Genomic DNA, 144,179 nt, shown 5'->3' on the forward strand with positions numbered 1-144,179 from the left:
TTGGGTTAAATACAATTCAGTTACCATAGGGAATGGTCATTAAATATTTCATGAGGTATTTTATGTAGTATCTATTTACAAAAAGGACATACAGTGCTACTTAAAAGCCTTTATTAGGTACACAAAAGATATAGTTATAGGATGCTATGTTCAGCACATAAGCCATAGCATAAACATCTCGAATAATTAAAATATCCAACATATCTTTAATGGCTTTGTAATGAAGATTGTGTAAACACATGAGAAAATGTGCTTTGAGCTTCCAGATTGCCCACTGTATTAAAAACTCCATCACGGAATAGTGATGCAGGGAGCTCTGGGATTCTGCTGTAGCAAGCGACCTCTGATCCATGCGACGAGGTTGGCCACTACAAGTCAGATATTTGGTGGATAAAATTGCAAAAAGTCACTTGAACAAGAACCAATGTGCTAGGTCAGTAAGGCTGGGTACACTGCTTAAGAAGCAGCTAGCCCTGCATTCAGCACTGGTGAATGCCCAGTGCTAAAGAAGAAAGCTATTTTAAAAAATAAGAACGCAAGAATTGCAACCAATTTATTTTAGAAGTTCTAATCTGCCCTAAGACAGGTAGCCTGAATTTGCCTCTTGGGAAGAGATTGGATGTGAGGGAGAGCTAAGTTGGGGGACAATTTGGCTGCAAATTTTATGGATTTTAGATTTTTTTTTCTTGCATTGAAAACTCAGTTTATTTTTTTTATTTCTTAATTTAATTTCATTTTTTTAGTTTATTTTTTAAAATTATGTTATGTTAGTCACCATACAGTACGTCATTAGCATTTGGTGTTGTGTTCCATGATTCATTGTTTGCCTGTAGCACCCAGTGCTCAATTTATTGTAAGCCCACTGAATGCTGTACTTTTCACCTCGAGGTAGGCTGGCAACAGTGACATCTAGTGGTCACACCGATCCCTCTTTTTTCTCTCTCTTTATCTCTATCTCCACCTCGCCCCCCACCCCGACTCTCTCCAAAGAAAGGGTGTTATCAGAGTTCAGCATTTAAAGTTGAATTTCTCTATTAATATCCACACTTAAATGGTCTTTCTGGGTCTCTAAGGTGCTTCAAATACGTGTGTTGATGGATTAAGACTGAAATGTTTCACTTTGACTATTTCTTTGACTTGTATGAAAGTCACCTAGCAGAACAGCAAAGGGAGAATAATTGGGCTCAAATATTTAACAGGACAAGTTTGACAGCCCAGAGCGCTTAGTGATGGAGAGAACGCTCACAGGTGCGGCATTTGCTTTAGCGCTGCCCCGCCCACTTCGTCCCATCCACACAGAAGGCTGGCACCAGACTAATCTTCCCGAAGAGTAACTCTCATCAACCCTCAGTTGCCCCCAGTTGCCTACCACGTTGAATTCCTACATGCCTGCTTGGTTTTCAGACAGCCCCTAAAAACAGTCCACCTTAATCGTTTCTCACCATTCCTCAGCTCATTCCTCCATCCCAGCCAAGTCAGTTCCCTCTCTGTCTTCTGAGCCCAACATGTTAATTTCTTCTTTCCTCCCTTTGCTTCTCTCTCACTTTCATCTCTGCTGCCTATTTTTCAAGGCTCATGGTAAGCCCCTCTCTTCTCTGAAGTCATCGCATAAGATTTCTCTCAGTCGGGGCGCCTGGATGGCTCAGTGGGTTAAAACCTCTGCTTTCGGCTCAGGTCATGATCTCAGGGTCCTGGGATGGAGCCCCAAGTCGGGCTCTCTGCTCAGCAGGGAGCCTGCTTTCCCCTTTCTCTCTGCCTGCCTGTCTGCCTACTTGCGATTGCTGTCAAATAAATTAAAAAAAAAAAAAAAGATTTCTCTCAGTATACACTGATCTCTCTGTTCTCTGAATTGCCATCTTATTTACATTTAGAACCACACTGTGAAGCATTACACTGCTTTTTGAATATTTCATGCTTCTTTGTATTGTCTCACCTTTTAAAACCTAAATCCTGCAATAGCAGTGGTTTGCCACTTACTCACTGTGTGTCTTTTTAAAAAATATTTTCCTTACTTTTTGTGGGGGTGGGGTGGGGTAGAAGGGTACCACATGACTTTATTTGAAGGAATGGTACAAATGAAAGAACTTAAGCTGAAATTTTGGTACAACGTTAGTTTTCTTAATGGTGTAAAACATGTAAAACGTTTCTTTTTCTAAATCGGTCCTTAATCTTCTCTCATGTTTCAGTGGAAAAACTCTATTTCCTTCTCTCCAACCAGCTGATGGACTATAGTTTTTGGCAGCTACTAGTATAATGTTAAGCTGTGATGCAAATCAATGAAATAAGCCTTAGATCAACTTGAATTGTTATGAACGTTTATTCCCGGGAGATTTTCAGGCAACATAAACATAAAACGAAGTCTTTCACAGATATCAGACCCTATACAACAGAACAAAAAGACGTATAATACTGTGGAAATCTTTCTCGCTATTTGAAAGCTCTATTTACTTTCATTTAGGAAACTTATCTGCGCCAAAGATGTGATTCTGTATCTCCAACTCCAGTTTTGTTCACTACTGTTTGACATCTCACTGCTTTTCCAATACTGTGATATACTATCATGTGGACTATTTAAAGAACACTAAGTGTCAAATGAAGATTCCTAGTTTCTGCTATTTTTTAAATAAAAGAAGGTTCCATACCAGAACTTGGATAAATAATATTTAAGATTCTATTACCCATCAACTGAGCATTGGCCAGGTTCTTACCATGTTGGTTAAGATTCAACTGGAGGATTGAATTCTCTCCTGGGTACCACGTTTTGAAAGAGACAGACAAATTGGAGAGAGTTCAGAGGGGAAGAACAAAAATGATGAAAGGTTTGGAAAATCAGCCCTGTGAGGAAAGGTTAAGAGAATCAGGTCTGTTCTGCCTTGAGAAGAGAGGGCTGAAAAGGGCCATAATAACTCTCCAAAATACATAAAAGGATGTTTTCAGGAGGAAAGGGACCAATTATCCTCATTAGTCAACAAGAACAGGACCAGGAGTAATGGGACTTAAGCTACAGCAAAGGAAGGAAAAAAGATTAAATATTATGAAAACCTTCATTTCAAGGCTGGGCCTAATGCTTTTTCTGAGTTAGGGATAAAGAAATCAGTCCTGCTGTGACTGTAGGGAAATATCAGAAAATTACCAAAGAAAACCTTGACAACTCAGTAATTCTAAGAGAAAAAGAAGGAGGGAATTTTGATGTTACTTTTCAGATTTACATTAATGTCCACCACACCAGCCCCATGAAGGAGTGATTTTCACCCAAAGTCATATAAACGCACGTAGACACACAGAGGTGCACAGAGACATAGATCAGAAAGAAGAAAGACAATTACCCATTTCTATACCCTCTTGGTTCAGTCTTTCCCAGCATTAACACACAAAATAGGTTTTATCTTAAAGTAATATACTGTCAATGTCCTTCTTCATGGTTAAATATAATAATTATGCTAAGTGACGAGAGGACTGATAGACCTTTAGGTGTGTTAAGTCAAGTGTGAATGCAATGCTGACACATTGGAAGAAAATACAATATATCTGAAAGTGATCAAAATTTGTATGTGATTTGTTTTTATTGCCTGCCATGTACTCACTGTTTTCTTAACCTCCTGCTTCACTAAGAAGGTCAGTGTTAGCCCGCTTGAGTGCTTTATATACATTCTATGCCTTTTGCATGTAGGTACATTTCCTTTCTGCACATTTCTGAGTCTAAACCTCCATTTCTCCATCTCTTCCTTCTCTTGATACATATTTATGGTTACCTGCTGTCTGGCCAGAAACTAGGGTGCTTTTATCCAGTCTTATTCACTTACTCATGTGATCTTTTTTTTTTTATGATTTTATTTATTTATTTGACAGACAGAGATCATAAGTAGGCGGAGAGACAGGCAGAGAGGAGGAAGCAGGCTCCCCACCAAGCAGAGAGCCTGATGTGGGGCTCGATCCCAGGACCCCAGGATCATGACCTGAGTTGAAGGCAGAGGTTTTGACCCACTGAGCCACCCAGGTGCCCCTACTCATGCAATCTTTATCAGCAAATACTTATTAGATGTCTTCCATGCCCTGGGCACTGTGATAAGCACTCTGGCTCTAGCTGAGAGCAGGACCTTTTCATGGCTTCGCAGAGCATGCAAGGTTGACTTGAACACATACGCTGAAATGTGTGATGTGTGTTGAGAAGGGAAGTAGAGAGAACAGTGGGGCAAATAACTGGGGGACCTAAGCTTGGGTAGGGAAAGCTGCCTTCCAAAGGCAGTGAGACCTGAAACGTAAATTCGAGTTAGCAGGTACAGGGGTGGGGAAGTATTCCAGGGATAGGGAACAGCATGTGGCAGATTTCAGAGAGGAAAATGAGCAAGCTGTTGGGTTCACGAATTTATGTGTTTTAGGAAACTACCTTAACAGAGCTTTTTAATTTTTTTGTTTATTTAAAAAAAAAGATTTTATTTATTTATTTGACAGAGAGACAAATCACAAGTAGGCAGAGAGGCAGGCAGAGAGAGAGGAGGAAGCAGTCTCCCCGCCGAGCAGAGAGACCGATGCGGGGCTCGATCCCAGGACCCTGAGATCATGACCTGAGCCGAAGGCAGAGGCTTTAACCCACTGCTCCCTCCCCACCCCTTTTTTAAAGTGGGATTGGATGATACCTGTTTGCCCACAGCTTCTTACCATTTGTAGGACGTGCCCCATAGACACAGTCTTCCGCGGGAGAGAGATCTCCTCTACAGAAAGAACAAGTTCATCGTTACGTTCACTCTATGAGTGTCGTCTGCTCATTTTTTTTTTTTTTAAGGTTTAATTTGTTTGACAGAGAGAGAGATTACAAGTAGGCAGAGCAACAGGCAGAGAGGGGAGCAAGCAGGCTCCCTGACGAGCAGAGAGCCCGATGTGGGGCTCGATCCCAGGACCCTGAGATCATGACCCGAGCCGAAGGCAGAGGCCTAACCCACTGAGCCACCCAGGTGCCCCTGCTCATTTTTTTATACAAGATTTTTATTATTCTATTACATCTATACATGTAGAGAGATTGTATTATGAATTCATTGCTTAGCTTTAGTGATTATCAACGTAGATCTGGTTTATCTCTGTACCCCTTCCTCCCCACCACATCATAGTTGTTTGAAAGTAAATACACGGCTTTGGGTTTTGGTATGAAATAATATTTTGTGAGCCTGTTCCGGAGTGGAGGCTAAGGGAAGACTATTACTGAGTTTCCTCGAGGAATTTGGGAAGGAGGGTCTAAGGTGCCCTCATAGGCCTGAAAGAGGAAGAAATTGGAAAAAGATGTATGCGTCCAAGAGAAAAAGATCCTCTAAAATATGCTGGAGTGTGGAGTCCAGGGAGAACAAACTGGCATTCAGAAATTCCCTAGGTCTGTGATGGGTAAGAATATTTTAGATGTATAAAATTCCACTTAATGTTCTTCATTATTTAAGGCTGACTTGTAGTTTGTCTCCATTTCCCTCAAATTCTAGTAAAAATGTGAATGTCCATAGAGCTTTGGTTGCAAACCAAAATCAACTCTGGATAATTAAAACAAAAAAAGGAAATTAGTAGAAGGATATTGTTACCAGAATGAAAAAAAAACCTACCACCCTCCAAAGGATGGGAATTAGAATAGTCTAGGGATGTATGTAGCAAGCATCAGTGGGCTGTTCTTAAGGTTACTGCCATTAGAGTGAACAACTTGAATTTATGTTTGCCTTGGTGACCTGCTCATGGTTCAGATTCTAGCAAGAGAGCCTCAGATGGACCTAGCCTGGATCACAGGCTCGTGGCCTTGATTTATGTCCTTTCAGAGGCATAGCCAATGGATGAGCTTGGTCTCCCGGAGAAGAACAGTTAGTAGATGCTGAGCGGGCAAAAACAACAGATGTGTGCTTCTCAAAAGCATTTTCTTTTACAAAAATATAAAGTGCCACATAAGTAGCATTTCCGTTGTACCATGCAGAGTGATTCTTGAGCTTGAAATTTTGATTAGGATTCGTGAATGCGAAGCTACTGTCTTCGTGGCTTTTTTGTCGGTGGTGGTGTTAATTCACCAGAACTGAGTTCTAGATTCCAATTAATACGGCACAGAATGCAGATACCCAAACGCAGAGACACTTCTGCATCAAACAATAGTCCCATATAAATGCAAGTCATAGGCCTGCCTTGAAAACCAGAAAAAGCAAACAGTTTTCCAGAGTCCCATGCTAAAATCTTTTTTAAAAGATAAATCCTGCTTGTAGTCAAATTATGTATCCGGGTAGGAGAGGAGAGGGAACCACTGTCTTCTCGGGACTTGGGGTCAGCTCTCAGCAGGAAAGGAGGCAGAGGGATGAGTTGGGGGAGGTTGGAGGCCATCCTCAGAGAAGATCGTGTCTTTTTTAGATAAGGGTAGTGGCAGTGGAAAGGAAGACAAATATGGAGACTTGAGATACTTCGGAAGTGAGACTTGTAGGATTCTACACTGTAAATACTTTCTGAAGTGAGAATCCAAAAAGGCTGTAATGCCTACTACTGTTTGCTTTTCATAACCACAAAATGTTCCTCCAAATCTGAGTAACATTATCATTCTTCCAGCTCCGCAAATACAGAAAGAAGCCCCGCACGTGTTTAGTGATTTATCCAAGATGAAAAATGAATCCTGTCTCTTTGTTGATTTCCAACTTGTTTTATATTATATTATAGCACACGTGGCATCTCATTTTTCTTAACGATAGGGTTTGAAGGCACTTCCAGGTACCTTGATATCTTCAAAACCAAGATATCGTCTGTCTAAAAGCCCCCATTCTTTTTCATGTTGTTCATTTTGGAATGGATGACAACCGTCTATGTGTTTTGAGTAAGGAAACGGACAGCATATCACAGAAATCAGGACCTTTTCAGAAACCTACTTGGAAATTCTACTTTTCTTATATCTATTTTGTCATATTTTGTTCATTCTGACAGATGATGACAATTTCCATGAAGAACGTTTGTTAGGGCAGAAACCAATCATGATTTCTTTTTACCACATCTCCTATGTGGAGACTCCACAGTTGCAAAAAGACAGATGGCAAAAACTATGTCTGCTCCACGGAAAACATGAGGTTTCTTAGCATTTGTTTAATTAAATACGGCTGCTTCCACAGCTTCTGAACCGATGTTTTGAAGAAATAAACTCTCGAAAAAGAAAAACTTATTCATTTCATTTTATTTGCAGAGTTCATGCCAAGTTTTCCAACCAACGCTGTTTCCAGAGCTATAATAATATCCCAGAGAACTCAGGAAACTATGTGAAAAATGGACTGACTCGCGAGTGTTTAGAGCAGGGACTTGGGTTCAGCTCTGAGCGCGCCCTCGTTCATATGTAGCACTTACTGGTGGCATTACAGTTTGCCTGATTTCTAGCCTTCGGAATGCACACCCAGAAAAATCCAATTGCTGAGGTTATGATGCTTGTTGGAAGGATCTAGGGATTAAACCGGAGGAAACAGGATTTTGGTTGCTGGCTCTGTTAGTGATTGTCTGTGTGACTTCAGACAAGTTCCTCAGCTTCTTTGTGCGACTCCCCTTCCCCACCTGGCACCTTTCTTTCTCCCCAGCAGTGAGAGGAGCCATGAAAAAGAGAGGGGAAGACACTTCCTGGACAACCTAAGTAAATCTGAACTCAGGGTTCGTGATACTCGGTCTCTTTAAGTGGAAAAGAGGATGATTAAGAAGACCAAGTAACTGGCAAATGATCCTATGTAACCCGGTTCTTTGGTCTACACTTCCAGAGAAGTCTTTTTTTCATTTGATTGTGACATACAGTGTTAGTTTCAGGGGTACAATATAGTGATTTGACACTGTATACCTTGTGAAAAGGTCACCACCATAAGTCTCAGTCTCATCTGTCTCCACACGAAGTTGATACAGTGCTCGCGACTGTATTCCGTATGCCATTCATGACACCCCCATCACGGGCTTATTTTTATAACTGGAACTTGGTACGTCATCCTTTTGGCTCTCTGCCTCAGCCCCTCCACTCTGGCATCCACTAATCTGTTCTCTGTATCTATGAGCCTGGGTTTTGTTTGGTTTGGTTCTTTTAGATTCTACATATAAGTGAACTCGTGCAGTATTTGTCTTTCACTGTCTGGCTTATTTCATTTAGCATCATACCCCTCAAGGTCCATCCATGTTGTTGCGAATGGCAAGATAGATTTCATTCTTTTTTAATAGGCCTGTGTGTGTGTGTGTGTGTGTGTACTTTTCAAGTAGTGTTTTTGTTTTCCTCACATAAATACTCAGAAGTGGGATTGCTGTATCCTCTGATAGCACTATCATTAATTTTTCGAGGAACCTCTGTGCAGTTTTCCATAGTGGCTATGCCAAATTATATGTCCACCAATGGCATAGGATAGTTGGTTCTCTTTTCTCCACATCCTTACTAGCATTTGTTATTTTTTGTTATTTTGATACTAGTTATTCTGACAGGGGTAAGTTGGTATCTCACTGTGGTTTTCATTTACATTCTCCCAATGATAAGTTAAGTTGAGCATCCTTTCCTATGCCCATTGGCCACCTGTATGTCTATTCAGAATCTCTGTCCATCTGGGGGGAAATACCTATTCAGAATCTTTGGGAGAATGTCTATTCAGAATATCTGTCCATTTTTTTAAAAAGGATTTATTTATTTATTTTGGGGGAGGGGCAGAGGGAGAGGGAAAGAGAATCTCAGGCAGACTCCCTGATGAGTGTGGAGCCCAACTTGGGGCTCAGCCCCAGGACCCTGAGATTGTGACCTGAGCTAAAATCAAGAGCCGGCCACTTAACCAACTCAGATGCCCAGGTGTCACTCTGTCCATTTTTAAATTGGGTTGTTTGTCTTTCGGTCATTTAATTGTATGAGTTCTCACATATTTTGGATGTTTCCCTTATAGGATATATGATTTGCCTTGACTCAATCAGTAGCTTACCTTTCTCTTTTTGTTGATGGTTTCCTTCATTTTGCAGAAGCTTTTAATTTTAGTGTAGTCCCAATAGTTTATTTTTGGTTTTGCTTCCCTTGCCTTTGGAGTCAGAGCCAAAAAAATAGCACTAAGACTGTTATCAGCTTATCGCCTATGTTTTCTTCTAGGATTTTTAAAAAAGATTTTATTTATTTATTTGACAGACAGAGATCACAATTAAGCAGAGAGGCAGGCGGAGAGAGAGGAAAGGAAGCAGGCTTTCTGCTCAGCAGAGAGCCCGATGCAGGGCTTGATCCCAGGACCCTGGGATCATGATCTGAGCCAAAGGCAGAGGCTTTAACCCACTGAGCCACCTAGGCACCCCTCTTCTAGGATTTTTATAGATTCAGGTCTCACATTTAGGTCTTTAATCAATTTTGAGTTGATTTTTGTGTATCGTGTAAGAAAACAATCCAGTTTCATTCTGTTTTTTTTTTTTTTAAGTGCATTTGTTTATTTATTTATTTTTAGTAATCTCTACACCCAACATGGGGCTTGAACTTAACCATCCCGAGATCAAGAGTCGCGTGCTCTTCTGACCGAGTCAGCCAGGTGCCCTACATTCTTCTGCATGTGGCTGTCCAGAGTCCCTGGCACCGTTTATTGAAGAGACTATCCTTTCCTTGCTGTATATCCTTGCCTCCTTTGTTGCAAATTAATTGGCCATGTATACTTGGGTTAATTTTGGGCTCTCTAGTCTGTTCCAGTGGTCTGTGTGTCTGGTTTTATGCCGACACCTACGGTTTTGATTATGATAGCTTTGTAGATGGTGTGAAATCAGGGAGAATACCTTCAGCTTTGTTCTATCTTTCTCAGAATAGTTTTGTTTGGTTCTTTGGAATCTTTTGCTCTTCTGTATACATTTTAGAATTATTTATTCTAGTTCTGTGAAAAATGCCATTGGAATTTTGATAGGGATTGTGCTCAATCTATAGATTACTTTGGGTGATATGGACATTTTAACAATATCAATTCTTCCAATCCATGAGCATGGAATATCTTTTTCTAAATTTGCACCTTCTTCCACTCCTTCATCAATGTCTTTTGGTTTTGTTGTTGTTGTTGTTTTGTCTATGGTTTTCAGAGTATAGGTCCTTCACCTTCTTGGGTTAGTTACATTTATTCCTAGTTATTTCATTTTTATAGAAGACTTTCATTGTACAATTCCACGCATTGTTGAACGTCTAGATTTCAAAATTCAGTTCAATCATCTTCTAATGGTTTATATCTATCTGAACCCTACAAGCTGAAAAGGTTTCTCTAAAAAGATATACTTTTCCGTTATTATTTTTTACAAAGGCTTTTATTGTTCTTTTTTGCTCCAGAGAAATTTTGTGCAGAGGAAAAGATAATAATGACTGATGTGTCAAGGGAAGGTTTGTTTAGACATGCGTTAAGGATACAACCTGATGTTGTCATAATATACTGTGTACAGTAGATCTAGTCCAATTCTTGCTTTTAGCAGATGCCTAGCTCTAAAAGAGAGCATTAGTTTTGTCTGTGGGAAGTTAAGTACTTGATAATTGGTCACCGGCAAGTACATCCTGCCTTTTACAAATGATTACTTTGTGATTATTTGTTCTTCAATTCCCTTTAGCCCAGGAGAATTTACACCCAGTTGAAGCATGGAAATACACTAACGCCGCACCCCATGGTGTATCTACAGTTAGGGACTGTGTAGTTTTTCTTGGCTTGGCTCAGGGGCTTGTGCCATGCAATCCTTGTTGCTCCAAGCTCAGCTGGGCTGACTCCATCCCTTGGTATCTTGGTTGGCATATGACCTAGGCTTCACAAATGAAAGTACTACTCTATCCTTGCCCCTGGTGACTGGTTCAGGACTCTGTGTGTTATCCTCTCCAGGCCAGTGATAGTTTGGGAAAGAGAAGTTCTTTTGGCACAGCCTTGCTGGTAGGATGTAAGCCCAGAACTGTCTTGCCCATCTTTGCCATCATAGCCTATTTGTTCTTGTAAAAGGACATAAAAAGACAATTTGCTAAAAAGGTAGTAAAAATGAATAATAAATATTCAGTCTTATTAGTAATTAAATCAATGCAAATTAAAACAATAATAAGACATAATTTACTTTTTGAATTGGAAGGTGACTAATTAATTAATTAGATGACAAGTGTTGGGATGCTATAAATGCTCAAGCTTATAGGGGTAGAAATTTCTGTGGTGTTTTCGAAAGCAATTTGAATGTGTATCAGTATTCGTTTTTAATTTTTTATTTATTATTATTTTTTAAAAGATTTTATTTATTATTTGACAGAGAAAGACACAGTGAGATAGGGAACACAAGCTGGGGGATTGGGAGAGGAAGAAGCAGGCTTCCCACCCTGCAGAGAGCCCAGTGCGGGGTTTGATCCAAGGACTCTGGGATCATGACCTGAGCGGAAGGCAGACACCTAACAACTGAGCCACCCAGGTGCCCCAATATTCTTTTTTTTTTTTTAAGGTTTTATTTATTCATTTGAGAGAGAGAGAGCATGCACAAGCAAGAGGAGCAGCAGAAGGAGAGGGAGAAGAAGGGTCCACAATGAGTAGGGAACCTGATGTGAGTTTCGACCCCAGGACGCCGAGACCGTGACCTGAGCTGAAGGCAGATGCTTAACTGACTGAGCCACCCAGGCACTCTTGTATCAATATTCTTTACCAATATCATTTCTTTGTTGCAATAACTGGGAATCTATTTTAAGGAAGTAATTCTAAATACAGAAGAGTTTGGGGGCACAAAACCAGAAACAATTACTATCTAAAGGTATGAAAATGTTGAGTAAATTATAGGAGATACATTTGGGATACTTTAACATCAAGCAGATCCAGCAGAATATAAAGTTGTAGTTTCATAGTCTCTTAATGCCATTTGTGATATAATTGAGTTGTTATATATAATAGGATTTGTCTCTATGATATTTTCCTTTGAAATAAATACATTAACCAATGACTATTGTCCACTTTCAAGTTCTTTTTCCTCCTGCTGCAAGGACTGCTGTGCTCTCTCCTCGGGTGAGACCTAGGGGAGTCTCAGGTCAAAGGTCACTAACCTCTGCAGCAGAATAGGCACAGGTGCTATTTACACTTGGAGGGTCCCTCTTCATACAGTTTGTACTGAGTGAAGGGTTTGGCCTCAAAATGGTGGACACAATGTACGTACGTGGTAGTGGAACCGGCACTTCCAAGCATTGGGTATTAAAGCCCAATTTTTCTGGAAGCTTGAGGAGTCTTCAAGGAAATGGCAGAGGAAATAAGAAGTGAAATAAAATGAGTAAAGAGGATCAGGAGGTTAGGAATTGGGGGAAATCCTTCAACCTTCTGGAAACATCTAAACATCACTGCAAATCAGTAAGCTTTTTTAGAACAGAATTTCTCTTTTTGTTTATGGGAAAACAGCTCTTTCTGACTATTTTTGTAACACATTTTTATAATACATTTCTGACTAAATTTATAACACATAGGGAAAATGTAATACAGACTCTCCGTAATGCATGCATAGTACTCTGCAGAATAAAAACATTCCGACTACGTAATTTTTAAGTCTCAATGCATAAGTAAAAGTATGGAGCCCTTGTTTAAAAGATTTTATACAGAGAGAGGAGACGCAGCCAGAGAGGGAACCCAAGCAGGGGGAGTGGGAGAGGGGGAGAAGCAGGCTTCCTGATCCAAGGACCCTGGGATCATGACCTGAGCTGAAGGCAAATGCTTAACAACTGAGCCCCCCCACCTTAACAACTGAGCCCCCAGGGCGTCCCTGGAGCCCTTGTTTAAAAAGCAGGGGGAAATAAACAAAAAGCGGGGAGAAAAGTGCTGTTAAAGGTACCCAAGAAGCCTTTTCCGTTTTGCCGTGCTCTCTCTCTCTCTCCATGTTGTCAATGTGTTTTATTTGGTATCCTATGTCATTCGAAGTAAAGAAAAATTTAGATATTAAGTGTTTGCCCGAGATTTCCCATTTATTTTTATACCGTGCAGTGCCAATTTTCAATGTAAGTATCAGGACACAGTATAAAAACGAAGGGGAAACCTTCTGTCTCCGGAGGTTCGGAAGAGAAATACGAGCCCTACTGAGGCAGAGTGGAAGAGGGGCGGGAGCAGAGCAGAGCCGTGAGGGGAGTGCAGACCCTCCCAGCCGTTCCAGGGCGTTTGTGGCTTGTGTGTAGGGCCTGATGGTTACCGGCTTCTGCTGCCGCCAGCTGCTGCCAGCCCAGCCTTCGTGGGGAGAGGGACAAGCGTGGGATCACACAAAAAGTGAGGCTCCAAGATCCTGGGGCGTGCTCCACAGTCCCATTGGACTTCAGTCACAAAATCCAAATCCAAAGATAACATTATTAAGAATTTCAAGGCGGTGACCACAGACCATGACACCCCCGTGTGAGGCCCTCCTGAGCACCTGGCCCCGTGACTGCCCTGGTCTCACGGCCCACGTGAAGAACGCACCTCCGCTTGCTCGCCTTGCTCCCGTCTCAGTTTCGGGATATGTGGTTCCAGTCTAGGTCACATTTCTCTCTCCCTGGGTGCAAACGGAGCTTAAGATTATATGACCGAATTCCGTGCTTATTAAAAAACATTACCCATGGGCGCCCGGGTGGCTAAATCAGACTTTTTTTTTCCTTTTTCTTGTTAGAATGGCTATTGCTATTTTTTTAAATTTAAATTAAAATAGCCAATGTATAGTCCATCATTAGTTTCAGATGTAGTGTTCAATAATTTATCAGTTGCATATAACACCCAGTTAAGCATTGGACTCTTGATTTCAGCTCAGGTCATGATCTCAGAGTAACGGGATTGAGCCCAGCCTTGGGCTCCACATTCAGCTTGAGATTCCCTCCCTCTCCCTCTGCCCCTCCCCTCTCTCAAATAAATAAATGAATCTTCAAAAAAAATATTACCCAAATAAAACCACTGGACACTAATTAGACCCTTAGTGTGACAAGACCGATGTGAACCTCACTTATTTTCTTACAGTGAGGGTTCTGTTTCCCTAGCTGGTCTGCAAAAGCCCTTGTGGGCAGAGAGACTGTTTTGTACTTCTTGAACCCCTTGCCCCTCTCATCACCTCCTCATTGCCCTAACATGGGACTGGAGTCTTCTATTTCTGATGGCAATAACTTGGCATGTTAAGGTTGATCTCTCGAAATGAGGTAGTTACTCTCTCTTTTTTTTTTTTTAAGATTTTTTTAATTTATTTGTCAGAGAGAGAGAGAGAGGGAGAGAGAGTGAACACAGGCAGACAGAATGGCAGACAGAGGCAGAGGGAGAAGCAGACTCCCTGCCGAGCAAGGAGCCCGATGTGGGACTCGATCCCAGGACGCTGGGATCATGACCTGAGCCAAAGGCAGCTGCTTAACCAACTGAGCCACCCAGGCGTCCCAGGTAGTTACTCTCTTTAGAACAATGAACCAGTGCCTAGTCCTGGGTACTGTTCTAAAATTATTCGCAAGTTCATTAAGAAAGCATATTGAATCATATAATTTTAAAGCTGGAAGAAGGTGGTGGGGTTCACCAGCAGGTTTGCACTCCTGGTCTAAAGTCACACAGCTCATTCCTGACAAAGCCAGGACTAGACACCCCGTCTCCAAATCTCAGGTCAAACGTTCTTCATAATACATGAAACTCCTGTTAAAGCTTTAATTAGCAACCTAATTTGAATCCTCAGAGCTAGCTGTATGACACACGATGGGGGAGATGGCGGATATCTGAGAATGAGAAGAGTAAGAACGAATGAGAACTGATAGAGAAATGTTAGAATGATTCATTAGCAACTTGAGAAGAAGAATGAGAAAAAGGGAACGGCTTCTTCACGTGATTTAAAGTACAGCTGTTTGTGTTTTCCTGTTGAGTCTCCATCGCCTCCATGTAGTTTATCCTCTGTGGTATAGAAATGGAAAATGTAACCTCCAGACCAGCTCCCCCATCGTTCTCCACTTGGCTGGCAGCCTTCCTCCACCGTCCACGGTGCTAATATTAACATCAGTCTGCTGTTCCTCTAAAGCTACACCCGTCGATTTCCCGCAGGTTTTTGGTGCATTTATCTCGTCTTGGCTGCAAATCTAAGCTGTTGGATACTGTGGAGGATATAAAGGTAATTAAATAAACAACAAAACAAGACAATCCTGTCTTTAAGGAGCTCAGAAGCAAGGACAGGAGACACCGGGTTTCTTTGCTGTTTTGTTTAATCCGAGTCACTGCTACCTGTTATTATGACTAATCAAAAGTTGAGGTGTACTAGAGAAAAACAAACAGCAGATGGGGAAGCTGGAGACACTGAATCTAGTTCTTACGCAGCTTTTAATTAGCTGTATGACTTGGGCAGCTCACTTAATCACACTGGATCTCCAGTTTTGTTTTTTCATCTCGCAAATGAGAGGTTTAGATGGGAAATAATTTCAAAGCGCCCTTCGAAGTCTAAAATCCCAATTTATGATTACAATATATTTATGTGAAGTAAGCCATCACCTAATTTATTCCAGATTATGCTGAAATGATCTTATAATTAACTGATGTTACCCTCACTCTCATTCAGAGTGCCGAATAAAATCGAAGTTACAAATTGAAGTGAAAACGAAACCGAGCTTTTTAGCGTTGGTGATGTTGGCAAGAAAGTCAGCAGGGAAGGTTTAAATGATGATTATATTATATTCTTTTTGTTTAGCCTTTGCCTAATCCATAGCAGCTGAGGGGGGAGGCCCCGCCGTGTCCTGTCTTTTTATTTTAAGGTACAAAGTGCACACGTGTGTGTGCGTGCACACGCACACATCTTATTTCAGGGCAAAGGAAGGTAAAAGAAGGTATTTTGGCCCAGGGCTCACAATTCACCTATTCTTTGCGCCAAGTGAGGGTTTCCTCTTTCAGCTGTGGTTAGTCTTGATTTCTGTATGAAGCTCTGGGCAGGCTGGTACATATGCATATACAGCTTTGCCACAGATCATGCCCAGAAACCCTAACAGCTACAAACTGTGCATTGGTGGTCCTGACCTGAGGACCCCGATTGGACGGGATGCAGTATAGAACGCGCGTTCTTGTCCGCGTCCTCAAGGTTGGCTTTTTTCCCCTTAACATTTCAGCATATCTTTGCTTTCCTTTGATTCTTCTGAGGCTTTAGGGCGGCCACTGGCAGAATTACACAAATAGAGTGTTCACAGCTCAGCAGTCCTTGGGTCCGCATTGGGAGTTCTACGTGGGTGGCACGGGAGTAAATGCCAAGAAGAAGCCAGGACAGATCTGTTAACAGAAATTAAATGACTCAGGATACGGCTCTGAAAGCTTCCATTAAAAGGCTGGCGACACTTAAAAATTGTAATAGGAGAAGAGAAACATCGATTTAAAAATTGCTAATAGTTTGAATTTGTGGGCCTTTTAAAAATACAACTTTTCACATGTCTGCCAATTAGTATTTTTCATACTTTTAAAATTAGGAGGCAAGGTAACCTTTAGGATGGAGTTTAGTTTTGCACTGGATTTTTTAAAAATTGAATTCAGCAACAAATTTTCTTTGTGTTTCTACTCTGGCAAAAATAGGGCTGTGGAAACAGATTGAAAGGTGAAGAAAATATCAGCAAAACGTCACCTAAAACATAGCCTGTTCATCTACATTTATATCTTCTAAGGGATACTATCATTTATCTTGATATAATCAAAATCAATTTCACTGAATTCAGTGTGACTGCATTGAATTTCCAATAACTGCCATATCAATGATCTGTGCCCATCTTTCTTTTTTAAGATTAATGATCTTACTATTAATGCATAACCTGCTCAGGATTTCCATTAAAAAATTACAATGATTGAGCAGTTCATATTACATTTTTCCCCCCAGAAAATAGTCTCCATTTTAGCTTTTCAGGTGGCAGATATTTCAAGCTCTGTTTTTGTCTGGTTAGAGGCATACCTATCTGAGTATACAGCAAAATAATTCATTTTCATTATTTTCCTTTAACTATTGGACATCAGAAGGTTAAGAACTGTCCCTGCAGTTGCTTCCCCCCGGTTGTTAGCCTCCCCCCGCTGAGCAGCCACAGAGCCTGGTTTCTACACCAGAGCAATCTTTTCCTCCAGGAGGCGCCATACTCAGCTAAGATCTGCATCAAGTAATGGCTTCAGACAAGGCTTTCCTGGGACACAGTTAGGTAGGTGTTCTTCCCTGCCTCATTGCCAGGACCATTATTCTCAGGGAAAAACTACTTCCAGAGAGATTATAAGAGACTTACTGGCTGCCAAGGGGAGGAATTTTGAAAAGAGCTGTGGAGCTGGAGGAAATGATTCTGAAATCGTTCCCTGGGATCTCAGAGAAAGCAACTCATAACAAGAGAAGACTTCAATTCCTTCTCCTTCCTTCTGGAGGAAATGATTCTGAAATCGTTCCCTGGGATCTCAGAGAAAGCAACTCATAACAAGAGAAGACTTCAATTCCTTCTCCTTCCTGAAGACAAGGGGGTCATCCCCCTGTGGAGTAACAACAAAGATTTAAGATTTAAGATGGGAAGCAGCATTCCCCCCTACAATCAAGGAAGGGCTAAGATCTTTCATCTGTAATGTAGTAAGTCAGAAGATAACTGACATTTAATTGCAGTCGACTCTACTGAGTCTGTTGGTGTTGCAGTAGAGGGAAGCCTACCCATCAAATTGTTATCCCTTTCATGTAGCTTTGGCTTCTTACATGACCTTCCGGAAGATGAGCAGACATGAGGCAATCATGGTAACATTTCATGTTACCATGGTAACAATCAGGTAACATTTCCTGAACACTTTCCTTGGGAGGATTGTTCTTCTGGTGTCTTGTTGTCCTTCACAGCCTTCTTGAGAGCCACACAGGCTCTTTGTAGATGCAGATTCTGAAAAACTCAAATAAATTACTTAAGTTATCCTTTATAAGCAAGTTGGAACAAAGGGTAAAGACCAAGACTTTTGAATCCAGACTCTGTGGTCTCTATGCTAAAATTCTTAGGTTGCTAAAATTCTCCCTCATGGTCCCAGCAAAATTAGGTAGTGGGTTCTTTGCTTTTGGTGACTGTTATAGTCATCTATGCTGTGTAACAAGCCACCCCAAAATTTAGTGGCTTAAAATAATAGTATCTTTTATAGTATTTCATTTTTTTAATGGTATAGCGATTTAAGAAGGGCTCAGCTGGGTAGCTCTGGCTCAGAATTTCTCATCTGATTGTAGTCAGACAGTGGCTGGAGCTGGAATCGTAGATGGCTAGAAATCTGAGAGCTGGCCAGTCATCTCTCTTTTTATGTAGTATCCCAGGCCTCTCCCTGTGGACTCTCCCTATAGGTTTAGTTTGTGCTTCCTCACAGCATGGCAGCCCCAGGATAAGACTTCTTAATGTGGGGACGCCTGGGTGGCTCAGTTGGTTGGACGACTGCCTTTGCTCAGGTCATGGTCCCGGAGTCCCGGGATCAAGTCCCACATCGGGCTCCCAGCTCCATGGGGAGTCTGCTTCGCTCTCTGACTCGCTCATGCTCTCTCTCACTGTCTCTCTCTCAAATAAATAAATAAAATCTTTAAAAAAAAAAAAAGACTTCTTAATGTGGTATCGTAGGGCTTCAGTATAAGTGTTTCAGCAAATTAGGTAGAAGTTGTATTTTGTATTTTGTATTTTGAGAGTTAAGAGGTATGCAGCTTCTGGCTTCTCTGATTGGAGCCCTCCTTCTAGGACCCCAGTTTTTAGACCTAATGTGTTCCTGGAAAATATACTGTATGGTAGAGTTCTTCCTTGGACTACTAGGGCATTGTTGAAAAACTGCAAATGCATGCACTTATGTAACAAAAAGTGACACTTAAGTCTGCATTTGGCAAAAGAAAGACAAAATGAGAAAAGGCCAAAATTCGATGGCCACCTCCTAGAGAAACCACAGTCTGTAACTCAAATAAAACAATAGTTGGTGAAGGAGATGTGCCATGTGTGTATTGTTATTACATTCTTTTTTTTTTTTAAGATTTTATTTATTTATTTGACAGACAGAGATCACAAGTAGGCAGAGGCAGGCAGAGAGAGGGGAAGCAGAGTCCCCGCTGAGCAGAGAGCCCGATGTGGGGCTTGATCCCAGGACCCTGAGACCATGACCTGAGCTGAAGGCAGAGGCTTAACCCACTGAGCCACCCAGGTGCCCTTTGTTATTACATTCTTAGATAGATTTGTATATTGAAATCAATCCAGCCAGAAGCCAGATCCTGTGCATAAGCTTCTGGAAAGTAAAGTATGTGGTATAATCAAGGAACAGAAGTTGGTCTTAACAAGTCTATATTAATTAGGGCAAATGATAAATGACTCTCACAAAAAGATTTGAAAATACTATGGTGCAAATGAGAAAGAATGTTATATTTCCTTTAAGTTGTATTTATTTATTTATTTTTATTTATTTATTTTTTTATAGTTTTTTATTTTTTATAAACATATATTTTTATCCCCAGGGGTACAGGTCTGTGAATCACCAGGTTTACACACTTCACAGCACTCACCAAAGCACATACCCTCCCCAATGTCCATAATCCCACCCTCTTCTCCCAAACCCCCTCCCCCCAGCAACCCTCAGTTTGTTTTGTGAGATTAAGAGTCACTTATGGTTTGTCTCCCTCCCAATCCCATCTTGTTTCATTGATTCTTCTCCTACCCACTTAAGCTCCCATGTTGCATCACCACTTCCTCATATCAGGGAGATCATATGATAGTTGTCTTTCTCTGCTTGACTTATTTCGCTAAGCATGATATGCTCTAGTTCCATCCATGTTGTCGCAAATGGCAAGATTTCATTTCTTTTGATGGCTGCACAGTATTCCATTGTGTATATATACCACATCTTCTTGATCCATTCATCTGTTGATGGACATCTAGGTTCTTTCCATAGTTTGGCTATTGTGGACATTGCTGCTATAAACATTCGGGTCACGTGCCCCTTTGGATCACTACGTTTGTATGTTTAGGGTAAATACCCAATAGTGCAATTGCTGGGTCATAGGGCAGTTCTATTTTCAATGTACATTGGTCCAGAATTAATTGGCAATTTAGAGTATGTGGGTTGTTAAGCTTCATGATGTAACTTAGGGACTCAGGATGCCTTCGGTCTTGTTAAGTCACCCTCTCATGTGCTGGTATGTTCAAAATTGGTTCATTAGTTGTTGTTTTTTTTTTTTAAGATTTTATTTATTTGTTTATTTGTCAGAGAAAGAGAGAGAGAGAGAGAACATAAGTAGGCAGAGAGGCAGGCAGAGGCAGAAAGAGAAGCAGGCTCCCCACTGACAAAGGAGCCTGATGTGGGACTCAATCCCAGGACCCTGGGATCATGACCTGAGCTGAAGGCAGTGGCTTAACCAACTGAGCCACCCCGGCGTCCTTCCTGGTTCATTAGTTTTATGCTCTGCATTTGAGCCTGGGTGCCGGAAGGGGAAATAACTTCGATAGAAAAGAATTTCAGTTCTTTTTTGGTGGATCTGACTCAGAATGTGCACACATCACTTTTGTTTGCACCCACTGGTTAGGATTGAGTCATATGCCTCTGCCTAGATATAAGGAAGACTGGACGAGGTGATGTCGGCTTGGCAGCTGCACGTTCAGTTAAAATGTGAGATTTCTGTCTCTAAGAGGAAGAAGGGAGAATAGTATTAGGGGACCATGAACAATCTCTGCCATAAAATTATCCTGGAGTTACAGAGTCTCATGGAAGTGCTAGGTCGGGAGGTAATTATGCTGAAGACATGATGTTCTCCTCATTCTCACTTTTGTCATCTGAACCACTGCAAACATATGTAGTTAGAATATTGTTGGAGAATACACAGGGTTCTGGCTGAGGGTCCAAAAGGAGTGGAGCCAGATAGCTCATCAGCTCCAGATTACAAGGCAAGTTTTTTCTTGTGGTATTTCTATGGGACCACTTTGCCATTGATAGTGTTGCATGAGAAATCAAGAAACACATACCTGTTGAGCACTTAACATACGCCAAGTATTGTTTTGGGAGCTCTGTTAGATAAAAGGAGTGTGAGGTAATCCTTGCCTCCACAGAGCATAACATCTACTTGGGTAGGGTCAATCTTGTAAAGTTGAAGAGAATGAGATCATAAATAATGATTTAACATCTTTGATGACTCATTGTGTGCTCTGTAACCCAAAAGGACCCTATGGCCTGTTGAAGATCCATTCTAAGGGCTCAGCTGGGTGGGCTGCCTTATGCAGGCGGAAGATAAGCAAAGACAGAACAACAACATTACTGAATGAGAAGGAGCTAGAGAGAGAAGGTACCCCAAGAGTGGTGGATGGGGGATTGACAGTGCCGTTCGATCCAAATCATCTACCTGATTATCCCGACTCCTGGTCTAGTGAGTTCTACAGAGAGTAGCACAATGGAGTCCAAGGATGAAAGGCATTCTCTGGGTTGAAGTTCTCTTAGGAAATTTCCTGGGGAAGTATATGTCACCTATCTTGGAGAGTGGATAAAATGGAGAAAAGAAAGGGGATCTTTGAGGATAAAGAGACAAAAATGGGAAAGGGAGAGGCGTATTCTAGAACCCATCAGTTTTGCCAGTTGCCTGGACTGAAAGGTTACACAGAAACAGACTGGGAGGAACAAGGGCTGGCATCAGTTTATGAAGGACTATAAAGGCCTCGTCAAGAAATCTTTTTAATGTGCTGTCTATTGTGGAAAGCAACAGGGTGGGCTTGGCAGCAGATGTTTTTAAATAACATGCTACACCTAGACAGTGAAGGCACATGACTTAGCTACATTAGTATTTAAATGTTAGCTGGGAGTTGTTAATCACAGTGGTTTCTTGTGGAACCTGGGGCACACACAAAAGTTCCATTTTGGAGATCTATATTTAACTAGCTAAGCATCTTTTACTGACTTTGGTCTTTGAGTGTTTGATCAGTTTCTGTTTATTGTGTTTAATGAGCCTGGTCTCACACAGCCTCCTTCGGGGCTTCCAAATATGAGTGTCTTCAGCAGGGGTTCACTGAGGCCTCCCCAGGCCTGTCTCTCCCTCAGAGGAGTGTGGGGGCTGCGGTAGCATTACTGGTTGTTGGCACAAAGCCATGAAAAGATAGACCCGGGGCCTATACATGTGTGCTTTCATGGCCAAAGTCAAGTACTCCTGTAACATCTGGGGACATCACCTTAAAGATCTGAACAAAGTGATAAAAAAAAAAAAAAACTTGCTTGAAGTCATTCTACTCTACCAATATTACAGAAAGGCAGAAAATAAGGAGAAATTAAGTAGAGGAGCAAGTGTAACCTGGTGCCTGCATTTCTTGCACCTTTCCACAGGCCAATGAAAAGCATTTGGCTAGACATTTGTTTGATAAAAACATGTAATGTGTGTATATTGGCACATTCCCAATGCCAAGCACAATGTCTGGGTAAGGGGATCCGCAGGTCTTTCATCTGGCACATAGGAGATTCTTAATAGATTGTGTTGGATGATTGAATTAGTGATCATGTAAAATAGTTGCGGGACAAAAATCAACAAGAAAAATCATTAATTATGTGCCTGCTTGTGGAATAGCTTTTTTGTTTGTTTTATTTTAAAAAGGTTAAAGGGGGGAGAAAGAAGTAAGGCATAAAGAAAAAAATGAAAAATCACTTCTAATTTCACTTTTCCAAGATAATCACTATTAACATTTAGGTGTATTTCTTCCATTCTTTTTTCTTTGTATGTCTTGGTCATATATACATTTTAGCTAATTTAAGCCTAGTACATAACCTGCAAAACAGAGACATAGATTACAGAATACTGCAGGGACTTATTAAGCTTTTTTATAAGACATAAAAAAGATATGCAAATTGATAACTATATCTTATATGAGTCACCATAGCTTTTTTGTGAAATGAAGTTTATTTATCAAAAAATCACTTAAACATTAATATTAAAACAATGATTGATATTTTTACAACCTTTTTACATTTTATTGTGTTAGGTCTGAGATATCTGATGTGTGCCGTTGTTCCTTGAGCAACATGGGTTTGAACGACATGGGTCTACGTATATGCAGATCCTTTTTGATAAACACGGTATGGGATTATAAATGTATTTTCTCTTCCTTATAATTTTCTTCTTAACATTTTCTTTTCTCTAGCTTTATTTTAAGAATGCAGGTATACACTAAATATAACGTACAATATATGCGTTCAAATCAACTATGTTATTGGTCTGAGATAATGGTAAGTGGACGTTAAGTTTGGGGGAAAGTGAAAAGTTATACATGAATTTTTGACAGTGCAGGGGTTTGGCACCCCAACCCCTGTGTTGTTCAAGGCTCAACTGTGTTTGATTTTACATTTAATTCAGACCCGCCGTATCCACATTTCAAGTGCTCCAAAGCCAGGCGTTCGTCCCACATGTCTGGAGCCTACTGTATCGAAACACATACCTCATGTTGTGCATATGCTCCTTTTTCCTGTAGATTTTTAGCAGCATTCAATTAAGGTCTACTTGATATTAAACTAGAAGAGAGCAAGATTAAAAAAAAAAGCAGATAAAAATTCGAAAGATTTTGAAACCACTCAGTAGTGTGTGTGCGTTAGTCAAACTTGACCTTCTCTGCTGAGGCTTTAACAAAAGCAAGAGGGAAGTAAGAGGCGTGTATCCTGATTGCCCCCGTACTGGTTATTTTGCTAGGACATGATTGCAGCCTCTAAGAATTGGCTTCTCAGAGGAGCCTTCAGTCCAGAGATCTAGGGTGAAGATAGCACTCAGGCCAGCAAAATATTTTAATACATTGGCATTATGTAAATTGGATGCTATCCTTGTTTTCCATGAGCCCTGGAAGGCTGTCCACATACTTGAAGTTCAATGTTTGAGCCTCCTCTGCTCTATCAGTACGCCAGGAAAATAATGGGCTTTTCTTAAATACGATATAAGGCAGCTTCTGTGAAAGGCATTTATTGTGCAGTCGGGATGTTTTCCCCTCCCTTTTCTTCTGCTTTCCTATCTAGCTGCACAGGAGGTACGATCAGGCGCCTGGGAGGGGCTCCAGGGGGGCTGCTATGTGTTCTCCCAAACCTTCACCACAAACCCAGGCTGCCTAAGCTGAAGCAGCCACACAGAGAGCTAAGGAAACTTTAAAAACTTAATTAAGGGAAAAAAAGCAAACAAAATAATACTATAGTGGATTTACTTCGTGCTGTAGCCTCGCCAGGGAAACCGCAGAGCCTGCGTTTATATGTTTCTTCTGTAAGACGTATCTAATTAAAACAGGAGACCAGACAACAAGCTTTCTTCTAAATTCATTTAAATACATGTTTATGTTTGTGTTTAAATTCCCTGTGGGGTAATGTAATGCTGATCCAAAGGCATAAAAGCAATTTGGTTAGGCAAGTGTAGGCCTTCATGAATACTTTTAGCCTTAAGTACTTAAGATTTAATCCCTCCCTTACCTCATACAAAAGCTGTCTACTGAGGCTGGGCAAGCCCCATGACCTGAAGAGAAAACTTCCCTGTTGGGCTGATTCATCTCCGTAGTATCTTTTCTCTATTGCCTTGGCCTTATTAACTCAAAGATTTTTCTACCTGAGCCTTATTTTTTTGTTCTTTTTTTTTTTTTTTTGCTCTTGATTATTTGTTATTCTTTCAGATAATGTTTTTCTTTAAAAAAATTATTATTTCTCTTTTCTTTTTCTTCTTTCTTTCTTTTCTTTTCTTTTTTTAAAGATTTTATTTATTTCTGAGAGCAAGCAAGCACAAGCAGGAGGAGCAGTGCGCAGAGGGAGAGGGAGAAGCAGGCTCCCTGCTGAGCAGGGAACCCTGGGATTATGCCCGGAGCCGAAGGCAGAGACTTACCCAACTGAGCCAACCAAGCGCCCCTTCTTTTTCTTCTCATACCACTTTTTTTTTTTTTTTTTTGAGAGCGATGAAAATATTTTACACTGGACTTCAATTTGGAAAAATTTTAGATAATGGCAAGTTATCAAAAATATCCACATTATACATATCTGAATAAGAAGATGCAATTTGGGTAGGTGAGATGTCATTCTCTGTTAGCTGAAGATATGGATTATGTTTTAGGACCTCACTTCTTCATGTGTGGTCCGTGGTCCGGCAACATCAGCATCACCTGGGCGCTTGTTAGAGATGCAGAATTTCAGGCCCCCCCCAGTCAGCTGGATCGAAATCTGCATCTCATTAAGATACCCAGATGATTCGTGGGCACGTTACAGTTTGAGAAGCAACAACGCAGAGTAAATGCTCTTTCCAGACAAATCATTCTTTCCTCAGGCTCATCTTCTGGCAACATTATATAGGTTCTTCAGTAAGAAGACAATGGAAAACATGGTGTGTGCTGGTATTAGGCTTCTCAAGTGGCCTTTTATGGACCGATTAGGAGCCTTTTCAATAGAGTAAAAGTGAAACATTACTGGATAATTTTTTAAGCCTTCCTTTAATTATGTCTGAACTGAATTTATAATGGTTCTGGACTCTAATTAGGTATTTTTTAAAAAATTTTTATTTATTTATTTGACAGAGATCACACGTAGGCAGAGAGGCTGGCAGGGTCGGGGAGGGCGTGGAAGCAGGGTCCCTGATGAGCAGACAGCCCGATGTGGGGCTCCATCCCAGGACCCTGAGATCATGACCTGAGCCGAAGACAGGGGCTTTAACCCACTGAGCCACCCAGGCACCCCTCTAGTTAGGTATCTTATAAAGTGATTTGTTTTAATTTGTGAATGTGTTTAAATTGGGTACCTGTGAACAAATAAATTTCTTTCTTTCTTTTTATTTAAAAAAAATTTTAAGTAATCTCTATAACCCATGTGTAGAGGCTCAAACTTACAACCCCGAGATCAAGAGTGTCATGCTCTACTAACTGAGCCAGGCAAGTGTCCCCCCAAACTTTTCTTTAATATCATGCACGTATACACAGCATAATAGACTCTCTCTGTTTCTTCTGCCATGGTACTCAAGAGAGGCTGAAATTCCAACATATTTTCATAAAGGAAGATTGGGCTTATATTCTTTTTCTTTTAAAAAAATTTTGTTCTTGGGGCACCTGGGTGGCTCAGTGGCTTAAAGCCTCCACCTTCGGCTCAGGTCATGATCCCAGGGTCCTGGGATCGAGCTCCTCATTGGGCTCTCTGCTCGGTGGGGAGCCTGCTCCCCCCCCCACCTCTGCCTGCCTCTCTGCCTACTTGTGATCTCTCTCTCTCTGTCAAATAACTAAATAAAACCTTTTAAAAAAAATAAAAAATATTTGTTCATTTGATCCTATTTGAACTTAGAAATGTATATTTCATTACCAGTTGCATATGTTGTGACATACTTGAGAAAGGCTATAATTCCATCATATCTCCATTTAAAATAATCTCAGGCTTCCTACTGGGAAGGGAGCCCGATGTGGGGCTTGATCACAGGACCCTGGGATCATGACTTGAGCTGAGGGCAGATGTTTAACCACTGAGCCATCCAGGCGCCCCAAGAACAGTTGTTCTTCAAGAGATAATCTCTTGGAAATCTGCACCACGTTTACTGATTCAAGATACATACTGCAAGATCCGACAGACTCTCAGCATCAATGATAGGAACAGAACGTTTTAGTCTTGGACTTGTGTCCAATTCACTCGAATTGCTACTACTCATGCCACCTGAGAATGACAAATTAAGTGAAAATTAGTGGTTAGTCTCTGTCTACCATTCTATAGTCATGATGATGAAGAAGGATCATTTATCTGGGGAACGAAGCCCGGAGGCTGGGATAATTCCAGGGACCACATTATTCTGAACCAGTAATGTCTTAGACATTGTTTTCAAGGTTCCATTAAGAGTGTTAAAGCAAAGTAACATTTGTTCTTTCTTTATAAAATAAGACTTTGGCAGTGAATGTTCACAGGATATTTTTAAAAATATGACAGCAAATATCACAGATGTCTTAGAATTAGGCTCAATTTTAGAACGAATCATAAATTTTTAAATTACTTTATCTAATTGGATCTCAAAAGGCCTTTTGGATAGTATGATTTCAGTTAATTTAAGTTTCATACATCTGAGATTGATGTTATGTCTAAAGTGAGGTAAGTTTAGGGGCACCTGGGTGACTCAGTCGGTTAAGGGTTCGCCTACAGCTCAGGTCATGATCTTGGGGTCCGAGGAGACTGCTTCTCTCTCTCCCTCTGCCCCTCCCGCCTGGGCTTGTGTGCATTCTCTCTCTCTGTCTCTCTCTCTCACTCACTCTCTCCCAAATGAATAAATAAAATCATGAATAAAAAATAAAGCGAGATAAGATTAAAGAGACCCACTTCTTAAAATAAGAAGCGCACTTTCTACTGGCTATCAGTTTATATCATCATCATCGCTAACACTAATCAGCACCTTTTTTTTTCCTAAAGATTTTACTCATCTCTGACAGAGAGAAGGAGAGAGAGCACAAGCAGGGGAAGTGGCAGGCACTTCAGACGAGGGGCTCAATCCCAGGACTCTGGGATCATGACCTGAGCCCAGGCAGCTTAACCAAGGAGCCTGGGTCCCACCCAGGTGTCCCTAATCTCCAGTTTTCTTTTTCTTTTCTTTTTTTCTTTCTTTCCTTTTTAAAAGATTTTATTTATTTATTTGACAGAGAGAGAGACGCAAAGAGAGAGGGAACACAGGCAAGGGGAGTGGGAGAGGGAGAAGCAGGCTTCCCGAGGGCAGGGAGCCGGGTGTGGAGTTGGATTCCAGGATCCTGGGATCATGACCTGAGCTGAAGGCAGACGCTTAAGGACTGAGCCACCCAGGTGCCCCTAATCAGCACTCTCTATATGCGCTGTAGACTAGCTAGTCTAAATCCTTTTTGCATATTAAATTGTTAAAACACAGAAGAGGCTTTTGAGGTACAAAATATCATTCTCATTTTAAGAGATGGAAACAGACCCAGAGAGCTTCAACATTAGTCCAAGATCACGTAATTTAAAAATGGCAGAGCTGGAGTCTAACTGAATATAAATATGATTTAGTCACTTTAAATTTGTGAGTATAAACAACACATATTGTGAACTTACTTCAATTTGGGGGTTGGGGAAGAGGAATGACTTCTCTTGTCAGATAATTTTTTTTTTTTGTATTTGTTTATACATATGCTTACCTTTGCTTTCTGCAGCTTAAAACCATAATGGCACTATGAAGTTGAAATCTTTGTCTGAGTTTATCATTTAGAATTTTCTTCTTCATTTAAAAAAAAAAAAGATTTTATTTATTTATTTAATTGACAGACAAAGATCACAAGTAGGCAAAGAGGCAGGCAGGGAGAGAGGGGGAAGCAGGCTTCCTACTGAGCAGAGAGCCCGATGTGGAGCTCGATCCCAGGACCCTGGGACCATGACCTGAGCCTAAGGCAGAGGCTTTAACCCACTGAGCCACCCAGATGCCCCTTCTTCTTCAGTTTTAAAGAAAATTATATAATATACAATTTTATATTATAATGTATATATAATAAAATTATATTGTATATTATAAAAATTCTTTTATACACATATAATATAATGAGAAAGTAGATTAATAACTGCTCAGCTGAAAGTCTTGCCTTTGGTTTCAATGTGATGTTTTAATCCAGTTTTATATTCTGTGGGCATAGACTTTACCCTCAAGACAATGGGAAAGCTTTGAAGACTGAAGACATTAGCTGACTGTGTGATCATTTAAATGAGGGAAAGAGTTTCGGCAGGTAGATCAATGACACCGGAAAAAAGAAGTTTCAACAAGAATTCCTCAATAACAAGATAGAGGAAGAGCGTGAAAAGTGTTATAGGTGTCTCTCCAGTCTTGAGTCTAGGTATACTGAAGAATGGTAGAGAAAGAGGTCTTTGGAGGAAAATGGTGAGTTTAAATGGGACCTAGACTCTAAAGAGATGATGCGCTGTCCAATTTGAACTTATCCTATGTTTAGATAGAAGGGAAGGCTGAAATTGTAGAGAGGTCAGTGGTGTGTGTGATTTGATAAGGTGTCTTGGCACTTTTCTAGGCAAGGGTACATTGAGAACCTCCAAAGTAGTTAGAATGGGCTTGGCCAGGTGGGGGCAGCAGAGCATCACCAATCGCTGGGGACCGCTGGACAAGACGGGGGCACTGACTGAAAGCTGATATTTGGACTGAGCCTTTTATATGAACATTTAGGGATGGGAAGAAGAACTGCAGCTCGCTAAGGACACAGAGGAAATGGGGCCCTAGAGCTGGGGTCACTTGCACAGTACAGACGTATGGAAGCCAAAAGATTTGATTTCTAGAAAGATTTCCAAAGGTCAGGAGATAGTAGGTATATAAACCGAAACCAAATGTCAAGTGACTTTGAAGTAAGTGATTTTAGAAGAGTAGTGGGGCCAGTAATATATTAAAAGGGATTAAGTGGGGGAATAATAATGGAGATAGAGAAATATGTAATTTTTTTTCAAGTTTGCCAGTGAAGGAAGCAGAGTGATAGGATGGTAGTTTGAGGGGGAGGCAGACTAGATGGAGGCTTTTTTTTTTTTTTTTAAAGTATTCTCTTAAGTGTTTCTGAGCTGCATAGAATAATCTCATAAAGAGAATAATTGAAGATACCAGTGAGAGAAAGAATGAGTGGATAATTATGAAGCCACTTCGCAGAAGGATTGGGATATAATCAAGAATGGAAGTTTTGGGTTAGAGGAGAGTGGGAAGGAAGATCAGGATAATGGAGATTTTGTGGATCTTTATCGAGACGGCCCACTTTTTATAGGTAAGCTGTGTTCTGAGTGCTGATCAGTTACTTGGACAGCTTGCACCATGTTTGGAGAGAAACACTCCGGCATATGGGGGATGTGGCATGTGGGAAGCGGGGTCAGTTCTGGACTGAGCTCTTCACCTCCTGCTCTGTCATTGTGGATACAACCCAGAGTTCTCTTCATCTCTTTTCACTTTTACATTCTCTTCCTCAGAGACAATTTTTGCCTTTATGGCTTAAAATATTGTTAGCTATGTAAAATCTCCATTCCCATGATCGTAGAAACTCTTTGGTATTGAAGTACTGGATATTTAGTAGCCAGTTTTTAACACGGTATCTTGATACCTTGGGTACTTTTCCCAGAACCCACGTGTCTCCAAGTTGGAAATTTAGACCATAGGTTCCCAATCCTGCCTGCACATTAGAATCACTGTTGGAGCTTCTAAGCAGTGTCAGTGCTTCACCCCACTCTCAGGAATTCTGATTCAAGTGGTTTGGGGTGGGGCTTGATTATCAGTATTTTTTTTTTTTTTTACTAGTTTTCCAGGTGATTGTAGTATACAGCCAAAGTTGAGAAGCACTGATACAGGCCAATAGCAAATTCCACTGGTACAAAAAGCAACTTTTCAATGCATGATGTAGGGTTGGGCTGACCCTTCAAATTCAATGTGACCAAAATATAATGCATTTCCAAAAGCAGCACCCCCCAACCGACTTTTGTCTTTGTCAGTTGTACCACCCAATGAAGAACAGGGATACTCACTCTTTCATTCAGCCAGTTTTCCAATACCACCCCCACACCCCGCCAATCTGGTTTGTCCCTAAATCCGGCGGCCTTCAAAGTCCCACGACTGTACTCCTACTAGAGCTCTGCTTACCTCAGCCATCACCTCCTGGCTATCTCTTTGTAGTCATGGGTTCATTACAAGGCCCTTCTTTCATTTGAATGAAAGTAGGTATTAATTTTTTCTTTTAACAGCCTATTTTGCTCATGGCTGCCAGATTATTCTTTTTCAAGCACTGTTCTCACCATGTCCTTCTGGTTCAAAGTTTCTAGTAACTCCTTATTCTTACCCTCTAAATAGTGAACTGTGGGGGCATCTGGCTGGCTTAGGCAGTAGAGCATGTGGCTCTTGATCTCGGATTTGGGGTTCAAGCCCCACGTTGGACATAGAGCTTACTTTAAAAAAATGGTAAACGGTGTTGTATGCTTTTTAGGACTCTCCATATTCTAAATCCATTCAAATTGCAAAGTCATTTCTCTGGTCTCAGTTTCACCAACTGTAATCAGATGTTTAAAAATATGTATGTGTAAAATATATGTGTTATATCTACATACCTATCTATATCTATATCAAAACATATGTATATTCTTTTTAGCTCCAAACATTGTATTTTTTGACAATTTCCCACTACTATCTGGACTATTCACAGTAACTAGCCTATTCACAATTCTGACTAGCTTGACTTCTTCACTGTTTTAATGTTTTAATGACACAAGTGCGATGTTGCTTCTTTTCTTTTTTTTTTAAAGATTTTATTTATTTATTTGACAGAGAGAAATCACAAGTAGTCGGAGAGGCAGGCAGAGATAGAGAGAGAAGCGGGCTCCCTGCTGAGCAGAGAGCCCGATGTGGGACTCGATCCCAAGACCCTGAGATCATGACCTGAGCCGAAGGCAGCGGCTTAACCCACTGAGCCACCCAGGCGCCCTGCGATGTTGCTTCTTATGTTGTTTTTCTCTTTTGAAGACCTCTCAGTCTTTCCTTCACCTGCCCATACTGTGTCTGTCATTCAAGGCCTAGCAAAAATGCCAGTCATCTCCTAGAAGAGCAACTGAGTATACATCACACAACTTAAAATGAAGTGCATGTTTCGTGTAGTTCCCAGTCCTTCACTGCCTCCTCTTAATATTTTCTAAATACTCTGTTATTGTTATATCCCTTTCTCTTGCTGTAACGTTTACATAAGAGAATATTTGAAAACTTCCAAATGGTTGTACTTTTCTAATGTAAACTTTTGTTATGATTTTCTAATTGCCTGTGTGGTGGTCAGAGCATTTGGTCTGTGTATTTCCTGCTTTTTAAAAAAATTCAGTGGGGGCGCCTGGGTGCCTCTGCCTTTGGCTCAGGTCATGATCCCAGGGTCCAGGGATTGAGCCCCGCATCGGGCTCTCTGCTCAGCAGGGAACTTGCTTCCTCCTCTCTCTCTGCCTGCTTCTCTGCCTACTTGTGATCTCTGTCTGTCAAATAAATAAATAAAATCTTTAAAAAAAATTTATTGAAGCTTTTCTTTATGATACGATCTACTTTGTTTTTGAAAAGATTTTATTTATTTGAGAGAGACAGAGTGCAAGCAGGGGGAGGAGGAGAGGGGAGGGAGAAGGACAAACAGACTGCACTGAGCAAGGAGCCTGATGCAGAACTTGATCCCAGGAGCCTGAGATCATGACCTGAGCTGAAACCAAGAGTCGGACACTTAACCAACTGAGCCATTCAGGTGCCCCATGAGCTAGTTTTTGATCAGTTTTTGTAAAGATTTCATGCAAGCTTGAAAATAATATGAACTTTTTTTCAACAGCTTTAAAAAATAATAACATAAAATAAAACATATTTTATAAATAAAAGAGATAGAACCTATTCAGAACTGGAAAGTACATCAACAATCCTCCCAGAAACAACAGTATTGTTAATATTTTAAGTATTTATTTCTAGATTTCCTCTTTACCTTAAAAAAAATTACTATTTATCTGTCTATCTATCTATCTATCTATCTATCATCTTCTGCTTTTGGTGCTGGTGCTTAACAATAATTCAGATGCACTTTCTCACACTAAATATCATCATAGGCATCATTTTTAAAAGCATATTAGATATCCCATTGCATATATATCTCATAATTTACTTAATCAGGTCCCTGATGTCAGGCATTTCAATTTGATTCTGATTTTTACAACAATAAATAATGTTTTGTACTTCAAATGTTAAGGAAATGGGCAGGAAAAATAGTATAGTCACTCCTTTCTGCTAATTCTTAAAAATGCAATTAAAGGTATATTTTCAAAAGCTGCAACTGGATTGGAAAAATAAAGGAAGTTCATCATGTTCTAGGAAGAATCCCTGAGAAAAGGAGAGTGGATGGAACCTCCTTTAATTTCCTTTAAAAAGGAAATTAAGCTCAAAAGGTGAGTAGAAGAGTAGTGCTAGCAGCAGATGAGAGTGATTCAAAGAACAGGCCACGTTTGGGGAGATGGAACTAGGAGCAGGGAGGGCCCTTTCAGCTAAGAAGGTGACTGGTCCGGCACTTACAGCAGGAGCAGCCAGGTATGTCTGTACGCAGGTGACTGTGGTGAGTACAGGAGCCTGGCTCAGAGAGGAGAGTGCCCTTTGGTGGCTTGACAAGGGGAAAGGAATTTTTAGAAGTGGAAGACTTCCCACTGAGATACCCACACTGGTATGACAGCCTACTGGTTCAGCCTTTCTGTCCTGCTACTCTCACTGAAAATAGATGGGCAGACAATCCTTCAAGCTCACTTTGCCTTTCCCTTGAATAAAGCAGAGAGGATAGAAGCGCCAGTACAGCATCTGAACCCAACAGTATGTCCCCAGTGAGAATCACCCACATTTAAGGAGAACCAATATCAGGAAAGATAACGAACTTAAACAGAGGAATCCACACCTCGGGAAATAGTTCCAGACAAGCAGAACAGGGCTTTAGAGGAAGTAGACAAGGACTTTTGCATAAGAGTATCCAAGAAGAGAAGAAAGGAGAGTGCATTGTTAACTAAGAACAGTGAATGAGACAGTAACTAAGACAGTGAATGAAGGGCAGAGGAACACACTGGGAGAGTCAAGGAATTCTTCCAGAGCAGAGTACCAGGGGATACAATTATGTAAACTAGAGATATAAGTGACTGATGTAAAGTCTCAGCATCCATCCTGCATAAATTCCAGAAGGCAACAAGGGAGATAATAGAGGGAAGATAAATTTTAAAGAAATATAATAGACCAGCATGTTTCAGATTTGAAGGTCACATATCCTCAATCTGAAGTGGCTTAGAATTAAACACAACCAAAGCAAACCTAATAAACCCAAAGCACCAGAAGCCTAGTCCTAGGTTCGAAAATAAACTGAGGAAGAAGAAATGGGGTACAGAAGTTGTGCTAAGGCAAGAAATTCATAAAAATTAATGTTAAACTTAAATATGTATTGATTAAAAGAGTACTTTTAAGCAACCCACAATTCCAGCTGATAACCACAGGGGACTTGGCTGAAGGTAGGCAGGCAGGGAAACAGAATCATGCCAACTTTTTTAATTTTAGGGGAGGAGGTGGCTACTGCTTAACTTTAAATATTGTTTGAACAATGTAAGAGTATAGACATACCTTTAAAATGCAAGAGTTATAACCAGAAATACAGAAATAGAATATGAATCTTTCCAATTAGTAGTTCAATAAAGCGAAATACAGTAGAAATAATCTGGACTTTGTGGTAAGCAGAAAATAAAATATGACAGCAGGGACTATTTCAAAAAGGCACAATCCCAATATGAATAAGCTAAACTCATTTACAGAGAGAGTTAATAAAAGTAAATCTAGCTATAAATAATGAACAGGGGATGAAAGAGAATGATAGATGATGGCTGACAATAAAAAGGTACCAGAAACAAACACTAATAAAAGGAGAGTAATTGTAACTATGTATTAATATTAGACAAAATAGAATTTAAGACAAACTATTTTAAGGGTCCAGAGTAACTCTTTGCTAAAAGGTATAAGATATAACAATCATAAATCTTTTTTTAAAAGATTGTTATTTGTTTATTTGTCAGAGAGAGAGAGAGCACAAGCAGTAAGGAGCAGTAGGTAGAGAGAGAGGCAAGCAGAGGGAGAAGCAGGCTCCCCGCTGAGCAAGGAGCCCGATGTAGGACTCAATCCTAGGACCCTGGGATCATGACCCGAGCCGAAGGCAGACGCTTAACCGATTGAGCCACCCAGGTGTCCCAACAATCACAAATCTTAATAGTCTAATATAACTGACTTTCAAACTGATTTTTCTGTTTAATTTAACTTCCAAAACATAGAAAGCAAAACCAGATATAACCAAATAGAGAAATGAACAAACCTACAATCGTACTGGGCAACTCCAATGCTCTACTTTCTGAAACTGAAAATCAAGTAGACAAAAACTTAAAAAACAGAAAATTTGAATAATTTAGCTTGATCTAAGATATGTTTCACATATACATTTTGTACCTGCACAGTAGAAAGAATGTGGTCTTTTAAAATTTATTTTTCCTTTTTTGTTGTTTTTAATTTGAATTCCAGTAAAGTTTCCATATATTAATAATATATAATATTAATATATAATATAATATTAATAATATATAATAATAATATACTAATATTCCATGTAATATTAGTTTTAGGTGTGCAATATAGCGATTCGACACTTCCATACAACAGCCAGTGCTCATCACGTATCTCACCCATCCCCCACTCCCTCCCCTCTGTAACCACCAGTTTGTTCTCTATAGTTCAGAGTCTGTGTCTCTCTCTCTTTCCCTCCTTTGCTCATTTGTTTTGTTTCTTAAATTCCACATATGAGTGAAAGTATATGGTATTTATGTTTCTCTGAGTTATTTCACTTAGCATTGTACTCTCTAGATTCATTCATGTTGTTGGAATGGCAAGATTACATACTTTTTTTTTTTTTAAAGATTATATTGATTTATTTGAGAGGGAGAGAGAGGAAGAACACACAGTGGGGGTGGGAGCAGAGGAAGAGGAAGAAGCAGACTCCCTGCTGAGCAGGGAGCCCAATGTGGGCCTCTATCCCAGGACCCTGAGATCATGACCTGAGCCCAAGTCTGAGGCTTAACCAACTGAGCCACACAGGCATCCCAAGATTTCATTCTTTTTTAATGGGTGTGTAATGTTCTATTGTATATATGTTCTATATCTTCTTTATCCATTCACTTACTGATGGACACTTGGGCTGCTTCCATAATTTGGCTATCATTGATAGTGCTGCTATAAACATAGGAGGGCACATATCCCTTTGAATTAGTGTTTTTGTATTCTTTTGGCAAATACCCAGTAGGAGAACTACTGTATCATAAGGTAGATCTGTTTTTAACTTTGTGAAGAAACTCCATACTGCCCCAGTGGCTGCACCAGTTTGCATTCCCACCAACAGTGCAAGGTGGTTCCTTTTTCTCCACATCTTCTTCAACACTTACTGGTTATTGTGAAACACCATATTCTTTTAAGCATACTTAGAGCCTCAAAAAACTGTAAACAGGCTCAAAGGAAATTTGAAGAATTCCTTTTCCCAACAAGTTGATAAATTACAAGTTTTCTGTTGATTATAATGCAGTAAAATTAAAGAACAGTTATGAAAGAGAAGTAAACATCATTTTTTACACCAACTAAATAACTTTTGGGAAAGGAGGATATAGGTGTAAGTGATGAGCTATTTTGAACAAAATTCACATTGTGTGGCCAAAGCAGTGTTCAGCAATCATTCTTAAGGTTTGCTTTTTTTTTTTTTTTTTTTAAGATTTTATTTATTTATTTGTCAGAGAGAGAGAGAGAGGGCGCAAGCAGGCAGAGTGGCAGGCAGAGGCAGAGGGAGAAGCAGGCTCCCTGCCAAGCAAGGAGCCCAATGTGGGACTCAGTCCCAGGACGCTGGGATCATGACCCAACCTGAAGGCAGCCATTTAACTGAGTGAGCCACCCAGGCGTCCCTTAAGGTTTGCTTTCTATATTAGTGTTAACTTCTAAAAAATTTAATGTGGGTTTTTTTTCCCCTATGTAAGATATTTTCATTGCTCAAAAGTTGAAACTATATAAAAATGTAAACCTAGGAGCATTTCACTTTCATTCCTAGCCTCTCTGCCTTGCCTCTCACTGAAACTCATCCCCATAGGTAACTTTAAAAAATAATTTTTGGTTTATTTTTTTGTATGAGGGATATATCATATATTTTCTTTCTCAATTCCCATTTATGCAAAAGCTTGCCTACTATATTAGACATTTTCCTATTAACTAATATGATGGATTTTGTGTTGAGAAATCCATTGATCTCTGGGGTGCCTGAGTGACTCAGTCAGTTAAGCATCCAACTCTTGATTTCAGCTTAGGGTCATGAGATTGAGCCCCATGTTAGGCTCCATGCCCAGCATGGAGCCTCCTTAGGATTCTCTCTCTCCCTCTCCCTCTGCTCCTCCCCACTTCTCTAAAAAGTTAAAACAAACAAACAAACAAACAAAAGAAATCTATTGATTTTATTATTATTTTAAAATCAGAAATGGGTGTTGAATTTGTTTTCAGCTTCTGGGGCCATGGTCATTTTTTTCCTCTTAGGAAATACTAGTATCATTAGTATTTTAAATTATTACGTATGACAGTGTACCTCAAGTTGATTAATTTTCCATCCTCATTTATCAGCAATTGTAAATATTTAAAACATTCCTTAGAGTTAGATATTTCTGTACAGGTATAAACACATTTAGTGCCTCCTTGATATTTCTTATGTAACATACTTCAGAAACTTTGGAATATACTAAATGAAGACTAATATATTTTCTAAACTGACTTTCAAAGAATAGCCTCTCCATAAATGTATTTGCTTCTTCCATTCTTTGAACTGTTATGTTTAAGCTTGAAATTTTGGCTTTCAAGAAAATGTGCTTCCTTACCATTGCATTTCCGTAGTTAAGAGATACTCAGAGGCCAAGTCCAAGGGTTTAAAGCAGTCCTTCCTCTTACATTTTCACCTTCACGTAGTGATGTTCCTATTTAGGACTCCAGGGCAAGCGGAAAATGACAGACCATTTGCGGCGGTGCTGTTTGGGGGACTATAGGTAGTGACCGTAGTTAAATCCAACTTATTCATCTCTCCAGGCTTCTAAGCATGTGAAGGTTGTTTGAGTCAGAGATGTATCTTGTTCCAGGCATTTAATTTTTCATTATTCTCAAAGACTGAACATGTAGAATTTAGTAGAAGTAAGTTAAAAAATGAGCCACTTCTGCAACAAATCCAAGTCTGCAGGTGTGTTTCCATACCTAATGACATAAAACAGTTTCCAGATCTTTCACTATTCTCCCATTCACCAACCCTCTCTTATTCTGCTGTAACCTTATTCCCTAGTAAGAATTTTTTTCAACATACTCATGTAAACACTAGAGAATAATACAAAGTAACAGTGCAGTATGTGCCACACAGGTGTTTCCTCTCTTCTTTCAGTTTACTTTTTCTTTTTTTAAATTAAATTAAAAAAAATTTTTCATTGCATTTTTTAACAACATTTTGTTTTTAAATATTTTTATTTATTTATTTGAGAGAGAGACAGTGAGAGAGAGCATGAGCAAGAAGAAGGTCAGAGGGAGAAGCAGACTCCCCATGGAGCTGGGAGCCCGATGTGGGACTCGATCCCTCGACTCCGGGATCATGACCTGAGCCGAAGGCAGCGTCCAACCAACTGAGCCACTCAGGCGTCCCTTCATTACATTTTTTATTGATCACAAAAAAAACCTGAATAGCTTTTTCTGATGCATAGAAGTACACAATTAAAAGCTAAAAGAAACAAACCCAGGGACACAAGTAATATAAAGCTATAGCCTAATATAACGAAATAGGAAATGTACAGGGCACCTGGCTGGCCCAGTCAGAAGAGCATGTGACTCTTGATCTTGAGGTTGTAGGTTCAAACCCCACACTTGGTGTAGAAGTTACTTAAAAGTAGAATCTCGCCCCCTCCTCAAGTTTATTTTTTCTTATTCACTGTTTTTTCTCTGTCTCCTTTGACCTCAAAGTTCTCTATCTGCTTGTTTGCTTGTCCAGAAACTTCTCTAGCAGCTTCTTCTATGTTTGTGCGGAAGTTGGTCTGCACAAGTACCACACTGCAGAGAGCAGCTGCTGCGCTGACTACTTTATGGGTATGGGTATATCGTGCTGGTTTTGTTTTGTATGCCCTGAAAAGCTTACATGATGTGTTCAACAGAGTTTGGAGGAGTTTCCCCTTTCTCTTAAAAGTCCTTTCAGAGCAGGGGTGCTTGGGTGGTGCAGCCAGTTAAGTTAGTGGCTGGTTTTTTTTTTTTGTTTGTTTTTTGTTTTTAAAGATTTTATTTATTTGTTAAAGAGAGAGAGAAAAAGATAGAAGGAGCAGGGTAGGGAAGAGGCAGGGAGGGAAGCAGGCTCCCCGCTGAGCAGGGAGCCGGGTAGATGTGGGTGAGGAGGGTGGGGGGGGGTGCTATCAATCCCAGCACCCTGGGATTATGACCTGAGCAGTGACTTAACTGACTGAGCCCTCCAGGTGCTCTGGAACTGACTTTGATCTCAGCTCAGGTCTTGATCTCATGAGTCTGAACCCTGCACTGGGCTCTAGCTGGGCGTGGAGTCTATTTAAAAAAAAAAAAAAAGATCTTTCAAAGCAGTGATTTCAGAATGGATATGTGTCTGCTTCTACGTTTACAAAACATTTTGGAGGAAATCTGGGAGAAACCATGATTAGATTAGTAGAAGTGGGAGATACTGAAAATTACCTAACCCAGCATTTGGCGTGTAAGACAATCCAGCACAGAGTGCTTGAGTGACTTGCTTAATAACACACAGGAAAAAGAAACACATGGAAGAAGGATAAAGGAAAGGCCTACATGAGGTGTACTGATCCAGATTAGTGGCCAGGAGTAAAACTCAGATCTTATTTTCAATTCATGGCTATTTTGACCACAGAGGAAAACTGGTCAGCCTAAACTGGAAGCTCAAGGAATAAGAGAAAATTTTATCTTCAAAACATACCTCACTGTCCAGCTCATTGTAATAAATAAATAAAGGCCATCTGTCATTATAGATGTTATTACTTGATTCCTCTTCCCAAGGCCTAACCGCTACATCTTGGCTTCTCTCTCACCCATCATTTGCCATTTCTGAGTATTGATTGCCCAATGTTCTGTGGCCCTTTTCTGCTCCCTTTAGACTGAATTAAGTCTTTTATTGTTATTTTTTATTAATTCATTGGCAGAATGTTTTCCCCACATTTTTATAAGAGCTTTGGCTCTGAAAGAAGTATTTAGTATACGTGTAATTTAGCCCCAAAGGAAACCAGAAAAAAAGTAAACTGGAACAAGAAATTAATTTTCAATTTATAAGGATATTAACAGATGAAGGGTGGTTAAAAAAAATTTCCTGAGGTAAAATAACCACACTGCCATCAGTTCTTGCCATTAATGTGGTTTGTCATAATACCAAATTAAATCCATTTTTAAAAAACTGTTCTGTGCTCTTTTAAACAAATATTTTTCCATATTTTAAACTGAAGGAAAAAGTCCATTCAAGGTAATCAATACTAGAGTACTTACTATTTGTCAGGCACTGTGGTGGGCCCTGAAAAGGACACCAAAATGAGTAAGTCCCTGCCTTTGCTAGCAGGGTGTGGGCCTTCCTTTTCTTTCAAAAAGTCTTTGCACAGAAAAAGGTCTTTGAAGGAATTATATAAATTCCTATTCTCTTGCTCCTTCATCACCAGCAGGTCATATGAGTCATTTGACACCCTCAAAATAACGAGATGTCTGTCCTCATGGAATCTATATTCTAGGGTGTGTGTGTGTGGAGGGGGTGCAGACAATCAGCAAGTAAGCAAAATTTGTGTTTTGGAGGAAAATAAAGCGGGGGGGAGCATAAGGAGTTCTTGGCATGGTTATGTAATTTCAAAGAGTGTCTTTGAAGGGAGGGTCTAAGAAGGGGAAGTGAAGTAAGGGTGAAATGAAGGTGTTAGACAAGACGAGATATATGTGGTGGAGAATTTGAAGCATAGGGAACAGCCAGTGCCAAGGCCTTCAGTTGGGAGTGTGCCTGGCCTGTTCAAAGATGACCAGTATGTCTGGAACTGGCCAACTAGGGAGAAAGCAGTAGGAGAAAATTTAGAGAGCTAAGAAGTCAAGAGTGGGTTTTCCTTAAGGATTTTGTTGAGCAGAGGAGTAACATGATCTAATTCACAGTTTAGGTGCATCATGACCAAAGCTGATCCTGGCCAGAAGCGGGTACCCAAGAAGCTACCACAATATCAGGAGGTGTTGTCTGGAGAGAGAGAGAGAGATGGTTGTGGTTGAGGGCATGGGAGAAATGGTCAAGTTCTGAATATATTTTGTTGGTGGAACCATCAGGATTTGCTGAAGGACCAAATGTGTGATGGGAGGGAGGAAAGCAGTCGCCCCCAGCTTTCTGTAGAGTAGCAGCACTCTCAGTATCACCTTTGAAAAAGGTGCAGATTTTATGTTTTCAGCTAGGCAATTTAATCAGCCTCTCCAGGATAGCGGCCCTGGAAACAATACATTTAAAATGTTTCTAGGGGCTCAGGGTTGGCTCAGCAGGATTTCCACTCAGGTCATGCTTTCAGGGTGTAAGATCAAGCCCCTGGTTGGGCTCTGCACTCAGAGGGAGTCGGCTTGAGATTCTTTCTCCCAGTCCCTGTGCCTTCCCTCCCACCCCCCTCTCAAATAAATAAATAAATAAAATGTTGGGGCGCCTGGGTGGCTCAGTTCTTAAACACCTGCCTTCCTCTCAGGTCATGATCCCAGGACACTGGGATTGAGCCTGGCATTGAGCTCCCTGCTTAGCGGGAAGCCTGATTCTTCCTGTCCTGCTCCTCCTGCTTGTGTTCCCCTCTCGCTATGTTTCTCTTTGTCAAATAAATAAATCTTAAAAAAAAAAAAAGAAATGTTTGTCTATGATTCTTCTGCAACCAATCTGACTTGAGCTGATGAAACCTGCTGGCTCACGGCTCACTTGAGTTAAATGAAAGAGGCTGCACCTTCTGGGTACCATTTAGGAGCACAGCACGGTGCACAGTACGTGGGTTGATGGGCTCCTGAATGGAGAGATTAATCCTAATCCCACTCTGATTCCTCTCGGACAACACAGGAATTTGTAAGATAACTGAAGTGGGTCTAGCTAAACATGGAAGAGGATTTGATGAAGGCTTTCTCAGGCCTTTATCAGCAGAGAAGGGTGAGATGAATGGAAGACAGGATGCGGCGTGACTGAGGTGGGTGACAAAAGGCCCACGTCAGTCCTCTGGCCGGCTGCCTCTCTCCTTGGGACAAGTTGAGCTTTAGCAATCTGGCCCGACCGCAGGTCCGGCTCCACCGAGGCCACGCCCCCTCCAGGCAAGAACCCGCCCACTTCCACGTCAGCCGCAGCGGCTCGGTTTCCGGAAGGTCCTGATTTTAGAGCGGACCAAACCGGATGAAGGTCGCGCGCCCTCTTCCGCTAATACCCGGCTTAAAAGTGCGGTAGGCGCGCTTCGTCCCTTTGCGCAGGCGCGGTGTGCGGTCCACGCGCGGGGCTATGCCGGAAGGGCACGTCTCGCGGGTCCGGGCCTTGTACCGGCGCATCTTGCTGTTGCACCGGGCTCTGCCCCCAGACCTCAAAGCCCTTGGCGACCAATATGTGAAGGACGAATTTAGGAGACATAAGACCGTTGGTTCTGACGATGCCCAGCGTTTCTTGCAGGAATGGGAGGCAAGTGAATGCCAACTTTTCTTCGTCCCAGACCCTAAAAGGTGCCCCTGTTTGTCCCCGTGAGAGACAGCCCGTCGCTGCTGGTTTCCCCGGGCGCCGCGCAGGATGCAGCGGCGGCAGCCTGTTCCGTTTGAATTAAACAGCGCAAAGCTGTTCCAACAGTACTTCCCAAAGTTACATCCGGAGCCCGTCTTTCTCCCCGGGTTCCTGGCTGCTGCTGATCCCGTTACCTCGGCGTCCCCAATACAGTTCCTCCTTGTAAGCTCCTGCGCGTGCCAAGCACCGGAGGGGTGAGAATGGCAGCTTACGAAACCGAGTAAATCACGTCAAGTAGCTTTTTGCCCCTCCAGTGCCTTGCATATAGCAAGCTCCTGTTAATAAGTGAATGGTTTTCTCATTATCTAGTTTTCAGATTTACAGGATTGTTTCCGTAATTACTGTTTTTAAAAAAATTTCCATGCTCTTTCTTGGGTCTTAATGTTCTCAGTTGACTGAGACGGGTATCGGATACGACCATAAGCGGTAGAGGAGAAAAATGCTCAGTTAAGTCAGGCGAAAGTTGATTTCTCCGGTGTCTCACATTGCGTTACTTTGTTTCATTGCCCTGTCTCTTTGCCCTAAATCTTAGACACCTGCATTAGCGATTAACTCTTTGACTACCCCCCACCCCCTTTTTGAGTGAGGGAAAAAGAGTATTTCGTGGGGTTGTGGGCCTAGCAGCATTGCTCTTAGATATGATTTGCAAATACCAAGAAATGAATGGAATTGGAAATTAGAGCGACATCTCAGGTATTTGAAAGCAGGAAGCAGTGTCGGTAAAACAGCAGGTAAGCGATTATTGGAAAGCCTCCCAAATTGGTGGCTAGACTGTCTTTTTTTTTTTTTTTTCTTTTTTTAATTATAAAGTTTTTGGTTAGGGTGAATACAGACCGTTTTCACTGTATCTTAGATTCCCGATTGTAGCTTGCAAGAGGGTTATTTAGGACAATCTTGAAATTTAGAACTTTAAAATCATGTGTGTGAGCGGTAATTAGCCTGTATGGAGCCCGGGGAAGTTGAATCTTAAATGCAAATTGCTTTTTTTTAGTATGGTTACTTGGTTTTAGAGCGAGAAGAACTGGATTCAAGTGCAGATTCTGGAATTTGTTAAATATCATTATCACTTAATTTTTCCTAGTCTTCTTATTTGTGAAATAATAAGTATTTATGCACCTCTAAATTAGTGTCTGTAAATTCATTTAAAAGCGCTTTGTAAATTGCTAATTGCAGTGAGTCTGTAAGAAATTAAGAGTGTTTAAGTGACATCTTTTAAGCCAAGTCAGTTTGTGGCAGGACAGGAAGGAGAGGCTAGCTTTGTCTGAGAAGAAATAAGGGCACTTTGAGAGTTCCAAAGTATAAGAACTTGGAAGCTTTTTAGCAAAAGAGTAGAAACTCAGAATAAATTGATAATAAGCTGGAGGAGAGAGTATGGGTGAATGTGTTGATTGACTGAGGAGGTTTGGTATCAGGAATTCAGCTTTATTTTTTAAATTTAATAATTTTATACTTCCAGAAGAATTACAGAGACAGTACTGAGTTTTCCTCCATACATCCTACATCCACCTTCTCTGTATATAAACATGTATGTAACCATGGTGCAGTTATCAAAAATAAGAAATTGACATAAAGAGATTAACATTGCTGCAGTGATGGTAACTACAGGCTTTATTCACATTTTGCCAGTATATCCAATAATGTTCTTACTCTGTTGCAGGATCCAATCCAGGATCCCACACTGCATTTAGTTACCCTGTCTCCTTAGTTTTCTCTAGTCTGACAGTTCTTCAGTCTTTTCTTATCTTTCAGGTGCTTGACACTTTTTGACTCTCTCTCAATTTGAATTTGTTTGTTGTTGTTGTTGTTCTCATGATTACATTGATGTTGTGCATTAGTGAGAGGGATAACAAGCGTGAGGAGTTTTTCTCAACATACCATATCAGAGGGCACATGTTATCAATACAACTTACTACTTGTGATGTCAACTGTGATCATTTGGTTAAGTTTCTCCACTGTAAAGTGACTGTTTTCCTTTTTGAAATTATATATGCATTTTGGGGAGAAACTCTGAAACTGTACAAATATTCTGTTTCTCTGATTTTGCCAACTAGGTTAGCATCATTGATGGATCTTGCCATTGTGTTCTCTTGGTGATTTTCTATTTCTCTCATTCCTTTTGAATTTATTTATTGGAAAGTTTCAGTGGGTAAAGCCATGTCCCTTCTTCCCCATTATTGATCTAACATTTCCACTTATTTTTTGGAATGAAGAAAAGTGTGTTCTGTGGGAGTAGGGCTCTGTAGTTAATGAGTTAACAGCTGGGTAAAGTTCAGTTTAAACCTAGTAATCTAACTGTTTGGATAGAGTATTAATTCTCACAGTTGTAAGGCAGCTCAGTCTAAGCCTGGGAGTTGGAAGGGGTGATGTGGGCTCTGCCAAGAGAGCCAGTTTCTCTTTTTTTTCAAGGATGAAGGATAAAGAAGATTCTAATGACTTGGAGGGGAGAAAATATTGGCTAGGGCAGTGATACTGGAAAGTGATATCCTCCAGTCTTATGGGCTTTTCCCTCCTATGAGTTCTTCAAAACATCTAATTTATGATTATGTTATACCTGTTGTGACTAGTTATGGCCTGGATTTCTGTTGTTTTGTTTAATGATGATTACATATTTGGCACACATGAGTATTACTAGCTTGATGCCTATGTTTCTGTCAAGCTAATTGAGAGTAACACAGTTGTGGAGTTCCTGTGCTTTGTGGACTTTGGGTTTTGATACTCTCTCACTTCTAAAATTACTTACGAACTTGAATGGGTTCTGAATTTGTTGTACTTTAAGGGGCAAACTTAGGTATGGGTCCCACTGGAGAAAAGAGAAAGCTCAGGCATCTTAGAGGCCCCAGCATTAGGAGGAAGTTTCTCTGTTCCTTTCATTTGTAATCATGGAAAACCATGTCAAATGATAGAGGGAATTCAGCTGGGGAAGTTTCTGTTCCAGGACCACTTAGGGGAAGGTAGGAGAAAGTATTTCATTTTATCCTAAGGATAAAAATGTATATGCTTATTTACAGAGTAAATTGTGAATTTATATAGTATTTTACCACAAGAGAAGAAAAAGGGGAGGTTCAGAAGAGCTGTTGGAAATGTTTGAAGGAGAATGTTTGATATCTGGTTGGTAAAATATTTATTGTAATCTTAAGTCTTTTAGGAGGCAACTGTTAGAAGTGGAATTGGGTCTGGGTGGATCAGGGGTCTTATTTATTATTGCATTTTTGAAGTTCTGGCTGCTCAGTTTGGAAGAGAAGCTGATTTAGGTAATACTTTCCATTTTTTTCTCTGGTGTCTGTCCAGTTGTGGAGAGAACTTCTTACCACTTATTTTCTGGGAAATTAGAATAAGTGCTGAAGATTAACTGGCAAATAAAACATGTTTGTGATAGAATGTGAGATGAAGGGTAAAAAAGAGTGAGCTCTCGGGAGCCACTCAGAAGAGACTCCATACGTTTAATTTTTCCTTTTCTGCCCTATTTGTTTATGTCTTCTGCTTTCTTTCTTGGTTTCTTTTGCTTTGCTTAAGGAACTGTTTTGCTCTGTGTCTATAGTTTATAGATGTTTACAGTAGAACTTGTTTCTGGAAAAAGCCAAATACAACAATTGTATTTTACTTTGACATGTCCTAGATTTACTTGTGTGTATTATACAATTATAATACAGTATGAATGTGTGTCTGTTAAATGTGATGGGAGCAGGTAGAGAATGGACGAAGTTGAGGGCCACATACAATGTCTGAGCTGAGCCTTGAGTAAGTCAAAATTACCATGTCATGAAAAAGACTTCCTAGGCAGAGGGAGTAACATATGCCGAGGTACTGAAGTAAGAAACAGTGTGACTTTTTCCAGGATCTTCAGTAATGAGCTTAAAATTTAGTCTCTAAAGTGAGCAATTAGGAAGAAATAAAGCTAGAGAGGTGGCCGGAGACAGGATATTCTTCTAAGGACTTTAGATTTTTATTTGGAATTACTGAAAGATTTTAAGCAGTGGTGAAATGATTCAAATTATATTCTAGAAAGACCACTTTAGCAGCAATATAAAGGAATCATTGAAGAATGAGTCAAATTGAAGGTAGGGAGAATTGTTAGGAGAGTTGTAGTAGAGATGGTATCTATCTGTCTTTATATATGTTGAGAATGTAGGGTATGGATGTGTGTGTTATCTTTTATAAGGCAAAAATGGGACTTAACTTGAGGACCCACATAGGATTAGTGAAAGGGAAGGAAATAGAATGGAAAATTCTCAGGCTTAAGATCATGATACCAGTAACCAGACTATGTATTTAGAAGGAGCTGGGTAAAGAATGAGTATGGTATAGTACATTTTGTGGTAAGCATTCTGGTGGGACAGTCAATTGGAGATGTTCTGAGGTATATATTAGTCTCATACTCAGGAGAGAGATTGTAGCTGGAGGTAGAGAACTGAAATTCCTTATCTGTAGTTAGTTGCTGGTTCAAAGTTGTGGCTGAAAGTGCCCAGATTGGGTAAACTGTTGGGGAACGTATTCAAAGGTAGACCACTAACATTCAGGAGTTAAGAGAATGAAGGCAGTAGTATGGTGCTTGCACTGTTCTGTTCTTTTCTTCTGTATCTGGTGATTTCTGGCTACTTCTGCAAAGGAACATACTTGTGTCCTTCTTGTGTTTAGTTATTTATATTTGTATGGTGGTCTAGATATCATATGTAACATTTGATGTTTGTTTTGTTGTATTTATTGGAGAAGAGGAAGTGCTTCATATTTCCTGTAACCATCCATTTGTAACTCACATGGAATATCTTTGTCTTACTTAGGACTTTGAAGTAGATCATCAGATAAAACATGTATGATTAAGTTGCCTGTTGCCTATATTTAAAGTTTCCTTAACTTAGGATAATTAGGCTTGGATGGGTATTCTGCAGTTCTTAAAATTGTATGCCTTTCTTGCTTAATTTGGGGACCTCATTTTGTTGCTTTTGAACATTCTGATTTGTAGTTTGTATTTTAGCTTGCAGAAGAAAAGGAATGAATTACCTCTCTGTTCAGTAGACAGATCGTATATGTCCGGGATGCATCTGCCAAGTATGAGTGAACCTCTCAGTTGTACGTTTATTCTGCATGTTACTCAGTGTAGTGTTTTTGTGATAGTTTGTTGGATGTGATGGTTTACTGAATAGTGATGTATGTTTTCAACATTAAACTTTACCTCTTAAAAATTTTTCAGTCATATTCTGGTCCTTATCTAGTGGTTGAAAAAGGGATAAAGGAGAGGATATGAAACTCAATCATTGGAACATAAAACATTTTTTTCCCATTTCTTAGCATTTGGCTTTTCAGTGATACTGTTTTTATTTAGGAATATTTAAATTTTATTGGTGTCATGAGATGTGTTCTAATAGAACTTTTGTTATAAAGGTATTTTAAAAATTCTAATTTGATCATTATTGTCTATATCGATTGTTGTTACCAAAACATAGAGGTCTATTTTATTTAAATGATTTAAAATTTATTTGAACTTACAGATTTAAAATACCGGTGATAATATAATAATAATATACTAGTGATTATGCTTCTAAAATAGATCTCTACACCCACTTTAGGGCTTGAACTCAAAACCCTGAGATCAAGAGTTGCATGCTCTACTGATTGACCAGCGAGGAGCCCTAAAAAAATAAAATAAAATAGATCTGTACATGTGTACACATAACACATAGTCTTAAAGATTTGAAATAAGTTTTTGCATAGAATTTAAGAAGATAAAGGATTGTGGGGTGCCTGGGTGGCTCAGTGGGTTAAAGCCTCTGCCTTCGGCTCAGGTCATGATCCCGGGGTCCTGGGATCGGGCCCCGCATCAGGCTCTCTGCTCCGCCGGGAGCCTGCTTCCTCCTCTCTTTCTCTGCTTGCCTCTTTGCCTACCTGTGATATCTGTCAAATAAATAAATAAAATCTTAAAAAAAAAAAAAAAGATAAAAGATTGTATATACATAGTTTTACTGGTTTTACTTGTTTTTTAAAATATATTTTACAGTTGCTTAATAAGAACAAATGTCTGAGATTTTACATAAAGAGTATTCGAATTTAAAGGGAGCTTCAGATTGCTGTAGTAAACTCTTACTTTTTTCAGTTAATGTACTTAAATTTAAAAAAAATCAAAGTAATGTTATGTGATTAAAAAATTAGTGTTGGAGGGTTTATAATAAAGAGCAGTATTTTCTATTCTTATCTCTTTTTAAGGTGACATTTTTCTTTTTATTTTGATGTCTTTTATGTTTCAAATATCTTAGGAATTTTGGTTTTCTGTCCTTATTTACAAGAAAGCAATAAGAAAGAGAACTCTGCCTACATATAGGCCTTGTTGATTGGAAAGTTACTTTTAGGCTTACAGAGTTTTCATTATCTGCCTTAGATTTGCTTCTCACTCCTGATTTTCTTACCTACGTGGTATCTGTGTTCAGTTGGTTATGGCAGTTTGGCTTTTTCTTAAGCTCTGTTCTTTCTTTTCTATTCTAAGCTGTAGATCCTAAATCTGCACTGTTTCATGAGTTCAGTCCTCTACCTGCTTCCTGTCTTGAGAAATTCACTGAAATCTGTTGGTGGCTAATGCCTCCATTTTTGTTCTCGGTCATTATGGATTACTCCTTTTGAAAATCCTTTACTATCAGTTCAAAGGAGTTTGGGGAGGAGAGGAAATAAGAAATATGCTGCTATGATTTCTCCAGTATGTCCTCTTAAACTGAAACCCCAGTTCTACCATTTTAAAGAGAAAGTAACTGAGGCTTATAGAAGTAAAATGACTTGTTTGGTATCACACAGCTAGACAGGACCAAAGTCTTGTGTTCTTACTTTATGAAATTAATGTTTCCAAAAAACTATTAAGCTTTTGCAGTATAAAATGCTATCAATATTTTTCTTTTGAATTTTGCTTGTTTGCTTGCTATAATTTGTGTATTTGCTTCCCCATTTTTTGTATTTTTCCTAAGGGAAAGAGAAGCTGCTTTTCTTTTTTTAAAAAAATATTTTATTTTTTTATTTGGCAGAGAGAGACAGAGAGGGAACACAGGCAGGGGGAGTGGGAGAGGGAGAAGTAGGACTCCCTGATGAGCAGGGGTCTTATCCCAGGACCCTGGGATAATGATCTGAGCCCAAAGCAGCTGCTTAACAACTGAGCCACCCAGGCGCCCTTGGAAAGAGAAGCTTCTTAATCATGTTTTTATCCTGTATACCTCTAGTGTAACAAAATGTTTAATTATTGTTTAAAAAGTGATTTAAGTTTATTAGCCCAGGGTGTGGTTTTCAAAATAGAAGTTGCTGTGATATAACTGTTAAACTGTAGTTAGTTAGGCACATGTATTTTCTATGAAATTTTTGGAAGCCTTATTTAGGCCTCAGTGGTCTCAGTTGGAAAAATAATGTTTTATCCTTGAAGATAAGGATGTACCGATAAGTTCTTTTACCTCTAAGATACGGTTATATTAGATGAGTTAAAACTATATCAAATGGCTTAACCTACTTTACACTTTTCATTGGTAACACAGATTTTTTTCTCTTTCATCTTTTCTGTTAGTTTTAGGGTAATATCTTTTTATAGTAATAGAATGGTTAAAAAAATTTGTTTTTTATAATAGTTATAATTAACATAAAGTTAAAAACCCCTGAATTTTAAAAAGTTAAAAAAGCAAATGAAATGTCTTTTGAATTAATGTGATACATGCTTAATTAATATAAAATGCTGGTTAGCTTGGATTGGGAAAACACAGCTTTTAAAAAGAGTGGGCAGGGCGCCTGGGTGGCTCAGTGGGTTAAGCCGCTGCCTTCGGCTCAGGTCATGATCTCAGGGTCCTGGGATCGAGTCCCGCATCGGGCTCTCTGCTCAGCAGGGAGCCTGCTTCCTCCTCTCTCTGCCTGCCTCTCTGCCTACTTGTGATCTCTCTGTGTCAAATAAATAAATAAAATCTTAAAAAAAAAAAGTAAATAAAAAGAGTGGGCAAAAGGGACCCCAGTAAAAGAGCAGTCTATGATTTATTTACAAGGATATTAATTGTGCTGTATATATATGGTAATAATGACAAATCAAAAACAGTATAGATATCCAATGATGGAGAAGAATGAAATGATAGCATAGCCATATGATGGGTGGGTTACTATGCAGCTAGAAATAGTGTTTCAAAAGAATTAATGACTGGGAAAACTGTTCATGTTATAATTAAATGTAAACGGTGTTTATCTTTGGGTCGTATGGTAAAGGATGATTGTAATTTTCTTCCTTGAACCACCTATTTTCCAGATTCTCTGCGAAGATGAGTGCTACTTTAGTAATTACAAGAAAAGCCAATAAATGTTATTTTTAAAAATGCAGCTGGATATACTCAATATTTTTGTTACCAGTCTCATGTCATAAAGCACTTGAGGTAAACACATTAAGAGTCAAATACCAGCACCTTATAAATACATTTCCTAATTTTGCCATTTAAATTTTGTAAGTTAGGGGCGCCTGGGTGGCTCAGTTGGTTAAGCCTCTGCCTTTGGCTCAGGTCATGATTCCAGGGTCTGGGATCTAACTGGAATCGGGGTCCCTGCTCAGTGGGATGCCTGCTTCTCTGTCTCTCTCTGACCCTTACCCCCCAACCTTGTGCATGTGTGTGCTCTCTCTCTGTCTCAACTAAATAAATAAAATATTTAGAAAAAATAAATTTTGTAGGTTAACTTAAACTACTTCATGATTAATAAATAATGTCAGCTATATATTTTATGATTCTTGCTGAGTTTTGTAAATGAAATGAAAAAAAAAAATCTGAACATGTATTCAACAATGTAAATGGCCACTTAAATGAGACAAAAGAAATGAAAGGTATCCAGATTGGAAAGAAAGAAATAAAACTCATTTTATTCACAATGGGATTATGTAGAAAATCTGATAGAATCTACAAAAAAAATCTAAAATTAGTCAGTTTAGCAAGTTTGTATGATAAATGATCATTATACAAAAGTTAACTATTTTTATGTACTAGCAATGCAGACTTGGAACTTAAAACTTAAAAATACTACTTACCATCAAAAAATATTAAATACTTAGGGATGATGTAAACAAAGGATGTACAAACCTGTACATTGAAAACTATAAAGCACTGCTGGAAAAAAGATATGTAGACTCAAAATAAAACTTACCTAGTTATTCTTTTTTTAATTTTTTAATTTTTAAATTAAAAAAAAATTTATTTATTTTTTAAATTTCTTTTCAGTGTTCCAGAATTCATAGTTTATGCACCACACCCAGTGCTCCATGCAATACATGCCCTTCACAATACCCACCACCAGGCTCACCCAACCTCCCACCCCGCTCCCCTCAAAAACTCTGTTAGTTCCTCAGAGTTATTCTCTTTTGCCTAACCACTGGAAGATACATTTTAGAATCTTTAGTGCTCTAAACTGATATCAGAAAAGAATCATCAGGGCCATTTTCTGGTATAGTATTAAGTTTATCTATTTATTTTTAAAAGATTCTGAGAGAGAGTGCATGTATGCACACAAGCGGGGGGCGGTGGGTGGAGGGGAGACAGGAGAAGCAGGCTCCCCACTGAGCAGGGAGCCTGGTGTGGGCTGGATCCCAGGGTCCTGGGATCATGTCCTGAGCTGAAGGCAGCTGCTTAACTGACTGAGCTACCAAGGTGCCCCATGTTAAGCTTTTTTTAAAACAACTTGAAGAATCTTCTCTTGCTTAATTTCCTAGATATCAAACTTAAGTATTCATTGATTCTCCAATAACTTAATTTGATCAAAATTAAATTGCTACTTAATAACTTAAAAAAATCTGTAGTAGTTTAATTGTTCACATTTTCTTTTTCTAAGTATTATTAGAAGATTTGTCAGGCTGACAGGTGGGACTGGAAGGGAGATTGGTTAACTATTGGTTAGTCTTCTGGTAGGTTAGTCAGAGAAGATGGAAGACCTGTAAATAGGCTGAATTGGTGGCTTGGAAGCTAGTAGGTTAAGAAAGCAATTCCAGGTGGGTATATGTCACTTAACATTGTGGTTATAATTCCTGGTAATTGACCTTGTAGGTCTGGAATTAGACTTTATATACCAGTGTACCCAGAGATGATCAGATGTTGGCATCAGACTCACACTAACTAAATTTATAAATTTTGAAGTATAAACCAGAATGATGATTGAAGTATAAACTAGAATATTCATTTTTGTTGGTTGGTTATGGGTACTGGTGAAGTGGAGGGTGGGGGTAGGGCTCTTCTTTGAGTCATAATATTTATATCTACATCCAGGGAACTCTTTTTCGGATGTGTCTCGGAATACAGAATTTTTTAGATTTTTAGAAAGGTAATAAGGACTATGACTGAATTTTAAGAAATAACTGGGGTGGCACCCTGTAATCAAATACATTAATACTCCACACTAAAATATTTGACTTTTAATATTAAGTGAAGTAAATAAAGGGTTTCTGTCCATTGAGATCAGGATTTGCTGCCAGGTAAGTTCTGAAAAAGCTTTTGTTTGTCGAAACTTTTTGACTTCAGAACAGTAAGTAAGGGATTGTGGACCTCTATTAAGCTTTCTCAGAAACTGAATTAGTGTTTAGAAGGTTGCCGAGTAAACATGGAATTAAAATAATGGGAAGTGGGTAGGCATGAGAGATTTTTTATCAGGCCTCACTATATCTATAGCAGAGAACATCATGGATTCTGCTGCTTTCCTGCTCTTTTTTTCCTGGACAGTGTGAACACATACTAGCAAGTTTGCCCCCTTGTAATAGTTTATTATTTTATTATTTTCATTGTAAGCACTTTCTTTCTGTCAAAGCATTATTATTATTGCCATTAATGTGTTAATAGATTAAGCTAGCAAATTTCTCATCTGGGCCCTAGAGAATTCAGATACTTCCCATGGTATGTGGATTTAATTAGCTTAATTCCAAAGGGAGGATCATATTTATCTTATTTACAAAGTTTTGCTCTTCTCAACTCCTAAATCACTAGAACTTGACTTTTGTGCTCTCAAACATTAAAATATTTATGCTTTATTTGAATAGATTTTAAAAACATACACCCACATGGTTTATTTTCCTTTGGAAAGTTATCATTATTATAAACAAATAAAAATTGTAAAATGTTGTTTATTGTATGTTTAAATTGGAGAGGTTTCTGGTCTTTGATGCAGTGACTCTTTGCTGAAGGTGAAGAGGTCTACAGTTTGTTTGAAAATTGTTCCATTGAATAAAAAATGCATACACTTCTCCTAGAACGCTTACCCCTTCCAAACTAAGAACGGCCAGAGGTGGCATGGCAGACACACATGTACACATATACAAAATCAGCTACGATGACACCGGCGTGTAGTATCAGCGGGTGTAGCTTCACAGCAGACATTCTAAACAGTGACTCTTCAGAGACGCATCTTGTTCTAGCACCTCCCACTTCCCAGCATGGGCCTCAATGGTTTGTGCATGTTACTTTTACATTTTATAAGCAATGGATATGTGCACTTGATAACTCAGAATTTCTGGCCAATAACCTTAGTTAACAACCTTAGTTAATAACCTTTTTTAGCTTGTAAAAAAGGCCATGAACATCTTTGGATGCTTTTACAAGGCCAGGAGCAAGATGCACACAGTGAGAAAAACTTCTTATTTTATTTTATTTTTTATTTTTTTAAAGATTCCATTTATTTATTTGACAGAGATTACAAGCAGGCAGAGAGGCAGGCAGAGAGAGGAGGAAGCAGGCTCCCTGCTGAGCAGAGAGCCCGATGCTATGCGGGGCTCTATCCCAGGACCCTGGGATCGCCACCCGAGCCAAAGGCAGAGGCTTTAACCCACTGAGCCACCGAGGTGCCCCAAAACTTCTTAGTTTAAAATATTTGGAAATATGCATAACTTTGATAAAGTGTCTGAGTGTGCTGACTCCCTTGGCTACTTCATTCATGTAAATCACTTAATATTTCTAAGATTTTTTTTAGAAACTGCAGCATGATCATATTCTAACTTTGTAATTAAATCCGATGAGGGGCTGCTCTTTTGCTGTCAGATTATTCCACATCTATTTGGTCTTCAGTGGATATGCCAGGGTTTTTGGATTCGATCATAAGCTAGAACTCTGAACAGAACAGGAAAAAAATTAGCCAGTAATGACCATTTGGGGGCATTAGGATCTTTCCTTCTTCTCTTAGTTGGCCCCAAATGCTCCATTTTTGGACCATCATGTTTGGATTTCCCAGATACTGTCTTCTACAGCTCAGAGCACTTGGAGCACTGCAAAGGAAAGACAAAGCAAAAACTGCAGTGCTGTTTGGGATCTCTGGATTTTTCTTTTTTTGTACTTCTGGCTTACTTGACTGAACAAGGCAGAACAGACTCTTTGTTCTTTAGTTTCATGGGTCACTGTTAGCCATATTGAGTATTGTTTGCTAATTTGTACATATAATTTTAAAGAAGAATTGGTAGTTTAATGATTATTATTAGGTCAGTTTTAAAAGTATATATTTATATACTATATTTAAGATAGGAGTATTTAAGATAGACATCTCTATGCCATTTTTGGCTATTTAATTTGTTAGTTTCACCTAGATTTGACAAGCTTTTGGGACAGAGTTTGTAATAATAGAAGTTTCTGAAGCTTGATACTTTTTGTAACTACTTTTATGCTATATTTCTGAGAAGTTGTTTATAAATTAATTGCTTTTGAAATTTAACTATATTTTAAGTATCTTGGCAAACTTACTATTACAGGGAATTCTTTTGAGAATCCTTTTGTGAAGTGAATAATCAGCCCGTAATTTGTTTCTTTGTGTAAACCTGCATTTGCATACATCAAATTTGTTTTAAATAGGGTGTGTCTACAGATGTCGATGGCGTGTGTCTAAAAAGAATAAAATTTAATTTCTGTTTGATGTGAAGAACAAATTCAGATTTGGCACTTTTGATGAGTGAGACATAACAGATCATTTTAGTTCTATTCTTTTCAACTAAATGCTATCAAAATGTGCTCTACACCCTAAATTAAGGAGGTGGCAAGTGTTCATATATTAAGATTGAACTACAGTATATTTTAAACTATATTTTCTTAAATAGTAACAGAGTTAGTATGAAGTTATACAAAGTTTAAAAAGTTATTTAGTAGTTTTATCTTTCTTAAAAGCAAACTGGATCCCAAATCCTAATGATTTGTTTTTCTTTTTGTTTTATCTTTTTAATTACAGAAGTGTATGTTGCTTTTAATACAACATGTTTGTTAGCTTTCTACTTTAGTTTGATTCCCAGCAGCTTACTGCCTTGCTTAATACTTGGAAGATACTGATAATTCATCCTCCTTTTATGGATACTGAAATGCTTTTAACCAGAATTAATCATAAACAGCTATTTAGTCCATAATATAGCATAAATATGGTACACTTATAATGAAAAAATAAAATGTAATAGCTATTGTGTAATATTCTAACTGTTCTGTGGTTAAATAGACTTTTTCTGCAGGACAATCTAGGAGTCTAACTACTATTTGTTACGTTATTTCTCTGGGAAAGGATATACAAATCAAAGCTGATGGCATTGGGAACTTGGCCCCATCTTTCAGATCCTCTGCACAGCCTAGTGGATAGTCTATCAAAGGAGAATCTTCTCAAAATTGACATGGGTACTGTTGGATCCCATGGAAAGTCAAGCCTTTCTTTGATAACTGTGGAGGGAGTCAGTGGCTTAGGGAACCATTGGAAATGTCCTGGGATTTAGGAGAAACACCTCTTTCAACATAAATAGAGCTAGCCATTTGTTTTTCCATGGTCTTTACCAATTGAGGGTGATGATGGGTAATCCAGAGGACATTAATAAGGTCGAAAACTGGAAAGAAAGCAAAGTATCAGGAGAGAGTTTTCATCACATCCAAGGTAGGACCTGAAGAAATTGTTCCAAATGTAGGCCTTGAATTTTGTAAAGATGTTGGTCACACTGTGCCAGGGAGAACTAAACAGAAGCAGCCCACCTGATTTGATTTCATTCAGTGCCTCATTCAGTGTTCATTCATTCATTCATTCATTCAGTGCATACTGTTTTTCAGGGGATTCAGAGATTAATACATGGTCAGTATCTTTAAGGAGTTTATTAAGTTTGCTACAAGTCTGTATAAGATAGTATGAAATCAGTTTACCTTAAAGAATAGTGGTAGAGGGGTGCCAGGGTGGCTCAGCCAGCTAAGCATCTGTCTTTGGCTTGGGTCATGATCCCAGGGTCCTGGGATTGAACCCCGCTTGGGTTCTCTGCTCAGCCGGGAAGTCTGCTTTTCCCTTTCCTTCTGCCCCTGCTCGTGTTCTCTCTCTCAAATAAATAAATAAAATCTTAAAAAAAAAAAAAGAAGTAAAGTGGTTGAAAATGTTGGTCTTTTGTCAATGGGTACTATGAGTTAATTGGGAAGAAAACTTTTTAGCCAATTGAATTCATGATTAGTCAGTTTTCTACTCAGTGTATCAATCTTGTCACTTGTTCCTTGATATGGATCCATTCTGTTGGATTTGAAGATCTTTTTATCTTTGAGCTTGTTTTAAAAATATGGCTTACCCCTATGGGAGATTGCATTGTAAACTTTCGTTAGTAACACTTAAATGATTATCTGACATTGGCTAGCATCCAGTCACTTACCTTGTGACCTTGGGTAATTTGATGAACCACTCCAAGCCTGTTTCTTCATCAGTAAAATGGGAATACCAGCAGTAGTTACCTCTTAAGGTTAAGGAGTCAGTAAGATGATAGATTCATAACAGTTGCCTTGTATGGTAGTACTCTAGAAATGCTAGCTATTTTACCTCTAGTGTAGGGTACAATGGAGATTAAAAGCAAAGAGGCAAGATTTTCAGGGAAGACCTTTGAAGGTGCTGAAAACAAATTTTGTGATTTCATTATTTTTAATTCTTCCTTTTCTCTTATCTTATATAGCCAATTAGTTGCTAAATCCTATTGATTCTGTTTCCTTTTACCATGCCAGAACCCTGACTTACTGTCTCCACTCTCATTACCTCTAGATGTTTGTAGTAATTTCATGAATAATCTTGCTGTTAGTCTCTTAATTGTCAGCTTATAAAACACAACTTTGACCATATTATTGCCTCTGTCAAAATCATCACTGTTTTCCCATTGACCTCTCCTTAACCTAGAGTTTACAACTGCAAAATCTGGCTTGAATATATTTTATTTTATCGTTCATCTCCGTATTCTCTGCTGTGTATCCTACCTTCCGCTTCTACTTGCGTGCTGTTCTCTGGATGTGGTCGTAAGTTGTTTGGCTTTCACTGTTCATTTGGCCTAAATATTTTCCTATATCTATATGACCAAATCGTAAAGTGACTTTCACAACAGCCCTAGTACTTTCCTATCCATTCTTTCTTAATTAATTCTTCCAGTAAAAAGCAAAATTCTATTTTCCAATTTCCTGAACAGTATTTTTTTGGTATTTTTGTTTTGGTACTTAATGCTTTCAACATTGTATTATAGTTATTTGTGTACATCCTTTTGGTACTGTTGGTGGTAAGTTTCTTGAGGATAAAAATTATGTTTTACCTATCTTTGTGTACTTTAAAGCCCTTAGGATGGTATTTTGCTTATAATAAATGCTCAGTAAATCTCCCCGCCCAAAGAAAAAATGTATGATTATATTTCAGATGAAGACCAAATATACTGATGTCCATAGTTAGATTAAAAAGTTAACCAATCATTTGAATGTGTGAATTGTAGTCTTTGTAAAGATTAATAGTTTAAGCAAAGGCTTTTATTCTTATATGAGAATTCTTGCATTGTATTTTATAAATACATAAGAAATTTTATTATTTATTATATTATATATTAATATATTATTATATATTTATTATTATTATTAAAGATTTTATTTATTCATTTGAGAGAAAGAGAGAGAGTACAAGGAGAGGCAGAGGCAGAGGAAGGGGAAGAAGCAGACTCCCCGCTGAGCTGGGAGCCTGACATGGGGTTGATCCCAGGACCTGCAGGCAGAGGCTTAACCATGTAAGCCACCTAGGCACCCCTACATAAGAATTCAGTGCTGTATTTCATAGGGTACTATGAATTCATGTTTTTACCTAGCTATTGATAAGTCAGCAGGCATCTGAATGTATGAAAAGCAGGCTCAGTTTTTATTTTTTATTTATTTTTTGCTATGTAATTGTTAATAAGCTTTTGGTCTTTATAAAATTTATATTCAACACCTGTGGTTCCTAATTACTCAGGACAAGTTAGTGTAGCTTTATATTCCTGTCTCCTTTTCCCCTGAAAATAGTCTTGTAAGTACCTAAAGTGGGAAAGAGATGAGGAGTGAATATTTAAGGAATTTAAGATCATGAACTGGGAGAGACCTAGGATAGCCATAACTGCTAAGAGTCTTGGAAACAAAACAGAGGTTGACTGTCTGTCTCGCAGTTTCCTTAAGCTGCAAGGAACACTGTCTTTTCTTAGGAAGAAGACAGGAGCGAAGAGTTCCTATGCATGATCATTTTCACTAAATTCTTCTAAGAATATGGATATAGCTTATAACTGTATTCTAATATTGGGAAACAAATACTTAATGAGATGCTGGCATTTTTTGTGCAAGTGTAATTTCAAAATTTTCCACACGATGGCAGAAGATCCTTTTATCTGGAAAGGCTAGTCACTGAAATTCAGAAAAGTTGGTTTCAATTTTATCTAAAATAGTATTTATCTTTCATATTGCAACTAGTAATTTTCATGTTTGTATTGTCTGATATAGATATGTTATTGCTATTTTAAGTATTTTAAATATTTTCACTAATTTTAAAGTGGGTTTCCTCCCCATTTTCTTGTATACAGTTTAAATCCATTTTTGAAGATTTCGTGGGTTTTCCTAGAATAGTTTTTAAAATAATTGTTTTGGTGTCTTTTTTTTTTTTTATTAGTGTAGGGGAAATTTAATATGGTTATTTACTATCTATGAAAGTATGAAGCTCTATAGGTAGATTCGTATTTGACTTTATTTTAGAAATTGAGGAATTGATGTAACATGCATTTTTTTATGTTAACTTGCTTAGAATTTTGAATGGCTGTTTCATGTTTCTTGCTCTCTTTACTGTTTTCCCTATCATTGTCAGGTCTTCTCTGAAATCACCCTTGTCTTAATTTAAGAAATTCATTCATTCTATAATTATTTATTAAATGCTTGCTGTGTTTCATATACCACTATAGACAGACGATAATTCATACTGGTAAAAAATTTCACCAGATATAATCTGTTTTCTGGAGTTCAGTCTTACAAGCAGACAGCTACCCAGATACATTGTTGTGTTTGAGTTAATGTTTGTGATTCTCACTGAAATAGTATACTTCTGCTAAAATCTTAAACACCCTGAAAGTTTTATGTAGGTACAGCCGATTAACTGTAAAATTATGAATTACTCAAATGAAGACTTGAAAAAGATTAAAATAAAGATTTGAAAATTTCATAAAAACTTAAATAGGCCAATTGTTTTGCTTGTTTTGAAAACTAGATGATTATCTGGTTTAAAAAAAGGGGGAATAACATGACATTTTTTACTTGTAGCTAGTAACATTCTGGCCTTTTTCAGTGTGCAAGTGTTTTATCTTAAATATTATCTGTATCATTTGTCAAAACTGAAATGCTTGAGAGTAAAAGCACTAAAATTGTAAACAGACATAAAATGTATATTTATTAACTTATATATTTGGCTTATATTGGTAGACCTGTAAAATAGCTCTTTATGGGGGTTCCTGGGTGGCTCAGTCGATTAGGTATCTGCCTTCGGCTCAGGTCCTGATCTCAGGGTCCTGGGATTGAGTCCCATATCAGGCTTCCTGCTTGCGGGGAGCCTGCTTCTCCCTTTGCCTGCCCCTTGTCCTGTTTGTGTGCTACTCTCGCTCTTTCTCTGACAAAAATAATGGCTCTTTATGAAAACTGTCCAAAAATAAATTGTCAAAATATAAAAATTATATATATATTTGTTTACTTTAAGGCAGACCCCTCACCCCATAGTGATTATATGAACAATACAAAAAGAACATTTAACTCTTGGGATACATTAATATTAGACCTTTCTTTTTAGCTGTTTCTCTCTGTAATTCTGGGTCCCCTTTTTGTGAAGAATATAGTTTTGGCCATATGGTTTTGTTATTGAAAGTTTTCCCTTAAAATTGCTTGCTGTAAGCTTTTTCAAAGTTCTGTTTTTATGATTAACAGAGTTGAATTATTGATTTCTTTAATTGAGAAAACTTTTCTGTAGGTGTTGAGATATCAAAGGAGTTAAAGGTAAATTCTGCTTAATGGACGATAGTTTTCAGATCAATGTTTTGTGACATTTAAATGTATCAGTATTTAAGCCCAAATATTTTAATAGGTACTATTTTTTAGTCTCCATTTAGAATAGTTTTCTTAAGTATTTTAAAAAATATTTTATTTATTTATTTCACGGAGAGAGAGAGAGAGAGATCACAAGTAGGGAGAGAGGCAGGCAGAGAGAGAGGGGAAAGCAGGATCCCTGCTGAGCAGAGAGCCCGATGCAGGGCTTGATCCCAGGACCCTGAGATCATGACCTGAGCCAAAGGCAGAGGCTTCATCCACTGAGCCACCCAGATGCCCCAATTTTCTTAAATATTTTTATAAGACAGAACTTGACAGACAACACAGAGAAGTTGTCTTTATGATTATTTTGAATGTTTTGCCAAATTCAGATGCTCTAAAATCATAGGACTTTTCAATTTTTATCATTTTAGTATGAATATAAATACTTCCAATTATAAATAGCCTTTTTAAAAGATTGCTGTCAGAAATTGTGATAGATATGTAATGATAGAACTTGAGAATTAATTTTGTATACTATTTGTGCCCTTAAAATTTGATTTCTTGTTTTAGTAGCAGTAAATTTCAGTCTTCCTGCTTACAAGCTTTGTTTTTTTAAAAAATGCCATTTGTCGCAAGTTAAAAGCGTAAGCTTTTTGCCTCTTCGTCTCATATGTTAAGAATTCCTACTGATTTGAACAAAATGTAACCCAAATTTAAAGACTCGTTTACAAAAAAGCTCAATATTATTGTAGAATACTTAGATTGATTTACAAATTAGTTTTTTTTTTTTTTTAAAGCTCCAGTATTTTTTAAATCTGTAGATGAGAGGCAGCACAAAGAGAAAATTCATGCAGCCATGCTGAAGTGTTACATTCAGTATCAGCTTTTTAAAAAGATTTTGTGGATTACTTTTACTGTGTAAATTATGGCTTTTTTACAAGTGTCAATTTTGACAACAAATTAATGTTTTGATTAGAATATCACAGTTTGGGCACAGTTATAAATTATGTATGCATCACAACTAATTCCAAGTACATTCCTTCTCTGAGGGTCTCTAATAATAACTGTTTCTTTGGCACTCCACCAAAATATGTTCATATTATCACTGTAAAAATGATGTTGAACTACTCCCTCCCCCCCGGCAGAATTTGCAGTAGCATTCAAATGTCAGATATTTCACCTTTAAGGAGTGAATTTCTGTCTACTCTAGACTGGAAAGTTAAGAATCTTCAGCCACTGTGTGTGGGTGCCCTTGCTTACCAGTCAGGTGTTGCTTGCTGTCTTCAAAAAGAACATGTTAGTTACACTGCATCAGGAAAGGGTCAGGAAAGAGACGTGGGTTATTAATTGTCATCTTCTAGATTTAACAATGCATTAAATTGAAAGCTTGTCTTTGTTGCATCTCTTACACTACTAGACCAGACTGGCGGAAGTTGGAGGTACAAATGAAGGCTATCTTAATGCAACTGCTAATACTTTGGTAAAGAGTGAAAAAATTTCAGGACAATTTTAAACTGGATAAATGTGAAAACCATGGTAAAAAACCAGGATGATCCTTTACCATCCAGAATGTGTGGTTGTTATATTTTATCCACTTAAAGTTTATCAGGCAATAGTTTTGGTAGCTAAGTAGTGTACTATAGTTTTGGGAATAAAATACTGAATTTAGTCAAGATTTCTTAGTTCTTGACTGCACTGATTTGCTCTATCACCTTTGTCATATTTCATAGTTTATTTGTTCTTTAATTTCTCCATCTTCCAAATAAAAAGAATATTTGCCTCATCCATTTTGCTAGAAAGTATTACATGAACAAATTAGACCTGGCAAGACATTTGGATCTTAAGAAGCAAGTATAAACCTAAAAGAATTATTGGCCGCATAAGGTGAAAAGTTAGGGCTGCCAATAATAAGAAATACCAATGAAAACATTCCACTAAGCTTATGGGCTTAAATCCAGACCTTGCTGGAGGGGGCATAGCTATAACATACTGGATGACAGAGAAATTGCTGTGGTGCCACGCTGGCAGAATGTGCTAGAAATCTGCCTTTTGGAGTTTGCCAGAAATTAGAATCCAAGCTATGTGCAGGGCAGTGTCTCACTAAAGAGGGGCGCCGTTGGCCACGGTTGGTTGGCCACGGGGCACTGCTTGAGTTGAGTGTCATAGAGGAGCTCTGAGGGAGCAAGTCTGAAGAGGGAAAGTCATTTACTCCTACGGAGGCTCTCCTATGCCCTCTACTGACAAAGATTAATACTGTGCTAGCTGGAAAAGAAAAATATTTAAAGGGCCCAGGTCTGTTTTACAGAGCAGTCTTTGGGTGAATTTGGAGCTATAAATTAATAATTTGGCACAAAACCAAACAGCTTCCTCATTTTGCTCTGCTCTGGTAAATTACAGTTGCCATTCGTCGTGGAATTTGTAATTGCTTCTTCCAAGGTTTTTTTCTTTTCTTTCTTTCTTTCTTTTTTTTTTTTTTTTTAATATTTTGGTCCTAGTTGTAGCTTATGAATGTACTCAGTTCTGCATCAGTACTATCTTTCTTTAAAATTTAAAGTTGTCCATACTATATTTTTAACACAAAACAAATTTAATTATATGTAATTTAAAAAACAGATATTTTGATTTAATTACCATTTAATAGGTATCGCTGTAAGTTATGCTGTCTTGCATATTCTAATGTGCCTGACACTGGTGCCTAGAAGAACATCAGTTGAGCTGAAACAGTTTGTGGACACTAACTGGGTTGGTTGTATGCCTGTGTGTAGTACTAAAGTTATGCTTGCACTTTCTTCCCTTAGTACAACACAAGACAATGTCTTTACACAATGCAGGTTTTTTTTTTTTTTTTAAGATTTTATTTATTTGACAGAGATCACAAGTAGGCAGAGAGGCAGGCAGAGAGAGAGAGAGAGAGGGAAGCAGGCTTCCTGCTGGGCAGAGAGCCTGATGTGGGGCTCGATTCCTGGACCCTGAGATCATGACTTGAGCCGAAAGCAGAGAGGCTTAACCCACTGAGCCATCCACGTGCCCCTACACAATGCAGTTGTTAAAGAAAAATGTTTCCTATCAAAACAGGAAGGTTATGTTTATTGGGGAAAATATTTTATTCAGCTCAAGTCCATTTTCAAAGGAATTGCCAAACTATATTCCAGAGTGACTGCATCATTTTACATACCTGTATGTAATATATAACTAACCAGTTTCTCTACATCCTTGCCAGCACTTACTGTCACTATTTTGGTAGCCATTTTGGTAGTTGTGTAGTGATATCTCATTATGTCTTAATTTGCACTTTCCCAATGACTGATGATGGTGAACATCTTTGCATATGCTTCTCATCTCAGGTATGTTGTCTTTGAAATGTCAGTTCACGCCTTTTGTCCAATTTCTAATTTTTTTTTTCTATTGAATTTTGAGAATTTTTTATCTGTATTCTAGATTTTAGGCTATTGTCAGATGTGGTTTGCACAAATTTCTTCTAGACTGATTTTTTTTTCATTCTCTTAAAATAGTCTTTTTCAGAACAAAAGTTTTAGATCTTGATGAAGTCCAATTTATCATTTTTTCTTTTTATGGATCATATTTTTGGTGTTAAGACAAAGAACTCCCATGTTCTGAAGATTTGCTCCTATGTTTTTTCCTCCCTTGAAGTTTTATATTTTTAACATTTAAGCCAGTGAACTTAACACATGTAAGCCAGTTGAATTAACACATGCATACAAGTGTAAGGTTTAGTTCAAGGTTCTTTTTTTTTTTTTTTTAGGCAATGGATGTTCAATTGCTTCGGTACCATTTGTTGAAAAGACTGTTTCTCTACCATTGAATTGTTTTTGCACCTTAAGTCAATTAGGGGTGTTTGTGTGAGTGTGTTTCTTGGTTCTCCATTCTGTTCCATTGATGTGTGGCTATTCCTCTACCACACTATCTTGTTTGCTGTAACTATATAGTAAGTCCTAACATTGAGAAGAGTGATTTCTTACACTTTATTCTTTTCCAAAATTATTTTGAATATTCTAAGATCTTTCCCCCTCCATATACGTTTGAGGATAAGCTTATCTATTCCTACAAAAGCATTTCTGGGATTTTGATAAAAATTGTGTTAAACTTGGGGGAGAATTGTTATCTTGACTGTGCTGAACTGTTTCAGTCTTTAAATGAAATAAAATTAAGAATACAAGTTCTCAGCGGTGCCTCAGTAGCTCAGTGGGTTAAAGCCTCTGCCTTCAGCTCAGGTCATGGTCTCGTCGGGGTCCTGGGATTGAGCCTCGCATCACACTCTTTGGCAAGGAGACTGTTTCCCCCACTCTCTCTACCTGCCTCTCTGCCTACTTATGATCTCTCTCTCTCTGTGTCAAATAAATAAATAAAAAAAAAGAATACAGCTTCTTAGTAATCATTATTTCAAGAGTTCAGGAGTCACATTGTTTAGTGGCTATGCTCTTAGACAACATGGCTCTTGACTCCTATACATGCCCATCCCCTTTTTCTGGAACATCTTCCTCCTACTTAGTTTGACCAACTTCGTATACCTTGAGAGTCGGTCTAGATGGCACCTTGTTCCAGGCCTCTTCTCTGCCTCATGTCTTATTTCTCAGCCCAAGGGCTCCCATTGAACTCTAAATTCATTTCTATTTGTGGCAGTTATTCTCTCACTGCTTTTTATGATTACATTGTGTATTAATTACCTTTTTACTTCTCTGTTTGATCACTAAATTATAAGCTGCTTTGAATCAGAAATTATATGATTATCCTCGTATCTCTAGCACCTGACATTTAATGTGTACTCAATAAATAATTGGTGATATATTAACAGTAGTATCACATCTAGTTAACCTACTCACCAGTTTTTACAATTGTGGTCTCCATGCTTTGGGGGCATAGATTTATATATACTTACTATTTTATAACTTGTGAGCATGTCTTATCATTAGCCAGTATCTGAAGCACAATATACACTTCAGGCCGAATGTTCATCATTAACAGCAGTGAATATAAATTTGTATTGCAGGTAGTCTTGATGGTTTTGAAAATTTTGGGCTGAGTTTTTTAAACCTGAATATGTTGCCATTTTTCAAAAAGTAAAGCATATTTATCACAACCAATGGAGTTCATTCTGTATTCATATTTGTTTAGTTTTAACCTAATGACCTTTTTCTGTTCTAGGAACTTGTCTAGGAGACCACATTACATGTAGCTGTCCTGTTTCTGTAGACTCTTCTGGACTGGGAGAGTTTCTCAGACTTTCCCAGTTCTTGATGACCTTAACAGTTTTGAGGAGTGCAAGTTGGGTATTATGTAGAATGTGCTTCAAGTGGGACTGTTGACATTTTCCTCATTAGTAAACTAGGTTCTGAGTTTTGGGAAGGGAGACCATAGAAGTAAATTCTGTTCTCATCACATATCCAGGGGACATTTTTGCCATTGTTTTTACTTCATGAATCTGGTTGATGTACTAGCAGTACAGGTACTATTAGTGTGATGTACTAGTGCTAGTAGTTGGAAAAGCGACTGTTGTATTTGCTCTATCTTCTTTGCTGGCGCTTGTGTTATTTATTTATTTATTTTAAAAGATTTTATTTATTTATTTGACAGAGAGAGACACAGAGAGGGAACATAAGCAGGGGGAGAGAGGGAGGGAGAAGCAGGCCTCGATCCCAGGACCCCAAGACGATGACCTGAGCCGAACGACTGAGCCTCCCAGGTGCCCTGGCACTTGTGTTATTAATGCTGTGTTCAACCAAAAGATTCTTCATAGGCATCTTTTAAAGCCACCTCACCATTTTATGAATTAGTTAAATTAGGTAATATAAATTGAAAATCTCTTTAACTGGTTTATCAAACTAGCACACCCAAATACCATACACCAGAAGCAGACGGAGAGGTAAGAGGGAGAGGTCTCTGTCATCTTCGGTGTCACCGAGGACCTGGAGAACTAACCTCATGTACTGTGTGAATCCTACATGATTGTGAGTTAGGAGGGTGCCAGTGACAACCTGTAACTTAAATACCAATAAAACAAAATTTCCCTTATTTTTTAAATAAGAAACTTATGTGGAGATTCTGATTCTTTTCTTCCCTTGCTCTGGTGGGTTGCCTTGCTGGAATCCTGTATCTCTCAGGAGCTCACATCTCACCCTGGAGACAATGGGCTAGTGAACTCAAAGAATTTGGAAGATCATTTGTCTCCCTAAATTGATTCTTCTCTATATTCTCCAGACTTCTTCAAGTTATTATTCCTTTGTGCATGATACCCTTGTTAGGACAATTTCCTTCTGTTTCCAGATAACAAGACTGAATGTTTTGGTTTCTACATTCCAGTTAGTTAGAAGGGGGACCCTTAAAGAAATCACAGCCATTGTTAGGTTCCTTGGTTTCCTTTTCAGGGTGGGTTAATGAGGAGATTATTTCTAGGAGACTGACATACATTTCTTTAGGAATATAGAATTTGAATGCTGTCATTGTTTTTCCTTTTTTCTTTTTAAAATTTGCATTTCTTTTAAACTTATAACCACTTTCCTAGTTTCTTTATAAAGAATTCTTTGAAGTGGGAAGATACATGTGCTATAATGCTAGAAAAAGTAATTGGAAAATAATATAGAACAAAATCATTTTAAGGAAACCCAGTGTACAGAATATGAACTTAAGCTGTGGTTAATTAGGACTGATGATTTTATTTCCAAAGGGATTTTTTTAAACGTTAAGAGTTTTAAGAATAAACCCTTTCAATCTGTAGTTCATTTAATAATTCGACTTATAAAATTAGGTGCATGTGACTTTTTCAAAATTGTCCATTATAAACTAAGGTATATATCTTTAGGCATTTTCAACAGATTCCTATTGTTAAGAGATTTCAGTTAATAGATTCTGAATAAAGCAATATTTGGACAATCTGTGCTGCCATAGATTACAAATGTAATAGTTAATGAGCCATAGTTTTGGTGGGGGGCGATTTGGGTGGGCATCTGTAATCTTTTTAAGGAAAACATTTACCTTATGCATTTAGTCTATAATCTATTTTACCTCATATAATACTATATATTCTATATATATTAATATAATTTTGTTACTTTTACTTATTTTAGCACTTATGGGCTATATAATAATCAGAAAATTGAATGTACATTAACTAAATAATACCAACTATTAAAACTCCAAATAGGAGTGGTAAATTGGAAAACTCAGTAACTGGCATTATGATGCTGCTGTAAGAAAAAGAAACTCATGATACTTTTAAATAAGGTGTGTGGCAACATGCTCAAGGAAATTAATATTTTATGTCTATTCGACATTTTTTGAGATGCTTCCAATTTTTTTTCTGTATATTTTTTAGGGCATTTTGTAAAAGTATTGTTGATTTTTTTTTTTTTTTTAAATATGAATTCAGGATGAATGCAGGCTTAGGGCTTTGGTCATTCCAGGTGAACTGTTAACAATTGCACATTTTTCATTTGTTACTTTGCCTTCTCATTGTTTCAAGAGATTCTCTTTTTATTATTCACAGTTATTCTTTGTCATATAGTTGTCATCTGAAGCATTACCATTTAGAAGAATAATTGCATGGATTTGAATACATATGAATATATTTGTATCGATTGTGTTGTTGTTCATTTTTAGCTTGAAACTAGTTCATAGTTGTTATTTTCAGTTATTGCTCCCAGGTGTTAATGCTAAAACTGTCTGACTCAAGTGAAACTGACCTTTTTAAGGAAGATGTATTCTAGCAAAGTTAAATTTGAGTACATGAAATTCTATTTACCTAATAATATGTATTATGAAATTTAAGATGGGGGGGCTAACATGTACTGCTCTAAATAACTTAGAGAAAAATATACCTATATACACATACGAAAACAGCCTATTTTTATGTTTTCTTTTCAATATTTGTTGATGATTCAACAACATAAAGAAAATATATTTGCTGAGAGCAAATATACAGAACATAGTATAAAAAAGTCACTCATTTTCTTTAGACAAATTCTTCATTTTACAGCAAAATAGCATGCATATTTCTAGGTTCCTTAGATTCTAGGTCTGTAATATTCATATAATTAATGGCAACTTCTGTAACAATCCCAAAGTCTCAGTGATTTATAGTAAAAATTTGTGTCTTCCTCTTAAAAAGTGTGTGTGTATGTTCCTGTTCAGGCAGCCCTCCTGGAGGGCTTTCCTCAAAGCAGTGACACAGAATCTAAACTCCTTCAACATTTTAGACATGTGGCCATTGTATATGACCTTTAAATTCCCAGAAATATGTGGGTGCTTTCCAAAACCTTTATTTTGCAAAGCATCTAATTCATTAGCCTTTTATTCCAAGTTTTTTGGTTAGTCTGGTTTTTTTTTGCCTCAACTGTTAATCTCTTGCCCCAGGCATCAGTAACTGGTATGTTTGCCGGATAGATTTTTGACAGATGTCCCTGTTGATCCCCCCAGCACTGGGAGAGTTCCGAGAGGGCAGATAAAAGCAAGCCCTTTGAGCTGCTCCTCTAAGGAGTCACCAAACAGTTCTCAACAAAAAAATCCTAATTGTTTGAGAATAAGGTCTGTTCTGTTCCCTCTGATACTGGATACCTGTACTGGGAAAGGAACCTGTTGTCCTTCACCACTGTCCAGCTGGGGAGCATGGGACAGGACCAAAGTGAGTTCAAATATCACAGAGCTCCCTGAGCTCCCTGACCAAGATTTGACAATTTTTTTGTGGCTAAACGTTTCCTTGGTTGCTACAAGCTTTCCATTAGTTTCCAGAGTTCTGAAAAAGTTGGTTTTGACAGTTTTTGTCAGTGTACTTGTTGCTTTTATGGAGGGATAAACTATTGGAGTTTCCTACTCTGTTATTTTTGGTGACATCTGTTTGTATGATTTTTAATGTTTGAGAATGATTCTGTTCTGAGGATATTGGGAAAGACAAGGACATGTTACCTACTGGATGCTGATGAGAAAGTATCCAAATGGAGAACTGTAGGCAATTGTCAATACAAGATTGTAATGAAAGGCAGAGATGTCAAGGTTTGAGATTAGGCTTAGGACTTGGTAATGTTGAAACTTGGGAATTGAGAAGTAGATTTGTGAAAATAGCAAAGGGCTGCTAAGGCTTTTAGTTTGGATAACAATATATAGTCATTGTGTAAAAGGAAACCTGTGAAACTGGTGTAGTAGATTTTTTTTTTTTTGAATGCGAGAATGTAGGGGATTTGGTATAGACTAACACATGTGTCAGTTTCTTTGTCACCCCTTTTTTATTTCTGAAATTTCTGTATTTATTGAAATGTGATTGAATACATTATCCTATTAGTTTCAGGTGTACATCATAGTGATGCAGTATTTTTAAACATTTTTATAAAAATATTATATTTTTATATTTTTATTATATTTTTATTTATTTTTATTATATTATTATATTTTTATTTTTATTATATTTTATTTTTATGAAATCCCCACAATAGGTCTAGTTACCATCTGTCACCATACAAAATTATATTATTATTGACTATATTTCCTATGCTTTACATCTCCATGATTTATTTATTTTGTAACTGGAGGTTTATACTTCTCTCTTATTTTTTTAAGATTTTATTTATTTATTTGAGAGAGAGAGAGAGAATGAGAGAGTTTGAGAAGGGGGAAGGTCAGAGGGAGAAGCAGACTCCCTGCCAAGCAGGGAGCCCAATGCAGGACTGGATCCCAGAATTCCAGGATCATGACCTGAACCAAAAGCAGTTGCTTTAACCAACTGAGCCACCCAGGCACCCAAAAGTTTGTACTTCTTAATCCTCTTTACTGACTTAGTCCTACCTATCCCCTACCCACTCTAACCAGCTGTTTGTTTCTTGTATCTGTGAATCTGTTTCTATTGTTTGTTCTGTTTTTTAGATACCTCATATAAGTGAAATCATATGGTATGTCTGGCTTATTTCATCTAGTACAATACCTTCTAGAGCCATCTGTGTTGTCACAAATGGCAATATTTCATTCTTTTTTAATGGCTGAGTAATAGTTCATCACACACACACAGACACACACACCCATCTTCTTTACACATATATTTATCATTGTACACTTAAGTTGCTTCCATATCTTGGCTACTGTAAATAATGCTGCAGTGAATCTAGGGTCTTTGTCATCTCTTAAAAAAAATAACTAGCATGTTGTCTGTGAGACTGTACTTAATAATTAGCTGCTATTGGGATTGGAAGTAAGAATGATTACAATAGCAGTGTTTCTTAGTTTTAAATCAGAGAATCACTAATTTGTACTAAATAAGAAAGACCTAAATGCTCAGAGTCTTCTTTATTTTTATTACTCTTTTCCCCTCACTTTGCCAATTCTTTCTTCCTTCCAAAACTCAGGTAGCTTATTTCAAGTTACCATTAATACCAGAACTTTTAAATCTCTGCTGAATCAACTTGAACAACCATTTTAACAAATACTTTCTGCTATCCTGTCCTTCAAGTAATCAGACTGATCTTATCCTGTTCTCCATTTCTTCTCCTTCCCATATTTACTTCTTCATATTTAACAGTTTGTTGCAAGCCTGCAGGCATTTAAGAAAAAGCAATGAGATGAAATTTATAAAAAATTCCAATATACTTTGCCAATTTCCAGGGTGGAATACCAGAGGCTCTAATTATTTGGAACTGAAAAAAAAAATCTCATTAAATTTAAAAAGTGTAGTTCATAAATATAATATAGACTGAATCATAGCCCTTTGGGAATTTCAAAATAATTTTTCTCTAGTGACTTGTAAGTTATTTGTCTTTTAAAAATCAATCCATAATTAGACTGGAAAGGGAAGGATCTATCGTGAAAGTTTTAATTGCTCCCTGAGTGTATTTTACCAAAGTAATAGCATTTTTTTTTTAATTGGAAAAGGACGACTGTATAGTATTAGATTGTGTTATTGAAATCAGAAATACCAAAAGCATTTTCCCTACCATAGTGGTCTAGTTAATGTTAACAATTTGTATATGTACTAATGAAGTGTAGAGATTTTAAGGAAATTCTGTTTAGGGCTGAATATTCAATTACGTGAAAATGTATTTTTTTTTTTTTTAAGATTTTATTTATTTATTTGACAGAGAGAAATCACAAGTAGATGGAGAGGCAGGCAGAGAGAGAGAGAGAGAGAGAGAGGGAAGCAGGCTCCCTGCCGAGCAGAGAGCCCGATGCAGGACTCGATCCTAGGACCCTAAGATCATGATCTGAGCTGAAGGCAGCGGCTTAACCCACTGAGCCATCCAGGCGCCCCGAAAATGTATTTTTTAAAAATATTACTGTTCTATCATTGTATGAGGATTAGTATAAAAAGTTACCTCTTTACACTGGAGATTATGTATATGGTTTGGAAGCTGGTATCATTTCAAGGTCAGGGCCTAACTCAGTGAAATGGGGAAACTTATTAAGAGAGATGGGAGCATAAATTCTGTGGAGTGCGGCATTTCCATTTCTCTGTATTTTTTTACTGTCTGAATATCACCTTCCCAAAGTGGGAAGTGAAAAAGATGAGAAGTAGAGCATGCTGGCTCAGTTCCCCTTGACTCAGTAGGTGGCATGGGGGACAGGTCCAACATACTCAGTCACTGTCTCATTTTTCTTGGAACCTGTAGTGATTAAGATTCTTAGTAGCTGCAGTGGTTCTGAGCTCAGCTTGTTAAAACTATAGTATAGCAGGTCATACTGTTTTTGGAAAAATAGTCTAAGGTCTAGTTCAGCTGAGCAGAGTATACATCAAATGTAACCGTATGTGACTTGTATTATCCTCACTATTGTATCTCTTTGTTATTATGGTAGTTGAGAACTGTTTGTTGTGGGAATTAATAATATTTACATTTTGAGATTTTGTGGTTAAATTGTGTTTAAGAGCCTTTTAAAAATAGGGTCCTATTTCTGTTTGAGAAGTAACTTTTTAAAAGAAGAATAGATAAGACTGTATGTGAAATTGTAAATTTGTTTTGTAAAAGAAAATTATTTTTCTTAAATTGATTCTACTACAGTATGGTATAACATTGAGAAATAAGCCAGAGTTTACAGTTGGTCTTAGTACTATATGGTATAATATTTATGAGAAATAAGACAGAGCTTTTAGTTGGATGTACTATGTAGCCAGGTGTATTATAAATGATTAGAAATTATGTCTTCATAATTTTCACCTTGAGTCATTTTATAGATCGGCCATCATAGAAATTTGTCCAGTTTTTCTTTATTTTGATTAAAGCCTAGAATTTTTAAGGTGAAATTATTTGCTATATGTAACACAATATGGACCTCTTGTTTCTAGTAAATCTAGGCTAACATGTTTTGGTTGAAAAAATTTTCCAGAAACATTACTTTGCTAAATATATATATAAAACTTTTTTGCATAATATTTTTCTTAATAATCATTTATAAGTCTGTTATATTCATCCTGAGATCATACTGAATACATTAAATTTCCACTTTGGGGTGAATGTGTGACTCAGTGGGTTAAGGCTCTGACTCTTGATTTTGGCTCAGGTCATGATCCTAGGGTCCTGGGATTGAGGCCTAGTTCGGGCTCTGTGCTCAGCAGGAAGTCTGCTTGAGGATTCTCTCTCTCACTCTGCCCCTTCCCTGCTCGGGCATGTTCTCTCTCTCCCTAAAATAAATAAATATTTTTTAAAAAAATTCTATTTTAATATAATGAATAAAAGTTTTATTAAGGAAAGTAACCTTCCTCCAAATCCATACCACTGAGTATATTAATATATTTGTGTTTGCTTGAAAGTGTTTGCAATTTAAGATATACCAAAGTAGGATAAAATTACAAAAAATCTTGCTAAGACTCCGACCTGTATAGCCACTTTAATTTTAATACTAATTTTTAGATACTAAAACTAGCTACATATTATGATTCCTGCAATTAAAATTTACTTTGGTACATACTAAGCTCCATTTAACTATATTGTTTTCTTCTCCAGCAGTTGATTTCAGTTTTGTTCCAGGGTCCATATTAGCTTTTCATTGTTAGAATGACAGTGACAATTGGTTTTTCCAAATATTTATTGCTGTGAAGAATTAATAATCCTTAGAAGCTTCATTTTGGTTTATTAGCATTTATGGGTATGTGCTATAGAACACATTCTATGATGTTATTTGATGAAGAATTAAGAGAGGATGAGTCAAAGTGATAAAAAGTGATATTGTAAGTACCTCTTTTTTTTTTAGTGTTATATAGTAGTTGTTTTTATTGTTATTTATAGTTAAGAAAGATTTTTTAAAAAAATTATTTATTTATTTGACAGAGAGAGGGATCACAAGTAGGCAGAGAGGCAGAGGGAGGGGGAAGCAGACTCCCCACTGAGCACAGAGCCTGATGTGGGATCGATCCCAGGACCCTGAGATCATGACCTGAGTGGAAGGCAGTGGCTTAAACCACTAAGCCACCCAGGCGTCCCATGAAAGATATTTTTATTTGATGAAAAGCTCTTCAGGGCATTCCTTTCATACTGTTTCTTTTTGTGCAGCACTTAAAACATTGCAAATTTATTATTAAACATTATCAGTTTCTGGATATTAGAGGTGGAATTAAGAGCAGGGTTGGTGATAATTGGCCCCCTTTCCCAGGTATTTATGTTAAGTAGCACCAATTTTTTGCATGGGCTGTGAATGTATATCTTTGTTTATATGGATATTGTTAGGATGCAACCTTTGTGAAGGAAGAAGGAGTCAGGAAAAGAGACTGTTGAACTATTATAGTAGTGGTTCTCAAACTTCAGGGTATAGAAGAATCATTTGGTCGGCTTCTTAAACCACAGATTATTGGATCCCACTTGAAGTTTCTGATTCTGTAGATCTGAGGTAAGACTAGAAATTTGTATATTTGTAAGTTCCTGGTGATGCTAATGCTGACTCTTTTTGTCTTAGAGATTTAAGACTGATAAAGCTGACAGGAAAATCTGTAGACAGACTTCACTTTAGGAAATGAATGTGGATTAGAAATCTAAGAGGCATTAGGGTATATGGTCACCTGCCAGGAGGACATAATTATCAAACATTCTTTTTATTTTTTCAAAGCTGTAAGTTTACATAGCTTTAAATGTTAGTAGCACCAAGACATTTATAATAAACATTACTGTCCTATCCCCTTCTTTTCCATTCCTGCATTTTTTTGCTTCCTAAAGACTGTCACTTTTAATTAAGTCAGGTGATACGTTCACCTGATCTTTCTCTCACAAGTGTGCACACACAGAATGCCTTTATAGTGTATGCACATTGCCTGTACAAAGCAAAGTAAATTTGTAAGCATCTAGTTGAAATACAGAGAAGGGAAAGCATAAACATTTCTAATGTGCAAATACGTAGAATTGGACAAATTATATTAATTTACTGTCTAGCATTTTTTAAAATGTGAATCTTAAAATATGAAGAGCTCTGATTGCTGTAGTTTTAATGTTGGTCTACCAAATCTTCCCTACAAGGTTTTAGATTGATAAGTAAGAAAAAGGAGGGCATTTCAAATGGAAAGAATAGCTAGTGTAGACGTTTAGAAGCAGGAAAAAGCAGACGTAGAGATGGATCTAATGAGAAAGGTGATTTGATATTTATTTTTGTAATTCATTGATCTTTCCTTACCTATTTGAATAAAATATCTTCCCTGCTAAATAGCAGCTTCTAGTGGCCGTGATAGATACATAAGTCAAATAATAAAACTGTGGTACATGTCAGCATAGAGTCAGATACACACACACACACACACACACACACACACACACACAGTAATATATATTATTGTGGGAGTAGGGAATACTTGTTTAAGTTGAAAATAATTTTGGGGTTGGTTCATAGATAAAATTTAAATTTGATCCAGTGGGAAATAGGACAGATACCATTGTGGTTTCTAACATAAGAGAATGACAATATTTAATGTCATTGTTTCTGAATGAATAGTGGCAAGGTAGTAATTATCCCCAAACTAAACTTATGGTTTGTTGATTCATGGTTCTTTTATATATCTATGACAGTTGTACTGCTGGTCCTCTTGATGAATTGTTTGAACAACCAGGAGTGAAGTTGTGGAGTAAAACCTATCTACCAATTTGGGGATGGAGGAGGACAGACTAACATAATTTCTCTTAGTTTGTTGTACACTGAAGCCATATACTATTATATAAATAATTGAATAGTGAACTTAAAACTGTAAGAAAGATGGCAAAATAAATATATTAGGGAACATAGTCAAAAAGCTGTTACCGTGGCTATGAGGAAACTCTACTGGGAAACAGTAGCTTGGAGTTCTTAGATCAGTAATGGAGTAACTCACTTTTAAAAAGATTAAACTGTAGCTGGTTGAAAAGGAGAGAGGTGGTATCCCAATGAGAATCATCCTCTGAAAATAATGGTTTCTGTTAAGCAGTCTTTAAATTTTAATCATCATTTGACAAAGTTTACACATAAAATAGCTACATTTTATCATTTACATAAAAATGAAAATCTAAAGGAAACTGATGTGATTGTTTACTACTGAGACTATTCTTTTAGGATATAGGTTTTACATACAGAGGAAGTGAGGAAAGTATGGATGTCCTTACATAGAGGAAGCGATGTCCTTAGAACTGCTTTTAAGTTTAGTTTTAGAAGACCGGGTTATACTTGTATTTATATATTGGCAAAATACATTTCTTGACTTCAAATTAGGTTATCTGAAAGAAATTTTCCTGTTTTTGTTTTGTTGCTTGTTTTTCTTCATTTTGGTTACTGTTTGTATTTATTTGGATGGTTTTTAAAGTATTTTATTGATTTGAAGATTAACATTTGACTCTTAAGTATAGGATTAAAGAGACTTTTCCTTTTAAATATTTTTTGATGAAAAATTAAGATTTTAGGGCAGATTCTGTGAAACAGTATGAAGGAGACATGAAAACCACCCCCAGACAATCACATTTTTATTAATCCTCACTGAATATCTTCATTTTATTGGGATAAATTAGGGTCTGAATTCTGATATTTAGATTTACAAGCTCATCCATTCAAATTTGTCACGTTCTGTATGTTTTATGACATGTAAGGGGTAATCTACAGATGGCTAAATTGGCTATTTCCCTCATAAGACAAAATTTGTCAGGTGAATTGAGAACATGGGTTTTGGTAGGTCAGCACATTTTATTCCTTTTCCCTGCCTGTTTTCTTTAATAACTATATATTGAAGTTGGTGATGCTAAACTCTGAGGGCATGAGTGCCTAGCCCTGCTCCTTTGCCGGCAGGTTTTTGACTTCAAAGTCTAACCTTATAAAGAACATAATAACATAAATAATTGCTGTAAGATATATGCTAGAAGAAATATGTACAGAGTGCCAGGGGAGCACCGCAGGCAAATGGGTTAGGGATACAGATGTAATGGAGAAGAAAGTGACACACGAGCCGAGTCTTGAAGTCCTATGCTGTGGAATGAATAAGGATATTCAAAATAGAGGGAATATATGCCTGTTGTTGATGTGTGAATGAGACTGGGATCTGTTTGGGAACTATAAGTGGTTTGTAATGAGTCTGGTGACATAAGCAGGTAATGGAGCATCTTGTAGAACAGTAGAAATAATGGTAACCATCCTTGCAGTTTGAAGGAATTGCATGTCTGAAAGTTATTAAGCATACTAAGAGTGACATAAAAGGGCTTTTATAGTGGTATAACTTTCTCCACCATACGGTCATGCTTAGGGGATCAAAATACTCATTTGACTGATCCAGGCAGTTGGACACTTGAAAATGCTTGATAAAGTTTTAAAAAATTCAGTGTCCTTTTCGCGCCAAGGCACTTAAAGAGGAGTGTTGAGGATGGATTTACACTTTGGCTTTGTGTTTTCCTCATGCTTTTGACTTTAAAAAAAAAAAAAATTGTGTTGTTTATAAACTAATTTCTGTTCTCTCTTCTTGTTATTTCTCTTTTTTAATTTATCAGTAAATATCCTAAGTTCATTCTTCATATGCCTAATCATATAGTCTCTTTTATTTGTGTTTATTTTTTCATTTTTTGGTTTGTTATAGGTAAATGTTTTCTGGGTAACTCATATAGTATATCACTGTGACAGTGATAATGCTACACTCTCTTATTTGGTTCATTAGAATAATGTTTAAACACAGAAAATAACTTTTTAAGACCTAGTATATTCTAATTTTCTGTTATATTTGTCTTCTGCAAATAAAGTAGTATTTAACCTGTTTTGGATCATGGCATATGACCCCAAATTTAAATGTAAAATTGCTGTCAATTTCATGTGTGATTTAAAAAATATCTTAGTTTGATCAGGAGTAACTCACCTGATCTTTTAATAGATTGCTTTGGAAAATATCTGAGGATTGTGTAAATTATTTTGGATTTTTTGGGATGCAAGCCAAAATATAAATTAGTAATTAGAAAGTAATCATTTTCTAAAAAGATTACATCAAGGTATAATTTGAATGTATCCTGTTCTAAGTTAGTTTATGTAATTATTCATTTCATCTGTTTTTAAAAATGGATTATCCTGCCCTGTAGATGACTGGTAAAAATATTTTAAAAATTTTAGAAAAATGTATAGACTTTATACAGCTTATTTAACAAATGTAAATCTGTAGAATAAGAAAGTAAAATAATTACAAAAATGTATATTTATTTTTTATAAAAAATAAAAAGGCATGAAGTTGACCTCTGTACATTATCTTTCTAAAATCCTGCTTTTTTTCTATTTTCTTGTTAATTATGAAACTGAAAGTAGTCTTGATGCCTAAAAATTTTAATGGTAAAGTATTTGGTAAAGAAAAGAGGTTTGTTTTTTTTTTTTAAATATTTGTAATTTTTTTAATTTTATTTTTTTTTAGTGTTCTAAAATTCATTGTTTATGCACCATACCCAGTGCTCCATGCAATATGTACCCTCCACAATACCCACCACCAGGGTCACCCTATTCCCCACTCCCCCTCCAAAACCCTCAGTCTCTCATGGTTTGTCTCCCTCTCCAATTTCCCCCAACTCACTTCTCCTCTCCGTCTCCCAGTGTGAAAAGAGGGTTTATTAAAATGCTTTTTGAGTCTTGTCATAATGATACCAGAGTATCATCCACATAAGCTGTTTCTGTTTCCTATGAATTATTAAATCAGTTATGTATTATATTCAGTTATATATTATATTCTCACTTATTCTTGCCATCTTTAGATATTATAGTTAATTTTATCTCCTTGCTGATTTCTTGAACTCCCCCTCCTCCAGTGGCATTCGGTTTTGAAGAGGGAGTAAGTAAGGAGGGGGTTGGCTAGTGATTTGCATATATTAAAGTGTACATTGGATGAATTTTGACCTGTGAATCTATCACCACTATCAAGATGACAAAATACCTATCACTCCAAAAAGTTTTCTTGTGCCTCCTTCTAGTCTGTTCCTTTTATTGCTTTCCCCCTTCCTCCTTGGGCCCGTGTCAACAGTGATTGTGTCACTATGGATCAGTTTATATTTTCTAGAATTTTATATAAATGGTATTATACAGTAAGAACTTGTTTTTGCCTGGCTTCTTTTACTCAGCATAATTATTTTTGGGATTCTTCAATGTTGTAGCTGTGTAATGGGTGGGTAGTATTACATTGTATGGCCATACCAGAATTTTTATATCTATTTATCTCTTGTTGAACAATCTGAGTTTCCAGTTTGGGTTATTACAAAGCTGTTTTGAACATATAGGTACAAGTCTTTGTGTGGACATATACTTTGATTTCTCTTGGGCAAATATCTATGATTGAAATAGGCATTTCTTTAAATTTTAAGAAACTACCCAACTCTTTTCTAAAGTGGTTGTATCATCTTCCATTGCCAACAGTTGAGAGTTCTGGCTGCTCTGCATCATTGTCAACACTTCATGTGGTTAGTACTAGTATGTATGGTTAGCCATTCTAGTGGGTGTGTAGTCTAGCTCACTGTGATTTTAATTTGGATTTCCTTATTAATGATGTTTAGCATTTTTCCATGTTCTTATTGCAGTCCCTATTCTCTGTTCAGATATTTTGCCCCCTCCCTTTTATTGTTGGTCTATTATCAAGTTAAAAGAAATCTTTTTATATCCTATTCAGGTTGTTTGTCAGATCTATGTTTTGCAAATATATTTGCTCAGCTTGTGGCTTATCTTTTCATTTTTCTAACAATTAAGTCTACTTTATTAACTTTTTCTTAAGCAGATTGCTTTTATTGTTGTATATAATAAATTTTTACATATCCCAAGGTCACAAAAATATTTCCTTATGATTTTTTTTTTAGTTTTATAAATTTTTGTATGTGGTGTGAGGTATGGGTTGAGTTTCACTTTTTTGCATTTTGCAATTACTACAGCTTGTTTTGTTGAAAAGATAATATGTTTTCCAATCGGTTGCCTTTGCACCTTTGTAAATAATCATTTGGCTGTGGGGGCTATTTCTAGATTCTTTATTCTGTTATTTTGTGTCTTTTTGCTAAGTAATACCACATTTATCCTGCAGTGTAGCTTTATAGCTTTAGTCTGGAAATCAGGTAGTGTAAATCTTCCAATTTTGTTCTTGTTTCTCAAAACCATTTTGACTATTCTAATTCTTTTGATTTTCCATATATGTTTTAGAATCAGCGTGTCAATTTCTACAAAAACTCTGTTGGAATTTTGATTGGGATTACATTGAGTCTATAAATCAGTTCGGGGAGAATTGACATGGTTTATTTCTCTAAATTATCTTTGATTTTTATGTGTGGGGTGATGCTGTTAATTTAGGTACTAACTCATCTTACTGAGCACCCTTACTAATTCCAATGTTTTTCGTCAATCTTTTAAAGTTTTCTTGATTGGTAACTGTATTATATGCCAATTGTTTTGCCTGTTTTTCTGTAGTTTTGTCTTATTTGTTTCATATCTTACTGAGTTGATGATTGATTTCTTCATATTTTGGCACGTTTTCTCCCAAACAGAAATTTTAGAGATATTAATCTTGTTTTTATAGATTGTATTTTTGTTAAATCCTAATAGCAGTCAGATAATTGATAACTAGAGTAGGGACTTAAAGAAAAATGCAAAGTCAAAAAGAAGAGTAACTCTTCTAGAAGACAAGTTGGAATCTTCATATTAAAGATGAGGTTTTATAGTTCTACTAATGTTTTCTCAAGTATGTGCTTTGAGATCTGTTTAATTTCTTCATTAAAGAGGTTCTGTAGATTTTTTTTTTTTTTGGAACATTTGTTAAACAGTTTTACAGTTTTTCTTTTTTTTTTTTTTTTTCACTTTGGTGCTTCTCAAACCCTAAAATGCTAACAAATAGAGTTAATTTCTAAGAGGGAATATAGGATGCAGCATTTTCCAAATCTAAGCAGAGAATTTTCTTTTCTAAGGAAGAGCATATAGTCAGTGCAAAATACTTTGTGAAAGACTGTGCTCTAAAAGTGCAGTTGATGGTTCAGAACCAATGATGGTAAAACTGCTAGCACTTAAGCACAAATTGAGGCCACAGCACAGGTAGAATTGTATTCATCACTGCTTTGCACTTGCAGTTTTCTTTTTTACTGAAGTATAATTAATATACAGTGTTATACTGGTGTTCTACTGGTTTCTAGTGTACAACATGGATTTTACAATTCTGTACATTACTTAGTGCTTACCACAATATGTGTAGTTACCATGCAACATTACTACAGTATTATTGACTATATTCCCTATGCTGTACCTTTAATCTCCATGACCCATTTTATAACTGGAAATTTGTACCTCTTAATCCCACTCATTATCAGTTCCACTCATCCTCTACCCATCTCCCTTCTGGCAGACACAAGTTTGTTCTTTGTATTTGAGTGGTTTTTTCTTTTCCTTGTTAATTTTGTTTTTTAGATTCCAAATATAAATTAAATCATATGGTATTTATCTTTCTCTGACTTATTTCACTTAGCATAATACCCCTTCTGCCCATTCATGTTGTTGCAAATGGCAAGATCTCATTCATTTTCATGGCCCAGTAATATTCCATTGTGTGCGCATGTGTATATACATATATACATACATACATATCTATATACACCATATCTTCTTTATCCTTTCATTTATTAATGAGCACTTGGGTTGTTTCCATATCTTGGCTATTGTAAATAATGCTGCAGTAAACATAGGAGTGTGTATGTTTTTGAATTAGTGTTTTTATTTTCTTTGGGTAAATACCTAGTAGTGGAGTTAACTGAATCACATGGTATTTCTATTTTTTCTTTTCTTTTTGTTTTTTTTTTTTAAGATTTTTATTTATTTATTTGACAGATAGATCACAAGTAGGGAGAGAGGCAGGCAGAGAGAGAGGAGGAAGCAGGCTCCCCACTGAGCAGAGAGCCCAATGCGGGGCTCGATCCCAGGACCCTGGGATCATGACCTGAGCCGAAGGCAGAGACTTTAACCCACTGACCCACCCAGATGCCCCTCTATTTTTAATTTTTTGAGGAACCTCCATACTGTGTTCCACAGTGGCTGTACCAATTTACATTCCCACCAACTGTGCACACAGATTCCTCCTTCTCTACATCTTCATCTACACTTTTTTCTTTTTTATGCTAACCATTCTGACTGATGTGAGGTAATATTTCACTGTAGTTTTGATTTGCATTTCCCTAATGATTAGTGATGTTGAACATTTTTTCATGTGCCTGTTGGCTGTCATTGTTGTCTTTGGAAAAATGTTTACTCAGGTTCTCTGCCCATTTTAAAAATTGGATTGCTTGATTTTTTTTTTGGTATAGAGTTGTAGGAGTTTTTTGTATACTTTGGATATTCACTGGATTGCCTTTTTGTTTTGTTGATGGTTTCCTTTGCTGTGCAAAAGCTTTTTATTTTATTTTTGTGTAGTTTCAATAGTTATTTTTTATATTTTGACAGATTTTATTTACTTGAGAGAGAGCACAAGCAGGGGGAAGGGCAGAGGGAGAGGGAACTGCAGACTCTTCCACTGAGTGTGGAGCCCAATGGAGAGCTTGATCCCAGGACCCTGAAATCATGACCTGAGCTGAGTCAGACACAACCTATTGATTGAAAAACCTATGATTTTTTAAAAATGTATTTTTTATTTTGGTTTGCTAAGATTTAGTTGAGGATTTTTGCATCTATGCACACCAGGGATATTGGTCTGCAGTTTTCTTTTTTTTTGTAGTGTGTTTGTCTGGTTTTGATGTTAGGGTAATGTTGGTCTTGTGGAAGTTTTCCTTTCTCACTTTTTAGAAGAATTTGGTTTGGTAGAATTCATATGTGAAATTATCTGGTCCTAGACATTTGCTCAGACTTTTTTGATTGCTGATTCAGTTTTTTTGCTAGTAGGTTTATTCAGATTTTCTTGCCTCCAGCCCACTCAGTTTTCGAAAATTGTATATTTCTAGGAATTTATCCATTTCCTCTAGATTGTGCAATTTGTTGGCATATACTTTTTCATAATCACTTATATCTTTGCATTTCTGTAGTGTCAGTTATTTCTCTTCATTTCGGGTTTTATCTTCTTGGTTTCATTAATCTTTTAAAAATTTTATGTGTGTGTATCTATATATCCATCTATACACATAATTTCCTTTTATTGGGGTAGGCTTTTTCTTTTTCTGTAAAGTTAGTTCATTTGAGATTTTTTGTTTTGTTTTGTTGAAGTAGTTCTGTATTGCTATAAACTTTCTTAGAACTGCTTCTGCTCTGTCCCAATGATTTTGGATTGTGTGTTTCCCTTTTTATTTGTGTCTATGTGTTTTTTGATGTCCTCTTTGATTTATTGGTTAACTCACTCATTGCTTAGAAGCATGTTGTTTAGCCTCCATGCATTTGTGTTCTTTCCATATTTTTAAAATTTCTGATTTCATATCGTTGTGTTTGGAAGAGATGTGTGACATTTTAATCTTCTTAACTCCACTTTCTCTTCCACATTTTAAGTATATGACCTCATATCTTACATCTTTTTGTGTCTCTTGAGTAATTTATTGAGACTTATTTTGTGGCCTAACATGTGATCTGTCCTGGAGAATGGTCCATGTGGACTTGAAAATAATGTGTATTTTTGGATGGAATATTCTGTATATATGTTTGGTCTATTGTGTTTTTCAGATCTACTGTTTCCTTGTTTTTGAGTCCAGGTGATCTTTCCATTGATATAAATAGATGTTAAAATTCCCTATTACTTTATTGCTGTTAAATTTCTCCCTTTATGTCCATTAGTGTTTGCTTTATCTATCTAGATGCTCCAATGTTGGGCGCTTAGATATTTATACTTGTTATATCCTTTTGTTGGATCGATCCCTCTATTTAGTGTATTTCTTTGTCTTGCTACAGTCTTTGTTTTAAAATCTATTGTGTCTGATATAATTATTACTGCCCCAGTTTTGTTTTTTTAAATTTCCATTTGCATGGTTTATGTTTTTCCATTTTTTTTTTCACTTTTAGCCTGTATGAGTCTTTAGGTCTGAAAGAAGTCTCTGGTAGGCAGTATATAGGTGGGTCTTGTTGTTTTTAAAATCTATTCAGTTACATATATTTTATAGTTGGAGCATTTAGTCCATTTACATTTAATTTTTGATAGCTATGCATTTATTGCCATTTTGTTAATTATTTTCTGGTTGTTCTTGTAGTTTCTTTTTTCTTGCTCTCTTGCCTTATGTTTGATGGTTTTGTGTGTATCTATAGGTTTTTTACATTATGGTAATGCACATGTGTATATTTGTATTAAGTTGATGGTCACTTGAGTTTGAACATATTCTAAATTGAACACATTCTAAAACTGCTACATTTTTACCTCCCCCTCCACATTTTATGTATATGACTGCATATTTTACATGTTTTTATTTAGTGTCTCTGGACTAATTTTATAGACATAATTCACTTTACTACCTTTGTATTTTAACCTCCGTACTGGCTTTATAAGTGATATATCTACTACCTTTACTATATGTTTGCTTTTATAATACACTTCAAGTCCCTTTAACATTTCTTGTAAGGCTGGTTTAGTGGTGATGAGCTCCTTTAACTTTTTTCTGTCTGGGAAGTCTTCTGGTCTGCAAAGTTTCTGCTGAAAAATCAAGCGATAGTCTTACAGGGTTTCTCTTATATGTAGCTTTTGCTGCTTTTAAAAATCTCTCTTTATCATTACTTTTTGCCATTTTAATTATTATGTGTTTTGGTGTGGAACTTCTGGGGTCAATCTTGTTTTAGGGGCTTTCTATACTTCCTAGATGTGGAAGTCCAATTCGTCCCCCCACCCCCATTAGGAAATTTTCAGCTATTTCTTCAAACATGTTTTCTGTCCCCTTCTCTCTAACTTCTTTTTTTAGGGATTATTATAATATAAATGTTATTACACTTACTAGTGTCACTGAGTTCGCTTAATGTATTCTCAATTTTTATTACTATATTTTTTTCTTTCTGCTGTTCAACTCAGTTGCTTTCCATTATCCTGTCTTCCACATTGCTGATCCATTCTTCTGCATCCTCTATTCTGTGGATTCCCTTTAGTGCATTTTTTCACTGCTTGAATTCTTGAGCTCTATGGATTCTTTCTTATATTATCCATCTCTTTAAGTTCTCACTGAGTTCTTCCACTCTTTTATCAAGTGCAGTGAATATTTATGATCATTACTTTGAATTATCAGGCATTTTGCTTATCTCCATTTCATTTAATTCATTTTTCTGTCCTTTTGTCCTGTTCTTTCATTTAGGATACATTCTCCTTTCTCCTCATTTTGTCTAACTCTTGTGTTTGTTACTATGTATTAGAGAAGCTGGCTCCATTCTCCTGGTCTTGAAAGTAGTGGCCTTGTGTACAGCAGGTCCTGTGGTGCCCTGTCGCTCAATCCCATTTAGTCATAAGAACCAGGCACTCCAGGGGTGTCTTCTGTGTGGACTGCATGCACCCTACTCTTGCGGCTGAGCCATGCTTGTTTTCAGCCCAGTTAGCTGCAATGACATCTGCCTGCTGTGAGTGCACCTGTCAGGGTTTTGTCCCTGTGCTATTGGGCTTTACTGAGGCCACCACAAGCTTTAGGTGGGTGGGGCCAGCAGCCAGACTAGGTGTCTGCAGTTAACCTCCCTGCCACAGTTGCGGGTGCACTGAATGGAAGGGCTTGCTCCCTGTGCAACCAGCTAAGAGACTCAGCTATAGAAGAACTGCAGGCATGCTGGTGACTGGGGTTATCCTCCCCTCTCCTCAGGACAGTCATCACTTTGGAATGGTGGTCTCTGTGGAGGCTGCTTGCAGGGTGTGGTAGAGCTGGAGGTGCTTTGGAGGGAAGTCAGCCAAGGCAGGCAGGTTAGATGGGTAGGTTCTTAGGAGAATGCAGGGGCCAGGCACGTTGTACTAGCAAGATAGATACTGTTAGTTCTGGCTTTCCAGGTTGTGGAAAGGAAACAACAAAATGCCAGCATTTTGTTCCTGGAGAAGTTTCCTGAAGATCCCTGCCCTGCCCACATAGGTTCTGAGATTAGTAAATAAATCTCCTTCATGTATATCCAGGCACTTTCAAACTGCTGCTTCTGGGCTGTGTCTCTGGCCCAGTTCATTATGCTGGCTCTTAAAGAGCAGGGACTAGGTTTCCTGTCAACCTTGGCCCTCCCTGGTATTAAGCCCAGTGAGGTTTAAAGTACCTGGAGTTAAGTCCTGCTTATTTAAAAAGCTCGTAAAGTTAAGCCCCACTTGTTTTCAAAGCCAGATGTTTGTTATGGGGACTCATCCTCCTAATGTGGGTCTCTATTGCCTGGTATGGTGTCTGATTTTCTGGCTTCTCTGTGCTTGGGGTGTCCCTCCAGTTTGTGTTTAGTCTTTTTGGAGTTTCTGCCTCTTCTGCCTTTTCAGTGTGGCCTCCTCTCTGTGAGTAATGTGGAAGGTCTTTTCTGCTAGTCTTCAGGTCATTTTCAGAGCCAGTTGCATATATGTAGTGGTTATCTTGTTATGTCTGTGTCTGTGGGATGAAGGGAACTCACAATCCTCTTCTGGATCTTTCCTGAACTTCCCTGCCTCTCTCTCTCTCTCTCTCTCTTTTTTTTTTTTTTTTTTCCCGAAAGTCAATTTTATTTAAGAATATCCTTAATGAAACAGCAAATGTTATTAATTTTATTCAGTCTTTACCTTTGAGTATGTTCTTTAAATATTCTCTGTGAAGAAATAAGAAGTATTTATGAAACAGTGTGGCCTCATACCAAAGAATGATGATTGTCTTGAATAAAAGCTCTTATAAAGATATTCGGGTTGAAAGTTAAGGTACTCACTTTTTAAAGTTTACAGTTTTTACTGAAAAGAATGTCAACAAGTAGTCATTTCTCAGATGTGGGTATTTGCAGATATTTTCTCAAAAATGAATGGAGTGAGCCTGTCACTTCATGGAAAATTGACACTGATGGCCAAAGATAAAATTTGAGCTTCTGCGCAAAAATTTGGATTTTGGAAAACTGTCCTTCCTCTACCCCCAATTGGTAGACAGTTCCCAAGACAAAGACTCTTCTCATTTTGTCAGTGGAGTTATTAGTAAATATAATTTTAAAATATTGTATAGTAAAACATCAACATTTGGGAGATCAGTATAACTCATTGAAAGTAGTGATTTTACAAATGACTAGTGCATGTTATTACAAAGCCATGTAGAAATAAAAATTTCATTCAGAGAGTAAAGGGGAGCAACTAAGAAAGGTTTATGGATATGGTACATTGCAACTCTCCAGAAACTCCTACTTGTTTAGTTTTGGTGTAGTATCAAAGAATAATAAACACAATTATCAGAAAAAGTACTAAAAATGCTTCCTTTTTACAACTGTTAATCAGTTTGAGGTTAGATTTTCCTTATGTACGTCAAAATTACATATTTCAATAGAAAAGAGAATCCAGATGTCTTTGTAGTGAACCAGTCATTAGATTTGCAGACCTATAAACCAGTACCATCCTTCTAAGATGTTTTTATCTTTAAGTTATTTTTCATAAAAATGTGCTGTTATTTTATGAGTTTATTGGTAATTTTTTAATGAATTTTAAAATGTTTTAATTCTTAATATGGTGAATACTGATATAATTCACATAAAAACCTCTTTGTACTTAAGAATAGGAAATTCTGAGACTAAAATATTTGACAACCATGAGCAAAGATAACCTTTGACAGTGTCATCAGTAAGAAATAAGATTTTGTATTTTCACTTTAAGAAAATATCCATACTCCCCTCAAATGTCTGAAATTATGAATCTTAAAAAAAAAACTAGATATAGATAAAGCAGGCATATTTGGCGATTATGCATTAACTTTGTGCATATAATACCTTGGGAGAATGGTTTCGGGTAGATGTGTGGACAACACTCATTTAGTTCAGCATTAAGAAGGTAATAATTATGGAGTACTTTCTTTGCTCTAGGTACCATGTTAGATGAATAATTCAGTAGTGAAAAAGAGAGATGTGTCCCTATGTTCATGGACTTTTCATTCTAGTGGGGAAAATAAAAATACCAGATTAGGATACTGAGAACAGGAGTAACAGTTACATAGGAAGAAATCCGGAAGGCCTAAAGAAGAGACATTTAATTTGTGAGTTGATGGTAAGAGGCCAGGCATGAAAAGAGCATTCCAGGCAAGAGTACTCACAAACACACATAACCACAAAGAGAATTCTACGGTATTTTACAGACTGAATGCAAAGATCTTTTTAAAAATATTAACTTTATAATTTAATTCTCACAATAATCCTATACTATACATGTAGGGTAGTTCTAATTAATAAAGATGTCCAGTTAGAGAGTTTGACAATAGTTTTTATCATGTTAAAATATCCTGTGTTAATTGTTCATAGTATTATACATTTAATTCTATATCTAGAACATAATGAAGTATTGTAAACTTATAGAAGCAAATTATATTACAAAAGAATAAAGTTGCTAAATCATAAAATGTACATATAATGCATTTGCCTTCATAGTTTTATTTTATTTATTTTTAAAGATTTTATTTATTTATTTGACAGAGATCACAAGTAGGCAGAGGCAGGCAGAGAGGGAGAGAGGAGGAAGCAGGCTCCCCTATGAGCAGAGAGTCTGATGCAGCGCTCTATCCCCTTCCTCTGAGGCTTTAACCCACTGAGCCACCCAGGCGCTCCTTAACTTCATAGTTTTAAAAATGACCAGGAAAAAAATTTTTTTTTAATTTTGTTTTTGGGTGATGAAGAGTTGCCTTTAAGTAAGATATCTTCTGTTATAATATTTACCTTAAGTACAATGGATGAATTTCCTAAACAGAAATGTACTTACATGTACTGACTTTCTGCTATTACAAAATACTTGATTTGTATGGGACTAATGTCAAGGACAAATAGCGTTCAGAGTAAACAAGTATAAAGAGTGTTTGTGAACCAGATCTCCTCTGCATTTCCTTACTACATCACTACCAGGAACCTTCCAAGTTCATGCTTTTAGTCTTTTTTTTTTTTTTTGCTCTGCTTTGAGTAGCAGCTAACACCTTTTTTGCTTATCCCTGGAGTCACAGGTGAATCCTGAGTCTGCCTCCCTTCCCTGGGGAACTTGATTCCAGAGAGGCCCAGCTCATGGCCACCTGAGAAATAGAAAGAAAAACTACTTTCTATTCTTGTTGTTTGAGTTCTGTGAATCGGTGTGATGTTTTAAAACTATTCGGGTGCTGAAAAATAGTGTAAGTGGTATTTGATGTTTTGTGCTATAACAATAGATCTGCGATCACTGACATGAAAATTATAAAATCTGTCAGCAACAAAACAAAACAGATTATTAACATAGATTCCTTTTTTTTTTTTTTATAATATAACATATTCTGTATTAACGACTTGGGCAGCTGTGCTTCAAATCCCTAAGGTGTCTTTGAATTTAGTTATTGTAATTCAGGTAACTTTCAGGTTTTTTATGGAGGGGGGTGTTTTTGTTGTTTTTGTTCCTCCAGAAGGCATGGCATTTTTAATCAGTTCTCCAGGGAAAGCTTGACTGAATGTTCCAAACTTTGTTGGTTCAATGTTGCTAAATAAAATCTTCCAGTAATTAATTTTGGGGAGAAAGGTAACTTTCCTTCTGGATCTACTAGTTGTCTTTCTCTTTGGGAGTTTACATTGAAGGAGTACAAATAATTAAATTTAGCAAGAATCTGAAAGATTACTCTTATTTTAGCTTTCCAGGAGATTGTGGGCATGGCAGCACCATATATGCCTAGAAGGGGTATTGATATGATTAATAATAATACATATAATACATAGTTCAAAAGAAAGATTAGGCTTCCTAAACCATTTGTTTTCACTTTTCAAAGGGGCCTATGATAAATGCTTTTCTAAATATGAATATCCTTTTGTGAAGCGATTTTATTTAGGGTTTGACAATTTGCATTATCGTATCATGATTTTTGGGCTGTTCAGTTGTAATTTTGTTTTAAAGAACAAAAGGCAAGTAACAGATATGTGATTAAACAAAATGAGAATTTGAGTTTTCTTTTGTTCGTCTTTCTGACAAATTGATTTGGGGCAAATCATGAAAACCAGAGCTGTAACTTCCTCCATTCCAAAATTTGTCAAAAAGAGCTTTTTGCTTTGTTTTCCTTCCATTTAATTACTTAAATAATATTCAATATTATAAAAGATCAAAACATTATAGAAGTGAAATATTCAGAACAAAATATGAAAGACCACCCCCCAAACTTTTGTGGGCATCCTTTCAGCTTCTTCATTTACATGTATAAATACGTAAGTATTCTATTACCTATATAAATGTGTATGAATTTTAAAAACATATAAGATGACTTTTTTTTCAAAAAATTTTTTAAAATGACTTTTTTAAAAAACAATCTGCAAACTGCTTTTTTCACTTAGGGGCCTCTTTTTGACTGTTGCATAGTTTATGTGTACTATATTTAATTTGACCAAACCTTATATCTGTTTCTATATACATGTAAGACTTTTTTTTAAAGATACGAATGGGTCTAGTACCTTTTCTGTCCTGATAGTCCTATTATTCACAATTATAGTCTGAACTGCCTGAAGTCCATAGATTTATTTACTTGATTCCTGGCTTTTTGTGACTCTATCACTGTCCCATGTTCAAATGTTTTTCTCTTATCAACAGTGTTCATTATTGGCATCTTAAAAAATTGTGGCCCACATTTGTTTCAATTTTTTGTATGCCAGGTTTATAAGGAGTCTTACCCTACTTTGATGCTGGCTTGTGGGGCAGATGGTGCAAATCCAGTGATTCATATTGTAAATCCAAGTGGTAATTTAATGGTATATAAAGTGAATTTAATCAGGGTTCACAAGCATATGCTACAGTATCAAGTTGAAATCCTATTTATTCTTTTGGTAAGGAAACTGCTGTGAAACCTATTTAAAAAGTTTGTTATGTCTTACTTAGATTTTAAAAAATATGTATGGCTTAAAAATTATGGCAATGGTAAGGTATTTAAGAAATAGTTCCAAAAACAGAAAGAAGAAAAACTGCTAGTAACAGTAGGGTTTTTTTCATTAAAGAACCTAAGTGTGTTCTCTAATGAACATTTACTACAGAGGAAGGAGAAACTTTAAGAAGTGGCTAATTGGCAGGAGAGTGAGGATCAAACAATAGTAATTAGCAGGAAATAAAAGGGACAAAACTTTGTTACCCAGGTAATCGTTAGGACCTAATTAGAAATAAAGATCTCCATGTGGGGTAGGGGGCGGTGCCTGGCTGGCTTAGTATGTGGAGCATATACTCGATCTTTGGGATGTGAGTTCGAGCCCCATGTTGGGTCATAGAGATTACTCAATAATGTGTGTGTGTGTTGGGTGGGGGGTGTATGTATAGTTTAACAGAAGTTTATTTCTCATTCCCATAAATTCTCATTCCCATAGGACTGTGGGACTTTCCAGCTGTGCTCTCCATGTAGGGCCTCAGCATTCCAAACTACTTTGAGTTTCTGGCCCCTTTTTCTGTGTGGGCTTCCATGACTGAGGCAGGAAAAGTACTAGAGTCTTGCAACCACAAATAAAGCCTTAATCCAGAAAATTAAGTTTTTAAAAAAAATTTTTGAGGATAGCCTCAGAGCAAACTAGTTTTCTTCTTTGAACCCTGATGACTCTGTAAGTAAAAAAAAGTTATTTTAGAAGTTGACATGGCAAAGAACAGTTAATACTTAATCTGAAAAAGTTTTTTTTGACTTACAAAAAATAAATTTAGCAGTAAAAACTTACTATCCTTCATTCGTTCAAACAAAAAGAATTGAGAGCTATGGTTTTTGGTTAGAGAACTTAATATTTGAGAGCAGACTAGTCTCGAGTCACAGGCCTGTGCTTAGATTAGGCCATGGGAGCTTTCCAGTGCTTTGGGAAGCTTTGTAGGTATATTTAAAGGACTGATTGAAATAATAGTTTTAGTTGAATGGTATTTATACATGGCTAATTCTGTTTAAATTGCTGTGTTACATGTGTGCATGTGTGTGTACATTTTTCAGTGAATAGAAAAAATTTCAAACATACACAAACATAGAGAGAATATAACAAGCCACCAAGTCCCTCTCACTTGGCTTTAGTATTTTTCTACTATGGCTAGTCTTGTTTCATTTGTACCTTCATCTACTTTGTTCCCTCACCCTTAGATTATTTTAAAGCAAATCACAAGCATAATTTTATTCACATACTTTAATATTTATCTATAAAAGGAACTCTAAAATTGTGATCATAATACCATTACCATATCTCCAAAATTAGTGGTAAATTCTTAGTATAATCAAACATCCAGTTTTTTAAATTAGCATTTTTGTTTGAATAAAAATAAAAATAAATTGATATATCATAATTGATGTCTGTTAAATCTCCCTTTTCTTGAAATTAAAAAACTATTTTAGCTTTTTAATTTGAATTAACTTTAGATTTACAGTGGCAAAAATAGTCTAGCTCCCCTCCTTGTTAACATCTGGCAGAATTATAGTACAATGATCAGAACTAAGAAATTAACATCAGTACAATATTATTAACTACTTAGTATATTCAGTCTCACCAGTTCTTATGCTAATATTCTTTTTCTGTTCCAGGGTATAATCCAATGTTCTACACTGCATGTGGTTGTCATGTTGCCATTGTTTCCTCTGATCTGTGACAGTTCTTTAGTCTTTGCTTTCATGACATTAAAACATTTGAAAACTACTGGTAGTTATTTGATGAAGAGTCCCTTAGTTGCAGTTTGATGTTTTCTTATGATTGCATTGAGGTTGTACATTAGAGAAATATTATGGAGATGACATACCCTTCTCAGTGCAGCATTATCAGGGGTTCCATGCTGTCAATATCACTTATTACTGGTGATGTTAACCTCGATCATGTTAAGGTGGTGTCTTAGTGGTTTCTCACTGTAAGGTTATTTTTCCTTTATTTGTTCTTAGATTGAGGTTGTTTTTGTAGTTTTCTTTGTAGCCTGGATTTTGCTGATTACATTCCCATAGTGATGTTTAACATGTGATTATGTAAACTGGGTTAGATGTATAGGGTTCTTAGGTACAGGTTGATTTTTGGTATAGGTGATAAGTATCGGGGGGTACTCCTGTCTGGTTGTTTCTCTTGTTAGGTTATCCTTTTAGTTTTATTAATTTCCAAAGCAGGCCAAAAAATTTAAAAAAAAAATCTACAGTTCACTTTGGGGGGGGTATTTATTTATTTATTTACAACATACAATATATTATTTGTTTCAGGGATACAAGTCTGTGATCCATGAGTCTTACACAATTCACAGCACTCACCATAGCACATAACCTCCCCAGCGTCCATTACCAGGCCACCTATCCCTCCCATCCACCTCCCCGCTAGCAACCCTTAGTTTGTTTCCTGAGATTAAGAGTCTCTTATGGTTTGTCTCCCTCTTTAGTTTCTTGTTTCATTTTTACCTCCCTTCCCCTATGATCCTGTTTTGTTTCTCAAATTCCTCGTATCAGTGAGGTCATATGATAATTGTCTTTCTCTGATTGACTTATTTCAGTTAGCATAATACCCTCTAGTTCCATCCACCATTTGTTGTAGCAAATGGCAAAATTTCGGGTTTTTGATGACTGCATAGTATGCCATTATATAAGTGTGTATGTGTGTATCATATATAATATATATATGATGTCACATATATGTCACATATATATATATATGACATTTTCTTTATCCATTCATCTGTTGATGGACATCTAGGCTCTTTCCATTGTTTGGCTATTGTGAACATTGCTGCTATAAACATTGGGGAGCATATGCCCCTTCAGATCACTACATTTATATCTTTAGGGTAAATACCCCATAGTGCAGTTGCTGGATTGTAGGGTAGCTCTATTTTCAGCTCTTTGAGGAATGTCCGTTCTGTTTTCCAGAGTGGCTGCACCAGCTTGCATTCCCACCAACAGTGTAGGAGGGTTCCCCTTTCTCCATATCCTTGCCAGCATCTGTCATTTCCTGACTTGTAAATTTTAGCCATTCTGACTGGTATGAGGTAGTATCTCACCATGGTTTTGATTTGTATTTCCCTGATGCGAAGTGATGTTGAGCACTTTTTCATGTGTCTGTTGGCCATTTGGACGTCTTCTGCCCATTTCTTTATTGGATTATTTGTTCTTTGGGTGTTAACTTTGATAAGTTCTTTATAGATTTTGGATACTAGCCCTTTATCTGATATGTCAGTTGCATATATCTTCTCCCATTCTGTTGTCTTTGGTTTTGTTGACTGTTTCCTTTGCTGCGCAAAAGCTTTTGATCTTGATGAAGTCCCAGTAGTTCATTTTGTCCTTGCTTCCCTTGGCTTTGATAATGTTTCTAGGAAGAACTTGCTGCAGTTGAGGTTGAAGAGGTTGCTGCCTATGTTCTCCTCAAGGATTTTGATGGATTCCTGTCTCACACTGAGGTGTTCATTTTGAGTTTATTTTTGTGTGTGGTGTAAGAAAGTGGTCTAGCTTCATTCTTCTGCATGTGGCTGTCCAATTTTCCCAATACCATTTGTTGAAGAGACATTTTTTCTGTTGGATAGTCTTTCGTGCTTTGTTGAAGATTAGTTGACCATACAGTTGAGGCCCATTTCTGGGTTCTCTATTCTGTTCCATTGATCTATGTGTCTGTTTTTGTGTCAGTACCATACTGTTTTGATGATGACAGCTTTGTAATAGAGCTTGAAGTCTGGAATTATGATGCCACCAGCTTTGGTTTTCTTTTTCAACATTCCTCTGGCTGTTTGGGGTCTTTTCTGGTCCCATGCAAATTTTAGGATTATTTGTTCCATTTCTTTGAAAAAGTTGATGGTATTTTGATAGGGATTGCATTAAATGTATAGATTGCTCTAGGTGGCATAGACATTTTTGCAGTATTTGTTCTTCTAATCCATGCACATGGAATGTTTTTCCATTTCTTTTTGTTTTCCTCAGTTTCTTTCATGAGTACTTTATAGTTTTCTGAGTACAGATTCTTTGCCTCTTTGGTTAGATTTATTCCTAGATATCTTATGGTTTTGGGTGAAGTTTTAAATGGGATTGATTCCTAATTTCTATTTCTTCTGTCTCATTGTTGGTGTATAGAAATGTAACTGATTTCTGTGTACTGATTTTCTATCTCTATACTTTACTGAATTCGTGTATGAGTTCTAGCAGTTTTGGGGTGGAGTCTTTTGGTTTTTCCACAAGTATCATATCATCTGCAAAGAGTGAGTGTATTAGCTGTTGTGAGTAAACTGTTATGAACAGAGGTGTGAAAGCATCTGAGTTCCTGCTTTTATTTATTTTGGGTATATACCTATGAGTGGAATTGCTGGGTCCTATGGTAATTCTTTCACCTTGTGAGGAACTGCCAAATTGTTTTCCACAGTGGCTATACCATTTTATATTCTTATCAGCATTCGCTAAGGGTTCCATTTTCTTCAGATTCTTGCCAACACAACAGGGCTTTGATTTGCATTTCCCTAATGATGTTGAATAACTTCTAATGTGTTTGTTGACCATATGTATATCATCATTAGAGAAATGTCTACTTAAGTCTTTGTCCATTTTTAAATAGGGCTGTTGTCTTTTTGTTGAAATGTAGGAGTTCTTTTTATGTAAGTCTGAGTTTTTTCATCAAATAAATAGATTGTGAATATTTTTTCACTTTCTTAATAATGTTTTCTGCTACATAGAAGCTTTTGATGAAGCCCTGTTTATTCTTGTATTGCTCATGTTTTGGGGTCATATTTCAGAATGTGTTGCCAAATTCAAGGTCATAAAGATTTATCTGTTTTCTTCTAGGAGTTTTATGATTTTATCTCTTATATTTAGGTCTGAAATTTCATGGATTTTTGTGTTAAGTTTCGTTTATTATGGGAGGTAGGGATCCAGTTTTCCCAGTAGTATCTATTGAAGAGACTATTCTTTCCCCCACTGAGTGAACTTGACCCCCTAGTGAAAAACAATTGGTGATATGTGGAGGGTTTATTTCTGGACTCTTAGTTTTATTCTGTTGGTCTGTATGTTTATATTTTGATTATTTAATGTAGCTTTGCCAGTTTTTAAGTTGTATGCTGTGAGTGCTCCAACTTTGTTCTGCTTTTTCAAGGATGTTTTGGCTATTTGGAGCCTCTTACTTTTCTATGTGAATTTGAGAATGAATTTTCCCATTTCTACAAATGAATAATTTTTTAAAACCCACTTTTTGGATTCTGTTTTGGACATTTGTCCATGCTAATAGGGATTTACTTAATTTACCTGTTAATGGATTATAAAGTAGTATCTGAAATTCTAGTCCAAGATGGCAATATAGAAGACCTTACCTCCAACATTGTCATACCAAATCCATAACTTGTTAGAGCAATTCCTCCTGAAAAAAAGCTGACAGGTGACTGAACAGCTTCTTCACAACAGAACATAGATATACCATGTTTCTGTTTCTTTTGTTCTTCTCTACGTGGTAACATATGGAACCTGAACCACTGCAGACTATAGTGGGGAAGGATATAGTGGGGAGGGACTATAGTACTGAGGGATGCTAAGCAGATATGTTTGCTCTAGACCAAAGGAAAAAACCTGTGGTTTAAAACGGCAACTAGAATGTCAAGGAACCAGCTCTAGAGCCCTGCCAAACAGCAGGAGAGCTGTTGGTAAGTACCAGGCTTTGTGTTCCTCCTCCTCTTGGAAGTACAGCTGGGAGAAGAGGCTGGGTGCCTTGACAGGCCTGCTGCCTCAGGGAGCCCCAGGCCATCTAGTGCATACCAACACCAGATGCCTTGAGGCACAGTAAAAAAGGCTGCCATTTAAAAAGAGCAACTACAAGAAAAAGAACTGGAGACATCACAATTCCAGACTTCAAATTTTATTACAAAGTGGGAATAATTAAAATTGTATAGTATTGGCATAAAAATAGACCTATAGATCAATGGGACAAAACAGAAAACCCAGAAATAAAAATGATTATATAGTCAATTAATCTGTAACAAAAGAGGAAAGAATATACAGTGGGAAAAAGACAGTCTCTTCAACAAATGCTGCTGGGAAAACTGGACAGCCATATGCAAAATAATAAAAATTAGACCACTTTTTTTTTTTTTTTTTGCTATATGTAAAAATAAACTCTAAGGGCCTAAATGTAAGACTTGAAACCATAAGTATCCTAGAGGAGAGGACAGGCAGTAGTTTCTCTGACATTGGCCATACCAACATCTTCTTAGGTCTGTCTCCTGAGGTAAAGGAAATAAAAGCAAAAATAAACTATTGGGACTATAGCTAAATAAGAAGCTTCTGCACAGTGAAGGATACAACCAACCACATGAAAAGACAACGTACTGAATGAGAGAAGATATTTGCAAATGACCTATCAGATAAAGGGCTAGTATCTAAAATATATAAAGGACTTAACAAACTCAACACCCCAAAAAACAAATAATCCGGTTAAAAAATGGGCAGAAGACATGAACAGACATTTTTCCAAAGAAGACATGCAGGTGGCTGACAAACACATGAAAAGATACCCGGTATCACTCACCATTAGGGAAATGCAAATCAAACCTACAATGAGATATCACTTCATACCTATCAGAATGACTAAAACCAAACCGCAAGAAACAAGTGTTGTCAAGGATGTGGAGAAAAAGGAACTTTCATGCACTGTTGGTAGGAATGCAAGCTGGTGCAGCTACTGTGGAAAACAGTATGGAGTATCCTCAAAAAGTTCAAAATAGATTCTATAATCCAGTAATGCTGTAATAAACTATGGAAGGAGGCCAAGTGTCCACTGATGTACAAATGGATAAAGTATGGTATGTATATACAGTGGACTATAGCTGAGCCATAAAAAATGGAATCTTGCTATTTACAACAACATGTGTAGAGCTAGAGAAAATAATACTATGTGAAATAAGTCAGAGAAAGACAAATACCATATGATTTTACTAATGGGGGGTGAGGGAGAAGAGAGACACCAAGAAACAGACTAAGAGAACAAACTGATGGTTACCAGAGAGGAGATGGGTGGGAGAATGGGTGAAATAGGTGATGAGGATTAAGGAGTGCACCTGTCTTCATCTAAACAAAACAAAAACCAAAGAACAACTACAGTATAAAGGATCTGAACAAGAAGGGAAAATCTGCCAAACAAGAAGGGAGCTGTTGAAATTCTTTCTGGGTAGGAGGGGCTGATAAGAGCCTTGCTTTACTTTTCCCCTTCACCTTGATAGCATGGACAGGAGAAGGATATGGGTGCGCTAGCTGACCTATCACCCCAGTGAGCCCCGGGACCCTAGGCCACACCAGCCCCAGCCATCCCACCAAGGCAGCCTCAGAGCAACATAAACCAGGACTCTCATGGTCAGCACTTACTGCAGTTCCAGCCATCATCAAAGGTGACACAGGTACCAACCACCTTGGAACACTCTAGACCCACACCACTCTGGCTCCAGATGGCTTTGCTAGGGCCCTCTTACCTCAGAGTGCTCTGGAACCTCCTATCTTAAGTGTACTGAGCACCCTGGGACTTTCAGCACCTGCCCTACCAGGGCACCTTCTGCATTGAATGCCTGAGGACCCCCCACTTTTCTTTCACTTTGGCTGTCCTGCCAGGGTGCCTTCTGCACAGAGAGATTGGGGATGACCATATAAAAGACCATTCCTTAAAGGTTAGGAGAATTCTAATTCATAGAAAGAAACACCAGATGTCAAAGTGAGACAGAAGGGAATATACTCCAAATGAAATGGAGATAAGCAATATGTATGATAGAATTTAAAGTGGTGATCAGGAAGGTGCTCACTGGACTGGAGAGAACTCAGAAAATATAAAACAGAACCAGTCAGAGTTGAAGAATACAATAACAAACAAGAAATACACTAGAGGGAATCAACAGTAGATTAGTGGATGCAGGGGAACTGATCAGTGATCTAGAAGACAAGGTCATAGAAAGCATCCAAGCTGAACAGCAAAAGGAGTTTAAAAAATGAGAGGCTAAAAGATATCTTGAACAAAATCAAATGCACGTTCACATTATAGAGGTCCCAGAAGGTGAAGAGAGAGCGGAAGGAAATAGACATCTTGGTCAAGGAATCACACAGAGTTCCAAACAAGATGAACCCAAGGAGGTCCACATTACTTGACACATAGAAATTGAAATCTCAAACATTAGAGATAAATAGAAAATTTTAAAGCAGCAACAGAGGGAAACAGCAGCAACTTTGAATGTATCTTATTACTCCCTTTTGGCCTGTAAAAAGCTGAAAGAATATTCTTGGTTGTAGGCTTTTTTTTTTCCCTATTTGGCAAAGAGTGATAGTTTTCCAAAGAAAAGTTAAACTAAACCAAGCTTACAAGAAATTAGTTAAAGGGACTTCTTTAAGTGGAAAAGAAAAGGCCCTAACTGGAAGTAGGGAAATATGAATAAAAAGATGTATAATATGCCAACATTTATATGAACTGTGGAAGTGGGAGTTAAAAAGTTCCTTTAGAATGTTTTCAAACCTAAGTGGCCACCATTTTAATGTAACTTATAATGTTACATATAAACCTCATGTTAGTCACAAACTGAAAACTTAGAGTAGGTACACCAAAAAATAAAGAGAAGCCAAGCATAACAGCACAGTCACTAATCACAAGGGAAAAGAGTAAGAAAGGAAGAAATGAGCAGAGAACTACAAAAGCAACTGGAAAGCAGTTTAACAAAATGACAAAAACATACCTGGCAATCATTACTTCAAATGTAAATGGTTTATATGCTCCAATCAAAAGACATTAGATTACTGAATGTGTAAAAAAAAAAACAAAGACCATCTATATGCTGTCTACAAGAGACTCATTTTAGAGCTGAAGACACATATAGACTGAAACTGAAAGAATGGAAAAAGATACTCCATTTTAAAAGGGAGGGGAAAAAAACGGGGAAGCAATACTCACATCAGACAAAATAGACTTTAAAACAAAGACAGTAACGAGACAAAGAAGGGCACCACATAATGATAGAGGGATCATCCAACAAGAGGAGACAGCAGTTATAAATAGCTATACACCCAACAGATAGAAAGGGAGAAATTGGGAGTAATATAGTAATAGTAAGGGACTTTAACATCCCACTTACATCAATGGGTAGATTATTCAGGCAGAAAATTAATAAGGCAACAGCAGCTTTACATTTTTTTAAGACCAGATGGACTTACATATATAACATTCCATCCAAAACAACAGAATATACATTCTCTTCAAGGGCACTTGGCAATTCTCCAGGATAGATCACATGTTAGGCCACAAAACAAGTGTCAGTAAATTTAAGAAGATTGAAATCCTATTATCCATCTTTTGCGACCACAAGGGAATGAAACCAGAAATCACTCACAAGGAAAAGATGGAGAAAACCCAAACACATGGAGGCTAATGAACAAGCAATGAGTCAACAAAGAAATCAAGTGGAAATGAACAAAACAAAACATGGAGACAAATGAAAATGAAAACACAACAGCCCCAAATCTTTGTGATGCAGTGAAAGCCATTTCAGGAGAAACTTACAGTGGTACAGGCCTACTTCAAGAAATAAGATAAATCTATTTTCAACATTTTATAGATGTTGAAAATAGAACTGCCCTATGACCCAGCAATTGCACTACTGGGTATTTACCCTAAAGATACAAACGTAGTGATCCAAAGGGGCACGTGCACCCGAATGTTTATAGCAGCAATGTCCACAATAGCCAAACTATGGAAAGAACCTAGATGTCCATCAACAGATGAATGGATCAAGAAGATGTGGTATATATACAATGGAATAATATGCAGCCATCAAAAGAAATGAAATCTTGCCATTTGCGACAACATGGATGGAACTAGAGCATATCATGCTTAGCGAAATAAGTCAAGCGGAGAAAGACAACTATCATATGATCTCCCTGATATGAGGAAGTGGTGATGCAACATGGGGGCTTAAGTGGGTAGGAGAAGAATCAATGAAACAAGATGGGATTGGGAGGGAGACAAACCATAAGTGACTCTTAATCTCACAAAACAAACTGAGGGTTGCTGGGGTGGGGAGGGTGTTTGGGAGAAGGGGGTGGGATTATGGACATTGGGGAGGGTATGTGCTTTGGTGAGTGCTGTGAAGTGTGTAAACCTGGTGATTCACAGACCTGTACCCCTGGGGATAAAAATATATGTTTATAAAAAATTAAAAATTAAAAAAAAAAGAATAAAAGAAAAAGGAAAAAAAAAGAAATAAGATAAATCTCCAACAACCTAAGCTTACACCTGCAGGAGCTAGCTAGAAAAAGAACACGCAAAGCCCAAATCTAGTAGAAGGAAGGAAATAATAAAGATCAGAACAGAAATAAATGAAATGGAGATGAAAACAATAATGGAAAAGATCAGTGAAACCAAAAGCTGGCTCTTTGAAGAGATGAAGTATCTGAATAAACCTTAGTGTATTTGTCCTTCCTCCTACTGAAAAGTACCATGAGATCACTTCCATTTTTGCTTTGGCAAGTAATACCAAGCTTCTTGTGCTACTCATTCACATGTTTGAAAGTCTCTTTACGGCCATAGTTCTCAACCTGGGTCAGTTTTGCCTGCCAGGAAATATTTGGCAATGTTTGCAGACATTTTTGATTGTCAAGATTGTCGAGCATACCTCAGGGAGGTATACCACCACAAAGTATTATCCACATTATCCAATTTGTTAATATTGCGAAGGCTGAGAAACCCTGCTGTGGGGTATACTTTGAGGTGGGATTGCTAAAGCTTGGGGTATGTGCAACTCTTTTCTAGTTATTTTATGAAACAGATTTCTGTAAAACAAATATTTTCAATACAGGTTAAAGGTTTGGAATGTCTTGAATTAAAGTTTCTTTGGTGATAATGGCAACCCAGCAGTTATAAGCAATTTAATTAAACCAGATGGAGTTAGTGGCATTACATAGAGTTAACTGATATATTTACTTACATAGAGGGCGCATATATCTTTTAACTTCATGAACTAAAACACATGGTTGCCTCCTGTCTGATGAAAGATTGGCTATACAGGAGAGTCTGCTTCAAAAAAGTATCCCCTGTGTAAGACAATAGTAGTTGGAATATTAGGCTGAAGATGATGATTGAATAAGAGAAAAATGATAGCATGAAAAATGTAGAATTTTTTCCTGACAGAAATTATTATTAAATATAGAAGGGTTAAAGGTTTGAAAACGTTCTCTCTAGTGTGATTTAAATTAATGCTTTAATTGTAACAAGGGAATTAATCATGAATTTTGCAACCCACTTTTAAGTTTTTAAGAGCCCTCCATCCCCATAAAAACCCAAGGAAAGCTACAGCCCCAGAACTATCGGCAATGCTTATGTGCATACAATTTAGCACATGACTGTTGGGTGGTTTATGCATGTTCTTTGAGTCTGTTCATGGGTTACACCCAGCACACAGATTTCTAGGTTAAAAACTTTTCTAAAAAGGTATATTTGAAATTGTCAGTGAGTAGTAAAGACACAACTATATTGTTTGTATCTTCAGTGATAGAGAGAAATAGGTGACTTGGAATTAGAATTTTTCAAGTCCTCTAACATTAAATGGATGAGTACTTAATTATATAATTATATATATATAAGCCTTTTTGTTTTTTGTCTTATTAGGTGTATGCAGCAGTGCTATGGCAACAGACTAATGAAAACAGACAAAATTCAACAGAAAAAGTATGTTTTGGAGCTGCCCTCCCAGAAGAAAAACTTAATGACTTTCGTGATGAACAAATCGGACAGTTGCAGGAGCTGATGCAAGAAGCAACTAAACCCAATAGACAATTCAGTATGACTGAATCCAGGAAACCAAAATGTTAGACTATACAATAAAGCTTAACAAGTATTTTAAGTTGCACTACTGGTTAATTACCCCAAAGATACAGATGTAGTGAAAAGAAGGTCCATCTGTACCCCAATGTTCATAGCAGCAGTGGCCACAGTCATCAAACTGTGGAAAGAACCAAGATGTCCTTCAACGGACGAATAGATAAAGAAGATATGGTCCATTTATTATGCCTCCATCAGAAAGGATGAATACCCAACTTTTATATCAACATGGACGGGACTGGAAGACATTATGCTGAGTGAAATAAGTCAAGGAGAGAGAGTCAGTCATATGGTTTCACTTACTTGTGGAGCATAAGGAATAGTATGGAGAGTATTGGGAGATGGAGAGAAGTGAGTTGGGGAAATCAGAGGGGGAGACAAACCATGAGAGACTGTGGACTCTGAGAAACAAACTGAGGGTTTTGGAAAGGAAGGGAATGGGGGGTTGGTTGAGTCTGGTGGGGGTATTAAGGAGGGCACGTAGTGCATGGAACACTGGGTGTGGTGCATAAACAATGAATCTTGGAACACTGAAAAAAAATTAAAGAAAAAATAAGTATTTTAAGTTCAGAAGCCCTTATTTTAACTCCCCTGTTTTTTTTTTTTTTTTTTTTTACTTTATTTCTTAAGCTTTTAGGCTTTAAGAATGCCTGGTATTAATGAAATATTTTATTTTGGGGATGTTATTAATGCTGTCTGTAATATGTAGATCAATATGAGTAGTAGACAAGACTTCATATTATTGAAGTAACACTACTTGCTGGATAGGATTTGATTTTTGGACTAAATAAGAAAGTGACTCTTTCTTGGAAAAGTTGTGGAATTTTGCCTGAAGTTTTTTTATATATAAATTTAATGCTGTTCTTGTTCAAGCATTATTAGCCTCATGGTTTTAGCTTCAACAGGTAAGTATATTGTGATAATAACAGATGTGGAGTTCCAACAAGGTTGTTATTTACATGCATTGTCAACCTGAAAGTTTCATCATTTTTACTTTAATAATGAATGATTATTTTTGTAAACAGCCCTTCTCCAGATACAATGAAAGATTAAAAAGAAGCTTTAAGATTTGATATCATACATTGTATAACCCATCATATAAATGATAGTGTAATGTATTTACAGTGTTTATCAATAACAGATGACCCATTAAATTATATAAAGATATAAAACACTTTCATAAAATTTTTTGTTTATAAACAAAGTTAAGTGGTAATCCCATGTACATCCTAAAATGTTTAATTTTTAAAAATTACTAAAATGACTTGTAACTTTTTAATTATGTATGTCTACTTTGAGATTCTGAAGTGATCATTTTTCAGATGCTATTGCATTTATTCAGATCTTTAAAAATTGATCCATATTTACTCTCTTGCCATATTGGGCTGCTTCTCTGTGAACAGCTGCCAGACTCCTCACTCCTTTTAGCAGTCCTCATTGAGTCTAGAGCCCTCAATGTAAATTGATATAACCACTGTGGAAAAGAGCATGGAGGTTCCTCAGAAAATCAAAAATAGAAATACCATATGATCTAGTAATTGCACTACTGGGTATTTACCCAAGAATTCGAAAACACTAATTCAAAAAGATGTATGCACCCCTATGTGTACTGCAGCATTATTTACAATAGTCAAGATATGGGTCCTAAGTGTCCATTGATAGGTGAATGAATAAAGAAGACACAGTGTGTGTATGTGTATATATAAAATGAAATATTACTCGGCCATAAAAAATGAATGAAATCTTGTAATTTGCAACAAAATGGAAGGACCTAGAGGGTATTATTCTAAGTAAAGTAAGTCAGACAGAGAAGGACCAATGGCATATGATCACTTATATGTAGAACTAAAACACAAAACAAATGAACAAACAAGCAAAAATCGAAACAGTCTCATAAATACTGAGAACTGTTAGTTGCCAGTGGGGAGCGGGTGGGGAATGCAAAATAAATGAAGGGGATTGAGAGGCATAAACTTTTGATTATAAAATAAGTCATACTGAAAAATATGAAAAAATTTTTCATATTTTCACTGAAAAATACAGTATAGAGAATATGACAGTATTCTAAAATAGTCTATAATATTGTAATTACTGTGTGTAGTGACAGAGGGTAACTACACTTACTGTTGTGAACACTGTGTAATGTATAATTGTTGAATTACTATGTTGTTCACTTGAAACCAGTATAATAGTATACATCGACTATATACTTCAATTAAAAATAGAAAAAGTAAAGCGTAGGTTATATAAGAAGAGAATAAAGGTATTTTAATTTAAGTATAAATATGATTTCTAATGTTTAACTCATTTTTATATAACAACCACTTTAGTGGTTTACATGTTATATAGAATTTTTGAATGTAAAACCAACCACTAAAATGATTGTTTTGTAGAAATGAGTGTGTAACTTTCAAGCTAGTAATTGAGGAAAAATGAGGTAGAAAACAATTTTATAAAATAAGGAAAGTAAAAAGAAAAACAGAATGATGAACAGAAAAAATTTGAGATTATAGAATAAATAAAATTTGTTAGTAACACATCAAATATGTGGACTAAGTTATCCAGCTGGAGGCAGAATAAACTGATTGACAAATATAAATAAAACCATTTATATACACACCTACAGCATAAAATAAAGTTTGAAAATAAAATTTTGGTGAAAGTTATACCAATGAAAAGTAGTCTGATATATTTATATCTGAAAACAACTGTGAAGCCAGAAACACCATTAAAGAAAGCAAACTTATTATAATGAAAGGTTTAATTCACCGAAAGGGTAATTTTTAAATCGGTTTACCTAGAAATAAATGATTAAGCAGCTCCATATTTTAGGGAGTTAACACAGTTGTAAGTCACCAATGAATCAATCAATAAATACTAATGGATCCTAAAATATAAGTGGAAATGAACACTGGTGAAATACTCTGAAATTTATGGGCTGTAGCTTAAAACAGTAGCTGGAGGAAATTCATAGCTTTGTATCTAACAAAAAGAAAGACTGAATATTAATGAGAAGTATCTATCTTAATAAATTAGAAAAACAGCACAAAATAATCCCAAAGGAAATAAAGATTAGAGCAGAAAGTAATAAAAACATGAAGTTTATTCTTAGAAAAAGACTTCTTTTCAGTGAGAAATCTCTGGTAAAGTTGGATAAGAAAAAAAAGTATCAGGAGGGAAAAGAGGACATAACCATTTCTTTTCTGATATTTAGTAGATATACTATGAACAACTCAAAGCCAGAAAATTTGCAGCATAGAAGAGCTAATTTTTAGAAATTATATAGCTTAGCAAAGTAGATCATCCCCCCCCCCCAAAAAAGGTTCTATAGCTCTTCCATTAATTTTATCAATATTAATAGAAAGAAAATTTGAGGCTTAAACAACTTCTTTGCTGAGTTCAGCTAAATATTCAAGAACTTTAACAAGTTTTTCTATAGAATAGAAAAAGAAGTATACTTCTTCCTAACTCATTTTGTGAGACGGTCAAATATCTGATACCAAATAATGGTATTGGTAAGGAAAACTACAGGCCAATTTCACTTATGATATAGATGCATAATTCTAAATATTAGTAAAACAAATACAGTAAAAGAAGACTCATCATGACTTGGTCATGTTTATGTTAGAAATCTAAGGTTGTTTTCACATTAGAAAATCAATTACTATGATCCACCACATAATCAAATTAAAGATTTAATTGTGATCTCATTAGAGCTATAAAAAGCATTTGCTAAGCATTCAACATCTATTCATGATAAAAATGCTCCTAGCAAACTAGATATAAAGGGCACTTCATCCGTCTAATTAAAGGGTTTCTATCAAACATCTGCAACAAACATAATGAATCCTTGAAAGCTTTCTCTTTGAGATTGGGGAAAAGACAAGAATGTCATCACTGCCTTTCAAATCAAAACTGTAAGTCTGAAATAATTTTAATGTATATGTTGAACATCCCCAAGAATCTACAAATTATTAGAATTAGAAATTTAACAAGATTGTTAGATGCAAAAATTGCTGTATAAAAATCAATTGCATTTCTTTAAGTTTTTTTTTTAAAGATTTTATTTATTTGTCAGCGAGCGAGAGAGAGAGTTTGCACAAGCAAGTAGAGCAGCAGGCAGAGAGAGAAGCAGGCTACCTACTGAACAAGGTGCCCAATGCAGCACTGGATCACAGGACCCTGGGATCATGACCTGAACCAAAGGTAGCAGCTTAACCGACTGAGCCACCCAGGCATCCCCAAATATCAATTGCATTTTTATATAAACAGCACCAATGTGAAAATTTATAAAATATTAAAATAATAAACAGAAAGCAATTTCACAAAAGGTATTCAACTGGAGAAAAATTTGAAATTCTACTTAAAGACCCTAAAGAAAACTGAAAATGTGCTATTCTTTTGTTCACTTTGTTACATTTGTATAGTTCTGACTGCCAAGTGCTCAGGTAACATGGGACAAAGCAAAATTCTTTAAAGCATTAAAGGTCCTTATACCTAAGGCTAAACCTTGACTATATTATTGAATTCATTCATATCCTGAGGGCTAGCAAATCAGCACCTGCACATTTGTCATGCTTCATTTTTTTGGATTTAGTTTCTCATTGCAGATTTGTCAATGTCCAGTGAATTTTGTTAACTTGTATCAAGTTTATGAATAAAGAAACATTAAAAAATTAAAACCATTAAAAAAGAAACATTAAAGTGTTACTCCATGCTCAAGGAGTGGGAGATTTAGAATTGTAAATATAATTATTCCCGAACGCTTTATAGTTTCTAAGTAATCTTCATCAAAATTCCAAATGGTTTTTTAATTAAAAAGCACACTTAAAGATTTATATCAAAGTGGAAAGGACCAAAACCAGCCAATTGACTAAGAAGAAGAATGTAATAGAACTTTCTCTACCTGCCGGTATTGAAACACATTATAACTAGTTATGAAGAGAGTGCAACATTTTATTATATGGAGGCATAGCTGATGGCAATGGTGGTACCATCCTATAGGGCAGAAGGGACTGCTTTTCAACAAATGGTTCTGGGAAATTTAGGTATTCTTATGGAAAATAAGTTCTTGGGTACCTAGAGTTGTAGATTTCTTAAAGATCAAAAGGTAGAAGGCAAAATTATGACACTTTAAGAATACAGTGTAAAGAGTATCTTCAAAATACTGAGATAGGAATGGATTTTTTAAAAATAGGCTTCACATCCATCATGGAGCCCTATGCAGGGCTTGAACTCACATCCCTGAGATCAAGACCTGAGCCAAGATCAAGAGTCCGATGCTTAATCCACTGAGCCACCTTAATCCAGGTCCCCCAGGAGGGTTTTTTGTGCAAAAGTGAGAGAGCACAAGCAGGGGTGGGAGTGGAGGGGCAAAGGGAGAAGGAGAGAGAGAATCTCAAGCAGGCTCCACATCCATTGTGGAGCCCAATGCAGACTTGATCCCACCATTCTGAGATCATGACCTGAGCTGAAATCAAGAGTCAGATGCTTAACCAACTGAGCCACCCATGTGCCCTGGGGGAGGATTTTTTAAAGACACAATCGGCTCTAGCTGTAAAGGAAAAAAGTGAACATATCTCAACAATTAGCAAGTTATTTTTTCCATCAAGAGCAATAAGCAGTCCAAATGCTTGCCTCGGATTATGAAGAGGTAGTTGTATCACATCAATAACGCTCAAAGAAATAATACAACATCTAAAGAACTATATATCAATAAGAACGATGTAAGATCCAAAACAAAAGGGAGGAAAACCTTGAACAAGAGATTCATAAGTTCAGATGGTCAGTAAACAAAACAAAAGCCTTTGTTTCATTTGTAACAGAGAAATGCAAGTATAAATCACAATGAGATTGTATTACACAACTTTCAAATTGCCTAAAGTAAGGAAACTGACAATAACATCTCATTGAGAATGATAGAAAGTAATGGAAACTCTCCTGTCTTGTTAATGAGAGTGTTAATTGGCATAACTTCTTTTAGAAAACAATTTGACATTCTCAAACAAATTTGAAGATGTTAAACTGTCTAAACACTACTGCATTATGATGTGGTGGTTAAGTACAGACTCTGTTGCCAACTCCATGGATTTGAATCCCATCTTTTTACTTCTATGACCTTGAGTATGTGACTTCATATATAAGAGGAAGATTTTTTTTCTCTTACTCCCAATTACTGTCCTAGGAACTACGTTTTGCCCTCATGGGATTTTTTTGGTGACGATTAAATGAGTTCATCTATGTAAAATGCTCCTAACAGTATCCAGAACATCATAAATACTACAAAGAGTTTTCTATCATTGTTATTGCTATCATTATTATTAATATTACTTTACAACCCACAAAATCACTCTGACATGTACACGAGATAATCTTGTGCATTTGTAGAAGATTAGGATACTATACAAGAATGCTCAGAGAAGAATGATTTTAGCAGCCCCAAGCCAGAACCGATCCTAATGTCCCTCAAACAGACTGGATAAAAAGTTATGGTACATAGAGAGCAATGAAGCAGAATGCACTACAGCCTCTCCTAACTACAAGACTGATGGAAAGAAAGAAGTCCTATCTAAGCACACACAGTATGAATCCATTGGTACAAAGTTCAAAACCAGGCAAAGTGAAGGAATAGTGTAAGGGATGCAGATATTAGTCGTAAAACTATAAAGAAAAGCAAGAAAATAACAGTCACAAAAATTAGGAGGATGGTTACCTCTAAAGGAGCAAACAAAGCTAGGGCTGAGAATGATACATGGGGCTTTTCAGGGTTCCTGGATGATGGTGTTTTATATTTTAAAGGTTTCCGTGAATGTTTACCATTATTCCTCTCTTCTCCCAACATACGGCAGACTGGACCTTGTTTAAAAAAAGGAGCATTGCAGTATTGAGTATGATATTGGATTAAAATCAAACAAATCAGATACCCATACTCAATATTCAATAAAGTAGGAAAATAATCATTTTATTTTATTAAGAATCAACTACAGATATTCTTTAATTTAATATAATTAGTTCCCCCTTTTTTAGTGTAATCCAACTGTCTACAGTTTTGATTTATTCATAGCATTTCATGAATGTGTTCAGTATGTACTGCAGGAATGCACTGGCTTGAGAAGGAAAATAAAGATAAGGGTTAGTTTTCTGTTTACTCTTGTTTTTTGTTTTTTGTTTTTTTTTGTTTTTATAAAGCTCTTTGCTTTCTAGCCCTTGGCCCTATTTTATGTTGATGTGTTTCAAGTGAACTTGGTTTTGCAGTGAATGGCAGGTGAGGTTTGTATGAGACTGACAGACAAAAGACTCTAGGACCTTTATAATGTCAATTAGATTCATATAAAGCTGTTTAATCGGAAGAGGCAGAGAAGTTTATCTGGTCTAACCACATTTTTCACCTTTTCATTTTTAGAATTTATTTGGTCAAGAAATGCATCTTCACTTTCAAAGATTAGTGAATTTGAAACACAAATTTGCTTGTTTCAACTAGTTTTGTGGTCTGAATATCTCTAACTGTGATAGAAACGTAGAAATGCTGGGCTCAAGCAGCAATTATTATGGGCTTCAATAAATGGGTGATTTCTAGACAAGCTCTAAGACTCTGTGCTATTTTAGCAAAGAAATAATGGAGTTCAATGCTAAATACCTGACATAGTACACCCTTTTCAGGGTTTCAAAACATCTCAGTGCAGAAGCTGATAGAAGCTGAATGTTAAATAATTGTTGCTAAGCAACTTTAAAATAATAACTGTCTGCAGAGGAACGGCCTATCTGGTGAATGCCGCCACTCACATGAGATCGCTGGAAAGGGAATCAAGCACCAGGATAAGAAGAGGAAAATTGTAAATTTAAAATGTGTATCACAACGAACTTGTAAGACAAGCTCACTCAAAAGCAATGTGATTTTTATTTTTATTTTCGTAAAGATTTTGTTTATTTATTTGGCAGAGAGAGAGAGCGAAAACAAGCTGGGGGAGTGGGAGGAAGAGCGAGGGAGAGGGAGAAGCAGGCTCCCAACCTAGGAGCCCAGTGTGAGGCTCCTCCCCAGGACCCTGCCATTGTGACCTGAGCTGTAGGCAGATGCTCAACCAACTGAGCCACCCCGACACCCCAGCAACGTGATTTTTCAATGATTAATAAAAGACAACATTATGGTTAAAACATTTGAATGAACTAGATTTGAATTAGTTGATCTTTTACACCAACTATTCTAATGTTAAGGAGATGTGAATTGGATCTCAAAGCTTTATGAAATGTTCTGCCTTCTAGAGACAGGCATCTCACATTGTTTAACTGGTGTCCCCATCTGTCTTCCTAGAGAATCCAAATTCCATAAGGGCAGGAATTTTGTCTTGTTTGTTGCAGTTTTGTCAGTATGCACAGCTGTGCCAACCACACCGCAAGCACTCAATAAATATTTGTTCAATAAAATAATGATATCAAAAATAGCGCATCGGTCAAGATCGTTCTGGAAACAGAAAACCATTAATTTGAATATAGAAGGTTTACTATAAAAAAGTATTAACTATAATAGAGAAGCAACTAAGAAGACCTAGGAAGAACTCTAAAGGATGCACTATCCAAGGAAGGACTGAGTTGGAACGGGGTTCCCTCCCCAAGGCTGGGATTCAGAGCTTACTGGAAAAGATGCGGTTGCAGCCCGCGGGCCAGCAGAGATGACAGTTGTATTTTCCAGGTTAGAGGTGGTCTGTCTTTCTGGGCAAACAGGAAGCTGGCAGGTGGGTTTGCAGAGGGAGCTGGGGGTAGTTGGATCCTGCTCATCGCAGGGCAGTGTGCAGCCCGGGGTATGCGGTGTACATTTCTGGAGGACCCGGTGTAAGAACTTTGGGAGTGTGGGCAGGCTGAGGCGGGCAGCAGGCACAGAGAGAATCAGGTGCTGGGAGGCCTGGGAGGGCCATGTGAAGTGTTCGCCAGGCCAGGCTACAAGCTTGACAAGAGACTAAATCTTGGGTGTGCAGCCGGGACAGAGCACCCCTGGATATCCCAGACCTGTGCCACTGACCCCCAGAGGCTGCAGGATCCAGAAGCAAAGATGGCAGCACACTGTCATCAGGGAGAAAAATCCATCGACAAAGCTCAGTACTGTGCTCACTGCAAAGGAGGACTGAAGTCCGCATTAGCATAGAACTGGTGACACAGGACGACTTCGGAAAGGAGAGGCAATAAACTGACATCCGGCACATCCAGCTAACAGAGATGCTCATTTCATGCCAGCCAGGCTTCAGATGGAGCCTCTCACGTAAACATCAGCTCTCTCATTGTTGGGTTGCTGTTATTTTCTGTTTTATAGATGAATAATCTGGAATTTAGAGGAGTGAAATAACCCACTAGAGATGAGAGAGCTGGTAAGTACAAGAGCTGGGATCAACGTTTAGGAGTTTGCTAGCATCTGTGCCCTTCACCCCTGCACTGTCACACTTCCTCCTGAAGGAAAACGGGATTGAATTGGTAAAGGTGATAGACGGGCCCGCTGTTGGGTCAACACTTATGGGTCATGTCCTCATCAAGGGACACATCAGACACTTGCTTTCCGGTGGCCTTACCCTCCCAGAGAGTCTCAGGTTCTCAGCGTGCTATTAGGCACCCCTGCATCAATTCCTCCTAGATGAGTGCCCTGCGCTGGGCACCTGGTGGTCAGGCCAACACACAGGACAGTCCTCGCTGGAGTCCCCTATGCAGGGAGACAGTCGTGGCAGGAAACAGTACATGACACCTCTCTCAAAAGTAGGAGACTGTGTAGTAAATTTCCCAAAGTTCTGACGTCACACAAATGGCCTCTAAAACACAACAGAGCCCTTAGGATCTTTCACATTCAGGAATGGAGAGAAATACACCTGTTCACTCTGAGAACCACACGAAACACCCTCCCATTTTTGTTCTTAGGATTTTAGCCTTAGATCTCTTCACTCCATTCTCTCCCTGCGTAGTCTGTCAACTCCGTTGGCTCTCGGTACCATGTATTTTGGTAATCCCCAAATCTCTGTCTCCAGATCACATCTCCTCCTCTTGGTCTCCAGATCTCTGAATCCAACCACCCCCAGATGTCCTAAAAGCCAAAGCCCGCAGTTCAAAACCAAATTCATTAAACGCCTTAAACTTGATTACCCCTCAGTGTTTGGGCTTCTTTTCTGTGAATTGGATTGCTTACCTAGCTGTCATCACCAGAGACTGTCAACCTGGATAGTTTCCTCTTCCTCACTTCCAAAAGAATTCATTTCCTTCCCTCCTTTCCTACTTGATCCAATCCAGCCCCAAGTCCTGATGGTCCTAACTACTGAGTAGCTTCAACTTCATTTTGTTTGTTGGTTTGTTTGTTTTGTTTTGTTTTGTTTTTAAAATCAGCACTTATTTCATTTCTTCAGCTCAAGGCATTCTCTCATCTGGATTTCCCTTCTTAAATGCCTCCAGGACTGCCCCCCTGGAATGTATTCTCCAGAATGCAGCTTGGGTACTTTTTCTCATTTGAAATCTCATTGTTACTTTCTTGATTAAAAAACCCTGCAGAGCCATTTTATTGAGACTAAGTCCAAACTTCTTAACGGTTGTTCTAAGACCTTTATGATCCAGCCTGTGTGGATTTTTTTGGTATCACTTGAGGGTTAGGCACAGAAACCACACCACAGTCACTGCCACTGGGAGAACCAAATACAAAGAACTATTAACTCGTTACTGAGGAACTGACAAATCCGAAAGAGAACGCTGAGAGGGCGCAGAAGCAGGGATTGCAAGAAAGGGCTCTTACTCTGCAGGAGGGCTGGAGGAATGAGGGAAGAAGGGGAAGTGACTCAACTTGAAAAACTTAGAGGTGCTGCCCTGAGCTGCTCAAGCTCCCCAACACCCCATGCAGACAGGGCAGTGGGCAGCGGGTGCTGGTGGCTCTGAGACGAAGCCTGAGGAGGTTAGTTTGCAGCTGGGGGAGAAGGGGCTGCTGCATCCTGAGGGGAGAAGTGAGGCCAGGGTGACACTCACAGAATGAGAGCAAGTAAGGAGCAACAATACGTTTCCGGACGGAGCCACCCCTCCCTGCTCTGATCTGCTTTATCTGGCATCCCCTATTAGCAGAACTTAACAAAAAGCCTTTTGGCGGAGCAGACATGTGATTTGTAGAGTCCCGGCCCCAAAATCACAAACCAGGTAGAGAGGGCTGGGTTCGAATCTAACCAAGAATGACTTAATAACAGGCTGGATCTGTCCCTTGGGCTGGTCAGCATGCACACACGTCCTTTCTGTGCCTACGGGTCTTCCAAACGACGACAGAAACAGGTCCGTGTTTTCTTCTAGCAAGGTAACCATCCTTTGCACAAACACGTTCTCATCCTTTTTTCAAAATGAGGAACCCAGAGACTCAATAAACACGTCTACCTTCATTAGTAACCTTACCATTTATCTATAATACCTGTTCCTGAAATTCGGTCACAGTTCCATTTGAGTATTTAATTGCCTAAAGGCTAAATTGTAACCTGCTAAAACAACTTGCATAAAATAATAAAGGATAGGATGTAAGAGAAAAATAAATTTGTACTTACGGATACACAAACATATACCCATTCATCTAATCAGCAAAGAAGAAAAAACTGATAGCCGTTAGTCATTGTTTCTACAACTAGTCACAGGGCCACTGTTTATATTTATACCTTCTTCTTCCTCTGCCCATCCCATGTTTCCTTTGCTCACAGCCATAACTACAGCAGGTCAAGGTATTTTAATTGGTGAAGGTTCTAAATCTTCATTCGTAACAGGTCTGATTCTTTAGCAGACCTGCCATTTTGGGGGCAGAGAAATCCCTAGATTCCACAGGTCGTCCTCCCTGTTCCAAACCAGCTTCCTTCTACTAACCAGGGATAATCCTCTCAAGCAGCAGATCAAGTCCCCCTTCGCTTACTGAATCAGTAGCCTGAGGGACTGTCGATGGTCAGGAGGTAGTCTCTGTTTCTCATTCAATAGAACCGTCCTTGAGACTCTTGATGGAAGCATTTCTGCCTTCCAAACCAGCCAACCTCAGAGGTGTAGGGAGAGAAAGCAGGAATTCTGCATGTGGAGTATGAATGATGCAGGAACCATATGCAATTCCGTATGTTGATTCCTGGACCATATATTCTAACTGTGGGAGAGGCTGTTTTACTGACTGGTCGCTGATTGAAAATATGAACCGGACCCTATAAAACAGAATCCTGTCCTTTCAGGATATCATTTCCCAACTGGCACCCTAACGGCCTTCAGTAAGCTGCTTCCCCACTCTCCCGGGCAAACTGCTGCTAGGTGACGGCTATTGGAAAACTAGCGAGCCCCCTTGGCATGAGCCCAACATATGCCTTCTTTGCTCTGGAATGAGTTCCCTGATTAGACGTGATATTTGCATAATGCTATGATGATGAATGAAGCATTTCAGAGGTTCACAAACTGTGGTGCTGGCAGGGCATTTTAAATAGGGGTGGTCCATTCATAGCCAGAATCAGATCTATTTGATGAGGATAAATTCCTGCCTCTTCCATGTAACCCGTGGACTTCATCCCTGAGGAATACTGGTATACAAGGGCTCAGTCTCGGATGCTGGCAGGTGAGGACCTCAACAGCAGTGGGAGTCAGGTCAGATTTGGTGAGAAGACTGACTTCTACACACTGGTGTAGAGAGCCCACTGAGAGCCTCCATTCCTGCCACCTCGGCCACTTTGTACAGGGGCCCATTGAGTAAGCACTGCAATGACTGGGGAGAGATTGGCATCTACACAACTCATCACCACACCTGATTACTGAGAACCTTCTCTGCAATAGATGCTTTTTGATGACCAATAACATGGCATACAAATAGTTTCACACCCTGTGCCCTTCCTGAAAGTTTCATCCTCATACTTCTTCCCCAGACCTCACTGGAGGATATTTTCCAATATTGTTCTTTCCAAGTCCTTGATCATCGAGATCAACTGTGGACAACTGTCCATAAATCCATGTAGATACACAGGTCTTTTGGTGCAAAGTGAACAATCAAATAAACCACCACTGTTTCCTTTATGGCCACCCTTCACCGCCAGCCCTGAGAAGGATTGTAACACTGCCACCATCTACCTCTGGTTGCTGCTAGAATATCGTGCAGAGACACCTGTAAACCAGGCCTGAGTTTTTCTCACTTCAATCAACCATCATAGGAATTCCCATGCAGACTTAAGTATGGACTGGAGGAAAGGGGTGACGCAACCCAAGCGGGCGCCAAAGAAGTCTAAACCATCTACTCATAGAAGCTGCTGACAGGTTGCTATCGGATACACTCAGCACCCAGGTTTCACTGGTAGCTCAGATCGCATGGTCCCCTGATACCTCATGGTTAGGCATTCAATCTTTATCATTACCTCGTAGCAAGCCAAAACCCATTTCTCAAAAGGAGACCTTTTTGCGGAAGAGGGCATGAGTCTGCTTCAAACCCCCCCTGGTTCAATGCTGTTTCTTCTTTCATGGCTTCCCAGAGCCTGCCACCTCACCCCAGCTTGTCACAGACATTTTGTGTCTCATCGGATCTGCAGAGTCAGAAGGCCCAAGAGCAGGTGCATTGCAGTGCTGACTTGCTGAAGAAACGTCTGTCGCTTTGGACCTCACTCAGAAGTGGCAATTGTATGGGTTACCTGGTAAGGGTGGAAACCTCATCTCAGCCTTTCCCCCTTCCCAGCTTGGACTTTCTGGTGAAGACTGTGAACGTCGTGTAGTCTCATTAGTGTGGTAGGCTGGCTTTCTCAATGCTACGACTTTATACGTAATGCTCCATCGCTCTGGCAAGCCTTCCTACACCTTTCCTGGCCCTTCCTTGCCATTTTGGCCTCAGCTTGGGGTAGGGGGGCAATGCTGAGAGACTGCAGGTTAGGTGTCTCTATTTTGTGTTCTCACCGTCCACTTGGCTTATCACATTGTGTTGGAACTGCTTGTTAAATCATCTATATCAGTTTTCTGAACCCAATTTTAATATCATCACCTCAAAAGAACCATTCTAGATATCTTTATCTAATTCCTATACCCCCCCATAAAATTTTAACACCACATACATAGTCATATCTGTTCATCTGCTGCATGTATAGCTGTGCCTTATACACTTTAAAACAGTTTTTCACCCTCACAAGAGCCAATTTTCACCTCACTTCTAGGCGATATTACCTCTCCCCACCCCCATACTCCTTCAAGAGAATGCCTGGTCTATGGCATCAGCTCCCACCAAGGCAAAAGCCGTGTCTTGTTCTTTTCTGAATTACCAGAGCCTGGCATGGTACTTGGTATGTAGTGAAGACTCAGTATTTTGTAACCAAGACTGATACAACCTACAAAGGACATCAAAGATCTGAGATCAAAGCAGAGTGATATTGCTACTGTCTTTTACCTTTGATTTACTCTTACAGAATTTGCTGGGCTATGATTTTTTCTCCTTTATTATAATTTTTTAACATTTTTCTTCTCAAATTGTAATTTTCTTGAAGGCCAGGACCATTCCTTATCCATTCATTGACTCTTTCTAGAAAGATGGTGCGTGGTGTTTTGCACAAGAAGATAGTCAATGACTAGTTATTCAAGTGTTGGAAATAAACTAAGAAACTTAAGTCCTGTCTGAAAGCAACAGTTGCTCTCAGTTAAGCCCTCAGGAATGGATCAAGAAAGAGGGTGGGGGGTGATTTCCCTAAATGGATTCCAGGACCATGAGAGAATTTTCTATAAGCTGCTGCCTATTCCATTTCTTCTTCCTCTGTACTCCCTTCGCTTTTCTTTTCTGTGTTTTTCTATATGTCAGTCTCCCAGATCGACTGGAAATTCCCCTCACCAAGGACTATTTTTCTTCCTCCATCTTGTGTTGCCTGCCCCTCGCATGCTATCAGACATGAAAGGAAACAGCAGAAGCATATCCATGTGTGTGAGTTCTCCCTTTGCCTCTGACTGGCTGTCATCTTTGGCTAATTATTTGACTTCCTAGGTCTCCATTTTATTGTACGATAAATGAGAGTAGTAACATTAACTACCTCAAAGGAGTGAACATCTCCTTTCTAAGGTGGACGTAGACTCATACCCCCTCTGGGTCTCTGGCCCATGCCAGACGAGGGTAATAGAGGTGCCTTTGTTAATACAGAGAGAAGGACAACTATTCTATTAGCCAAATAATGCAGTAGATTATATGAAAAGGGGGTCATTCTTAGAATGCAAAGAGTTTATCTTGGAGTATTTTATCCTGAAACTGACTCATAAGGGCTGATCCCTGTACTTTCAGCATCTCTGGATTCTGTGCCAGCCCTTTTCCTTATGTTCAGATTTTTCCCTCCTTCTGCCTTGTTATTCTTCTCCCTTTGAGCAAGCAGGTCCACTCACTCACTCACTCACAGTTTTCCCGGCTACTCTGGGCCAGAACTGGTCCACATCCACACCTGCAAAGGAGGCAGGGACACATAGCCTTGTAGCCCCCAGGAGCAGAGGGGTTCTATTAGTGAGAAAAATGGGAGGCAATTATGTATCTCTGCTGTGTATGGGAATGATTTCAGCTGGATACATGTGAGCACTCAGGTGTACTTAGTGATTAGTTATTATTGGGTACTTAGTGTTTATTCAATGAATGTACAGATGGAAAAATTACCATATCCACAAGAGGAAGAATGACACCTACCCCATATTTATTCTCCTCATTTCGTAGCACACAGCCTGTGCCTGTGTATCTATAGTCACTCAACGCGAGCCCTAAGTTCTGAGACCTACAGGAGGCAACAGCATTAAACCTTTTGTTCTTTTCTCCATTTGAGGACACCGAAGCAACGGCAGCCCTCAAAATTTAGGACGCTGTTTAAGCCTCCTTCCTGTATGTTCTCAAGGACCATCTTCTTTCTGCCTTGCTCATGTAACCATCTCTCTTTCCGCAAGTAAGGCCACCCACTGGCAGTTCCCTCACCATTCCTACTTCCTCTCTGCTTTGTTCACCGGGTTCCATCCCCACTTAGAAAGTTGTATCCCTCCCTATCCACCCCACCCCAAATGATGCCTCTTCATTTTTAGAGACTTTCAGCTTCAGGGTCCCTACCTTCCCTGGACCAACCATTCCTCCGTCTCTTGCTATCCACCTTCCGCCCTGATCTCTAACTTCCTCCCTGGATTCCTCTAACACTGCTGAAATGCATCATAACAGGTTTGATTTTTCTTCCTGTATGTTAGCTTCCTGTGAGCAAGAATTATGTCTTTCTCATTTTCCCCCCCTTTGCAGCTTTTACAATGTCCCAATACCCATTAGATGTCCCATAAACATATTTTGATTAATTGTGCCATTGACCATGGTGAAGCCTGGGCCTTGCTGCTGTGATGGATGAAGGTTGATGAGGGTCAGAGGGAGATATCGTCACCTTGGCAAGGTGGATGAGATCTCCTGTTGCACTGGGTCTCCTGCCTCTTCTGTGAGCAAAGCAGGCTCTTGCTGAAGTTTTTTGTCCCAAAGCTTCCTTTCCCTTGGCTCTTTCATATTCCTAAGGCCAGACAGGCCTAATTATCCCAAACTTTCGTAGTAACAGGGACCCAAGCAGAGCTAACCACAGGTCCAGTTTCTTTTCCTCTCTGAGTGATGGTATCTCACTGACTGAAAGACTTGGGTCGGTGGTCAGGGTATTCTAAACACATCATAGGCAGCTTTGTGGGGCTTCTGAATTTTAGGCAAAAGGCTACAAAAACAAATCTTGCCCCTCAGAGCCCATAGGTAGGATAGGTCTATCTCTGATCAGGGTTTTATACAGAAGCCAACTGATATAAAATGCTCAGAACAATCCCTTCAATGCAAAAGACAAGAAACCCCTAACTCCATGGATCAAGATTCTTGAGAGCAGAAAAAGAATCCATTCTACATGGTGAAAAGGTGCTTATTGATATGGTTCGGTTAGGCCATATAACCGACCCATTCAGGAGCAACATCTGAAAATGCATCCCACCATCTCTTACTTTGGAAAAATCCCTGGGGCCATAACTAGCACCCTCTGGCAGTCTGGGCTATAGAAAGACGGGGACATTGCCTCAGAAAAGCCAAATACTTCTGCCGCTGTGCCTCCTAGAAGATTCAATGGCCTTGCATGTGTCCACATCACCTGGTACTCACATCTGCCTACAGCAAGCACATTGGTGGTTCCACTTGGTGCAACCTCAGTGCAAGATCACCAGGTGGGTTTCCACTCTGGATGAACATTCAGACCTTCAGGCGCAACAGGCTTACCCAGGACAATGTCCACTTACTCTAAGAAAGGAGCCAGAGGAGAGGGCATCCAGGGCAAGAGCATCAGAGAGAGCTTGGCTGCAGCTCTTGATGTTGCCAGTCTCATGCACTGCTTATGTTCTGGCCACAGGAAAGGAAAAGATGCTGCATAAACATGGATCACGTCAGCACAGGGAAGCCGCCGAGTTCAGAATTCCTGAACTTAGACACTTTGCTCATCACCTAGCACCCCAGAGGTCATGTGCCAAGCTCCCACCCTTTCTTAGAGCCACAGTCCATCCATAAATGACAAGTTATACAGCGAACAATCTCGGATAACGACCTACAACATACTTAGGAGTACTTTTGGTGCTCTCAACGGACCACAACAGGTATGTCAAGAAGTTTGACCGTAGACCTAGCTGTGCCCAAACATGTCTGAGGCTGGAGGAAGATTTATAGTCCAGCTGTTAATTCTGTCTTTTCACCAGGTCATGTGTGGAATCCTGATGAAAGGGACTGTGGGAAATAGCTCTCCTATCATCTGTGGCCTAGGGAGCCAAAAGAGAAGAAAGTTGGGGCAGACATATTGACCAAAGCACAGTAGGGCCTGCTGCCTAACTGGCTAAGCCATCTGCCCTAAGCTCTGACTTTGGACAAATCACTGGAGCACCTGGGCAGCTCCCCTGGTTAACTATCTGCTTCTGGATTTTGGCTCAGGTCGTGATCTCAGGAGCTGTCCTGGGATCCAGGTCTGCGTCAGGCTCCCCACTGAGCAGGGAGTCTGCTCTTCTGCCTCTTTCTCTGCCCTTCCCCCTGCTCTAGTGCACGTGCTCTTTTTCTCTCTTAAATGAATCTAAAAAAAAAAAAAAATCACATATTCACTTGGGTTTTCATCTTCTCTACTGCCACAAGAGACTTTCGGACCATATTGCTTTAGCAATTAGTCTTGCTGTAGCATTATACAATCCCATAATTTGGGGCAAGTCTATTCTGGATTCACTGAGCTTTAGCATCACAGAGGACACATAAATAGGCCCTGCGTTAATGCCTTCAAATGAAAAATCCATCCCACGTCAGAACCTTTGCTCTTATGCATCATCATGCTATTTTTAGATTTTTAAAGTATTTTTCCTGCCCTTATGCTAATGGGACTTGTTTAAAAGTCAATTGACTTTAATTCACATTCATAATATTCAATTTTATAAGGTTAGCATCTGTAAGGATGTTTTTAATTATTTTGGACACATTCGATTTCTGGGAAAAACCATTTTTGTAAAGAAAGTAGCACTGCGTGCTATTGTGTATGGATTTTACACACATAAAATATTGTGTCGGGTGGTATTCATCAGCCTGTGAAGTGAAAATAAAACCACCTCAGTGGGACCTAACATCCGAGTACAGAGAAGTTTCAGTTTATTACCTTCTAAGTCAAAACCCCTAAAGGAACTATTACCTGGGGACCTCTCTATCTGACTTGGCTTTCCTCTCAGATTTGTTTAAATCCTTGCCAGAGGAATGGTAAAGCTCTATGCACTTCATTACCTCTTTTGAATGATCTGAACTTCAGAAAGACACTGAAAGGGCATAATGATTTACAGAAGCAGAATTGAGAGAAGATCTATGATTAAATTAATTTAGAAACGAAAAATCCTCTGACAGATGATATTCACCTCACTGCAGTCGTCACCAAAACACCCCCCAAGTTGGTGAAGTGTATTTTTACAACCTTAATGAATTGAGGTCTTATTGGGTCAAGTCATTAAGTCCCGATTAGAGGGATAACTACGAAGAGATTAAAAAATATCAACCGAATTTGGCCATTTCTTTAGCATGATTCTCAGGGGCAGTTGGTCTCCTGCCTCTAAGGACGGGATTGACTTTGGGAAAGAGGCAGATGCAGCAAATCCTGGGGGTGCCTGGTCTGATGGTACGCTCAGACTCTATAAAGAGACAATGGTAAACTGACAAGTTTCCGTGTGGCTGAGACCCAGTTCTGTCGAGGAGTCAGACACACGGTTGACAAAGCATGCTGAGAGTTTTTGTTCCAGTTCTTGCTTTCACAGTTCATATGCCACCCTAATTCCCAGCCCTCTCAGTTTTGATACCAATACAGGTTATAGGTCTTGGATTATTTACTTCTCAGTATAATCCCGCCAGCTCTTTTGGCTTTTCTCTCTTAGTTTTATAACAATGTGATGATAGAAGAGGTCAGCACATGCTTTTACCTGAAAAAGTCTGAGAGCCGATATTGGCAGGGAGATGGGAGGGCGGAAGGGCCACGTGAAACCTTAGCAACCTCTGCGGAAAACAATTACAAAAATTGTCCCTTCATGTGTCAACCTCTGTGACATAAAAACAAATCACCAAACCTTCCAGAGGTCCACAGGTCTATTCCTGTGACACTCAGAGAGAGCCCAGAGGTTGGATGCGATGGCCTCATCAAGCCCGGGGCCGAGCAAATATTTCTTATTTGATGATTTTTGGCTTGAAAAATGTTGTCACAAAAATTCGAATACAGAAAAGATGGCAAGCGTGTCGTCAGGTAGTGTCTTGCTTCTAATGAATGAAGAGAAGGACTGAAAAAGAATGCTTGAGGATTGAATCCCATAAAAAGAGTGCGGCGAGTTGCAGCAAATAAAAGCAGCAAAACAAAGCTGGGGAAAGACTTCCAAGCACAGCAGTATAAAAGACGAGGTTGTGCCCCAGAAGATGATGGTGCTGAGGAAGGATTCACAAGAATAGCCTTCCTTCATTAAGTAATATATGTTTAAGGACTGTCCTGAAGTTTACCTTGGTGATAGGAGAAAGACAAGGGTAAAAATTAGTAGAGAGACTTATTTTTCTATTATATCAGAAAGAAAAATGGACAGACTCTTTCATTTGTGCACTACGGAACTACAGTGAAAATAGGGATAGTAACTCCATTTGGGAAGAAACACTAGACAGGTCCTATCAAAAGATGAAACACTTGCTCTCTGGGGTGATATTTGAGCAGGGAGAAAGATATCTTAGAAGTAGGGTTGCCAGATTTAGTAACAAAAAACATAGAGTGCAATAACAAACACGGGACAGTTAAATTTCATTTTCATGGAAAAAAGAAAGTTCTGTGAGTGTCGTATTTTTAATTAACCCCAAAGAACATACTAAATGAATCCAATGAATACATATAATTTGAATTTTACTGGGTATGCTGTATTTTACACCAGAGGAAGCCAGGATAGCTCCTAGGAGAGTGAGGAGGCAGAACTGGATGGTTATAGGAAGACCTGGACACTGGTACTATTTTTGACAAGGAGGGGAGCAGCAGCTAGAGGGAGGTAAGAGGAGGAGCCAGAATTGGGTGCCTTTGGAAAACACTGGGTTTCCTGCAATCGTGAGGTGTCCTGTCCTCCTTTATGGTAGCTGTCCCACCTGGCGGGAGGCATGAAGGACAAAGCTTCAGGAGAAAGGACATCTAGATGAAGCATCTCAAACTAAACTAGTAATTGGGACCGGCCAGTCAAAAAATACATTATCAAACTAAATTATTACTCTCATCCACTTTTCTGGAAACATGAAGCGCAACAGAGCTCAGATGATGATAAATGGCAGATGCTGGGGAGACAGAAGGATCTGGTGAGGGCAATGGTGATCTCCAGCTAATAAGTCTTATCTGAAGGCGACCATATCAAAATACGTAGAATGTGCCACCCAAAGAGTAAGCCTAATGCAGACCCACTGACTTTTACTTAACAATAGTCAATATTGGCTTCTTAGTTGTAACAAATGTACCACACTGATGCAAAATATTAATAATAGGGGGAAAACCAGGTGTGTGAGGAGAGGGTATATATGGGACTCTGTACTTTTTTTGTGAAATTACTCTGTTAACTGAAAAACTGTTCTAAAATGTGGAGTATATTAATTTCAAAAATTGATTACTATGCTGGAGATCCCCTGGAGCTTCTTGGAAACGCAGAATCACAGCCTATGGAAGCACGCTGAATCGGAATCTGCATTTTTAGAAGCTCTTTCTGGGGTCTCCATGTCTGTTCAGTTGAAGAAGCACTAACTAGCACGCCATCAGAAACTCGGGTTGCCATGTCTGATGGACTTGGTTTTCACTTCCATCTATCCTATCTTTTTTTCTAATGAGGCCCCTGTGGGCAAGTTACTGAACATCTTCAAAACTCTTGTTTTTGTTTTTGTTTTTTTAAATTTCCAACACAGGGCAGTGAGAATACCTAGCTCAAAGAGTTATTAAGAGGAAGAAATGAGATCATGCTTATAAAGCTCCTGGCATGGTGCTTGGCAAATAAAAATTAGTCAGTAAAGGTTAAGGATTGCTTATTCCTAACAAGGGTTGGAATGGTAGCCAACACCCAGGAAGAATTCGAACTTCTTAGAGTTTTGTCTTCTAAACTTCCAAGATGCCTTTTTTTCTATGGAAGGAAGGAGGGAAGTGAGAGGAATAAAGAAGGAAGAAATGTCTCATTCCTTAAAGGACTATGCATGCTAAAGTCACTCCTCAGATAGCAGGATTGTTCCGTTCTATTTGTGGAAATAATTGGCACTGTTCTCTTGGAACTCTGCATGAAACCCAAATGAATCAATCTGCTAGACTGACACGACATAAATGAACTCATTTAGTTCTCTTTTAGTCCAAGTGACTCGTTAGCTACTCATCCTGACTCTCCTGCTCCATGGAAGGAAACACAAGAGTCCCCTTCAGTCCTATTAGCAGCTGAAGTCCCACTGTGTCTCAGCACTGGATCCGGTAACCTGGCACTGGTGTCTCTTTGAGATCCTATTTTTTCTGGAAGATAGGTAAGGCTAAAATGGTTTCCTTAAGGTAGACAGTTCAGGAAGACTTATTCTTCCTAAACAATAGTCTTCCTAAATAAAGGTTTTTGTGTTAATCAATCCTTTCATTTCCTGTGTTTCTGATGCTTTGATGTAAGACACTCTATATCTGGTGGTATCCATCTCCTGATCTGTGGGCTTCACCAGATCTGCATAATAATGCCTACATTTATTTTTTAAAAAGATTTTATTTATTTATTTGACAGAAATCACAAGTAGGCAGAGAGGCAGGCAGAGAGAGAGAGGAGGAAGCAGGCTCCGTGCTGAGCAGAGGGCCTGATGCAGGCCCGATCCCAGAACTCTGGGATCATGACCTGAGTTGAAGGCAGAGGCTTTAACCCACTGAGCCACCCAGGCACCCCAATGCCTACATTTTAAAATAGCGTCTTTTTTTGAAATGTGTTTTACAGAGGACTCTATTTGACAACAGAGCAGTCAGTTTTGAGCATACAAATGGACACCTTAGGGTAAGTGCCCATAGTATCAAAAGTCAAAGGATATACAGTTTGTTGTCATGGATAGATTCCTGCGGATCTGAGTACAGAGAAATATTCAACTCTCCATGCCAGTTAAAATAGGATGATGTGATCCTTTCCTAAAGCTGTTTGTTCCGTTTCAAAAGTTTGTTCTTCCTATTTCTATCGAATTCCTACTTGTGCCTCAGATCCAGACTCCAAACCACCTTCCCACTGTAGTTACGATAGCCATAGTTTGCTCTCTGTTTGGTCCTCTCTATTGCATTCCATGTATCTCCCTGGTTCGTGCTAGTTGTTGGTGGGTCGGCCTCCTCTGGCCCTGGTCCCCTGGAATTAGGAGTTCCTGGAAAGTGGGGGTCATGCCATTCATCTCCGTATTCCTGGCACTCAGCAGAGAGAGACGGGGAGTCAACACCTAAGTCATGGTTTTTGACTGTAGCAGTGAGCAGGAGAGCTAGTCTCAGGGTACTGGTGTGCTAGGGCTGCTGTCAGGACAGCAGATGTATTCTCTGTTCTGGAGGCTAAAAGTCTGACATCAAGGTGTCACTAGGACCCCACTTGCTCCAAAACCTCTAGGGAAAAAGCCATTCTTGCCTCTTGCAGCTTCTGGTAGCCCAAGCATTCCTTGCCTGTGACAGCAGAACTCCATCCCTGTGTCAGTGTCCACATGGCCAACGTCCTTCTGTGTCTGTGTCCAAATTTCTCTCTTGTTGGAAGGACACCAGTCATGCTGGATTAGGCAGTCACCCTACTTCAGTATGACCTCATCTGAAGTAATTACATCTGCAGCAAGCCCATTCCTAAATAAGGTCACATTCTGAGGACCAGGGGTAAGGACTTCAGCGTATCTTTTATGGGGGACACAATTCAACCCCTAACAAATAGTAAGGATCTTAGAGGAAGTCCCACAGAAGGCGTGGTCTGTCCTTCCATGCCATCTTTTTATAGGAGAATTCGGGCTGAGAATTAAGATCACATATGACTTTAATAAGTAGCTAGAAACTGAACGTTAGAGAAACAAAGTGAAAAGACTATAGCTGGAAATTCATTCTCTTAAATGATATAAAAATACCTCTGACCTAGAACTCTCTAACATTCACTAAATGAATGAAAATTAATGAACAGACATCTTTATAATTGTCAGTGGAATGAAATACCATTTACTCTTTACACAGGTCTGATCCGGATATTAGAATAATAAATAGTCACTGTTATTTCATGTTAACTAAAATTTACTGGATGAATTACTAAAATGTTGGCAGCTTGCATTCTAATCACTTCAGTAAATCACAAGAGAAAAGTGGGATAATTAATTCTTGAGGACACTTTGGGGATATAATGAAAAGGGTGGTAAGACTTTGAAAGTGTCAGATGTCAGCAGCGTTGATATCAGCACTGATGGCAGGTGGCATCCCCTGGGCGGACATCGCTACCTTTGACATTTAGCCATTGGCAGCCTTGCCCTGGGTAGGAGCAATGTGGGTGAGTGGGGGTATCATGTAGACCCTGCCACAGGGGTCCCAGCAGTGGTAGAAAACAACACCATGCTAAGCTTGGACAGCTGAGGAAGAAAATGGCAGGTTCCGATAGGTGGCAAAGAGGACTTGACATGACACACAGCAGAAGCTCCCTCCAGGTCCCAGGATCCTTGGGGGAAGATTAGAGCAGCCATTCCATAGTTCTGGCAGAACACCGTGAGGCAAGCTGGACAGCTGTGGAGTGGTGACAGTCATGGCGACATTCTTTACCTGAAGACTTGCCTGACTTTACGTGCCCGATTCTACAAAGGGATAAAGATCAACCAGAAGGTCTGAGGGAGGAAGAAAGCAAACCTTGTGAGGGCAAGAGACAGAGGTGATATGAGGGAGGAAGACGGACTGAGAAACGGAAGAAGCCCCCAGCGAGATCACGATGTCCTCCTGATTCATTGGGGATGATCTGAACAACAGGGTAGTGAGCCCCAGAGATAGTCTGGAGAAAGGATGAGGCTCAGAAGATGTCTGGAGACTTCCTAAGAAGCATGTCAAAGAGGGAAAGATGGGGGAATAAACTTTTTTTCCCCAGAAGATGGGAAGGGAGTGGGGAATATTTAGGTGGATTTGAGAGGGTAGAATGGTGGGAAGGGGGTAAGAGTATGGAGGCAGCTGGTGTGTGGTGATGAGACGCCTAGGGAAGGTTGCAAGGATGGGTCAGGAGGGCCACTGACATGCTGTCCTAAATGTCCTAGTATGCCAGAGGCGAGGCTGTTGTGTACAGTTGTTCAGGTGGGGCACTTCTAAGGGAAGCTGGGTGGGGGGTGTGTGGGGTTTAGACTCCACCGAGCTGTGGGTCTCACCTCAAGATGGCACCCCCTTTGGATGAAGCAGGAAAGCTTTGTAAAATTCACAAGGCACCATGTAGACTGGTGTCCTGACAAATACCACCTTCTTTGGTCATTTCTGACTCCTGGGCCTCTAATGTATTATCTTCCGTTTACCTCCTATTTGGAAATAATCATTCATTCTGTCAAGTCTGGGGCCTGCGTTAGTTTTCCCCATCAGCTCTGACAGAAGTCATCAACACCAACCTGAGAAAGCTTTATGCTGCTCCTCCACTTGCGCTCTCTCCGTCTGTTACCGCTCAATACTTTCCTTGCCTTCATATCCAGTCCTTGCTTTCTGCACGGACCAGAACCTTCGCGGCAACATGTCTGTTCGGGGCTCAGTCATTCGTCCTTCTCAACAAGCTCTTGGTAACACTCACTCCCAGGTCGCGCACAAGCTTCTCTGAGAGGGAATGGCATGAAGCCTTTCTCTTGGCCTTTCTTAGGCTAAAGCTTTCTCTTTTGAGTCTTGAAACATTTGAATATTTGTAAAACTATCAACGGTCTCTCCATGAAAGTGCATACAATTACATCAGTGTTTTCAGTAGTTCCCAGATTCCTTCCTTGCCCAGCTCCACAGACAATTTGAAGGAGTTGTAGACTCTTGTATGTTGTATATTGTGATTATTTCCTCTTTTGTAGAATTCAGGGTCAAGTGCAAAACAAAAACTTGACATAACTGAATGTCTATGGTACCCAGAAGCATCTGCTTTGCCATGACTGTTCTGAGACTCCTGTACTATATTTTTTTGCTCAAGTCTATTTCCTGGTCTCCAGCTTCATTCCCTGCATTCAGGCCTTAATAATTTCTAACCTGATTCATTACAGGTTAGAATTGCTTGCTTATTGTCCTGATTCATACCCTCCTTCATTCCATGCTCCACTCTGGCTTCCAGAGTGACCATTGTAAAATAAACTCAGGGGCCATTCCCTTGCATAAAACCATTTAAGGACATCCCAGCAGCTTATAGCTGGTATGTGATCAGACCCCGTGACCACTAATCCTTTATAGATCACAGTGTAAAGCTTCGTGAATAAAATCTAGTTTTGCTCCAACTGAGACAACGTGATCAGAGAGAATGGGAACGGAGAGCGTCATGCGATCCCACATAGACCAGAGTGAATCTTGCTCTGACACTAACAACAACCCAGGATGCAAGAACAGTCCTTGTTTCCTAGAGCTGCGGTACCCTCGTCTCAGAAGCCTGGAAGAAATCTCCAGAGTGAGGACGGAAGACAATTCTATCCCAAGACCACACAGTGCTGATGGATGGCCAGAGTTAGGCTCTGGTTGTTCTACTATGGTTTTCTGTCCAAATCTCTACAAATTAGGGTTCTCAATTCTCACTATCTTCTGTAATTTTAAGATGTATGAAAAAGGGAAAAATGAGTTTTCTGGAATGTGAAATGAGGCTTATAATTCTTTCCTCCTAACTTTGCTAAAACACATAGGATAGATTAACATCCTGGACCTAGACCTGAGGATTATTTGGGGGGCGACTGGAGGAAGCATGGTGAGGGGTGGCGCAGGAAGATGGGAAAGGAAAGAGCCACGAACAGGCATGTTGCTATGGTGTTCTTGCTGTGAGCAATGGGGCTCCGTCTGCCGGGGCTTCTGGAAGAAGGTATAAAAACAAACAAGCAAACAAACAAAAAAATAACAAAAACAAAACCCTGAGAATTGTCTCTCTGGGGACTGAAGAAGCAGTACTATCTTCGATACCCTTCCCTTCCTTCATTGTTTGAGGGGCATCCTGGCTCCCTTAGGCACTTTTGCCTTCTCCCTTGCACAACCTGAAGAATATATATATATATATATATATATATATTTCTTTTACCACCAGGAAGAGCCCTCAGATAACAAAAAAGATGTTGGGGTTTGAGGGAGATGTCTAATGGTGACTTCCTGAATCACCTGAGGGGACAGGGGCCAACTAGTTGGCTATAAACAGCTCAAGACTGATCACTTTAAAATGTAGCTTACTTTACAGTTATGGGTTTTGAATAACTATGGTACTTCATATAGTAGTACGTGGCATGTAGCTACACAGACACACATACACACAGTACTGAAGATCTTTGTATACTTTAACCTGATGTGATAGCATGTTATTTTCCATTCAGTTCTCTACTGGAGACTCAAAAATGATAGAAAATCATTGGTTTAAAGACTGGCAACCAAGACGCTTGCATGACGTTCCAGTCCCTAATGATCTAGGCACCCCTATACCCGGGGCCTCATGTGCCTTATAGCTCAGCATGACAAAATCCTGTGTCACTTCATGCTCCAAGGCCTTTCAACATGCGGTTCCTCTCCCTGCACTGTTACGGACTGCATCCTTCAAAGCCCCATTCATCTTCTCTTCTGTGCAGGCTTCCCTGGCTGTCCACCTCCCGACATTCCTTTCCTGCGTGTTTCCACCCCTCCACCTTGCATGCACGTCTTTCTGCATGCATCTCCTTCTTCTCTCACTATTAACTGACATACGTGTCCCCCGCCAGACTGCATCATTGTCCGTGTTTTATATAAATGTAAATCCCCATCGTCTCCCACAAAGTTGACCCAGGATAGAAACTTACTGATTATTGTTTAACTAAATCGAACTGTATTTCCCTAATCCCTGTAAGGAGCTCCAGGGCTGCAGAGCTGGGGGGTGGGTACATTCCTTCAAGCTTCAAAGTCAAGGGTCAAAAGAAATACCAAAGGAAAGCGCATTTTTCTTTGCCATTGTGGGAAAGAGTTGGAATTTTATTCTAAAAGGAAAGCCATTGAAGGGATTGAAACGAGTCACGTGATCCAATTTGCATGTTAAATCTATCACTTGGGTATGCTTTCATTTGGATACTAAAGAAAGCATTGTTCATGGGTACTGAACCATTTCTGCCACACGCATTATGCAAAAACAAGTCCACATCATGGAAATCGTCAAGGATGATTAGAAAGAGAAATTTAAATGTGGCAAGTCAGACAAAGAAATTACCCTGCCACCTTCCAATTCTCCCATATATGAATTTTCTATTGGGAATTCTAGCCTTCCTACAGAAATATCTCAGCTAGAACATTAGAAGTAGGTCTTTTAAGCCTCTGGCAGAAAACCCAATGGCAGTTCCCAAGGTAAAAAGTATACAGTGTCCTAATGATAATCTTGGCGGAAGTTTAAAAAATGGGAAGTCTAAAAAATGGGTAGGCTGTGTGTGTATGTGTGTTGTGTGTGTGTGTGTGTGTGACCATCAGGCCCTCTGGCTGGGTCTACCAGCAGACCGGCTGCCTGACCCAGGCATCCCATCCCCGGGAAGGGGAACCTCTGCGGTCTTTCCGAAGCCAGACAGAACCTTTGGATCTTCCATGCCTAAAGTCACCTGTCTTATATTCCCTGCTCTGTGACCATCTCTGAGAGGACATCTCTCTTGACCTCTTGTTCACTAGCATTTACCTGGGCTTAGACATTTCTATTGCAATGCCTGGAACCACGGCATGGACTGGTATTTCAGGATGATAACCATTTTTCAAGGAACACTGAACACAGTTCAACTTTAAATATACTTTCCTACATGATTCATATAGAAATGTCCCCTTAACTTCAGGCGCCCTGGTGGCATTCTGAAAGCAACGGATAGAGAGGATTAGGAGTCAGTCAGATCTGCTGCTGTAATAATGGTCATCCCTGACACCTCTGACTCCACCCTTGTCATTTATAACATGAGGATAATAATGCCTACCATATAGGGCTGGGAGAAAGTTTAGAGTTGGTGTATATACTGTGCCTGGCATGTAATAGCTACTAAACTAATAATAGTATTTATTACTTTTATACTTTTATTACTTCTACGGATTCTACCTTTCCATGGGATTCATAACTTTCTAACCATGAAGAAGTAAGTCTCTTTTTTCTCTTTGATATTTTTATTCTGTTATCTCCATGGTGATACATCTTGTCTTTTCTCACAAAAGAAGTCATTCCTCCCCAAAGGACAGGTCAGAACTCAATTTCCAAGCTTCCTTTGCAGCTAACTTATATCGGATTGGGACGATAAAAATGGGACTTCGATTTTTAAAATTTTAAAAAATTAATTAACTTATTTATTTTGCGAGTAACAAGAACAGCTGGGGTGGTGATTCTTAGCATTTTGAAGGTTGAGTTTCTGAGGCAGAAGCAGCCCCAGTGAGAGCTACTGGTGGTTGCAGTAAAATCAAGTCAGTAAAATTTCATGAGGTGACCTGGGGCTTTGTTCCTTACCCTTAAGAATCCTTCACCCACTATCCTGTACTAAGGTAATAGAGGATGTTACCCTTTCTGCTTTATCTAGCCAGAATAGGTTCTATGATTCTGGGGTTATTTGTTTTCAAATAAACTCTGTATTTGGAGTAATTTTAGACTTAACAGAGAATTTGCAAAACAAGCTGCAGTTAGGAAACAATATACAAAATCATCCTCGCTTCTTACATCAGCTTGTTATGCCCAAGTTTTCCTGTCCAAGAGAGCACCAAGGAGCCAACACGAATGCAATCACACGAGGGTTTATTCGACAAGCTGAGGCTTGGGCCCAAGTATACCCAACACAGCGGGTTAGGGATTTGGACCCCGAACCGGATTACAGTCAGAGTTTTTAAAGGCAGAGTAGGGGTGGACTTGGCAGTAGGTGATTGGGCCACGACTGCTGGCTCTATGTTCCTGTTTTTTCTGACATGATTTATTACAACGTTAAAGCTATCCTATTCCTGATTGGTCTTTGGTAAGGCATGATGTTTTTGAAACCTTTGGTCAGCCTTTCCTGAACCAGGGGTAAATGAGTTGGGTAGGTGAGGACAAAGGGGATGTTCAGAAGGGCTCTCAGGGTAAAGAAGACTGTCAGGATATTGGAGGTCTGGTTACTATCGAGCCAAGGCCGTTTTTCCCTCTAGTGAGACACTAACATGAAGACAATTGGGAGTGTCCTGATGGAATGTCACATTCCTCCCATCAAACATCCTTGTCAGTGAGTTTGAGATTTAGAAGAAATTTAAGTTTATTTACATTTCCTTCCGCCTTAGCCTCCTTCAGTTTTATGGAGGGGAGGGCGATGTTAGGGCTTGAGGAACTGAGTTACTTGTCTCTGGAAGTTGGGTTATTGATAAGATACCTTCTTTGTTGTAATCAGTAGGATATTTGCAAACCAAGGGAGATTCCTGTCTTGCAGGACTGTGATCTCTGCAAGTTAACCATTTGTTTTCTTTTAGGGCAGCCAGGGGTGCCTGAGGAATGTCACACATATTATCGAGGGGAGCGGGTGGAGAGGGGGTGCAAGGTGCCAGCTTTTGCTTTGTCCTCAGCCAGCCTTCTGCTTCCTCATCAAGCTGCAAGTTCGGAGGTCCCTAAGACCACTGTCAATTTTGGTGATTCACTAGGACTCAAAAAACTCACTGAAATCTGTCATACTCTCAGCTAGAGTTCATTTCAGAAGAAGGAAATAGATTAAAATCAGCCAAGGGAAGAGATTCATAGAGCAGAGTCCAGCAAAGTTCAAAAAGGGAGCTTCCCGGGTGCCTGGGTGGCTCAGTGGGTTAAGCCGCTGCCTTAGGTTCAGGTCATGATCTCAGGGTCCTGGGATCGAGTCCCGCATCGGGCTCTCTGCTCAGCTCTGCTTCTCTCTCTCTCTCTCTCTCTCTCTCCCTGCCTCTCCGTCTACTTGTGATCTCTCTCTGTCAAATACATAAATACAATCTTTAAAAAACAACAACAACAACAACAAACTTCTGGATACCCCAGCTTGGGTGAGCTGCCCTGGTGAGCAATTCATATACGTTGCCCAGAAAGTTAATGCAGTAGGAGAGTTGAGGAGAGGACCAAGGGAAGCTCCCTTTTTTTTTTTTTTTAAAGATTTTATTTATTTATTTGACAGAGAGAGATCACAGCAGGCAGAGAGAGGGGAAGGGAAGGAAGCAGGCCCCTGCTGAACAGAGAGCCCGATGCGGGACTCGATCCCAGGACCCTGAGATCATGACCTGAGCCGAAGGCAGTGGTTTAACCCACGGAGCCACCCAGGCGCCCCCAGAAGTTTTATTGAACACACAGACCTGGCTGGCTGTCCACATGGCTAATCTTATTCTCCAGCTCATTGGAAGGCTGAGCTAAATACTGTGTGGCCAAAAGTCCCTATTCTTTTGTCTTATTTTATTTAAATTCAATTAACTAACACATAGTATATCATTAGTTTCAGATGTAGAGCTCAGTTATTCATCGGAGTTGCATATAATACCTGGTGCTCCTTACATCACCCAGTTACCCCATCCCCCCACCCACCTCCCTTCCAGCAACCCTCCGTTTGTTTCATAAAGAGTCTCTCATGGTTTGTCTTTCTGATTTTGTCTTATTTTTCCTTCCCTTCTCCATGATCCTCTATTTTGTTTCTTAAATTCCACATATGAGGGAGGCCATTTGATAATTGTCTTTCTCTGACTGACTTATTTCACTTAGCATAAGTTATTTCACTTAGCATTAGTTCCACTCATATCTTTGCAAGTGGTAAGATTTCATTTATCTGATGGCTGAGTACTATTCCATTGTGTACATATACCACTTCTTTATCTATTCATCTGTTGGACATCTGGGCTCTTTCCATAGAAGTCCCTATCCATTCACATTGTTAGACTATCTTTGTGCACCAAAGCCCACAGGTAGACATAGACACTTGTTACGTAGGACGTTCTCCAGGCTTCTTTGGCCTAGGTCAAATTCCCCACAACACATAAATCTAAATACAAATGTAGATCTGTTTCACATCAGTTTTGACATGAAGTCACTCTTTGGGCATCGTAGCTACCAGTTAAGGATCTTACATATTCCAGGCCATTTACAAGCATTATTTCCAATCACTAGAGTGATACTTGTTCAGGCACTATGATATTTTATAGAGGAGGATACTGGGAGAGAAGAAGTAGAAATATGCCCAAAGTCATCAGGATAGTTATCACAGAGTCACATTTCAGAAACCAGTCCTGATGCCAAAGTCAATCTTCTTTGTATTCAGTCACATGAACTCCCACAAGGTGCTGGTTTTACCATGTAATGGAAACATTTGCCCTGGGCTCTGCCAAGTATAGATAAGACTGATGGACTACTGCCCACTCCAACAAACTCTGATTAGACATGGACTTTTCTGGATCAGTCTTTTTATTTGAATTTCTCACATGCATATGAATTATTTTTTGAAAAATAAATGGTAGTTGAATGTTAATACAAAGAGCATGCATATATTGCAAAGTTCTTATCTCTGTAATTTTTGCTACAAATTTTTAAAAATATATACTTTAAAAGGATTTTATTTATTTTTGAGAGAGAGAGAGAAAGAGAGAGAGGAAGCATGCACAAGCAGGGGGAGCAGCAGACAGAAAGGGAGAAGCAGGTCCCCCAGCACGGGGTTCAATCTCAGGACCCTGGGATCATGACCTGAGCTGAAAGCAGACGTTTAACTGACTGAGCCACCCAGCTGCCTCTGCTATAATTTTCTTAAGCTTATTTGAATCTCATTCTTTCTTTCTTCATAAACTTGTTAAGTGCTCACTGTTAGTATTCAAAACATTTCATGTTCATCTCTTGCAAATAATTAAAATTTTCACCTTCTTAATGTGCTTGCTTGGGGTCTGTGAAAGTTCAGAGTTTACTTCTAATTCTAAAAAATTAGAACCAGAATCAGAAGCTCAATCTGAACTCTTCCCTCAAAGGTGCAGCATACTCTTCCTGGTGAGAAAGTAGGGCTCTAGGAGTTCCAGGGTTAGGTGGGTTAATTAGTAAGTGTTAAGCATGGGTCACCACAGGAGCTGGTAGTAGGATGAAACTAATACCATGTCAGACAGCAAGTACTATAGTGTCTTAACAATTAAAAGAGAGTTAAATAAACCTAAGCCAGGAAGGCTGACATTTCCAAGGAGAAAGTCTACCTGTGCACACTTCTAAGGAGATAGCAATTAAATTAACTCCTACCCATTGTATTTTCAGATGAGAAAACAGGAGCGTGATGATGTTAGGTAGCAATATTAATAACGCAGCAATAATAGCCACTATTTATTAAGCGGGTTCTAGGTGGTAGGTGCTGTATGAAACAGAGAACATTATATCATTTCCTACTCATGATAACTCTGAGATAGGAATGATTATAATCTTTCTCTGTAAATAGAGAAATGAAGTTTATAAAGTTTAAGTAACTTGCCAAAGTGGACACAACAGCTGTGTGATAGGAAGAGGATTGGAAGTTAAGAAGCCTATGTCTGAACTCATGTTTTTAAAACCCTAGTTTCTATTTCTAAATAGGAATCCATAGCCAAAAATGGAATCATAAGAAGAAGCCAACATTCCACTGTTACAACTTGATAGAAATCAATATGCCTTTATGTCTCATTAATGATTGCCTTAATATTGCATAGGAACAGCTATGTTGTAGAAAACAGAATCAGGACAATTAGTAACCTCCACAGGTATCTTCTTCTGAGGGACCTGTGCTGAGAAAGTCTATTTTTCTGACGCTTCAGATAAACCTTCCATCTTCCACTACTATCTTCTGTCAATCTGGTGTACTCAGGAATATCAAAATGCAACAGGTCTTGAACTTTCCTGAGCAAATAAATGCCCTCAGACTGATTTTCTTCTTCCTTCCCTCCCTTCCTCTCTGTCCTTCAGAACTTCATATTGATTCTGGCTCAGGTTAAACAGGTATAACAAAGTAGAAATGAAAAGTGAGATTGACAAAAGAACCATTTCCCAATAAAAATGTCTTCCTATATAACCTAATTCCAAACCTCCTGAAGTATAAAAGAAATATATCCCCAGGGCAAATATGAGAAGTTTACTCAAGGAATTAAATAAATCTTCCGGGAAAAGGCAAAGTCTTAGAGTTTGTGGTTTAATATACCATAGTTTCATCAAACTTCCCCAATTTAATGGGCTCCCCACACAAGAGTGGTTATATTAATATCAGCAAAAGTGAGACACTGTGGCATCATGACAAGTAAGTTATGAAAATGATTTAACAATGATGGATTGTATACACTCAATAATAAAGAAGCGGAGCATATAAAGCAACCATTATTAGATATGCAAGAACAAGCTGAGGAAAGCACAATAGTGAGAGATTTTAATGTACTTTTTTTTTCCAGAATAAAATAGCTCTACAGATAAAAATAAGCAGGGATATAGAAAATTCTAAAAGTTTCATTTAATATATAGGCATAGAATTTTTAATCTGATAGAGCACAGTGTTTTTTGTACAATGATAAAATTTGCATTTGACCACAAAGAAGTCCTTAATGACATTTTTTCATAAAATTGAGAGTTCTGCAGACTGTATGCTTTGAGCCTTATAGGATGAGATTAGAAATTTAAAAAAGGATAAATGACAAGAACTTACTTAAAATTAAATAAAAATCCTTTAAATAATTCTTGAATGAAAAATGACCTTAAAACTGAAATTACAAGGTATTCAATGAAAAGGAGAACATCTCAGACTCAAAGCAATGGGACTCAGCTAAAGGAGTTTAGAGAAAAAATCTGCAGCTTGAAATACCTTTAGTATTAAAAAGCAAAATATCAAAATAACGGAATTTTGTATCCATCTTAGAAAAATAAAAAATGGCAGTAAAATAATTCTAAGAATGTAAAAAATGGTCACAAGGAAAAAAACTGACACTCTCAAGAATAGAACACAAAGAAGAATGGAAAATAAATATAAAAACTGTTTTTCAAAAAAAAATTTAAATAGATAATATTCTCAAGAACCTAAGAGGGAAAAAATGGCACAGAGAAAACAAAATTATACAAGTTTATAAATATGAAAATAAGGAAATAAGCACAGGAATGAATGAGACTAAAATATCATTATACCACCTGAAACTCTGTGGCAACAAATGTGAAAACCTGAGAAAAATGATGATTTGTTAAAAAGCATATATTAACATAACTTAGTCTAAGAATAAGTAAAAAAATCTAAATGGATCAATCTTTATAAAAGAAATTGAAAAGAGAAAAAAGATTTTTCACTATAAAATGTGCCAGAACCATATGGTTTCATAGTCAATTTCAATGAGATCATTCCAGACAAAACATGAAAACTTCAACAATTTCATGAGGTTAGCATTTAAGTTTAAGAGCAAAAACTGATGAAAACAGTTCAGAAAAGCAAATTGTAGACCAATTTCATTCATAGGTGCAAAACCCCACATAACATTACTAAGTAGAATTGAACTAAAGTTAAAATATCTATCAACATGAATAAAGGAGAAAATTATATTTCAACAGATACCAAACACTCTTAAGATGACTCAGGATTCTCACAAAAATAAGAAAACACTATCACCATTATAATTTATCATTTCACTGGAGGATATAGAGACTACAGTAAGCTGACAAGATGAAATAATTTGTCTAACTTTTGAAAAAAAAGAGATAAGTGCTTTGTTTTGCTAACTGAAACTATTTTTCTGTGAAGTTCTAGAGACTGTACCAAAGAACTACATAAACTAAAGGATATATATTAAAGTGACTGAACATAAGGTGAATATACAAAAATCCGTAACTTCTCTATGGGAACATCATTCAGAGATAGAAATGGAAATTACTTCATTATTAATAGCAACTTTTTTTTTTTTTAGATTTTTATTTATTTATGTATTTGACAGACAGAGATCACAAGTAGGCAGAGAGGCAGGCAGAGAGAGAAGGTGGGAAAGCAGGCTCCCTGCTGAACAGATAGCATGATGCAGGGCTAGATCCCAGGACCCAGGGATGGTGACCTGAGCCAAAGGCAGAGGCTTAACCCACTGAGCCACTCAGGTGCTCCTAAAAGTAACAGTTTTGTCAAATGCTTTTTCTACATCTATTGAGATGATTATTTAATTTTTATCTTTCCTTCTGTTAATGTGGTATATCATGTTTATTGATTACAAGTATTGAACCATTTTTCCATTTCAAGAATAAATTCCACTTGATTACTTTATGGTTACTTTATGATACTTTTAATGTGCTGTTGAATTCAGTTTGCTGGTATTTTGTTGAGAATTTTTGCATCTATATTCACACACATACACACACACACACACACACACACACACACAGAAAACCCCGGACCAAATTCCAATAAAGGTTTGTAACTTTCTTTTTTCAAAGTGTCCTTATCTGCCATTGGCATGAGGGTCATACTGGCCTCCTACAGTAAGTTTGGAAGCGTTTCCTTCTCCTCAATTTTTTTTTTTAAGAGAATTAGAGGGATTTGTGTTAATTCTTTAAGTGTTTGGTAAAATTCACTCATGAAGCCATCTGGTCCTGGACTTTTCTTTTTGAGAGGTTTTTATTACTGATTCAAACTACTTACCTGTTATTGGTCTGTTCAGGTTTCTATTTCTTTATGATTCAGTCTTAGCTGTGCGCTTCTAGGAATTTACCCATTCCTTCTAGGCTACCCAGTTTGTTGGTACATAATTGTTCATAGGCTCTTGGGATCCTGTGTGCTTCTGTGGTATCAGTTACGTTTCGTCTTTCATTACTGATTTTGAGTATTCTCCTTATATCTTGGTTAGTTTAGCTAAAGCTTTGTCAATTTTATCTTCTTAAAAAACCAGCTCTTGGGCACCTGGGTGGCTCAGTGGGTTAAAGCCTCTGCCTTCAAGCTCAGGTCACTATCCCAGAGTCCTGGGATCGAGGCCCACATCGGGCTCTCTGCTTGGTGAGGAGCCTGCTTCCCCGTCTCTCTTTCTGCCTGCCTCTCTGCCTACTTGTGATTTCTCTCTGTCAAATAAATAAATAAAATCTTAAAAAAAAAAAAAACCAGCTCTTAGTATCGCTGATATTCTCTATGGTCTTTTTATTTCATTTATTGCTGCACTGATCTTCATGATTGCCTTAATTCTGATAATTTTGGGCATAGGCTTTATTTTTTTAGTTCCTTGAGGTATGAAATTAAGTTGCTTATTTAAGATCTTTTTTTTTCTTTGCATAGGGTTTTATCACTATAAACTTCTCTCTTAGAACTGGTATTGCTGCTTCCCTTAAGTTTTGGTATGTTTTTTTTTGTTTGTTTGCCTCAAAATACTTTTTTTGATTCCTCCTTTACTTTAATTCATTGGTTGTTCAGGAGTGTGTTGTTTAATTTCCATATATTTATGAATTTTCCAGTTTTTCATCTATTCTTGATTGCCAGTTTCGTATCACTGTGTTCAGAAAAGGTACTTGGTATAATTTTAATCTTTGTAAACATATTAAGAGTCGCAGCATAGCAGATGATCTGTACTGGAGAATGTTTTGTGTATGGGAAGAACGTGTATGCTGCTGCTGTCAGATGGAATGTTCTGTGTATGTCTGTTAGGGCGATTTGGTCTATAGTGCTATTCAAACCTGCTGTGTCCTTACCGATGATCTACCTATTGTTGAAAGCTAGGTATTTGATGTCCTCCACTATTATTGTATTGTTATCTATGTCTCATAATATTTGCTTTACATGCTTAGGTATTTCAATGCTGGGTACATATGTATTTACTATTATTACATCTTCTTGATGATCTGACCTATTTATCATTATAATCGTAAGCTTCTCTGTCTCTGGCGACTGATTCTGACTACACGCCTATTTTGTCTGATGTAAGTACAGCTACTCCTGCTTTCTATGGTTACCATTTGCATGGGTCTTCCTCCTTGTTGGGCTCGACTGTGGTTTTGCAACCTGATACCCGGATGCCACAGCTTCCACAAAAACATGTTTTGTCTGTGGATGGCTACCCCAAGATCATGACCTGAGCCAAAACTCAGAGTCCGATGCTTAATCAACGGAGCCACAAAGTGCTCAACAAATATTCTTATATTGAAAACATATTGTGCAACTTTTCTGACCACAATGGCATGAGATTAGAAATCAAATATAAGAAAAAAGTGGAAGCCTCCCCACCCCCACATGTGGAAACTAAACAACATGCTACAAAATAATGTGTTAACCAAGAAATCAAAGAAAAAACAGAAGACACATGGAAACAAATGAAAATGAAAATATAATAGTCCAAAATCTTTGGAACACAGCAAAAGCAGTTCTGAGAGGGAATTTATACAATACACGCTTGTCTTAAGAAATAAGAAAAATGTCAAACAATTTAACTTTACAACTAAAGGAGCCAGAAATGAAAAACAAAGCCCAAGGTTAATAGAAAGAAGTAATAAAGGTTAGAACAGAAATAGAGACCAAAAAACAAAACAAAACAAAAAAACCCCCCAAAACCCCCAGTGAAACCAAGAGTTGGTTCTTTGAAAACTGATTAACCTTTAGCCAGACTCAACAAGAAAAAAGAAGTAACAACCAATACCATAGAAAAATAAAGGATTATAAGACACTACTATGAAAAACAATATACCATCAAAATGGACAACTTGGAAGAAAGGGATACATTCCTAAAACCATAGATTTTCTCCCAAAACTGATCAAGACACAGAAAATCTAAATGGACCTATTAGTAGTAACAAAACTAACCAGTAATCAAAAAACTCCCAACAAACAAAGGTCGAGGACCAGAGGTTTCAGAGGTGAATTCTGCCAAAGATTTAAAAAAGAACTTATACCTATTCTCCTCAAACTATTCCAGAAAATAGGAGAGGAAGGAAAGCTTCCGAATATATTCTTTGAGACCAGTGTAACCATAATATTAAAACCAAATAAAGACCCTATGAAAAGAGAAAACTACAGACTAATATCCCTGATGAACATAGACGTAAAATTTCTCAACAAAATATTAGCCAACAAGTTTTGACAATACATTAAGAGATCATTAACCACAATCAAGCAGGATTTATTCAGGGATGCAAAGATGGTTAAATATTCCCAAATCAATCATTGTGATACACAAAAGGAAGGGAGGATAAAAATCATATGATTATCTCAATAGATGTAGAAAAAGTATTTGACAAAATTCAACCTCCATTCATGATAAAAACTTTCTACAAAATGGGTTTGTAGGAAATATGCCTCAACATAATATACACCATATATGAAAAAGCCACAGTTAACCTCATACTCAATGGGGAAAAACCAAGAGATTTTCCTCTAAGATCAAGCACAAGACAAGGATATCCATTCTTACCACTTTTATTCAATATAATACCGAAAGTCTCAGCTACAGCAATCAGTTAAGAAATAAAGGGCATCCAAATTGCTAGGAGAGAATTTGAACTGTCACTGTTCACTGATAACATGATATTATATATAGAAAACCCTAATGACTACACCAAAACTATTAGAATAAATGAATTCAGCAAAATTATGGGATATGAAATACCCAGAAATGAGTTGTATTTCTACACATTCATAATGAAATAACAGAAAGAGAAATTAAGAACACAATCACTTTTACAATTACACCAAAAAGAATAAGATACTCAGGAATGAATTTAACCAAGGAGGTGAATGACCAGTAGTGTGAAAACTATAAAACACTGGTGAAAGAAATTAAAGATTATAATAACAAATGGAAAAATATTCTGTGCCCCTGGATTAGAAGAGTATTGTTAAAAATGTCCATAGCTACCCAAAGCAATCCCTAACAAAATACGAACAGCATTTTTCACAGGACTGAAACAAATATTACGGAAATTTTCATGGAACCACAGAAGACTCTGAACAGCCAATGCAATTTTGAGAAAGAAGAACAAAGTGGAAATACCACAGTATCAGGTTTTGAGATATCCTGTAAAGCTGTAGTAATCAAAACAGTAGGGTACTGTCTCAAAAACGGACACACAGATCAATGGAAAAGAACAGGGATCCCTCAAATAAATCCACATTATATGTTCAATTAACCTATGAAAAAGTAGGCAAGAACATATGATTGGGAAAAGATGGTCTTTTCAGCAGATGATGCTGGAAGAACTGGACAGCTACATGCAAAAGAACAAAACTGGATACACAAAAATAAAACCAAAATGGATTAAAGACCTGAAATGCCTGAAACTATAATACTCCTAGAAGAAAACACAGGCAGTGATCCCTTTGATTCATCTTTAGCAACATATTTGTGGCTATGTCCTCTTAGGCAAGGGAAACAAAAACAAAAATAAACCACTAAAGCTACACTAAAGTAAGTGAAGGAAACAATGAACAAAACAAAAGAACTTACTGAATGGGAGAAAATGTATTAGTACATGATATATCTGATAAGAGGTTAATATCCAAAATATATAAATTACACAGACAACTCCACACCAATAAAACAAAAATAATCTGAATTAAAAATGAACAGAGGTATAGAGAAATGCAACTGATTTCTGTGCATTGATTTTATATCCTGACACTTTACTGAATTCCTGTATAAGTTCTAGCAGTTTTGGAGTGGAGTCTTTTGGGTTTTCCACATATAGTATCATATCATCTGTGAAGAGTGATAATTTGACTTCTTCTTTGCCGATTTGGATGCCTTTAATTTCCTTTTGTTGTCTGATTGCTGAGGCTAGGACCTCTAGTACTATGTTGAATAGCAGTGGTGATAATGGACATCCCTGCCGTGTTCCTGACCTTAGCGGAAAAGCTTTCAGTTTTTCTCCATTGAGAATGATATTTGCAGTGGGTTTTTCATAGATGGCTTTGATGATATTGAGGTATGTGCCCTCTATCCCTACACTTTGAAGAGTTTTGATCAGGAAGGGATGCTGTACTTTGTCAAATGCTTTTTCAGCATCTATTGAGAGTATCATATGGTTCTTGTTCTTACTTTTATTGATGTGTTGTATCACATTGACTGATTTGCGGATGTTGAACCAAACTTGCAGCCCTGGAATAAATCCCACTTGGTCGTGGTGAATAATCTTTTTAATGTACTGTTGAATCCTATTGGCTATTATTTTGTTGAGTATTTTCGCATCTGTGTTCATCAAGGATATTGGTCTATAGCTCTCTTTTTTGGTGGAATCCTTGTCTGGTTTTGGGATCAAGGTGATGCTGGCCTCATAAAATGAGTTTGGAAGTTTTCCTTCCATTTCTATTTTTTGGAACAGTTTTAGGAGAATAGGAATTAGTTCTTCTTTAAATGTTTGGTAGAATTCCCCCGGGAAGCCATCTGGCCCTGGGCTTTTGTTTGTTTGGAGATTTTTAATGACTGTTTCAATCTCCTTACTGGTTATGGGTCTGTTCAGGCTTTCTATTTCTTCCTCGTTCAGTTGTGGTAGTTTATATGTTTCTAGGAATGCATCCATTTCTTCCAGATTGTCAAATTTATTGCCGTAGAGTTGCTCATAGTATGTTCTTATAATAGTTTGTATTTCTTTGGTGTTAGTTGTGATCTCTCCTCTTTCATTCATGATTTTATTTATTTGGGTCCTTTCTCTTTTCTTTTTGATAAGTCGGGCCAGGGGTTTATCAATTTTATTAATTCTTTCAAAGAACCAGCTCCTACTTTCGTTGATTTGTTGTATTGTTTTTTTGGTTTCTATTTCATTGATTTCTGCTCTGATCTTTATGATTTCTCTTCTCCTGCTAGGCTTAGGGTTTCTTTCTTGTTCTATCTCCAGCTCCTTTAGGTGTAGGGTTAGATTGTGTACCTGAGACCTTTCTTGTTTCTTGAGAAAGGCTTGTACCGCTATATATTTTCCTCTCAGGACTGCCTTTGTGGTGTCCCACAGAT

The 144,179-nt window shown here is 38.1% G+C and overlaps 1 protein-coding gene across 1 annotated transcript; it reads left to right on the plus strand.

The window, feature by feature from the left end:
• Nucleotides 1–41,850: 41,850 nt before the first annotated feature.
• SDHAF3 (succinate dehydrogenase complex assembly factor 3) lies at nucleotides 41,851–102,709 on the plus strand. Its single transcript, XM_004767836.3, has 2 exons — nucleotides 41,851–42,100; nucleotides 102,475–102,709. Exons 1-2 carry the CDS (start codon nucleotides 41,927–41,929, stop codon nucleotides 102,676–102,678), a joined length of 378 nt encoding a protein of 125 aa, XP_004767893.1. The 5' UTR covers nucleotides 41,851–41,926; the 3' UTR covers nucleotides 102,679–102,709.
• Nucleotides 102,710–144,179: the final 41,470 nt, after the last annotated feature.

This window comes from Mustela putorius, unplaced genomic scaffold (genome assembly GCF_011764305.1).
Source record: "Mustela putorius furo isolate JIRA1106 unplaced genomic scaffold, ASM1176430v1.1 tig00003845_pilon_pilon_pilon, whole genome shotgun sequence".
NCBI lineage: Eukaryota > Metazoa > Chordata > Mammalia > Carnivora > Mustelidae > Mustela > Mustela putorius.

Excerpts from the sequence above, each read along its gene's own strand:
- SDHAF3 (XM_004767836.3), top strand. The coding sequence starts at position 41,927 with ATGCCGGAAGGGCACGTCTCGCGGGTCCGGGCCTTGTACCGGCGCATC. Across the intron at positions 42,101-102,474 it reads GTTTCTTGCAGGAATGGGAG|GTGTATGCAGCAGTGCTATG; the intron begins GCAAGTGAATGC and ends TTGTCTTATTAG.